Source organism: Rhipicephalus sanguineus, chromosome 1 (assembly GCF_013339695.2).
Source record: "Rhipicephalus sanguineus isolate Rsan-2018 chromosome 1, BIME_Rsan_1.4, whole genome shotgun sequence".
Classification (NCBI taxonomy): Eukaryota; Metazoa; Arthropoda; class Arachnida; order Ixodida; family Ixodidae; genus Rhipicephalus; species Rhipicephalus sanguineus.
Window position 1 is genome coordinate 189,757,943 of NC_051176.1, and position 144,179 is coordinate 189,902,121.

At 44.6% G+C, this 144,179-nt stretch overlaps 3 protein-coding genes across 4 annotated transcripts in view; 1 reads left to right on the forward strand and 2 right to left on the reverse strand.

Moving 5' to 3' along the window:
* Positions 1–8,642: 8,642 nt before the first annotated feature.
* On the reverse strand, positions 8,643–15,755 carry LOC119404129 (40S ribosomal protein S14). 2 transcript variants are annotated; one of them, XM_037670740.2, is made up of 5 exons: positions 15,677–15,755; positions 15,220–15,372; positions 12,417–12,578; positions 9,884–9,960; positions 8,643–8,747 (listed from the first exon to the last, which is right to left on the reverse strand). In XM_037670740.2, the coding sequence occupies exons 2-5, from the start codon at positions 15,366–15,368 to the stop codon at positions 8,680–8,682; spliced, it is 456 nt and encodes a 151-aa protein (XP_037526668.1). In that variant the 5' UTR covers positions 15,369–15,372; positions 15,677–15,755; the 3' UTR covers positions 8,643–8,679. The 2 variants fall into 2 exon arrangements, with proteins under 2 accessions (XP_037526668.1, XP_037526670.1); XM_037670742.2 differs by lacking the exon at positions 15,677–15,755 and adding an exon at positions 15,624–15,647.
* Positions 15,756–15,952: 197 nt separating this feature from the next.
* On the forward strand, positions 15,953–87,114 carry LOC119404154 (pre-mRNA-splicing factor syf1 homolog). Its single transcript, XM_037670748.2, has 23 exons — positions 15,953–16,176; positions 16,255–16,403; positions 16,680–16,803; positions 20,484–20,681; positions 22,705–22,839; positions 24,028–24,192; positions 29,429–29,488; positions 29,864–29,948; positions 32,945–33,017; positions 33,115–33,193; positions 33,316–33,435; positions 39,914–40,014; positions 46,652–46,727; positions 47,166–47,252; positions 50,462–50,575; positions 50,646–50,732; positions 55,092–55,167; positions 58,082–58,191; positions 58,550–58,753; positions 61,977–62,163; positions 66,425–66,533; positions 75,949–76,061; positions 87,027–87,114. The coding sequence occupies exons 1-23, from the start codon at positions 16,150–16,152 to the stop codon at positions 87,083–87,085; spliced, it is 2,538 nt and encodes an 845-aa protein (XP_037526676.1). The 5' UTR covers positions 15,953–16,149; the 3' UTR covers positions 87,086–87,114.
* Positions 87,115–114,645: 27,531 nt separating this feature from the next.
* Positions 114,646–144,179, reverse strand: part of LOC119404166 (cubilin) — a 128,272-nt gene continuing 98,738 nt past the window's right edge. The window contains exons 15-19 of the mRNA XM_037670754.2: positions 138,842–139,010; positions 132,810–132,990; positions 131,051–131,211; positions 128,398–128,577; positions 114,646–117,051 (exon numbers count right to left, since the gene is read on the reverse strand). Coding sequence (XP_037526682.2) covers positions 116,912–117,051; positions 128,398–128,577; positions 131,051–131,211; positions 132,810–132,990; positions 138,842–139,010 — 831 coding nt within the window. The 3' untranslated portion in view covers positions 114,646–116,911. The remainder of the gene's footprint in view (positions 117,052–128,397; positions 128,578–131,050; positions 131,212–132,809; positions 132,991–138,841; positions 139,011–144,179) is intronic.

Consider the following 144,179-nt stretch of genomic DNA (forward strand, 5'->3'; position numbering starts at 1 on the left):
GGCGGACACGATTCACATCGTCGGCCGCCCAAAAAGCCCCGTAGAACTCACCAAGCTCCAGCCTTGGCACTTGTACACCGCCTTGCTGCAAGCAGCGTGCCTGCAAGACCTCCCGCCCGCATCTCGCGACACGTGCGGATCCACCCCGTCAACAACACTTTTACGCTCAGCGTCGCGGACTCGGCTCGTGCTCAAGCATACCTCCGCATCACCTCCCTCACGGTTTCCGGCAACACTTTCACCGTCCACCTTTACGCCCCACCGCCAGACGATGCCCTCAGGGGCATACTGTACCACGCCTTCGACGACTTCACGGACCAAGCCATCCTTGAAGACCTTCAGGCAAGCAATCCTACGCTCTCTGTTGTGGGCGGCCGCCGCATGGGCAAGGCCCCTCACATCTTGGTCACCCTCATGGAGCCGAAACTACCGCGGTGGATCTTCTACCACGGTGTCCAGCTTCGCCTCCTTCCGTTCCGCAACAAGGTGGGAAGCCTGCTACAATTGCCGCTCGACCGGCCACCGGACCGACGTGTGCCCCAAGCCGCGGCAGGAGCGGTGCCATCGGTGCGGCGCTGCTCATCCCATACCGCCCGAAGGATCGCCACCCACTTGCAACCCCCGCTGCATCGTCTGCAATGGGAATCATTCCACGTACAGTTCCAACTGTAAACACCGCTACGTGCAGCGCCCTCAACGCCAGAAGGCCCCGGTACCTGACACACACCCCTCGCCACAACAGCCTGTTTCCGCCCGCAGCGGCAGTGCGCTCTTCCCAGCAAGCAGCAAGTGGTCCCTCACCAGCTCCACCGCCCAAGTCGGTTACTGCCTCTCCGCCCCCCGTACCAACGGTGCCTAAACCCGCATCACAGCCCATGAATTCGACATGGCCCCGCGGCGCCCCCGGCTTGCCCTCGGAGCCGCAGGTTGTTGCACTGCAGCAAGAAAACGCCTCCCTCCGACAGCAGGTCCTGCACAAAGCGCTCAAATTGCAGCTCAGAAGACCCAAATTGATTCCCTCCAAGCGAAACTGCAAGCTCTTGAAGAGAAGCTGGAATCAGCCATCACAGTGAAATCCTCTCTGCCCTCTACCATTTGCTCCTCCTCCGACATGGACGTTCAGACTCCCGAAGGATGCACTGGCAAGCGCCGTCGACCCAACACTCCCCTTGAATCTCTTCACCTTTCTGAAGAGTTCAGGTATCCATCAAGACGGCCCTTGGTGGATCTTGAAAAGCGGTTGGATAGCCGCTTCAACTCCGTCCACCAGCTTCTCACTGCACAGCACGAGAGCTCTAAATTCCCTGCGCACAGACTTCGCCGCCTACCCCCCCCCGCCACGTCCTTCCAATCTCTACAGTCAACAGTGATAGCCTACAAACTGCCATGCTTGGAGCATCCGAGCAAAGCCACCCCTCCATGCCCGCACCACCACCTCCTCCGGCGCCGCCCGAACCTCGCAAACACCGCCGAGGCAACATCTTCCGCTGTTAAAAATGGCTGACCGATCCATCGTCACCATTTGGCAGTGGAACTGCCGTGGTTTTCGTCCCAAGCGTAAACCACCTCCTTCTCCACCTACAACAACTAGACCCCTCGGACGCGCCTGATATCATCGTACTACAGGAAACTCACGCCGACGTCTCCCCTCTCGGGTTACGTCGCCTACAACCAAGTAACTCACCATCCTCTGCCCCATCCCGTGACGGCCGTCCTCACCCGGCGGACGCTCGCTGTCAATCGACACGATCTACCCTTCCCTGCAGTCCTATCACGTCTTTCTCGAGATACTACCTCAGCAACGTGAACAGCCCTCTCTGTTTTATCTCAAACGGTACAACCCCCCTCGCTCCAATGAAGATGCGTCTCTCCTAGCCTTGCTCCGTGCCGCTGCAGCGAAAGCAGCCAAATCACCACCTTCTTATTCTCGGCGACTTCAACGTCAAGCATCCGGACTGGGGTTACTCGAAGGCAGATGGCCCCGGAAGGAGGCTGTGGCAGCTCGCTCACGACCTCAACCTTTCCCTGCTCACCGACCCCACGCAACCAACGCGCATCGGCAACAGTGTGTGCCGCGATACCACCCCGGACCTCAGCTTCTGCCGCAGCGTGCGCGACGCGCGCTGGTCTAACACGCATCAGTCCCTCGGCAGTGACCACTATGTCCTCACCATTCAAGTTCTCACCTCCCCCAGCAAGCCGCGCCCACACACGGCCCGCTATACAGACTGGGACGCTTTCCGAGAACGCCGGTTGCACTCCGCCACTTCCAACATCGAGGACCTCTCGACGTGGACCGACCAGCTGCTAGCGGACCTCGACGCAGTCACCGCCTCGATCCCCACCACGGAGGACCATCCGGCAACTGACGCCCGTCTTGCCCACCTGTGGGCCGCCCGCACCGGCCTTTGCAACCGTTGGCAGAAGCAACGTCACAACCGTCGCTTACGCCGCCGCATCGCGCACCTCGATCGTACGATCGAGCAACACACCACCGCGCTCGCCCGCCAACAGTGGGAGCAGCTCTGCTCGGGTCTCTCTGGTCAGTTGAGCTGCAAACAGTCCTGGCATCTCCTCCTCCACTCCGCCACCTCCTCGACCCTGCTTCCTCCGCCAAGTCGGTCGCTCGGCAGCAGTTACAACGAGTGGTCCGGGCTTCCCCCGGCGACACTCCGTCGCTGATGGCAGACCTGTCCGCCAAATACCTTCAGCTTCTGCCTCCTGGCAAACCTCCTCCCCCTCTCGCGTCCTACTCTGGGGCCCCCAACCCAGTACTGGACGCCGATATCACGGAAGCGGAGGTCTAGCGCGGCATTAGCAGAAGCTCCGCACCACTTCCGCCCCCGGCCCAGATCGCATCCCCAACAAGCTCCTCCGAAACCTCGACGCCCCTTCGGTTGCTACCCTTACTTCGTTCCCTCAACGAGTGCTGGCGCTCCGGCAACCTCCCCCAATCATGGAAACACGCTTCGCGTGGCTTTCATCCCCAAGCCGGGCAAGAAACTCACAATCGAGAATCTCAGGCCCATTTCACTCACCCTCGTGCGTGGGCAAGCTTCTAGAACATGTCGTTCTCGCTCGCTTGCAAACGTACGCGGACGCCACCAATCTCCTTCCCCACACCATGCTTGGTTTTCCGCCCGAGCGATCCTACTATCCCACGCCAAGATGGCCTCTTGAGCACACGTCCACCAATGATCTCCTCGTACCCACCAGCATTTTCAGACACAAAGGCTCGCCCTTAGCCGTGACCTTCGATCAAGGCGTGTTCGACAACGTCTCCCATTCGGCTATCCTTGCCGAAGACTCCGCAGCCCTCAATCCCGCACCCGCACATACAACTACATCGTCGCGCGTTCCTCACCGCCGCACGGCCGGAAATTCATCATAGGGGACCTCCCGTCTCCCACGTAACGAGCCTTAGCCCTCGTGGCACCACTCAGGGCGCCGTCTTGTCGCCCGTTTCTATTCAATCTTGTCCTCCGCTCGCTTCCTGGCAAGCTGGACCGTATCCCCGGTCTTAAAACACACCACTGTACGCGGACCGATATTGCTCTCTGGGTCACGGCGGGCTCTGACGGCCATATCGAGCAGACGTTGCAACGCGCAAACCGACGTCGTCACGTCCACGTGCACGCGGCCGGTCTTACTTGCTCAGGGCGGCCAAATCGGCCCTTCTTCTCATGCGGCCCTCCCGACCGGCGTCGCTACAAAACTCCCCACCCCCACCATCACGGTTCATGCCAACTCTACTCCTGTCCCCGTCGTTTCGCATCTCCGCGTGCTCGGGCTGATCCTACAGTCCAACCGCCATAATACACACACCATAGACAAGCTCTCGCTCTCGGTGCAGGCAGACCGCACGTATGCTCGCCCGTGTCCGTGCGCGGCGTGAGGGCATGCGAGAACACGATCTACTTCGCCTTGTCGACGCTTTCGTCGTTTCCCGCCTCACGTACGGCCTTCCTTATACACGTCTCCTAAAATCGGAACGCGATAAAATTGACGTCCTCATCCGCCGGGCATACAAGACTGCCCTCGGCCTTCCCCCCAACACGTCCACCGATCGTCTTCTCCGTTTGGGTGTACACAACACGCTCGACGAGTTGATTGAGGCTCACCGCTCCGCTCAAGTGCAACGCCTTTACCGTTCGCCGACCGGTCGCCACATCCTTTCCTCCATCGGCCACGACACCTCCTCCCACCCTCCGGATCTGGTCTCATTACCCCATGCTATTCGAGCGGCGTTCTACATCAAGCCGCTACCTAATATGCTGGCGGGCCACCACGACGCTCGCCGCCAAGCCCGTGCCGCCATGCTTCAAGCAAAGTACGCCGACCACCCGGCCGTCGCCTACGTAGATGCGGCCCGATACAATGCACGCAGGGACGCCTTCGTAGTCGTTTCCGTGTCGCCCTCCTCAGCTCCTTTGGGGCCGACCATCACGGCTGGCACCGTCAGAACGCCTTACGCCGTCGAGGCGGAGGAAGTGGCCATTGCTTTGGCCGCGACCTCGGCTGACGCAAGCGTCATAATCAGCGACTCCAAACAAGCCATCTCCAATTTCGCGCGAGGTCTCGTCTCGCCTACCACCTTACGGCTACTTCGGCCCCTACTGCAGCAAGATGAGCAGTGCCGCATAGAACTGATCTGGGTCCCCGCCCACTCGGGTCACCCCGGCAACGAGACAGCTCACCAACGCGCTCGAGGATTCGTCGACCCGAGCGGTGGGCCACTCAGAGTCGGACGCCTGGTGAAGGAGCCCCTGGTCACCTACCACGACATCACTCAGCACTATCGCCTCGAGCGATATTTCTATTCACATCCTCACAGCAGCCTTCCCAAGCGGTCCGAGATCGCCTGGCGTCGCCTACAGACCCGCACCTTCCCGTGCCCCCTCGTATTTTCATACATGCACCCAGGTGCCATCGATCCACGCTGCTGCCTGTGCGGCAACGTTGCCTCGTTGAACCACATCCTCTGGGGCTGCCCGGAGGATCCCCCGCCCGCCGACCTCCTTTGCTCACCCCCCACCGAGGAACAATGGGAGGCCCTTCTCTCCAGCAACGACAGAGACATCCAGACACGGGTCCTGAAACGAGCGGAAGAAGTCATCGAGAAGCACAGCCTGGCAGCCTTCGTGGCTTAGCCTCCCTTACCCCTCACCCCTTCGACTAATAAAGTTGTTATTCACTCAGTCCCAAGCGGAGGATCCTGGAAACTTCGTCAGAGACTTGAGCACCTTCAAGAGTTATAAGACGGCTTTCGTGAATCTTCTTCTGTGAATCTTCTTCTGGGTTGCGTCCTATTTGAAAGCGAACTCACTGTGCGTGTTAAACTCTGACAAAGAGGGTGGCTTTGCCGTTCTGCCGGTTAACATGTATAAAGAAAAAGCCAGGGAAGCTCTGAAGTCCGTTTTTGACAGCTATGATGGTGTTTCATTGAGGGAATTAAAAAGGAAGGCGAAAAAGCTATGTGAAAGCTGTCACCTCTAGAAACTTGTCAAGAGCATTAGCCTTTGTAAAAATGATGCATTAGAGGTATTCTATAGCGCAAAAACCCACAAGCCAGAGTGCCCCCTCAGGGTTATTGTATCTGAGAAAACACTTGGCAGAAGGAAATAGCGATGTTCCTGCAAGACAAACTGAACCTTCTTGTGGGCGAAGATCCCTTCAGGGTAAAAAATTCTATGGAAGTAGTTGAATTCTTTGCCACCCATGAAGGCATGGACCTTGATGCTCTGTCAGTAGACGTAAAAGACCTGTACTATTCGATACCTCAAGATACCCTGCTCAGGTGCATTGAGGCAAGCATTGACAGGCATGGTGCAATTGGCTTCCAGAATAGAGTAGGAATTCCTGTCGCAAGCTTTCTGGAACTGGTAACTTTTTACCTGTGCTCTACGTACGTTCGCTGGGAGGGAAGCCTTTACCTGCAGCGAAGTGGCATTTGCATAGGGTCTAGTTTGGCACCCGTTTTAAGTGAACTATTCTTAGGTGAGATCGACGAGCATCTGAACAATTCCAATGTATGTAAAATCTTTAGGTTTGTAGATGATTTTTTTAGTAATTTTTGACAAGAGTTCTACTGGGGCTCACTTTGATGTAGAAGGAACCCTGACCGCCTTCAGGCAGACGTTAGCGCCTTTACAAGTGACGAATGAACTTCCGCTAAACGGGTCCATTAAGTTTTTAGACCTGCACATCACCTTTCGCAGTAACCATGCATGCTGGGGTTATCAGCCAAGAAGTAACAAACCAATTTTACCCTACGGATCGGCTCATTCTAAACTCGTGAAACGAAGCATCGCCAACATGTGTCTAAATAATGCACTTAAGAAATCATGCCCTCATCGTGTGCAGCAATCTTTGTTAGAACAAGTAAATCGTCTAAAGGCGTCAAGCTACCCTGATCACGTGTTAGTGTCGGTATCCGAGGTGCTAGTGAAAAGATTAGTTAAGCAATCTGGTTGTGAACAGAACAGTGGTAAGTCTAACAGGAACAAAAAAGTAGCGGTCATCCCATACATTCATCGCATATCACACAATCTCAAGAAAGCTGCTCAGAAGGCGGGTGTTGAGGTAGCATTTTCCGCTCCGCAGAAATTATCAAGACTGTGCAGATTGACGGAGCCCTGTTCCAGTGCGCCTCTCATCTGCGACGTTAAACACAGGGTTAAATTCGTTCAGTGCCAGAAGGGTGTTGTGTACAACATTCCACTTTCATGTGGAAAGGTATATATAGGACAAACTGGGCGCTGCCTAAACGAGCGTCTAAGAGAACACAGCAATAATGTCAGGAACGGTAACAACGGTCATCTCGCAACTCACTGCCAAAAGTGCTCCTGCACCCCGAAATTTGAGCAGTGCACAGTCATATCTCGCAACCGTAATCAATCGGCGAGGCTCGTAGTTGAAGCAAAATATATTTTAGAACGCGCAGAATCGTGTCAGCATAGCTTCATTAGAAAGAGATAGCATTTTTGAGTGCTCAGTAACGTGTAACGCGCAGGCCCTGTGTCACGTGCTTAACTGTATATAAATGACGCTACCCCCTTTTTTCCAATAAACAAGTTGTAAGTTACGCACTGTGTGTCCCGTCTCTTCTTCGTCCTCGTCTTTCAAGCGCATCCACCTCATCGACATGCAGAACCAACTGGCCCAACTAAGTGCACTGTCAAAAATATCACGGCTATTATTTCTCGCACGCTCACACTGCGTCAGTTAGCACCCCTCAGTAACGCGCGCGGAATGGCTCAATCGAAGACGTTTTCGCGTACTTACGGGCAGATTGTGAGGCCACAACCTTTCTTCAGCCTGTTTGCACATCCATAAGCGACACAAGAGGCAACCATCGTCAAACCGTTGGTGTTTACATGCCCACAGCGAAATAACGCACGCAAGCACCAGCGCGCGACGGCGTGGAGCGCGCTTTTCTGCCTCAGGCAAGATGACGACAGCCGGCTTCACTCGACGAGCGCCCCTTCCACTCCAGCAAATTCCATTTCTCCTCAGAATAGGGGGGGGGTGCTCGGAACGAGCTCCGAAAAGTGAAGCCCAAACAGGGTCAATGCGCTTGTGGCGCTGTGATCGGTAGTCTGCAATGTGTCGTCCATAGAGTTTCATAGTATAATGGTGTCGTCGTTGAAGAGTTGCGCACGGCTACGCCGAAGTGTTGCGGGGTAGAATGACCGCTTCCTACTCAAAAGGGCCAGGTTTGAACATGGGTTTGAATTGCAGCTGTACATGGCGGGCTTTTAAATGCGAAACATTTCTTAGCGAACCTTTGGCACTTACAGCGTGTCTATGTAGCCGCCTACCGGAATCGAACCCAAGCATTCTGCAAGGCACTCAGGTCTACCACAGAGCCACGCCAGGTCTATGAACTGGTTTGGAAAAACAGCCTATGCAAGGGTAATGTCAGCACAAAGTCACTTGTGGTTGTGGTGCTGGCTCTCATTTTACTAGAAAGCAATAAACTACATACGTACGCCTACAATACAGGCATCATATCAAATTAACGTCTGTGGTTCCAGTGTTGGCTCTACTTTTATAGCAGTCTATTGAACATTACATTTATATTCCTATGATTCAGCAAGCTATATTAATGAGTTACGTATGATATTCACATGATTGCATCATAAAGTGCACTTAGTTTTGATAATAGTGACGTACGTACTCCAACGTGAGGGCCCACGTTATGTCGCATCATAACTTGCCCTTTAAACGCCAGTGTTGTCGACGTGCCTTGTAAGGCCACGATGTGCACACAGCTACTACACTTACAAAAACACGTCTATCCACCTCATAACGCTTGGCTCAAAGCCATTAAATACAGCACAGTACTTGTTGACTGCTTCGTATGAAACAGATTCCCACAATGCACGGGATCTGCCGAATTTTTAATGTTCCTGTGGTGCCCTCTGCCGGTGTGGTAGGGGGGGCAGAGTTTTGCCTGGTGGTCTGTGACAACTATGATCGCCAGAATGAAAGCCTCAAAGATTGAGCTAAGTGCAGAGACCATAACACGCTTTAACTTATCTGCCAGGGGAAGGGCGCATGCACCATGAAAAAGTCCGATTGGCACTGCAGTAGTATATCCCTGGTTCAATGCTAAAACAGAATACAAACACAATATACAGGAGCTGAAAAAAAATCTTTACTGTGCCCCTGTTTACATTACAGACGCCTTCCTCTGCGGCCACCTTTCCTGCGAGTGCCATCAGATGGAATGGGTGTCACATCCTCTGCAAGAGGGCAAAAAAGAATGTCAACACAGGCTCCATCATGTAGCCAAATAGAGCACAGACTACGTGACATATTTTTTTTATCAGGACTTTTCCACTTTAAGAACTCCAGCATATTCTCATTGAATGGAACCCAAAGGGACCTGGAAAATATGTTCCATTTAACAGGAGTTCTGTTTAGCGAGAGATGAACAGGTGTACAAAATTCAGACATGAAACTGATCATACCAGGGGCCGTTGTTCTATTCAAGAGATTTCTGTTTATGGAGGCTACTGTACTAGGTGCAGCAAGCTCACCAGCAATTAATGGGCACATTTCTGCATGTACTGGCATTGCAGGTGTTTCTGACAGTCATATGAAGCTATTATGAGTTATTTGAAGCAAATCTTAAAACTTCATGACAGCACAAATTTGTGACCACGTGCAGTTTAACAAGATTGCCCGGGGCATCCCAATTTCTGCTATACACAGACAGTTAAAACTACCCAGGTTCGATGATGGGGCTGCTTCACACAAAAACTGCAGGGTCCGATTTGCCTGTACCAGCTGAGCCAGTTCACGAGGTGCTGCACCCTGCCATTCATTACAGCGGTGCAGCAATGGCATGCTCTGAACCTTGCCGTTCGTTTCAAAAGGTGCAGTACTGATTCGCGATTTTCCCATGCCCTCTCTACGTATGGTGCTAGCTCAGTGCAGATCTGTACGTGCATCTCCCATTTCCATGCAACGTAGGGTGTGTATGCACTTCAACCATCCACATGTGCTGTTTGCCACCTCTTGAAGTTATGTGGACGGCATACATTAAGCAAGCAAAAGTAAGCAATGCACCTTGTCAATCATTTCCAGTGTCACACTGTGCCTGCACAACTGAACTTAAGCTACACATTTAGCCTCGTTTTACTCGACAAAGCAGATAACATTTTGTCATGCATAATTGCCTATACACTTGGGCAGGTACACTCAATCTCTGGCCCTTTTGGACCTATAAGAACCAGATGTGCTACCACCACAAATCACAGCTGCCCGTTTCTTGATCTGTGAATTCTGAAGTGAAATGTCCCATAGTAATTTTGCTGTCGCCATTAGTACACACTTTTGTTGCTCCCAATAGCAATATTATCAAGTCTCTACTCACCAATACGCCCAATCTTCATGTCTGAACGTGCCAGGGCTCTCAGTGCAGACTGTGCTCCAGGCCCAGGCGTTTTGGTCCTAAACATAGAATGAAGACACTTTGAATGTAAATACTCTAAGGAGGACATCAATTTATTCAAACCATAAATGAGCAACCATTGCTACTTCAAGAGGCCCTGCAACACTTTTCGAAGTAGTCACCGAATGGCTTCACTCAAGGAGTTTATTGCCTTACGATTCTACTACTGCAAAATTTTTTAGAATCCATTAAGTATGAGCAGAGTTACCAAGGATTTGTTGCATGCTTTAAGCACTTTCTCCTTTAGTACCAGCGAGCGCACTGAAAGCTATGCAGGAGGGGTTGAGAAGGGAGCAGGTCTGTTAGTCAGTGTGCGTCATGACCTTGAACACTTTCTTTTCTTCGAACGCGTGGCTTACTTTCAGTGTGATCACAAGCACGTGCATGTCGCACCACCCCGTGGCGGCTGCGGTAACTATGCAGCACATGATGCTCAAATCAGTCAATGTCCGTGGACTTTGGGTCCAGCCGTGGATCAACAGCCGTGGCAGATTTGTCGCTACATCTATTGATTTTGAAGAAGTTCTGCATAGAGGGAGTCTGAATCTGACTTTTCTGTCATTTTACAGAAACAAAAACAAAAAAAAAAAAAAAAAAACCTGCAACTTCTCCAGTCCAAAGACTATGTTAATGTGGTGCCACCTGCCAGGAGAAAAAAGAAAGCTTATTGGTTTATAAATGAAAAACTTAGTTTCCAGATTCCCCAAAATAGCATTGATTTATGTGCCACACTGTTTCGAACAATTATGGTAGTAATCAATGTTAGGAGCAAATATGGGAGAAAAGCGAGACAGTTGCTACCATAGTGGAACCCAGATTATAAGACCGAGCATATGTAAAACCATTGTATAATTTGGGTGCTGTATAGTTGGAAACTAACAATCTAGGCAGTGACGTTCCGTCCTGCCAAGAAAAAAAAAAAAAAAAAACTGGTACAGACAGCCTGAATGGGCTTGCAGCACCAACCTGTTCTGCTCCAAAGAAGGCAGATTACAAAAAAACCAATGCACACTTTCATTCCAATAAAATGAGTCGAAAAATTTACGGCACCTCAGGATCAAGCACGAAATCACATTGGCAATAGCTTGGTGTCAAGGGGTTAAATATAGTGTCATTGCCATCACACAATGATGACCGAGCACACCATTTGGTTCACGTAGATTCATTCGTGAGTCACGCAAATGAGCACTTCGTGACAGCATGTGTCAAAACAACTCCACGTAAATAGAACTTGCTAAAGGTCTTGGCCCTTGAATAGGCACGCAATCGAAGCACATCCCAAAGAGTCTTGAAGCCAGAAAAACTGGATCACAAGAAAAGTAATTGCCGGGGCAAATTTCCCATTGTACGAAAGCAAATTGTAGTTTTCTGTCATTTTCTGATCTTCAACATATAAGAGCATATCAGTTTTATATTAAAAACTTGGTATACATTATATTACCAACTTGAAATTTGCCCGTACTGAACAGATTCGGTGTAAAATGTGGGTCACATACTGCACTCCATAACTACAAAACCGCAACCAATGACTTGGTGGCACTTCTGACCTCCTTCCCTGGGCTAAATGGGAGCATGAATACCATGAGAACCACTACTTACTTACACAAGCGCTGAAGCTTTTTTTTGCAGGCAAAGCTGCTGCACAAGCTTAGCACAAGCACTATTTATGGACTTTGGCCAACAGAGCACCTGACTTTCCGTAGCATGTTAAAGAACCAGCATTTATGATGAATGCACTTAATGTGGCGTTGCTGGCACAGCCGCTGCTGGAATTTAAAAACACGCGAAACCAAGTTATTTGCACAAGCTATGGAGGGCTCATATTTTATGCCTGGTACGTAGGTCATGCCTGAAATAGTAAAGCTTTTAATTACTAAATACCATCTGATGAGTCTCAATTGGTCATTAGAATCTCAAAGCGTGCTATAGTGTACTAATACACTACGCCATAATTTTTAGTACACCCTGCATTATTTACAGTATCAGCAATAATCTCGAGGTCCTCTATGCACTCATAGAAGGTTCAATGATACAGAAGAGTGCTAATATAAGTGGTGAACCCGCAGTTTCAAAAACTGAGTGCAAATATTTTAAAGGTGTCATAGCAACACTGGTTCCAACATATCTCGCCTTGTATGGCTGTACAGGAAAATGGAAAGCAATAGAAAGAAAAGAAGCCCGCATATATGTGACTATGGCAGTAATTAAGTAAACTAAATGTAGGCTTCCAGGCAACGAGAGTCAATAAGTAAACAGTCGTTATTGCCCAAAAGACAACGTTGATGTTGCACTAGTCTGACACCTGCTACCTTAAGGTGAAGGAAGCAAGCTCTAATACAGTGCAGCATATCTGCCCCCCCCCCCCCCCCCCCCAAAATACTGGCACATACGTCTTCACATTACAATGCTATTCGTCCCTCACTAAATGACAAAAGCCATTCAGCAAACAACATACCTGGTTCCACCTGTAGCACGCAGTTTGATATGCAGAGCAGTGATGCCCACTTGCTTGCACTTTTCAGCGACATCCTGAGCGGCCAACATGGCAGCATAGGGGGATGCCTCATCACGATCCGCTTTCACTTTCATGCCACCAGTCACTCGTGCAATAGTTTCTCTGCAGCCAAAAAGAGGACACTCATCAGTCTTCCCATGCAAGTAGTAAATTAAGGAAAGACAGTGCCCTTTGAAAGTTTGTAATTATTTTGATGAAATGAGTAATTGAAAATGTAACATTTCATGTGTCCTGTTAGGAGAAACATTTTTTTCCTATACTGAGAGTTACGAAGCAAATCATATCACAATAACCTGGAATGAGAACTGTATGCACTCCCGCCAGAAATGGCTGGGTGCACTAGAGTTACTGTATACATGGCTTGCACGTGACGTCACTGACCGGTTCTCTGCGCTGGTTCACCAACATGACCTTTTTATCTCATTAGTGTGTCATTTCAGCAGCGCGTTCTTTTGTGCTCCCCCCCCCCCCCGCTTTCTGTTCGCCAGCTGCGCCAAGGGGGAACACAAAGGATTGGAGGTGGCACAGGAACTAATCTGAAGGCTTCTTGCTCGGCACCGCGTTCCCCTGCGCCTCAACGAGTTGGTTCACCAAGATGGCGGCCACTGTGACGTCGGTGCAAGCTATGTGTATACTACCTTTAGGTAGCAGGGTTGAGCATCTGTCTTCCAATGCCACTAGCAACCATGCATTGCGGAGAAGCTGCCGCTTGGGCCAATTTTTTTATTTCTCGACGCCGCCGCTGCAGCGAACTGAATTAACACTAGCCATCAACAGCCAATGTTTATCGCCGGTCTTCGACAGGCCAGACAAATTAAACAGCGACACGGTAGGCATGTCACCTGCAACAACGAAGTGCGACTTCACTGCATAGCTGTGGTTGCTAGCCGGACCTATGCGCAACTGTGCTACCTAAAGGCAGCATATACAGTGACTCTAGGGTGCACGATGATGCGACACCATCTGTGAGAAGAGAGTCTTGCTGTCGGCTTGAAGCACTGTGCGTTATTTTAGTGGTTGTATATGTGCAGTGCATGTGTGATCGACATAACGGATTTTATTCAAATTATGTAGTCAGGAGAACATCATCATCGGCTTGATGTGAGACCAAAAAGTGCGTTGAAACTTTCCTACACGGTCGTTACTTTCAAATTCAATCCAAACAAAGGCATGCAATTATACGGCGTGTTAAATGTGCTGTATCGAATAATATTAGTAAGGGAATGTAGAATTGGGTTTATTTTGGATTTTCTGCATGCCAATGTCGCTACGCCAAAGGCGTTAAGTCTTCTGCAACAGTCTCAGTTCGCTCATGACGGCCGGCGCAAACAAGACAAGAGAGTACGTGACACAGGTTCAACTGATAGACAGTGCATGTGTCATACTTTCTTGTCTCGTTTGCACTGGCCGTCATGAGTATGTTCCAGTAGCCCAATTTGCTACGATGTTTCACAGTGTAACAGTTCATTACCGCCTTAATAAACTCCATACGCGTTACTGCGCTTACAACAGCTGAGCCAGCACCAATCCTTAGATCTAGGGATCTAAGTGAGCCAGCATCGTTCCCTAGAAAGAACATCGTCGTGCACCCGGCCATTTCTGGCAGGAGTGCACTCCGTCATCAAACAAAGATGGACGTTTTAAACTAACTTGAACGCAAGTTATTGCTATGTTGAACTTTTGTGAGCAAAACTGAGCGTGACATGAACTCACTCACAAATGTTCAACATACAATTGCAAATTTTCCACATGTGGACTCGTGCATTGCCCCACACGAATCTACTTACCAGCCTTGATCTACCCTCTTCTAGTGCATTACCGCAGTATTCATCGATGTGACATGCTAGGAATGCAATGTACCGCATGTCACATTCATGTGAAGACCCTACAAAAGTAATTCTGCTGGCATGTCCCACCTGACAAAGCAATATATTCCTATGTACAATATATGCCCCATGGAAAAGCTTACTTGAAATATGTGGAACATCTATTTGCCAAAAAAGTTGAAGTGACAGATGAAACAATTTACATGACTAAGCAGTCACAATTTAGTGAATTTGCAGTGCGAAATTACACAAGTCACACGTAAGGCCCTACTAGTGCTTGGGTAATTTTGCACTGAGAACATCACAATGTTTAATGCAAGAAACGCCATGCCCTCTGTCTGCTGCAAAATGTTAAAGTCAAAACCTGAATGAATGCCTCTACGCAGAAATATGAACGTGCACACCAGGTAAAGCATTATACAGGGACGAGTATATCTGGACAAGGGTTAGATACTGCCAAAGAGGCCCATATAAGCAGTGATGTCAACCAGCAAAGACAGTGAACGGCAAACCGAGCATGCAAAGCGTGCACACAAAATGTAGTGCCTGCTAGCATCACGAGGCGCCGTATGGGCGATGATTGCAATCAAGGCAAAACAGCCCGATAACGTTTGCACGCCAGATATAAAAGTACAAAACGCCTGTTGTTACATTACTAGCTACACTAAGGCGCACGTGGTTAGCGAACCTAGCTAGGACAGCGTGTCGGAAAGCAGCGAGGACCCCAGAGGCTTCATCTTGAGCACAACGGAGCAGACGAGCTTTCCTGTTGCTGCTGTAGCACCGTCATGACACCCGGCGACCATGTGAAGGTCGGGTAGAGAACCTACCCATGCGGCGCCGGGCTCTTGGCAGTGCAGATACATGCACCCCCCATTTCATAGACTCAATCTCTTCGGACATGATCGGTCACTCACCTGCCAGAGAGATCGGTGACATGCACGAAGGTGTCGTTAAAACTGGCGTATATATGTGCCACGCCAAAAACATTTTCATTTCCGATGGCTTGCGGCCCCAGAGAGACGATTGGCTGTTCTTCCTTCTGCTTCCCTTTGCGTGGAGCCATGGTCCTGGGACAAAAAAAGAAGTATGCATATATATCGTACTGCTTAGTAGAAAGCTGTTCACAAAGAGTCTAATGATTGTGCAAATAAGGCGATCCGTAGACAACTTCAAATGTGACACAAAAGCAAGAGGCACACGAAGCGCCGATTTACTGATTCTCGTTACGTGAAAAATAGAGCGTCGGCCACAAAATCGCCATACAGTAGATACCTTAAAGTTCGTATTTAATAGAAGAGCAGATGCACACTCAACTTACAGACAGATATGCTACGATTAATGCGGATTGCCTGTGAACAGCAACACACATACCTGAAGCTGCGATGGCGAGGATCGAAAAAGGACTCAACGAACGAAGCTCCTTCTGGTAGTGGAAGCACCAATGAAAGAGGGCAGCACTAACCAGGCACTAACGACAAAAAAAAAATTCGCTGTGACAAAAAACAAAATAGTTTTCATCATGCATGTTAATGCCTATTTATTTATAATAAATTTTGTGATGTATTTTGGTAAAAATAACTTTAAACTTGGACATTTAGGTGCGGAAAGTTGAGGTGTTGTATGTTTTGGCTGAAACTAGCGGGAACCGGCATTGAATACAAACGCACATGAAGCGCATTAATGGCGCGTTCCGCGTAGCTGCAGCGTAAATTGAACTTACGTAAAACTGTGCTGTTTTTGGATTGTGATTTTCTGTTTTTCCGTGTCGTGCTGTTCAGTGTTGGTGTAGTCATCATATCCATGCTTGAAGCCAGCATGCAAGTGACAGAAACCACCAGCAAACAATGAAAAGCACCAAGGATATCGTATTTGTAAGTCAACTTCAGCAGACGTTATTTCATTTTCAGTTTGTAATACTTGGTGTTTCGTAACCTTGCTGTGTATTTCAGGAGGAAGACGATCTCCCGTACGAGGAAGAGATCATTCGGAACCCTTTCTCCGTGAAGCACTGGATACGCTACATTGACTACAAGAAAGACCAACCAAAGCATGTTATCAACTTGATCTGCGAAAGAGCTTTACGAGAACTTCCCGGCAGGTCTGGCATAGTTCTCGTTACCCGTTGCTTTCTTATTTACGCAAACTATGAAGCACGGAAGCTCGGGCGAGTTTGTAAGACATCATGGCACAACTTCAAAGCGCTAAAAAACAGGGACAGACGAAAAGGAGTGGACACGACGAGCGCTCGTCGTGTCAACTCTTTTTCGTCTGTCTCTGTTTTTTAGCGCTTTGAAGTTGTGCCATGCAAGCTATGACTTTCACCGGGAGCATGTTTTACGAAGTTTTATAATACTGCCTTCAAAACTCCCTACAGCTACAAGCTTTGGTACAACTATTTGAAATTAAGAAGACAGCAAGTCAGGGATCTCTGCATAACTGACCCAGAGTATGAGGATGTCAACAGTGCATTCGAGCGATCGTTGGTTTTCATGCATAAGGTGAGTGTTGCATACATGTGGCTTCGATTGTGTCACCATATTCATGAATCATGCTGGTTTCTATGGCGTCTTGATTTTAAATAATTTCTTTTTGCAATTGTGACGCTGTTCTACATTGTGGGTTTCACCTCGGAATTCCAGAACCTTACTATGATTCGGACAATTTGACTATTTTCTCACTCTCTCCATACAGTAGAATACTGCTACAGTTGGCGCATATGCATCTAAATGACATGTAAAACGAAACGTTTTGTATATCCCAGCTGAATGGGACTACCTTTTACACGTATTGTAAGTGCCTTTGCAGCTAAGACCAATGAAGCGACTTTGCCTGTACAGTGAAGTAATTCAGAGATTGTCCACAACTGATTTGTTGCTTTATAACAAAGTCGCATAGCATCGCCACCACTGAACATGCGTAAGGTGTGCTGGTCAATGATAGCACGTGGATGGTCTGCTCCGAAGTAATTACCGACAATATCGTTAAAACAGGCAAAAGCAGATGAGTGCAACAGAGTTTTAGAGCCTGCAGATGTACCAAGAATATTGGGAAGGGAGGCGATAGGGCATTTGGGATTTATTCTATAGCTTTACTTTGTGTCGCAGCTGGTTTTTTGCTGCAGAGCATACCGTGAGCCTCATTGTCGTAAGGTTGACTGCAGTGGCACATTCTGTTGCGACAAATATCCAGTAGAAATGTAACTTAGTTGAAGTAATGCTCTTTTCTGTACCATCTTCTTTATGTGGTCTTTGCATGTCTTGTTTATTCCACTGTGCAGAAGACACTTAGCTCTTTCAATTACATTTCACAAGGTAACTCTTGAATTCACCCATTAAATTATGTTTTTTGTTTGTGGTTGAACATGCTTAACATTCTGAGATGTGAGCAGAGTGGTTTATGAATTTTTACAGTTACATATATAGCGAAGGATTTTTGAGGTCTGCTATAAAGGCCTTTTGGCTCTGATGTGTTTGGTAATCTCTTATGTTAAACTGATATACATTTGTGCTTGCCGCATGAAAAACCGTATGGAAATCGCAACATGTGCCCTTAGGCTTTATACCCTTAGGCTTTATTGTAAGTGTTCTCTCACAGTGGTCTTCCATGAAAGTGTTAAACAACTTGTGTTGGTTGCTTGGCTGGAGTGATGGCTAAAATTGTTGCTGCAAATTGTGCAGTGAGTGGTGCATGAGTAATGTTGGAAGTGCTGTAGAAACTGTCCGCATTTCAATACTGAGGACACAATATTTTGTTGACAAGTTCACATATGCCTGCACCAGTGGTTTAGTGTTACACAGCTAAACATGAGGTCATAGTTCACTTCCTGGTCATGGGAGCAAAATGCAAGAACGCTTGTGTACTTACCTATAAATACATATCTGAAGAACCTTGGGTAGTGATCAAAATTCCATAGCCACTGCGGTAGCCTAGTGGTTATGGTGCTCATCTGCTGACCCGAAAGACATGGGTTTGAATGCGGCTGTGGTCTCATTTATATGGAGGCAAAGTGCTAAAGGCCCATGTACTGTGCGATTTCAGTGAATGTTAAAAAACCCCAGGTGGTCGAAATAAGTTATCTAGAGATCTCCACTACAGCACCTCTCATAGCCTGAGTCACTTTGGGATGTTAAACACCATAAACCAAACCAAAATCCCATTATTAAAGTTTAAGTAAAAGTTTGTAGATAGCCGTAGTAGAAACCGTTGTTGTTTTTGCTTATGTAGTCCGAGAAGGTGGAGCCCTCAGTCCAGGACCTAATTTGCTGCTGCACATGCATTATCCACGAACTTCCCAGTGGGAAATTTGTGGATCATGTGTTCTTGAAGTACGGTAGCATCTGCATGGTATCTTCTTGCACTGTTGTGACTAAGTACATGACGTCACAATTATTCTGTCATGTCCTGCAGGGTAGCCATGATTTGCCCAGTAGTTCTTTATAAACACTGATGCATGTGGCTTAGTACATGATGTTGCAATCGTTTCGTCATGTCCTGCATGGTCGCCGTGTGTTGCCCAGCAGTTCTTTATAAACGCTGATGCATCTGAACTACTAATGAAATGTGTGAATATTACTGTTATGATTACATTTGTAGCCATTTTGTAACCATAATGTTTGACACGCGTCTCCTATACAGTTACAGTTTTGGTGCAAATGTTACATGGTTACCTTGAGGCATAGCAACATGCATCACTGGTAATGTCCTCCTGCCCGCAGCTGCTAAAGTTGCCAGCTGCTAACAGCCTATGCTGTTTGGCCTTTTGCAAAAATTTTCTGCAAGTTTTTGTGAAGGTGTGAGGACACCTGCTGCTCTGTTTGTATCTTAGAGAATTCTTAGTCTAGGTTTTTATGATATCTGTGTGTTCACTATCGTGGTTTTAGTTTCAGTGTTGTTGTAGTGAGTTCAGTTCAAAATAATGTATAGATTAAAAGTGGGCTAATATTCAGTACTTTTAAATATGAATAAATAGTCTTTACTATTTGATTTAAGTATTTGCCATGTGGGGTGATAGTGTTAACTATATGTTTTTGTTATAATATATTAGATAACACTTATTGGAGTCTACAAATAGAGACTGATGCATGTAATGATGACTTTGCTAAGTAATTCTGCTGCTGTAGAGTTGCAGTTATTGTGCGGAGACACCAGTTCCCCTTAGTAGAGTGAACATGTGGATGATAACTTTTGTGAAGCTTGAGTAATTGAATAAGGGTGCAAAAAAGGGGTGCCTCACCTTTATACAGCCTGCAATCTTGTTTGTAATTGTAGTTGTCAAAGTGTACCAGCTATGGTCATTTTTTAGTTACTTTATGCTTACTAGCTCCTACTAAATGCTATTACACATATAAAATAATGTAAATAAATATTTTGTTTTACAGAATGCACAGCGTGCAACCTTAATTCTTTGTTATGAAATAAGAGAACATTGAACATTCAGTGGTTATTTTTTCATATTTATATTGATTAAAAAGTTTCACTGGGGGAGAAAGGGGGGGGGGGGGGCAGCAGTATTTATTCAGAAATTTGAGTGCCTTACAGCAAACAGTGTGTATTTTTTTCACTGCGGGAATGTTGACGTATTTGATTTACTCGCTCCATGTACATAGTTTGTTTTGCTTTCATGGAGTAGACTGTGTTAAAAAATATTAATGTCCATGGAAATGTTTAATATTTCTCTGTTCTCTCCTTTTCTAAATGTTGTATGCTAGTTCCTGTTTAGGTTACAATGCTAGTCATTTTATTCTTACAAGCACAACTATGGGCAGTCCAACAGGCCCGCGACGCAGCAGAGAGACTTGGTCTTTCTGTTCCGACGTGGGAGCGGCCCGCGACGTGCTAGGGCGCGTTCCGAGGGACTGAAATAAAGTTTATTCATCCATCCATTCATCAATGATTAGTGGCATTAATAAATTACAACAACAGTGCCCCAAATTTTAGTGGTATCTTTTGTACATTTTCTGGCGCTATGCTTATGGAAGTGTAATATATATATTTTAAAGTAAAGTACAAGTTTCGGCTGCTTCATTAGACATACTTTTATTCTCTCTTTTGCCTAAGTTCTTCCTTCACATGCTGTTGGCTTAAGCAAGTTTTGTTTCTTTACGCATATTAATGTAACAATTTTATGTTAAGTTTGTATGTTACTGAATATTAACACGTGGCCTTACTATTATGGCAGATGCCCCGAATATGGATGGATTACTGCAAATTTCTCACCATTCAGCAGAGGATTACACGCACTCGACGAGTATTTGACAGGGCCCTCCGGGCTTTGCCGATCACTCAGCATCATCGCATATGGCCACTTTATTTGGAGTTTGTCAACATGCACGACATTCCTGAAACAGCTCTTCGTGTTTATCGCCGCTACCTCAAGGTACTTACAGTTTTATGGGCTCTCACTATCTCTGTGAACATGTTGTCCAGTTGGATATTACCCTTTTGCCACTTCATTGCATTAAGAAATTTCTTAACCTAATGCAGCAGTGTGGGCTTCATATCTTTGAAGTGGCAAACTAGAGAGCCTTGATATGAGTTGCACTTATCAAAATTCTTTTGGGAAGGCTTAGCATGGATAAATTAGGCTTTTATAAAACCAATCAGGGGTTTAGCACCACATTCATACATTGTTGCCTTATACATATTCAGTGATAATAGGTAATGTTATGGTTGACATTCTTTATTTATTTTGTTTAGAATTTCAATTGTGAATATTATCATGTTTTAATTCAGTGTTTTATACATGTTGAGGTCACAGTACCTGACCTATCTCTGTGAATGAAAGTGTAGATGCCATATCATGTCGAAACTGATGTTATGTTATGTATTTTACAACCAGCTGCCTATTTGACATTTTTAAGTTTTTTTTCCTCAATGTGGGTTAACGTGGGCCAGATGGGCTAACATGTTTGTGTAAGGAGTTTTGTTTGTAGTGTGAGTGTGTGTGGTGACTAGTTTTTTGTACTCTGGCAAAGAAGTGTTACAACCTGTTTTGTTTCAGCCTTGGCTGATCCTGAAGGCATTGCAGTGGTGCACTGCATTTTTGTGGTGACAGTTGTTGCAAGGAAAATAACTGGGGAATGCGGACTTGTTGCTATGGTGGTGCAGTCAAAAAGAGGGCCTCATAATGCTAGCTGATGTGAGAAAACAATAAGAGAATCTGGCATGTTGTCACTTTCATAAGCAACTTGTTGCTATGTAGCGTGACACACATGAAAGACAGTGATGAGGTTGACTGTTGTTGATAAGTACACTGAAACCTCATTATAACAAAGTCACATCTGCCACAAAAATAACTTCGTTATATCCAAAAATTCTTTATAAACGTTTATTTGTAACACTGAATCTATGACAACAGTATTCTTCATTTACTTCGTCATATCCGTGTTCGTTATATCGAGGTTTGATGTAGTGGGATAAATGGCAGTAGGATAAAGAGGGATATTTTTTGATCTGTTGGCCATTCTGCTGTCCTCCAAATTTGTTGACATTGTTTAGTGATGACCTCAATTGATTCTGGTCCGAGTGCCCTGACGAGTTCTCTAGAGACATTGTCTGGCCCACTTGCTTTACCATTGGGTGGTTGCTAGATTACCTTAATGCATATTCCAAAACTGTTGGTCCTAGTTCAACTCGAAGTCTAGCATAGCCTTAATTTCATTTTTCTTCAACAGATTTTTAGTGTATTGTGTCCATATTTTCTTCATTGTCTTTCTCGATTGTGGGACCCTTGCCTTATGTGTTAGTGACTGCATTGAATTTGAGTTGGAAAACTCCTATGATTTTTTTCACTTTGTCGAAGAGGTTTCTTGCTCTTCTTTACAAATTGATTCATTTTCCTTGCATTGTGTCCCTTAGCACTCTTCCTTGTCTATCCATGTATTTTTTTAAGCTATTCCTGTAACTTTGGCTTAATGGAAACTAGTGCATGTACACATGATTACTGATGAGAGGCACATTACAATTGCCTCTAAGAGCTATGTAGTGTTGGCACAACAGAAGTGTGCATGCAACTAGGACCTAATGGAGCATCCGTCTGTTAAGCTGGTAGACTGATGCTTAATCTCGCCAGCGGACACACATTACTTTTTAATTAAATAGTTAAAAAGCAGTAGTTGGGAGCCCACCTACTTAGTTCAAAGTTCCTGTTATGGGGTGAAGAATGCTTTACATTAAAAACTGGTTTCTTAAATAAACGAGAAGAAACTAGCATTTTTTTCCTCAAGTTGTCATGTTTGAGGGCCCCAATAACCCTTGTATTTATTTTTCCACCTTCAGTCACCACTGCTGCTTTGATACCTTGGCAGTACTTATAGACATGGCAGCATACGCTTTGGTGTTTGTAGGGATGTTGTGATAGCAAAATAAATCTCTATAATTTATTTATTTCTTCACTTTAGCTCTGCCCTGAGAATGCTGAAGAATTCGTCGAATACTTGACTCGCATTGGCCGCTTGGATGATGCCGCTGTACTACTGGCAGACATTGTCAATAAGGAAGACTTTGTCTCTAAGGAGGGAAAGTCTAAGCATCAGGTAGGATAAGTGATGCAAAGTTGACTAGGGGTAGCAATACCTTATTTACACTTTATGTAATGCAGATCAGTTTTAGGAGTGTCTTGATTGTTAGGCTTATGAAGTAACTGTACACAGCAATAACATTTAATTACAACTTTAGTGTAATGAAATTTCACTTGACTTCTGTGGGCATACAGGCATTCATAGCTGAATTTGCCGGTAGGTCCATTAAAGCATGGTGATCTGAAGTTTTGGGAATGTAGCATGTACAGTGTTCATGAAATGAAGCACATTAATTTAGGGCCAAGTAATGCACATACTTTTTTTCCACCATTTTTAGTTTGTGTCACATCGATGTAACGTTGGCTGACACAGTTACATCAGAGCAAACATCACCTTTAGTAACCAGATTTGTAGTTACAGAACGTAGTTATCTTGAGCAGTTGCACATACTATTGATATAATTAAAAGGGTCATGAACCACTCCTTGGGCTTAGTGAAAAAAGGCATCCTGTTGAAAGCAGACACTGCTCTGAACAGCTCAGCCAAATCTTGCAGTCGTGCATAGCAAGGAGTGTTTTGAAGCAGAGCACGAAGTTGCCATTTTCTCGAGTGCCCTCTTTTCATACAGAGGTCTGTACTTGCTCTCTTTGGAGCTGCTAGCGCCTGCTGTTTGGCATCACACAAGGGATAGCATACTATTTGCCAATAGCCAACATAAATCATGGGCGGCGTTTGGATCAGATGCGCTTCTTGCCACAGGGTGACACCATGTGCCGGTGATGTGCTCCTCAGTCTACTAACATTACACAGTAGCCACATTAGCATGCACAGGAATCGTAACAGAAGAGAGCAACTGTATTTCATCGTGTGCACTCAAGGTCATGACGTGCGCCGACACAACTTTTTCCCCCATGCCATCCCTCCCCATGTAGCTTCCAGCGCACTTGTTGGGACAAAAGAGAGAAAGCGCTTAAAGCATGCAACAAATACCTGTAACTTCGCTCGGTCTTGACGGACTTGAGAAATTTTTGCGGCAATTGATTCGTGAGGCAATAAACCCCGGTACTGAGGTCATTCGATGATTACTTGGAAAACTGGATCATTACCCCTTTAATGTTTTGATAACTTGTTTTATTCTGTGAACATTTTGCATATAATTTCATGGTCTCTATTAGACTTTTAAAACATTCTTTTCTGTTTCAGCTCTGGAATGAGTTGTGCGAAATGATTTCCAAGAACCCTGATAAGGTGCACTCACTCAAAGTGGACGCCATTATTCGAGGTGGACTTCGCCGTTACACAGACCAGATTGGCCAGCTTTGGAATTCCTTGGCTGACTATTATATCCGTGCTGGATTGTTTGAGAGAGTATGTGTAATTAGTTTATTTTTATTGTTGGGTGCTCTGCAGCCAAAGAACATTGGCAAACTCGGATGACATTTTATACAGAAGCAGTGAGCTGGCTGATCATATTGCACATTTTCTACAGGAGCTTTTTAAGTTCCTTTGCTCTCGGGTAAAAATCTAAAAAGTTCCTCATTTTTGTACCCTGAATTTGTCCAGTCAAGTTAGACCTCCCTGAAGCTTACACTTTTGTCGAGGTATGATTTATGACTGTAATTTGCAACAGTTAAAAGGGTGATCCCAAATATGGATTGCAAACAGCAAGAACCCTGATTTCTCACTGGCCTTAGAGTACAGCTCCTTAAGTGCCCGTTTGTGCATTTAATGTCAGTGTAACTGAGCGAACGATTTGTTTGTTTATTCATTTATTGAAAATACAGGCCCAAAGAGGGCATTGGGTAAGGGGAGCTTCAGAAAATGTTACGTGGTTTAGATGGCTTACAATCACACAGGAGAGGGTGAAAGAGAGTGAATGTGAAGCGCAGGAGAGAATGAATTACGGTGAAAGCAAAGAGAGGGAAAGGAGAAAATGGAGGAAGGTACAGCGCTTAAAGCATGAGGAAAATTGTAGCAATTGAGGAAAAGCTCTGTTGCCATGGTGTATTGTCCTTTTGGGCAAAGGACAATACGCTGTGGCAACAGAGCTCACCGACACCCACTTTTCGATGCCGCGTCTGCAGCTGCATCCACTTTAACCCCTTTTTTCAATCAGCCGGTTTGAATTGCACACCGGCTGTTTTTCACTTGAGCCGGCTCTTCGTCCAGCCCTCCAAGACGGAATAGAGCGACGACGTTTAACAATCAGTAATAGCCGACGCATAAGTCGCGAAGCGCTCCGCTGTCGGCGGCAGCGTGTTACTCCTGGTCCTCCCTCCTGATAACACCTAAGCAAACTTTTCCCCCTCCCGCTCCTTCTCTCTCTTTCTTCTTCCCCTTTCATTTGGTGTGTATATAAGCACGGGAATAAAAATGAAAATTTTGTCTTGATAAAGATCAGGCTGTGACGGTAACGTCGACGTAATAAATGAAGTTATCTTGAAGTGCCACCTCTCATACTTATACGGCAACCACTCCTTCGACTAATACATATATATATAGGAAAGAAGATTACTTTTAAGGGCTCGTTTTTCGTTGTTAGACATAATATTAATGAGAACTAACAGACAATAATGGCACGGAAAGTATAGGGGATGTTATTTGTAGTAATTAGGATATAAATGTGAAGAAAGTAAAGTGGACGAAAAGATAACTTGCTGCCGGCAGGCACCGAACCTACAACCTTCGACAAACGCGTCCGATGCTCTACCACTGAGCTACGGCGGCAGTCATCCTCCCGTCCACTTTATGGGGTACATATGTGCATTTAAACATAGGAGTGTTAGTCAGTGCCCATCGCAGCCATAGCGGCAAGTGTGGAGCACTCTTTTTCTGCACGTAGGTGTCACGTAGCACGTGATCTTTTTACGAGCTGGCAGCTGATCAATAATCCCTCACTCACTCACATCAAGGCACCAAGTCTGCCAGAACGAGACCCTCGCTATGAATGAAGGAAAGAAGATTACTTTTAAGGGGTCGCTTTTTGTTGTTAGACATAATATTAATGAGAGCTAACAGACAATAATCCCACGGAAAGTATAGGGGACATTGTTTGTAGGTATATGTATATATGCCTGCCAACCTGGGGACCTCAAAATTTGGGAGATTTGTAAAGTATTGATGTGTGCAAGGGTGCTGGCAGAGCTGCACATGTACGAATGAAAGTTTAATATTGCAATGCAAATTGTGCAATTGACTTCTCATGTGCTCACCTCACCCCCCCCCACCCCCTAAAAAGGTTGGAAGTGCAAAGGCTTGGCCGAAGAGCCAAACAATCCATTTAGTTTGCCTTTTGTAAAAATTCTACCTCTCTATAGCTTAGCTGACTTGTCTAAGCTATTGACAGCTTGTGCAGTTGTCTGTGCTTGAACCATGATCACACACATGCATATCAAACAAGACCAAGGGACCCCTTTTGAACATGTGAGCATGCCATCATGTTTGTGCCCTCGTGCATGTCAACGTTGGTGCAAACACTGGTGCAACACTGGTTCATTTTCTGTAGATTATGTAAAAATATGCCATGTGTATTGGCCTCATTTATCTCTAGTGTTTTTTTGTGCATGCAGAGGTAATATAAGAAATATAGATAACTCCATCATCAGGGTGTTTAATAGAAAAAAAATATGTATATATTTGTTCAGTTCTGGTTTAGCTCTGCTGCTTACCTGGAAAACAGAGGTTAGATCCCAGCCATGGTGGTTGCATTTAGGTGGAAGTGAAATGCTAGAGGCCCATGTGCTGTGCGATGTCGGTGCATGTTAAAGAACCCCAAATGGCCGAAATTATCTGCAGCTCTCCACTACGGCATGCCTCATAATCATATTGTGGTTTTGGCATGTAAAATCCTAGACACTATCATTATTGGTTCCAACACATTCCATTCCACTTCAGAGGAAGAAACTGCAGTGGTTTAGAAATTGGTTTGCAACACTGATGGGGTTCAAAAACCAGTTCGGCAGAGTAAACTTTACTTTCGACATGTTGCACAGGACTTTTGATTTAAATGTGCTAAGCTGAAACACTGGAGACAGCACTGCCCGAGTGACTGCACTTGTATAAATTCATCAGGACTTGTATTTTGTAATTTTCCATTTGAAATTAGCACGTTGGCAGATTGGAAACAGTGAATTATATTTTTACATAAATGTAGCAAACTCTAGTGAAAACAGTTGCAGCTGGCGTACTCATAAACACGGTCATCTTTTGAGCACTTTGTTGCATGGCAAGCGTGTGTGGTTCTTCGACATGCCTCTTTCAAGCTGTTAATCATACTGAGAAAGGGCAAAACAGTAGAAATTTATACGGATGTCCGAAAAAAAAAGTGAAAATTTTTAGCTGGGTCGAATGAGAATGTTAGAGAAAAATTACCATTCAATATCAAACAACATGGCAGGATTACGTCTGGTTGAAAGTAATGATATAAAGGAGAGCAGCACATCATAGATTAAAATAGTGTGAAGTGCATTGCTTGTTGAGTTAAAGGCTACAGCATCATGCATCATTTTGAAAGAATACAAACATGTTGAGATTGGTGAAATAATAAATTGCTGTTGTCTAAATTGAGACAATGAATTAATAGACTGCATAAAGGCTAGACATGTTAACTCAGTGATAGATAACTGTTTCATATAGGTAACCTTCTTCATGTGCTTGTTCAAGAACCCAGCCATCTGTGCAACAGCAGCATTATACCAGAGTCATTTAGATGAGTCTCCATTTGAATTGGTCTCTCCATGTATACCCATCGCGGTGGTCTAGTCATTATGGAGCTTGACTGCTGACTCTGAGGTTGCAGGATCGAATGCTGGTTCCTGCAGGCACATTTTGATGGAAGCAAAATAGAGGCCCTTGTGGTTAGATTTAGGCCCGTAGCCGGGGGGGGGGGGGGGGGGGGGGGGGCCGAAATTTTTATGATACATGATGTTTTACCGAAAATAAATAATGAAAATAGGCGTTTTTCTCAAATAGTCAAGGCTTTCGGCAAGTGCCCCCCCCCCCCCCCCCCGAAAGAAATTCCTGGCTACGGGCCTGCCCTTCACTGTAGTGTCTCTCATAAGGACAATCTGGTTTTTTTGATGTAAAACTCCAACAATAATTATTATATTAGTCTCTCCATGTAGACTGCAAGAACTGTTATTGATTACGGAGTTGAGTTACGGAGCCGTACAGTAGATGGAGCTGTTTGTTCGGTAGATCATCACACTCATCTATGAACGCGCACGTATAGCATTCTAGAAAACCAGAACGACAATAAATTACGACCATGGCAATAGATGACGACCACAAAACGTTATAAACAACCAGTGTGCAGCCCGTCACGGCGGTCTAGTGGTTAAGGTGTCCGAATGCTGACCCGCAGGTCACGGGATCGAATCCTGGCCGTGGCGGCCGTATTTTCGATGGAGGTGAAAATGCTGGAGGCCTGTGTACTTAGATTTAGGTGTACATTAAAGAACTCCAGGTGGTCAAAATTTCCCGAGTCTTCCACTGCAGTGTCTCTCATAGTCATATCGTTTTTGGGACGTTAAACCCCAACAATTATTATATTACAACCAGTGTGCAGTAAAAGAGCATTACTCGGGCGGTGCGATCGGTATTTTTGTTTGGTTTGCCGCGCACAGCTCATGCACACGTCCATGCCTTGTTGATTTAGAAAAAACTACAACACACGCTACTGCGGAGGGTGTAGAGATTGTGGATAAACAAATGAGCTGAGGAAAGGAGCACAGTGTTGCACAGGTCGCGCAGAAACAACGTGGTGTCGATATCTGATGAATGTTTATGACGCTTGTATAAAATCACAGTGGGAAATACAATGGACATGTATGCAGTGCAAAGTAACCTAGAAGTTTGACAGTCACACCTCTGCAACGAACACTTTTCTTGAACGCCTTCCTCAGATCGGAAGCGCACGCCACTAGAGAACAGCAGTTCGGCTTTGCGAAGCGGTGCACCTCTTGTAGCTGCTGTCCGGATTAGTCTTTAAGTGCACAGAGCTCCGATATTGAGTTCTCGTCAATTTGTGGCAGCACAGTGAGGTCCTCTGACCGTTCGGTGCTGGATGATGAACGCAACAGTCGCATTTTCTTGGTTCGAAAGGTTCGCCAATGACTGCGGCTCAGCTTCTCCGTGGCCTATCCTTATGGAGACGCTAGCAGATGATTCCGTGATGGCGCCCCACAAGAAATGGACGCGCCCAGTGTTGCTGGAGCACCAAGCATTATGAATATCCCCTATTGCTATTGATAATAAGCTTCAGTTGCCTCTAGACTTCGGCCCTTTTCTAAGAAATTACTTAGCAGCAGAGTCTAGTAAGATGCTAACATTTTGGTCCTCCAGAATATGATATAAAGTTTTTTTTTTATGCATGAAATAGTAAAAGATCGTCGACCCTCATGATCGTGCACATTCATGTCTCAGAATTGGTAGCTGTAATTGGTTACATCTTGACTGAGGTAGGAATTGTAATCGTAATCCGTTACTCTCTTGCTGTCATATGTACAAGTCAGGTTTCAAGTGACAGCTAAGGTCACTTTGCTCAGTGCAAATAACAGAAATTTCTTGAGATGTTTAAGTTTACTATTTATTTTTTGTTTAACAGGCAAGAGACATTTATGAAGAAGCAATACAGACTGTACTGACTGTTCGGGACTTTACTCAGGTATGTGGACAGATCCCATCAGTGTCAGTTTTAAAAGCTTAGCCCACTGAGACAGTAACTGGAACTAAAAGCCTAAAGTTTCTTCCTGTTTTTGCTACCAAACTTAATAGGGTACCTATTATAAAATGCCCTACTGTTTAGCTCAAGTATTATGCTCCTTGGACTGTGTCCCAGGAAAAAATTTGTGCTTAAAGAAATTTTGTGCAAATAATGGTCATACTCATTACATAGTGACAGCAGTGAGTTAAGCTGTGTGTAGTATGAAACTATAACAACATATGCCAGAGAGCATATTGTGCAAGTACGTGCAACTTTTATGAAGTGGGCTATTCTGGTAAACACTGCATTATAAAAAATAATTTCAAAATTTTCTAGGTTTTTGATGCCTATGCCCAGTTTGAAGAAAGTGTTCTCTGTGCTAAAATGGAAGAAACTAGCAAAACAAAGCCCAGTGAAGAAAGTAAGTGCAATTTTTTAATATTTAGTCTTATAAGAGATGTTTTATCGCATTCAGCTCAGGCCCACTTTTGTTTTTCTTTTTCATGTTGTGAATGTTTGCTGCATTTTTTATCAAATTTTTTTCATAAAATAAGAATAAGGTTCAAATCAAGGTGTACGTAGAAAATAAACTATTGAAGTGGATACAAGTCATCGTCCCTGGTTTGGTGACGCCCATAGCTTGGCCCTGACATTTTATTCTTTGACAGATTTAAAGTGTTACTCGTTCTATGCCAGAGCACGATTGCTGTATCATGCTTCAAAACCTATTAACGTCAACAAAGGACAAGACACAAGAAACAACTGGACAAAAGTGCCTTGTCCTGTTGCTTCTTTTGTTGCTCTTGCTAAGTAATGAAGGTGAATGCATACCAACTACATCAGTGATTCATTTCACTGTATCATGCTCACAGTCTGCTTTGCGAAAGCTGTATTATATCAGTTTTAAAGTACTGTAAAAGCTCGTTAATTCGGATTTTACGGGACAGCAGAAAATGTCTGAATTAACTGAATGCCAAGTTATCGAAATTATCAACAAAACAATAAACAAATGTCTGTTACGTCAATTCACTTTGATTTTCTTGATGAATAGTTAATACTGTACTTATTTTCCATGAGAGCAGTGTAAAAGCCTCAATTTTCGTCATTCTGCAACTTCGTTCTGAGTGCAACCATGGCGCCAGACTTCCTAATTAGCCCAGAAACGTGCTGTGCACCTCTCCCTCGTTAAGTACCGCCGCCGCCACCACCACCACCACCACGCGCACATGACAATAGTTTTTCCGCAGGTAAAATGACCGACAACTGATAGATCGTCTATCGCGATGTAGCAAACGAGTTTTATGTCAGCGTGCCGACTGTGGCTGAAAGCTCATGTTCAACAGCTTCTGCCATGTTTGAGTTTTGTGACATTGCACGCGCATTGTATCAAGTTAAAACGAAGCTATTGTTTGCCGTACCTGCATTTGGACAAAGTTGTGGACACTAACTGATGAAGATAGCCATGCGGACAACGCTGCCTCGTTTTGGTTGTCTGTGAACGCCGTTTTCGCTCTTTTGCGCCGCTTCGCACCGGCCGAATTAACTGGGTTGTGGCGAAATGTGACCGAATTAAAGGGACCCTGAAACGGTTTCTTGAAGTTTTGTCAGTGTTTAGGCAAGAGCGTCCCCAAATCATTCGCACCAGAAATTAAGTGACGCACTGTGTAGCAAGGCCGCTACGGACAATTATATCTATACCCTCCTCCTCACCACTGCCTTGCACCCTCAACTCACAGACACGCTGGCATCGCCAGCGATACGCAGCGCACTCAACGGTTTGAGCTTCGCCCAGTCATGGCCTCCGATATTGCGCGCCGATAGGTTGCGCACAATCTCTGAGGCCCAGTGTGCTCGGCAGCACGCCGTCTGGCAACAAAGACGAAGCTCGTGGAGTGGTTGATATCTGCTCCGGCAGGTGCCACCACACTACCAGCCGATCCTATTTTATTCTCCTGTACGGCGACAACCTGCAAAAGCATGCGGACAAACGAAAAGAATTCGAGAACGATCACCGATAAGCGTAAACTCTGGCAATGTGGTTGTGTCTTCAGGGGTGAAGTTACAGCCGCAGACACGTGGATCGTGCCATTGAACGGATAGCGAGAGCGCGACGCTCCTTGCAGTGATGAGCTGAAGGGATCCTGCTCGGCAGATGCCTCACAAACATCGCACGATGTCGCAGCTTTACAAGTCACCAATTGCTAAATATGTGGTACACAACACGGCTAGGGCAATTCATTGTGTCCAAGAAAAGAAACCTCGAGATAAACACTGTCGCTCAGCTCACGTCAACACGGAGCACGTTGTAACACAGGCAGACGACGCTTGCTGCCCACAGGAGGTTCAGTGACGTGGACTTGACATATCCAATCAGATCAGCCGCCTACGTGACGTCGCGCTTCCTAGACGACGCGCTCTGAAAGTGGGCGGTTTGAAAATGCGTTTGGCTGAGTCGCTGTGGTCGGAGAAATAAAGCCTTGTAATAAATTACACAGTTTACGCACAGAGCTTAAATCAGTCTGTAAATAATCCTTAGGACTCGCTATACTGGCCCAATGTGTTCGTAGAAAATCGTCAAAACCGTTTCAGGGTCCCTTTAAGGACAGTTTGATGCCACTAAACAATGCATATGCTGGCCAAGACCAGGAAGCATGTCCGAATTATCTGATTTTCCGAATTAACGAGGGTCAAATTAACTAGCTTTTACTGTATGTATGAGCTGCTTATAACCAGCAGAAGCACTACAATTACTGCCATGTTAATTTTACTCTTTTTAATTTAACTTTTAGTTTCATTCACTTTTCTCAGAAGCTTGTTGTCAGTGGCTTTTAAAAGGATAGCGATGCGAATGGAAAAATGATCTGCTCAGGAAGGAAATAAAAGGAAAGAAAAAAAGTGACAGAGCTGTGAGGGCAATGGGTATTGACAGAGTGGTAAAGTTCACTAAGACACTGACACAAAAAGAAAGAGGACACGCACAGCACTCTGTGTGTTCTTTTTGCTTTCGTTGTCTTTGTCTTAGTGCGCTTTACCATTCCTAATATTTAAACTTACCAGCTGGCTCGGACCCATACCCTAGTTAGGTAACAACAGGCTTGTCTTGCTAGTTGCTCTAGGAGGTGTCAGCACTATTTCTCCAGGAGCTATTTGCCTCAGACAACTGGTTTTTGATCTGCCGTTTTCGCTGTGTTAGGTGTGACAGATTTCATTACAATGGCAGTGTATAGAAGGCTGGAACTTTTCCCACCCATTTTTATACAGTCGATGAACAACTTTTTGTGGCATAATTAACGTTGATATAAATTGATGATGACTGTGCAATTTGTACTGAATATTTGTATTGTTGATGCATAAAGTGCAGATTTTATGTACAGTGGCAAGTGTCAAACTGTTCTTTGTGCTGCATCACTTGGTTAGGTGACCTTGAACTTGAACTGCGTCTGGCACGCTTTGAGGATCTTATGGATCGAAGACCACTCCTGCTGAACAGGTCTGTTGAATTGTTAAAGCTTTTTCTTGAAGCAGGCTGGTTGATACACATTTATCTGCATGATTCACATTTATCTGCATTTCTGTCTATGTTGTAGTGTGTTGCTGCGACAAAATCCACACAATGTTCATGAGTGGCTGAAGAGAGTTAAGCTTTTTGAAGGAAAGCCTAGAGAGGTAAATAAAACTTTTGGTAAACTTTTTCTAGGCTGCATCTATCTGGTATGTGTCATCCAATAAGATTTACTGTTTATATTCCTTATAATGTCTTGAATTTCTTCTTTTCATTGGGACATCAGATAATCAACACTTTCACGGAGGCTGTCCAAACCATCGACCCCAAGCTGGCCACTGGGAAACTGAATGTCTTATGGGTGTCATTTGCCAAGTTTTATGAAGAAAATGATCAGATTGAAGATGTGAGTATTTAGCACTGCTCCTGTACACACAAAAGGAATGCTTAAGGAATGCGCTAGTCTCTAGAAAATAATTATTACCAAGGTATATGACTGCTGTTATCACACATACAGTTGAACTATGATTTAATGAAGTCGGCAAAATCAGCAGTTTACTTATGCTGAAATTCAACTTTTTCATTCATTTCTTTTACACAGAAGGTGGTACAGGAATGTTAAAGTAATATGGAAGTATGAAATTAACTATATTTCAATAAAGAGTTCAGTTTTGTTGAACCGGTCAGCAAACTCACTCATGAGTCAACTCACTCAGACTCAGATCGTGCCATGAGTCTGTGTTCTAGTGAGTCCAGCTGATACCCCGATCACACTGGCAAATTTAGTGTCATTTTGAGTGAGTGCACTTATGCCTCCAGAATGTCACTTTGGAAGCGCGCTGCTACAGAAGGGAAATGTACATTGGAAATGATGCTAATGGCAATGTGCAATTAAATAACACAACAGATATTTGTTATTTCAGGCAATGCTTATTAAGTAATAATGTGTTATAACTATAAGCAGCCCTTAAAATAAACTTTAGGTACAGACGCAGCGGATGCAGCCATTAGGACACGGCGTGTGCTGGGCATTGCCCCTGGTGGCTGTTGCTGTAAACTGCCAGAGAGCGAGGATAGAAAAGTAGTTTTTTTTATGATATGGTATGTTTTAATGCAATACAATATTCCTAATAATGAAAACAATAGTTTAAAAAATACTATGATCTCAGCTTCTGATAATAACTTACTTATTCTCGAGCTACTGCTACCGAGGCTAGACACCCTGTCGCAGCGAAGTGAGTTTGTCGAATGCACTCGACGGCAAGTGCACTTTGCAGCGAGTGTCACCAAGCGTTCCTGTGTGACAGCGTACAAAAGATGCTAGCGGTGAAGTGCACTCCCTTAAAGTGCACTGGCTTGTGTGACGGGGGTATGAGTTATATTTTGGTGAGTCCGAGTCCGAGTGAGTCTGCTTGAAAATTTCAGTGAGTCTGAGTCCGAGTGAACCTGATTGACGAAAAATTTCGCGAATCTGAGTTTGTGTGAGTCTATTTGAGGAAAGTTTTGGTAAGTCTGAGTCTGTGCTAGTTTGGTTGATGAAAATATTCGTGGGTCTGAGTCCGAGTGAGTCCGTTCGAGGAAAGTTTTTGTGAGTCTGAGTCCAAACGAGTCCGGTTGAGGAAAATTTATGTGAGTCTGAGCCCGAATGAGTCCCCCTGTGCAAAATTTTTTGTGATATTGAACTTTTAAACTTTTTTGAAAATTTATTCGGTAGCATGTGTAAATGAACACGTCTGTTTAATGCATTCGGAGAACTTCAGGTTAAGGTGTATACATATGGTACCGTTTGTACAAAATATAGAACAAAACTACTTTTTTTCAATTTTTTTTTTTGGCGTTTGACATGGAGGCACATGAGCTGCCTGTCGGTAGAGTTCGCTGGCATAGAGGATAAGGAAGAGCACCGGTCCTCACTGTGATTCCAGCCCTAATATTCACCTGTCATGGTCGTGGTCACGGCACAATACTGTCCTGCGTTTACCTGTGCACCGTACTCAAAGGATACAATGCCCTCTACCTGACAGTCAAGTAACTCATTCTGCCATTTGCCATAACTTATAAGCACTCACACTAGTCGCATCTGAACTCACGTTCACTTTCACAAAACTCAGGTTCATTCTCACGCAACAGACCTTCATAGCCGATGTCTGCAAATGGCGCAAGAAAAGCATGCACACAGACAGAAAGCAAACATTAGAAATCAAGCGCTTGTCTTCATCTGTCTGTACGTCCTTTTGCTGGGATAATTGTCCGCACAAGCTATACAAGACAAACTAGACCAACAGTTTGTCCTTCACACGTGCGTGCGCCTCGTCCTGTCTACTTATCTTTAGCGTTACTATCAACCTTATGTCCTCTCACGCTCACTACCAGTGACTCACGTCTGTGCACACCTCTTTACACGCACTGGCATACATACACCAGCTCATCGTTGAAATGAGTCAGTGATGCGGGAAGTGGGGAGGGGGGGGTGACGCCGGTACTATTTCACGGAAAGTTGTTGATGAATACCTCGCATGTCTTTTATTAAAAATGTGGTTACTGGTCAGCAACTATTGATAACTCGTAATTGAAGGTACAAAATCAAATGGAGCCACAAAATGCACCGGTTATGTGAGATATTAGAGCATTGAAAATATGACCAAAAGGCAATTCTATGCTTTCTACAAAAGGCAATTCAGCGTCCATGCGTCTAGTGTCTCTTCCTATGTGTCCTCGTCTACACCAGCGCTAAGAAACTGCCTTTCCGTTAACAAAGTGTGACAAAGTGCAAACAGCAATTTATCCTAATGCATGTCACAAAACGATGGCATAGCGGCGGGACGAAGATTAACGTGATCTTTCTTCAGAGGAGAGATCAACACAGAGCGAACCACAATACTAAAGACAGTGGCAAAGCAAAATAATTCTCGCCCATTCCGTTGTTCTGTCTTTGGTCTAATTCGCAATGTCTGAGGCCTATAGGTGGCGCAATAAGTAAACCATCATGGCAGTAGGAGGGCATGGAAGCGTGCTGTGCAGTATGTTTTGACAAATGTGTGACAGATGTGTGACAAGTGTCTGCCGGTGCTGCTTCAGTTTTCCCATGAATACTTGTGGCGAACGACACACAGCGTCGGTGACTGTTGCATCATTCACTACCATTTGAACAGCGGCTGTATCATTTCATGTGGCAAGATATAGTAGTAGCTTGCGCACGTAGTGTCTGGAAAGGTGTCACGGGTGGATTCCAAAAAGGAAGGGGAATAGAAACGCATTGTCCGCGCTATATGCGACGTTTTGTCACTCGCAAAAACAAATAGCTGCAAGCTGTAATGTGATCAAGGAATTCTGTTTCCTCTCGGCAATTCCATGAGCTTTTAAACTTGGATGACTTCTTCGAATACTTGAATCGCATTAGGGGATATCGTTGCCATGTTCCGAGCACGCCAGCAGTTCAGCCCACACTGATAAAACGTACAACGCAGCAACACTCATTTTTTGCTATTTTTTTTTTCTTTCCTCTTCACATACCTTTCTATTCAAATGGTGTTCACCGAAGCAATTTGGATGCCCCCCCCCCCCCCCCTCCCATCCTTCGTCATTGTGCTCGCCCAGTCCACACTGCAAAAAACTCGATGGCAGCTGCTTTGCTCAGGCTCAAAGTATATTAGCTTTAGTTCTGGGTATATCCGAGTGACTTGCATTTCCAAGCTCTTGCGTTCTTTGTACACCCCTTGCGGGCATCTGGCGAACAGAAGAATGCAGGGAGAGTGCAAAATAATGCAAGAGCTTGACACCCCTGGCGCTTGGAGCCCGCAACACAAAACTCTGTATTTGTATCCAAAAAAGGTGATTTAGAACATTTTTGCTCATGTGAATGGCAATGGGCATGTATACATGTGTTGTTTTGCGTATTTATTCGTTCTTGTTTGTAGTAAACTTTTCAGTTGTTAGATCGGCACCTTGTCCTGCGATATCCTTTGTCTTGTGTTGCGGTGTTCCGTGCAGCCCTAAAAATGAACATTCCTGTCCTTTCTGGAGACTCGTACGATCACACAGAAGCCAAATCCACGTTCTCACCTTTCAACATGGCATTTTTCAATTTAGCTTGAATTTGACCACTTGGGATCCTTTGAAAGCAACAAATTTCTACATGGTCTGCAGCAAGCTGCGACCATCCCCAGGGACACAACGGCTCTTATCGCTGCTCACCTATGCACACTGCTTCTTGCCTTGTGTGCAGGGTTCTCCATTAGGGTGAGGGGAAGGGCAAGTTTCACCACAGTACCCCCCTCTCCCAACACCCTCCCACTGAAGCCCTTGTGATCAGAACGCAGTGCAAAGATGGGGTACTAGGAGGTGCAGCCCCCCCCCCCCTTTCCCATCGTTGTGCGCAGCTATGTTCACCGTGGTACTCGTATTACCTTCCTCCATTGTTTGTGAGAGAAAGCCGATATTATATTGACCGCAGTGACTGGTTCTTAGCCAGTTTCGAAGAATATCTTTCCAGAGATATCTGAAATCACTTCACAAATGCGTGACATTTACTAAAAGCAAACATAGCATTTCTATTATTCGAAACATTACTGAGGCACAACCAGGCCACCTACTAGGGCATGGTTCCACCAAGTTCCAAGGGTAGTGGGCTCGATTATCGAAAAGCTAGTCGCCTCTTATATTATTTACTCAAGCCTTAGATGCCCCATCAAATGTGACAATTGACTGTTGGCGTCAACATGAGTGATACAATAAATTATCATCACGGGGTGACATCATGATACGTCATCATGTGACTGTCGTCACATGATGTCTTCACATGACATTGTTGCTTGGTCAAAGGTGAGCTGATCAAGGAGGCTGTGCAAAAGCAGGTGAGGCGCAGAAAGCTTGCAATGCCTTCGATCCTGAAGGCACCATGTGACATGCACCCCGTTAGAAGCAGAAAGCTATCGTTGGGGGACGGGAGAGCATCAATACATCGACTGAGAAGAAAAAGAATAAGACGGAATTTTGGCGAGTCTGAGTCCGAGCGAGTCCAGCTGAGTTATATTTTGGTGAGTCTGGTTCCGAGTTAGTCCGGTTGACAAAACTTTTCGTGTGTCTGAGTGAGTCCGGTTGAGGAAAACTTTGGTGAATCGGAGTCTGAGTGAACCTGGTTGAGGAAACTTTTCGTGAGCCTGAATCCGAGTGAGCCCGGTTGAGGAAAAGTTCCGTGTGTCTGAGTCCAAGTGAGTCCAAAGTGAAAAACATATTTATTGAGTGAGTCTGAGTGAGCTCCATTTATTTTGCCAACCTATTGTTGAAGCTGGGATCCGGTCACCACGACGTGGTACTGGTGAAGTCCTCTTCCCAGTGTCCGTACGGCATGCATAAAGCTAAAAGAAAGGCAGCTCCAATGCATTGTGCTATTAACTTACTAATAGGTGTTAAGCAAAGCTGTCACGCCCATTCTGCTGCTGTGGCTTGCCATGAAAACTTTGGGTGTTGCCCAGAGTGGTGTAGTACCACCTTATGCTCACTGAACTGATCACTTACTCTCCACTCAGTCCGATGAATACGCGACATTGAAAGCCATCACACACTGCAAAAAGAAAAGGACTTCTCTCAAAATCGCATAAAGGCAAGGCAACAACTTGAATTATAGCACGTCTGTTTTTGGTGGCCATGTTTTCTGTTTTAGGGCATTGCGCACGCTTACGTCCGAATTGAGCAAAATCGAATATGACATTGTGAATTTTGGTCGCTGCTGTAGATTGTTTGAGCAAGACTTTTGTAAGTTGGCTTTACCACAGAACACTGACTTAATTTTATACTGCTGGTCTCCATGCAGCAAGTAACAATGAACAGCTCCAGAAAAAAAAAAAATAACTCTGTTGGCTCCTTGTGTCAGCATTTCACTTATGAAAACAACTTCCACTAAAAGCACCTGACAGTTCCGATTGCTTTTACTAGGCTGGGGTTTTATGCTATTCTTCAGGAGTCCAGAACAGCTTCTTTTGAATCCAGGATCATGGAGAGTGAGCTCCATGATAACCTGAAACGAGCAGCGAGACACCCTTTTTCTCATTGATCGAGATCGCTTGGAAGATTCTAGCCTTGTTGGCAACCTCCATTTCCTGAATGACTGCAGTCTGTTGCAAGATAAGCGAAAGCTTGTTGCATTTACTAAAACTACTTCTATGGCTATTTGTGCTTGATGCTTGGCAATGGCAAAAATACCAAATCGGGTCTGATGCATGGCACGGCCGGCACGAAATGCACAACTGTGGCGGTGGTATAGTGCTCAATACATTGTGCTGGCGTGCTTGCATGCATGATCTTTTTCACCTTCATTCTAGGGGCAAAAAGGTGATCATTCAGGCACCCTTTGCCCCCAGTAAGTGACTGTAAAACAAATGCAGGACATATGACCAGATGCCACATTGTGCTCATGGGGTCCAGTTCCCTGTTCTGTGTGTTGCTTGTAATTGCACGACATTCGACAAATATCACCCAGCTTGTCCGAGAACAAGATATAGTAAAATGTTCTGTATTGGTGTTTAAAAGAGTATGAAAGCATCCTTGTACCCTTCTTTATACTGATGACAAATAATTTCCTGAGGTCCCACTTGTGTTGTTGGGCAGTCTTAAGTCGCAGAGCATGCAGTACAGAGTATCCTTTTTGTTGTAGTAGCCAGCATTCATAGCTGAAGCATTGGTTCACATGTGTGATATTTTAAGGAGGAGGTTTTGTGGATCATTGAAGACCACCGTGTTGTACTTTCACGGCTTTTAGAACTAAAATTAATGTCACATCTTGACTTTCCTTCATAGCAGCATTAACTTCCAACTGGAGGAGCATTCAGACATCAGTTGTGTAGTAGTCTGTGTCTAATTATGCCTGTTTCTATTTTTTTGGGAAGGCTCGAATCATTTTTGAAAAAGCAACCCAAGTGCCTTTTACAAAAGTGGAAGACCTTGCTCACGTGTGGTGTGAGTGGGCAGAGATGGAACTGCGACATGAGTAAGGAATTTTTTCTCAAACCTTTTCCCTGTGTGTAACAGCATGTTCTTTTTACTTAAACACTGGCAACCACTTTTCAGAGACCCTGCAGCACAGGTTGAGCCTGTCATTTTCATTTGCTCTTGGCAGTGTTTTAACTACCATGAAAGTACCCTAAGCATTAACTTGCTCTAGGAGTGAGTGTTTTCCTAACTGACCAGAGCATCGTGAGGTGTGATATCAGGCAGAAGATACTGAGACACACTGTTTGCTATGCTTAGTTAGGTGCACACTTTGCATGTCTTGTCATCATACTCTCTAAACCACGGTGTAAGAAAAATAATTTAGGTGTGGACACTCCGCCTGACGGCGCGTCCACATAATGTTCGCCTCTTTCCTCCTCTCGGCCCCCATGTCGCAGCGCCTCCCACGCAACCGCGGCCGGCGCATGTACTATAGAAGACGAGCTGCGTGCGTAGCGTCCGTAACGGCGTTGCGCACGTGAGAAGTCAGCGAGCAGTAAGACTGCTCACGAGCTCTAAGCAAGACGCCGCGCTTTTACGTACGCAACGCTGTTAGGGACGCTATGTGCGTCGGGTGCGCCGTTTACACCGTGGCCGTATGAAAAATCGCCGTGAAAAAATGCAATGAGGTGAAAAAAAAATGAAGAAAAACGCGCGTTCGCCTCGTCGCAATAGGTTTCTTAAGCCCCCATGTCGCAGCGCCCCCCACGAAACTGCGGCCGGCGCATGTATTAAAGGCGAACATTATCTGGACGCGCTCTCCTTGACGGCGGGCGGAGAGTGTCCACACCTAAATTATTTTTCTTACACCGTGCTCTAAACAAACAAACAAAAAAGTGTTTAAGCTTTACCATCTTTTCATTTAGAAAGCAAGCACAATAATAAATGTTAAATTGGGATGTGAGGCCAGCAAACCAGTGGCACTGCCTTCCAGTTTTGCTTGGAACATTTTGTATACTCCAGACAATTTTTCCATTTTTGAAATTGTGATGTACACTTGCTCTGTGTCTGCTGTAAGGCCTGTATTGTGTATGATTTGAAGTATTTTGTGTCATTTGTCATCTACAAAATCATCATAGTTGGCCGTGGCACTGTAGCAGCCTGCAGTCTGGGACTCTGGGGACACGTAGTCTTCTGCAGTGCAGTTATGAAACTGTGCACCATGTAGAGTCATGTAAAGAAATTACAATCTAGGGTTGATAGGGCATGGTCCAGGTCATCACAGGATAGACACTGGCGCTGTGACGAGGCACAGTAGCTGGCACAGCTGTACCTTTCTTATCGATGTGTTGCCACGGAAACACGCTCAGAACAGGTGGGCCAGTATGTGCCTTGCCACCTGTGAATGTCCAGAGCTAGGACAGGGGACATCATACAATTGAGAGTGACTGAATGACTGCATGCTTTGGCAGTGGTAAACGGAAGCATTATATAAGCATTCTTGCTGAGAAGCGGCGAGCTTAGTAAGGCTGGGTGTAAGTGAAAGCATGTCCAACGTGAGTAAGTACTGCCTTTGGTACCAGTACCGCAGAAGACTTGCGATCTTGGTGCACTGCTCATCAGGCGTTGATAGTGAAGATGATGTGGTTTGGAGGACAACTTCAGCAGTGTTGTGAGAATGTGCGGTGTCATTTTTTCGAGGGTGAAATTACTATATGGCAAAGAATTTCTGTGAGGGGCTCCTCGGGCCCCTTATTGTAGACAAGAGCTCTAGATGCCGTGGGTTGTATAGATTTGGGGGGAATTATTCTTCCAGCTGGTTCATGGCTGTAGTCTGCGCTCTGTGGCAGGCATTGCCAATGTAATCAGTTATGTGGCATTTGAGTAGTGATGAGCCATCATGATTATTGCAGGTATTGGCCTGGCCATGAACGCAGGTGTGATGATCAAATATTGAAAAGAAAAAAAAATTAGCGCAGCTTGCACTAAGTCGTGCAAGGCTGGGTCACAGCAGAGCTGGTGGACACGTTTAAGCTTCTTTTGTTAACCATATGTACAGAATTCTTGCGTGATGATGGAGTGTGTGCCGGTTCATGATGATGATAATTTTTTATCTATGACACACGGCAAACCTCAACCATAACAGCTCTGCTGTAAAACAGCTGAAATGGCGAGTATCCAAGCAGGTGTCGGGCACTTTCTTCACGCATCAATGCTGGAGCAGTGGTGCTACACTAAATTCCTCCTTATTCAGCCATCCTTACTTCTTTACAAAGGAAAGCTGAGATCAGGGAGCAGCTCTTGTCTTAATACTAGCCCATGGCAATGGTGGCCTCAGTTTATGCTCCTGAAAGCGACACTGTCGGCACACCCCAGCAGCAGCTGTGGTGACCAAGTCCACTTTAAAATGTAAGCTTCTGGTACACATTCATGAAAGCATTGCTTTCATTAAAGGAGTCGTGACACAAAAATTCGAACGCAATTTGACTGTTACATCGCACTGATGGGAACATAGAGGTGCCATCTGTACAATATTAGCCACAAATACAGCCTAAAAAGCATTTTAATTGAGTTTTGAAGTTCGTGAAAGTGCCAAATCAGAAATTGAAGCAAAAAGTGATTAGGTCATCATGCGGGAACCCCTTGTAAACAATGTATGTCGCAAGTGTTGGCTGGGTTACTGGAGACGTGTAGGAGATGGACAGTGCTGGTAGACACACCTGCTGATGCAGAGCCTAACCAGAGACCCACAAGCATAACATTGCAGTGACTTGCCCACTTACTGACTCTGTGTAAAGCATTGGCTGTGAGATAATTATCAACTCGCAGTATTCTCATTTTTTTTTTCAACAAAAACAGTGATGTGACTGAGAAAACAAAAACAAAATTATATGGTAGTTGAACAAAACGGCACAAGATGTCACTGCTGGCTCTGCTGCTGTAGAGTTACTGTATATACAGTAGCTCTATGCTGCTGCTGCTGCTGCTGCCGCCGCTGCTGCTGCCATCAACGGCTCCGGTATCCGGGTATCCGCAAACATTAGGATAGGAACTCTACAGACAAACTAAAGCTCTCCACTGCTGTGATCATACTGCGTAGTGGACAGATAACTGCTTCGGCGCTGCGACGTATGTACAGTACTCGCGGATTAAAACTCGACATCAATACGTTTAGTATAACTACTTGTATGTGCAATTGCTTGAGATAACCACGTCATGTCGCGATGAATCTGGTCTCTAAAGATAATGTTGGCTCTGATATATGCATTCGAGTCAAAATGACACCAATATGATCCAAACTGAAGACTGTAGAAACGAAAACATGTGCATTACTTAGCCCTAAATTGTCCTATTTCATTCCATGAGTACTGTACATGGGATTGGTATGTCTTTAGAACACAGCGCTGCCCGATCTAACTAAGTCAGTGAAGCGTACATCATGCCACTTACATGTTAGATATACACACTGTTACAGAGCGCCACTCTTGTGACTTCACTTCTTTTGTAACTTCTCAACCTACTACTTTACAAATGATGAAAGTGCTTCAGCATGCCTAATACTGTGGCTGCTCCAAGGCTCACACAAATCATTGCCTCAGCTGGACAGCGACGATAAAAACAAAATCACAGCCACCGGGGAGGTTCGTGAAGTAAATCGAGCTTTTCTGACTGATTTATGCACTCTTCCCGGCACCTTCATCAATCGGCGTACTAGATAAGTTTGACGATCAAGAAAACGAGCACTCCCAGTGCTCAACACAGCAGACGGAACAGCAGCACTGACAACATTGCAGAAGGTGGCCAGTGACGTCACTAGTATTCGCAGTCACCTGATAGTAGTCATACACGAGCAGGCCGAGTACATCACGGGGCCCCGAGTGCTCTTAAAAATCGAAACTGCCTTCGGTCGTAACATACGGGCATATAATTAAACATTCGTCTTGCGTTGGGGCAAATGAGTTTCGTCAGTAGCCACTGATTAAGAGCAAAAAACAGAGGTGCACAAATTTTGTGTCATCGCTCCTTTAATCGCAGTTTGCAGCATCACTGCACGAGTGAAATGTGAAAGATAATGAATTTCCTTTTGTGAACTTCTTAACTAAATTTCAATAATGAGTAAGTTTTGTTTCCATGCATTGATGTTTGTAATTCATTTTGTAGTAAACCAAGGATTATGTGAAGATCCTGTTGCAGTGAAATTATTTACACCCTCCCCCCCCCTTTTTTTTTGTGTAGTGTCATGGAATGAAGGAAATGAAGCCATACCAACTTGGCAGGCTTTTTTAAGACTTCTCTTTGAGGTGCCTTCACTACTGCTATCTGGTCCACCCACCAACTATAGTCCCGAAGTTACCATGAAAAGAATGTGACAAAATTAAAGCATATTTTTTTTGTCTTCAAAAACTTAAAATGTAAAACACCTGGGTGCTATAAATGTGATTGTTAGGGAGCGACAGTATGCCACAAGAGCCAAGAAGCTAGGAGTGGACAGCATGCAACATAAACTTCTGCCAAAAAAATGCGGGCATTTTTCCTTCTTTTTTGTGAATGGCACATTAATTGAAGTCCTGTTTTGTGGAAGGCAAAGGCCATTCTCTGGATTCTTACACCTTCAAGAGTGCTAGATGGATAAGGCATTGTGACTACAACAAGGGAAGACCTTGGCCCTTTTAGCGCGATAGCGTTAAAGAGCTTGTTTCGCAGAAATTCCAGTGTCCGTGTTGGTGGCGTTGGCAGCGGTGTCTTTGGTTGTGAGCGAAAAATCTGCATTGTCCGTGAGCAAACATTCGAGGTAGATGCAAATAATGAAATAATAAAAAATCTTTGGTTCGAGTGGGACCAGGGATTCTAACCTGTGCCCCTCGCTCCTTGGCATGATGCGTTTAGCTGCTTGGCCACCATGCATACATCCTCTAGCTTACTAATGGCGAGCTATTTATATACACCATTTAGCGTTGGTGGTATGCACATCTCGGAGGTTCTTCAGTGGCTTGACAGAAATCTTGCGAGATGGCGCAAAGGGCCCATGGGAGCGCTTTTCATGTTTGGTCGCCCCGCATGCATGGAGATAGGAGCCAACACTTCCACACTTTGGCTTTCCTTGTGGCACAGGCTTAGGTGTCGACCGAGAAGGGAAGCCAGGCTAGCAGTTGGGAAGGCAATACGAACACGGTCCAATTACGCTGTCGTGTTCTACTCTTGAAAGTGAAGCTCAAGCGTCCTCCAAGTTTTTCGTGAATACCATCCATACTTCCAATAGAATATTTCAAGGTGCAAAAGTTTTGGTGTTATTGCCGTAAAATCCCGAGCAAGTGCCCCCCCTACGGTGAAAGATAATCAGACAAGATTTGGAGTGGGGGCCCTTGCTCAGTCGCGGTTCAAAGTTCAAGATGGCGGCGGAAGACAACATATGAATAAAAAATGCACACCCGTGCTTCTAATGAAATGCTTTACTGAGTATGCATGCATTCACCATTTCCAAAACAGTGAATGAAACAGTGAAAATGGCGGAAGGGGAGGGTGCACGGCGCTTAATTGCTCTGTCATTGGCGCATATTTCAAATCTCTCAAAAAAAGACAGTTTCACCGCAAGGGCGAAACAATGAATGCGATAGCAACAAATTGTAGTGTTACACGAAGTGAGGCTGGCAGCTAACTGCTTTGCATCCGATCTCGCTTAACTACAAAATGCTGGTGTAAGAGAATACGGCCACTCCAGGGAGAGATGCTCCCCGCAAAGTCACTTCGCGTTGAGAGCGCAGCATGTAGAAGGGTATACGAGTCGCCCGCTGTGATGGCTTTCAAGATTTTAGGGCTTTGAATCCAAGGGCGAAAGCCCTTAGATTCAAAGTTCAAAGTTGCTTCTCGCGCAACGCGACACTCTCCCCCCCCCCCCCCTCTCGCGTCTTCGCGTCTTTTAAGGCTCATTAAAGATGGACGGGGCATTTCCTGTCTGCTTCGACGGCAGGCCTTCCGAGCAGGGTGATGTTATCGCATGCACCCTCCGAGAGATGGGCCATCTTGTTTGAACTCTGCTTTGGCCGCGTTCGTTGCCCCCGCTCACGCGCTTTTATGCGCGGTAGAACATACAATGCGCGGAGGATCTTACCAATTTGGACTTCATACCGGAAGGACATGACGGCGACGGCAAAAACCCGTCGAGACTGTCCATATAATTGCTATCGCAATAAAAAGGAGGGGGCGCTTGCTCGGGTAGGGACACTTGCTCGGGATTTTACGGTAATCAAATGGTTTTTGAGGGAAGTAAACTGTTAATTACAACTATGGCGTGCAGACCCATTACAAGAATGTGCTTAAGAAGGGCAACTGCTCCCCTCTGGTATTGGTTAGCTGATTGTTACATTTTGCAATAGGATGTTCCTTGACATCTGCTGACCAAGAACTGGCTAATAAATGATTGGTGGTAGTTGATCCTAGAGAAGAGTCCTGTGTGTTTGCAGCTATTTTTTCCTCATTTTATTATAAAATGTTTGGTTTGGTAGACAAAATGTGCTTGATTTTTTTTTTACCGTGAAGCATGATGTTTTTATCTGTACCATAATCTCATCACATTTTCTTTAGTTGTTGGTCTAAAAACTTTTAAGAATTGAATGAGTAAGGAGACCTTGTGGAGCACTTTACTGGTATTTCATAACATTTCTTGTATCTGAATTTGTTATCGTTGTGATTTGCAGAAACCATGAAGGGGCTCTCAATCTAATGCAGAGAGCCACTGCTATGCCTTCCAGGAAAGCTGCCTATCATGATCAAGTATGCTTCATTTTTCTTTAGATGCATGCAAGCCAGGGCATATGAGAAAAAAAAAAAAGAAATGGCTCAGCTTCTACATAGGTTTTTTTTTTTTTTTTTGATAGATCTTGTGCACTACCTGTATGCAGCATATGAAATTCAACGAAGTGTAGAGCAGAACTAGGTAATTACGGGAGTTGTGATGCTGGTCAGCATCACAAATGCATGGAACAAAATGGGTAGTGGAAGACTCGCTATATTAGCAAGCCTTTAGGCAGGCATATTGAATGGTGTCACTGTTTTGCCCAGCGAAAAGTTCTTCTGTAATTTTTTTCATAGTTGCCACTGCTTTCTATAACCTATCACTGTGGTATTTAACCACATTCTTAATGTGTGAATTTGTGAACACACTAATTTTTGTCTTGCTAACTGTGATTGTGGCCTGTTGTCTTTTTCCAGAGCGAGCCAGTTCAATTCCGTGTGTATAAATCACTTAAAGTGTGGTCCCTGTATGCAGACTTGGAGGAAAGTTTTGGGACATTTAAGGTAGGTTTCTATGTGTAAATTTATCTAAGAGTTGCAAGACATGCACTTACAATGAATGATACCTTGTAATGCAATATATTGCTCATAATTCTTCTAGCACTGTCTTCTTTAGCCTTTTTATATAAGTCTTAAAAAAACTCATTCTGAAGGTAAAAACAGAAAGCCAGAATTGCAGAAGGGTTGATAGGCTGACTAGTTGGTATAGATTCATTGTGAAATTTTGGCAGCGCGAACAAATGGGACACAGAAAGAGCTGCGCTTCTTTGTGTCCCGCTCTTTCTGTGTCCCGTTTATTTATGCTGTCAAATTTTCACAATGAGAAAGCCGGAAGGCTGGTCGTTTTGTAAACATAAGGAAGACTAAAGTTATGACAACAGGTGAAAAACAGAGCATTTGGATAAATAAGGATGTAATAGGTAATGTTGAACACTGCGTTTTCCTGGGATCCAAAATGGACAAAGATGGTAGGTCTGAAAAAGAAATTAATTGAATAGCATTAGGAAAGAGAGCAACGGGTGGACTGACCAAGATGCTGGCCTCAACGCTAAAATATGTCTGATTAATGGCCCAGCTTTCTCATGGTAATGTATGGGTTTGAGTCGTGGACCTTGTGGAAATATGAAAAAAAAAAAAAGAAAGCTGGATTCTTTTCAACTATAGTGCTGGCTTAGAGTTTAGAGAACCGATGGAATGCCAGACGAACAAATACTTTGGTCATACGAGAGATGAATCCTGAATGTTCTTACGAAGTGAAGGTGATGACACTAAAACTTTATTTTATTCATGTCATGTACGGTGACCGCCCGTCCCGCGACTCGCGGGACTGTTCTGCATTGTTAACTGCAAGCACTCCATGCTTCCGAAAAAGTCAGCTGGCCGTGCAGTTCACGGCAGTGTTGAATGCTTCTGGCACCAGCTGCACGCGCTGTCCTACTGTTCTCCCCGATGTGGGCGGCGGGTCCCCGCACTGGTTTAAAACGCGGGCGCCTTGTTCAGCCATTTCAGAGTCATTTCAGAGGTGGTTCAATCTGACAAGGAATATTACTGCAAGAAAGTAAAACAAGTGACGTCGAATATTTCACAGGCTCTTAATCAATAACGTGTGTAAACTATGACATAGCTGTTTTGTGAGAGACTATTTTTTAGTTGCCGAATCTTTATGTTGATATTAATAACTTTGTCTTGTGTGAAAGCATATTACAGTGGGGTATAAAATAGTTTTGTTTACGCAGATATATATTTCAACTTTATCAGTTACTCTGTTTCCTTGTTTCAGAGATGACAAAATATTGCAAGAGAAAAGTCTCGCCAAACGTTCAAAAATGAATTAGTTTTGCTAATTCGTCATTGTGCTGTCGACTGCACCCATATGAACATAACATTGGTACAGCAAATTTTAACCCCACGGACAAAAACATGAGAGCTTGCTACACTGCTCGAAAAGTCGTATTTGACCAGCTATACGATGATCATTTGCACTCTCGGAAAAGTTCAAAGCATCTGAAGAATCCGCTCATTTGTTCTGACACACAATTTGTGCTCTTGATGCTCAAATTATAAATACAAGAATGTATATTCTTCTATAGTAATTATATAAATGGCTGTTCAATATTTGAAAACTACTAGAAAAGTATTTGGTTTCGGAATCACCACTCGCACAACACTATGAAATCACAAAATTCCTTGGCTGAAATACATTGTGTACAACGCGCACGACACTGGCCATTCTGAATGCACTGCTGCAGACCGAGTGTGAGCAGCGGCCCCTGTAGTAACAGAGCTAGTGAGGTGGCCAGTTGCGAGTAGTCATCATTTTGATTCACCACGCAACCAGCTAGCGTGTGTCTTTTCTAGCCCTCCTGTGGTAGTCACGCTAGCTGCCTGTGCGGTTCAGTGAATATACGACCTGCAAGCCCCATCTTGGAGATACTTGTGGTGGGGGAAATGCTGGGTGAGCCGACATGGCTGGTTGCTTCATGTGTGCTGTTTTTCCACATGTCTAGTATTGGAGGTTGTGCTGGGTCAAAGTTTCGAATACGCATTGAAATAGAAGGTAACACTAAGCATTGCCTTAACTAGGTTCGCACCAGACATATGCTAGCTGATGAGCACAGGCATACTACAGGCATCTGTCTGTTTACACATGCATACTAGATCGCAGGATAAATTTTGCATGCATCAAAGTACGGTTAGAGCGTGGCTCCCTGTATCAATAGTACATGTATGGGCGGTAAGGCTGATTCATGTCATGTCACGCCTGGTGAAGGCAGGCACAGTCCGCAAACATGGAGAAATTCTTGCAGCAAAAAGTAAATAATTGTTTCCTTGACTTTGCTTGTGTTTTGATGATACGAATATTTGTTTCAACCCCCTGAAATCCATATTGCCACTATTTACTGTGTATTATAGTATAAAAATGCAAAATGAAAGCAACATTACTTTCTTGGTGGAATGAAAATAGTTTAATGGTTTGTTAGCATGAACCAAGTAGCTTGAGAACCAGCCATCGCACCTTTTTCAAGGTAGTGCCCATGAAATCTATTCGTCCACGTTTCTGCTCATAGTGCTGATTCACATGCACACTCACTTCTCTCGTCGCTGGCACTATCACATACAGTAGACTCTCAGTAAACGGAAATCTGTTAAACAGAACTGCTGCTTAAACGGAACAACTGCAACTAATATAATTGGTTTCATACTTGGATTCTGCACTGCTGTTCATCTCTCAGTAAACGGAACTCCTGTTAAATGGAACACATTTTCTGGGTCCCTTCAGGTTCCGTTTAACGAGAGTCTACTGTACTTATAATGAAAAATGAACTGCCGGCTGTAATAAGTACTGTTGATTTTGATAATTATTTATATTGAATGTTTAAAAACCTATTAGCACTGGAATTCAGGTTTTGAAACCCTGAATAGCATAATATTCAGTTGAATATAGAAAGATCTCAAATATTCACTGAAGATCAAATTTTGATTCCAACAGATTGTTGGCTGATCAACTACATTAAGGCTACTTACTTACCATAGCTTTTACTCCTGTATTATGGTTAGGGCTCTCCAATGTGTTGTGGCTTATTAGAATACAATTTGTTATGAATAACGGGGGTATTTTGCAAAGGTTAATGCTGGACAGCCTGAAAAGACGTAACCTTCAACCTCAGGAGTGTGGTGTAACCTTCCTATTTGATGTTTCTATGTATGCCAAGTCTGCAAAGGCGGTGTATGACCGGATCATTGATTTGAAGATTGCCACGCCTCAAATCATCATCAATTATGGCCTATTTCTGGAAGAAAACAACTATTTTGAGGAAGCATTTAAGGTAAGGTTGAGTAGTACTGCTAGTACAGCATGTGCTTTACTTGACAGGCCCTATTTTATGAATTTTGCAGGCTTATGAAAAGGGTATTGCATTGTTTAAGTGGCCCAACGTCTTTGACATCTGGAACACATACTTAACCAAGTTCCTGAAACGTTATGTAAGTATGAAACATTTTCCTCATGTAGTTGGGGGGGGGGGGGGCGTATCGTTGAGCTTGCAGTGTGTTTTGCTTACTCTTACCTTGCTGTCAAAAATAAGCTCATTTATGGTGCTGTTTCTTTATTCTATTTTGAGACATATTAGTAGATGCATCACGTACCATGATACGTATAAATGTAGCTTAATAGTTGATGTTTTGAATACAAGTAATATCTTTAACCACACAAGCAACCTGGTAAGCTTGTGCAAGCAACAAACATTTTCACATTTACTCACTTGTGAAGTGAGCTTGAGGACGTGGGCATTCAGGACAGACCCTCTTGAAACCAGACACTAGTTACTAATGGTGAATGAGTCAGTAGTGTTACATGGAAAATTATGTTTCTTGTACTGTACAATTCAAATTAAACTTGTTTCATATTGCTGCCAGGACCATAAGCAGCCTAAGTATGCGTTTATCATATTTTCGGCTTTGCTAAGAAAGTCGGCTATAAAGGATATGTTGGTGTCTGCATACATAATAGAACCCCATGGGTCCCAATACATTACTTGTAAACTGCTCAGAGTAGATACTATTTACTTCAACATATTGTTGTCTGTTTGCTAAACAGCTCTTTTTAGTAGGTGTGATACAATATTAGATACTCTGTCATTACCCTGCTTACTCAATGTAATATTGTTTGCCTAAGAACAAACCAAGGGTATATTTTTTATACTAAATATTATCAGTAATTTTGTCTAACAAGTAATAATAATAATAATAATTGTTGGGATTTGATGTCTCAAAACCACATGATTATTAGAGATGCTGTAGTGGAGGGCTCCGGAAATTTCGACCATCTGGTGTTCTGTAATGTGCACCTAAATCTGAGCACACGGGCCTCTAGCATTCTGCCTCCATCGAAATGTGGCCGCTGCACATCTAGAAAGTAGAATTTGCTTTTAATGTGTAGATATTCTAGAGCTACTACTCTAGGAAAGCTGTGTCCATCCGCCTATCTAAAGCAACATGTTTTGCTCCCTAGGAATTCAATGGGTCTTATCAAGGTATATTTTACGATGCAGTATGACTGCACGATGGTGGTTTCATCTAGGAGTAGTGCAGTGAAGTAGTGCATTGTGATGCTAATGAGCTTGGACATAAGCGCTGTGGGGAAGCAAGCGTGTTTTCAAGTAACCTGTAAGAAGCTTGTGGTGACACAGTTGTGCTGAAGACAACAAAGGCAGTCATTGGAACCCTTGAAAATCCTTGAAATTGAAAAGTACATTTTCAAGGCCCTTGAAAGTCCTAGAGTTGTTTTCTTTCCATGAAAGCCCTTGAATTTTTTGTCAAATGCGTCGTAATACAATTGAAAGTTGATTCAACGAAGCAATGACCATGCTCGAATTACTTCGTTAAATTGAGAAGTTCATAAATTTAAGAAAGGGATTTTTCGGTACTTCGAAATCTAACATTGTAACGTAGTAACACCCGGAAGCAACAGTGGCATTGTATTTGCCACCGGCTCACGCCTACACGTGTGAAAAGTCTGCGAAGCCAGCCTGGACATGGAGCCTCCCATGTCCTGGCTGGCTTCAGGTTGCCAATATGCAAAGATGTGGAGAGAGAATGGAGTGATTGTGTGAGCAGGCTGAGCAAGAAAGTCTCAAGGAGACTATCAAAGCCACCTGTTGCATAAACCATGAAGTAACGAAAGCAACCACCACCTCCCCTAGTGCCATCTGGTATGCAAGAGCACTACCGACTACTGAGTCTGTTATTCATTGCATCGGTGCTGCGTGCAGCCTCGTCAAAATAAAGCTAGCACCGTGTATATGGTACGTAGATGTTTTAACACGATGATGTTGGAGTGCACGCTTGAAGAAAAAACTCCTCTTTGTCAAGATTAGAAAGTAATCACCACTTTTTTTGTTCATCAGGAAAAGTTTCGTTATATTGGGTTCGGTGACCAAGTTAGCTTCATTAATTTGGGTTGATAACATCATTGAATCATTTGGGCATCTGCCAGGGAATGGAAATTTCTTCGTTGTATCAGGAACTTCGTAAAATCGGGTTCCGAGATTCGATCCTACGATCTTTGGATCAGCAGTCGAGCGCCTTAACTGCTAGACCACCGTGGCAGGTCATATGGCATATCGTGTAGTCATATTGTAGTTTTGGGGTACGAAACTCTAGAATTCAGGGATGCCATTATGATGAGGCATTTTTATTGAGTGCTTATTTTCCTCATAAGCTGCAGCTAAAAATAAAATCAAATTCAAGCACACTTTAAAAATAGAGTGTTCGTTTTGCTCACAGGTTGTAGTGATAACAGCCATGCAATGCAAAAATTACCCACAATGTGACATCTATGGTTACTACACCCCTGAAATCCCAAGTACCACATTATTCCAGTTTTCTCCTCTCGTCACTGTGAGGACAAGAATAGAATGTTGATGCGTCCTCACTATAAAGTTTTTTTAACATTGCATGACATGCCTGTAATTTTGTTTTCAGTTTCATTTAAAATCTTAGTCAGACAGAGTTCTCTATATCTTCTGTATGTAATGGCATCATTCAAAATGCATGCGAGTTTTTGAATCGCCATTAAAATTAGCTGCACGTCACGGCTGTGCAATGATAACAGTTAAATATTCATTGTCCATTGAATCTCTCTGGGTGGTTCAGGTACTAATGAAGTGCTCAAGACATAGTCTTCATTTACCTGGCTTCTTACTGCCCCTTTAAAAACAAAAACATGTTTAAATGAATTGTTGTTGGCTGTTGGGTTTTGTACCATCACTGCCAGTTATCTCCACATACCTGGCTAAATTGGCATGCATTGTGTTATGGGACTCTTAAAAGCTATTATTATTATTATTATTATTATTATTATTATTATTATTATTATTATAAAGAACTGCCAAATAACGTTTTTTTTTGTACCAGGTTTGTATTTCTGTATTATTGCCACCTATTTCTAATGCTGTCTCAAAATGTGTTTATACTAGAGCTGTGCGAATAGCAAAATTTTGGGTGCGAAGCGAATTCAAATAATAAAGATTGAGTGCGAATCGAATCGAGTAATTTCGAATAATTTTCGAATAATTCGAAGTGAAATTAAAGAAAAAGTTGCAGAGAATCCCTAAGTATGTTCTTGTGAGATAGCAGCATGAAAGTGTTTCTTTTTGCTAGGTTGATGAAGCACTGGTGGGGTCATATTTCATAGTTGTCTTTCTTATCAAGAATGAGGCAATGTAGGGGCCAAATTCTATTTATGTACATGATTTGGTGCAACCAAAGTGTTGCCGACAACACTTTACACATGATAGGCAAAGATGCCATTTCCTCAGCCTCTCCTCCTCTTTCAACTTCTCTTGAAGCCCAACTGATGTGGCAGATAAGGGTGTGCTCCCTTCAAGTCCGGAGTTCCAAACCTGCCTCGTAGATGTCGATATATAAGAACATCTGAAATTTTGGATGCTAAAAAGCTTCGGCGTCCGATTTTTCAGACTTCCTGCCCAAATTTCAGGTCCAAAACAGCATTAATTGAGCCCCCAACTCTGCCACATCTTTCATCTCCATATTGGAACCAGCGTTTTCTTGAGTTAATACATTTGCGACCGTAGCGGAGCTTGAAAGGCAGCTTTGCCGCAATACGGGAGTGTGATGAGGTGAAGCATATTGAAAATCTAGGGACCACTTCCAAACTGACGTTGACTGTCTCTTGGCTAAGTTCGACCGTAACGGACCTTGAAAGGCAGCTTTGCCGCATTATGGGGGTGTGAGAGGAGGTGAAGCATATTGAAAATCTAGGGACCACTTCCAATCAGACGTTGACTGTCTCTTGCCTAAGTTCGACCGTGACGGAGCTTGAAAGGCAGCTTTGCCGCAATACGGGGGTGTGATGAGGTGAAACATATTGAAAATTTAGGGACCACTTCCAACCGGACTTTGTCTCTTGGCTAAATTCGACCGTAACGGAGCTTGAAAGGCAGCTTTGCCGCAATACGAGAGTGTAATGAGGTGAAGCATATTGAAAATCTGAAGGGGTCACTTTCAACCGGACGTTGACTGTATTTGTCTTTGGGAAGTTCGAATAGTTCGAATAGTAAAATTTCAGTGCGAATCGAATCGAATAGCAAACACTATTTGAAAAATATTCGAAATTTCGAATATTCGCACACCCCTAGTTTATACTATGCATACTTACTGTCTATTTCATGTATGCTGTAATGTCACTGTTATGTTAATTAGTATGACCGTGCACTGTGAGGTAACCACAGTGCGAGCCTTCTGCTCCTGTTAAAATGCAGATCGCTGCATGCGCGTTCAAACTGCTGGTACTGAGTTTAATATTATGCTATTTTTATGCAGGGTGGCACTAAACTAGAGCGGGCTCGTGATCTTTTTGAGCAGTGCCTTGAAGGTTGCCCAGCAAAATTTGCAAAGGGTATGTATTTCTTGAGCAATCGACTTTATATTCCGTGCGGCTCTTTGGTTCAGTGACAGCAACAGTTTGTATTTATGCAAGTACTCTGATAATCCTCAAGTGAAACATGTTTTTTGGTGCAGGTACCCACTTCTTTTTCCGGTAGTATTGTGTTTACTGCTTTCTTGGATAAATTTCGAGGATGCACGTCTGTCATATAGTATAGATGCACAACTGATATGTATTTTCTTGACAATTTCATCAATCGTACACTGGAGACATTGTTAAGAGCTCGTGTCGGCTATTGGTTGATATGGCTTACACTTCAGAAAGGCCTAAATGACTTGTTGTGAATGTTTCTCATGTATCGCTAGAAAGTTGCTGATGTAACAAGCAATTTTTTTTCTTAAAGGGATGACTTGTTCATTGTTTGTTAATGTATACAGGGTGCACTGAGATTAAAGAAAGCGGCATTAAAATACCTGAAGAAAGCCTGTTACATACTATTTCCAGTACATTGGAGTAGCCACCACTAATTATTTTATTGATTGTTGTTTGTAACTTGTTAATGAAAAATGAAAACACGACAAACGCCGACCAAAAATGAAATGATTTTAAAACTTTAAAAGACGTGTAAAGGGGCATTGACACAAAATTTCGTTGCTCAGATAGCCTGCGAGATCGATTCTCGTGAACATGCATATATCATCTACCCAGTCTCAACAAGGAATACGGCTTGGAAGGTCAGTTATATGAATATTGAAGTTCACGTGCCCGATCCAGCGCTATACACCACACCTTGCGACATTGACATCATAAAAAGAGACCTGAAGGTGACCCCAAGCTTCCGCAGCGTGACCACTGCAGCCGAGCTCCGAGGTGCCCAGCTAAATCATGACGTTATTGTCGCCATGGCACTTTTGCCGCGTATACGCCAGTAGGCTATTATTCAGTTGCTGCTCACGAGTCCGTACCCGCGGCAAATGTGTGGAAGCCTCAAGAAAGTCGTTGCCACCAGATGACAATGACGGTAAGGACGTCACGTAGCACATGCTGCATGCGAAAGAACGCAAGCAGACGATGCAGGCAGCACGGAAGCAGCGGAAGTAGCAGTAGTGCATCACAGTTCTGTGTACCGTTTCACACACTAGACAGCATTAGTTGCACCTGGCAGCTTGTCGTTCTTAGAGCTCTCCAAAACTGAAACTGGTCAGTAATAAACAGGCTGTAATTAATCATCTGCCATGTGCTGCAGCAAGCTATGTGCCGCGTTATGACTAATAGGCCTCCAGCAACATGTTGCAGCAGAAAAACGCCACACCAAAATTTTTGTGTCAGTAACCATTTAAAACTTTAAAAAGTGTGAAGAAGGCTTCTGTATGGAAGCTGAAACGTCTTCTGAAGTTTTAGAACTACTATTTCATTTTTGGTTGGTGTTTCTTTTTTTCTGTTTTAAAATTTTTCATGATGCCTCCTACTGGCCACACGAATTAACGTTAAAACATCAGTTTCATCATAGCTTGTTAGTATACATATAGGGTGCACTGAGATTTATGAAAGAGGCATTAAATTGAATGAAGAAAGCCTAGTACATACTACTTCCAGTACATTGGAGTATCCACCAGTAATTATTTTATTGATTAGTTAGTTAGTATTCTAACTTGTCAACCTTGACATCTACTGTTCTAATTATAAAGTTTTCGATTGGGTAATTTTCAGCATCTTTAAAAAACCATTTAATGGTGGTATCTTTAGCAACATTCTAATTGTGTGCTAATTTTTCTGGCTGATAAAGAAAGCCCATGAAATATGAAACATGCCACAAGACTATGCTCCCACCTGCATCAGAAAGCAGCACCCTCAGTTTAACTGATTACAGAAAATCACATTGCCTGTCACATGCTGCTAGAGACAGCCCCTTTATAGTGATACGAAATGAGCATCAGCAGCATGTGTCATGATTTTGCAGCAATTCTTTCCTCTAAATTTTATGCCATACTCGTCATCTAGTAGTATATCTCGCTGCTGGCTGATCCCATTGATGAGGTGGCCAGAGCACCTCTTTCACCAAGAATTGACTTTGTCAATTCACTTTTGCGGCGATGGGTGTTGTGTCAAAAAAAGATAACCATACACACGATTCATTGGTGGTGCGACAACAGCTGTTGGAGCTCATTTGAGACCAACACCAAAGCGATGTGTTGTTTGGAGAGCTTGCTCAATTACCAGAATTTTCTTTTTTTATTTCCTTCTTTCTTTGATTCTGGCTACCTCACAGTGAGCCTATTTGGTGGCGCTACATTCTTGCGTGCATTGCAGTGTAGTCATTTTCTGTAGCTCGCAGGTTCTCTTCTTCAGCCAGGAAATATTAGCTTGCAGGTAGCATGTTGCTGAAAACACTGTAGTTAGATGTCCTTTAAAAATGCTTACAAATGCCTTATTGGCCCTTTGACAATTAGCAAAGTACTTATCAGGTTAGGTGATTTATTATAGTTAACTTATTATTTCTGATTAACTAAAAATTACTGGTTGCTACTCCACTGTGTTAGGACTTGGTTTTCTCTGCTTAACATAGAGCTTCTTTTTTAAATCTCAGTGCATGATGGCTGGGACACCTAATAGAAAATGAAGCTGCAACAGGGGCTAGTTGATGTGACTTCATCGCTGTCCATGCCGCAAGGTATTGACAAACACAGAAAGAGAGATACACTCACAGAGTGATGCACATGCTACCAACTGCTCCACTTGTATGTCTGCTAACACATGTTTGCAGACACAAAAATAAATCGGTTAGTATGTGCATCACCCTGTGAGTGTCTTTGTTTCCGTGTTCATCATACCTGGCAGCACAGATAGTGATGAACCCAATATAGCAGCATTGAAACTTTTCCATTGCTGAAAGGAGCGCTCCATGATTTTGATTTGTACCTTGCAGCTTTGTATCTTCTGTATGCCAAGCTGGAGGAAGAGCATGGTCTTGCACGCCATGCTATGGCCATCTATGATCGTGGCTGCAAAGCTGTGCTGCCTGAAGAACAGTTTGAAGTAAGTCATATTATTGGTAATGGCAGGCCAAAATCTAGATCAGCAGCTGTGCCACTGGCATTGTTTGGGTTTTGTGTTCAGAAGTAGGGTTCAGTGGTCAGCTTGGTATGCATGCAGTCAAACATACCTTCTCATAACTTTTCCTTATTGTAAAAGGTATTTTTATTATAAAGCTCATTTCATCGTTTTTTTTTTGTTGTTGTTGTTGTTGTTAATGTCATGTGGATTTTTAATCTAGCAAATATAAGTTTCACAAAACTGCATAAACCGTGGAGGGACCTTTCACACAAGTAGGATTACCGTTAAGTACTTTTCTCCCAACGCTTTTTTCTTTTCCCCCTATGTAATACTTTTTCAGATGTTCAATATATACATCTTGAAAGCAGCTGAAATATATGGACTGACTCACACCCGTGAAATCTACGAACGTGCCATTGAGCTTCTTCCAGACATCCAAGCTCGACTCATGTGTGTGCGCTTTGCAGACCTTGAGCGCAAGTTGGGCGAAATTGACCGTGCTCGAGCCATATATGCGCACTGCAGTCAAATGTGTGATCCACGAGTGAGTGACATCTGCTCATTTCTTAGTTGCTACCACGGTGGTGCGATGGAAAAACTGTATAACGAATTATTGGGTATAGTGAAGAAAATTTTTTAAATTTCTCACTGATATCAGCTTGTAATGAATACATGCTTATATCTCACTACCGCATAGTATTGCTGGATTTACTTTGATATGATGAAAGCTCACTCAGTGAAGTGAATTTCTTGGTACTCCAGAACATGTTTATATTGTGCAAAGCTCTTGTGACCCTCCCCCAAAATTAAATGTAACAAGCAAACTGTGTGTGTGCCTGCCTTTTTTTTTCTCTCAACTCTCACTCACGTTTTCTGTAACTTTCTTCATGCAGGAAATGATCACTAAATGCAGGTCATCCTGTGCTCTGAAATGTTATGGACCTTAAAAGCTCACTTAAGCTCACACTTGGCTTTAACCAACTTAGAGAGGCAGCTTGCTGTCTAGGTTGATTAATGTGGAGTGCGTCTCTTATTCTATTCGAAAGTACCTTCGTGAATATTTTGTACAGTACTGAAAGTAAGCTGATTGGTCTATAGTTCAAGGCTTTTATGTTTCCCTTCTTGTGTAAACATAATATTGGTATTTTTCCAACTTGTTGGTACATATGAAGTCTTAAGACATTGTGTGTAGAGTATCGCAAACTTCTTGATGTAAGATTCCCATCTTTGATCAAATTGGCTGCTATGCTGTCTTCTCCAGCTGCTTTTTCGCGGGATATGCCCTGTAGAGCCCTTCTAACCTTATCGATCGTTACACGTGGAACTTCAGTGTCTTGTTCGACTGTGATTTCACTCAAGGTTGGATGGCTTTCTGTAGGCTTGTGCGAATAGTAAATTTTAGGTTCAAAGCGAATTCAAAGCGAATAGTGATTTGGTCGTATAATTTCGAATCAAATTCGAGTAGTATATATCACATATAAGGAAATGAGCATATTTGAACATATTTGTCATGACCCAAGTAAACTGTACAATGTATTTTTTTTTTAATTGAAACAAGGCATGTGCAAATGTCATTCTTTTTGGTTCAAAGGAAGTTGAAGCAACTTTCAATAGTAGCACGATTTGACTTTCGGTAGAATGCAAGTGATAACCTGTAAAATGTGTTACGATTTAAAATTTACTGTACATAGAACATATAAGCCAGTACAACAAGCTTTTAAACTTAAAAAATGATGAATCGATGTGAGGGTAATATGTTCATTTAACCTTGAACTGGGGCTTCACGGCAGTGCGGATTTTCTCTGTAAAGATGTATTCACAGTATAGCACCCCTCCGCTGCAGCGAAACCACCTTTACAGGGGGGTTACATGCGGATTTAACACGCATCTATTCGTTCATTTCGAACACTTAGAAATTTCCAATAATTTAAATTCAAATCAAAGCGAATTCGAATACTCTAATCTTCGTTCGAATTTTCGAAGTGCTCGAATATTCGCACAAGCCTACTTTTGTGTGAAATGTACAGTTGCGTGTGGAAGTCTTCTGCCACCTTCACTATGCCATTGAAATTTGTCTTCCAGGAAGCCGTTCACACCCTCTGTCAAATGATAGTGCACTGCACTCCATTGCAACAATCAGCAAGAAAATTTTAAAATATGGTCTTTATGACCACAATTTCTACAATGTCAATATCCAATGTAGTATATATGATGCTCTTCTTTATGACTGCTATCTTAAGTGGGCTGCTCTGTAGTTATTGCTTGAAGACCGTTGTTATTTCATCATTGCCTAAGTACATACTGCTGAGCATGCCGTACTTTTCATGCCTGCTGAGCCATCTATGGTTATTATCTAAAATGAGGTCATGCCACTGAATAATGATCATTATGAGCTGGGTATCAATGGTGCAGTGGAGTCTACAAGGAAGTTCCTGTCTGCTATCTTTTATTTTTTATTTTTTTTAGTTGCTTACGTTGCTGGGCACACAGTAGCAGCTTATAGTATGCATACATTGTTGGTGTAGAAGACAGGTCAAATAGGTGAGGTGCAATAGAAGTAGGAAAAATGAAAACATGCAGCATGCAATTTGTATATCTTTTCACTTAGGCTGCACTTTTTGCACTTGTGCTAGACAGCACCGTGTGGCTGACATTGTGTAATTTTGTGATACTGTTTGCTCTTGCACAATACTCTGGACTGCATAAACAATACTGCACAAAATTCCTGAGCACATAGCAGTTTGTGTAGATCCACCGGAAAAATGGAGAAATGAACTAGTATAGTATTACATAGTGGAAAAGGTCTGATGGCAGTGCATGTTGTTTGTTTCTTGGTAAGTTTATGACACAAGAAATGTATCTGAATTCAAAAAAATTTAGCCCATGGTAATCTTTTACCAGTATATCCCAGTAACCATCCTAGCTCCTCACTTGTCTTCTTATAGAAGCTGGACTGACTCTTTTAATCACATAGGGAGAGATAGTTCCTTCTACACCACTGGTCAACAAGCATCATGGGATTCCACCTGCTACAAAAGGCTTGCATGGCAACTGTACAGCCTGCATTTTTCTGAAGTAGTAGGTGCCGTAGAGCAAAGAACTCGAAAGAACTCGTGCTTGTACCTGCATAATATAAAATCGACTATGGAAATGCTACACTCTTTAAGCTAGTGCAGACATTGTAGTGCATTGAAGACACCTAGTGAATATAGAGAGAGAGCTGCACAAGCCCCCTTTTGTTGCTCATTGTTTCGGTAATTATCAAGAAGAAATCGTATTTGAAAAGAAATGCCTTTAGTGACCTTTTGAAGATTTTGGCCCTGACCTGCCTGTTACAAAAGCAGCTTAACAACGGGTGGGTACAACTTTAGAAGGCTGTGGCATTTCCACCTCAAAGGCAGATGATGCATACAAGGCTGCATTAATGAGTGCGTGATCTGGACTGCTGTCATAAGTCACGCAGTCGGTGACCCTGCCGTCAGAGATCACCTAGTACATGAGTGGGACTATTTCTTTAGTGAGGAAGGCAATCAGCTGCTGAGTTTGGTCACCTGAGTGGGGCCTCCCCTGACTTCTTAAGTTGTGTCCGACTATGGTATTCATTTCATCAAGTGCAGTCCTGGAGTAAGGTGGGTTTACTTTGCATGAATTTCTCATGACTGAGACGTTTTTAAATTCGTTGAACACACTTATTGACTTAATTTTGACTGTACTTCTGGCATTTATATGGGCATGTAACACAGCTTTAGCGCATTTTTGATGCACAGACAACAGCTGACTTCTGGAACACATGGAAGGAGTTCGAGGTGCACCATGGAAATGAGGACACCATGAGAGAAATGCTACGAATAAAGCGCAGTGTACAGGCCATGTATAACACCCAGGTCAACTTCATGACAGCTCAGATGCTGAGTGCAACTGCCAGGGAGGCAGCAGCTGCAGCAGGCACTGAAGGTGAGTTTTTAATTGCATTTGATGTCTTTCGCCTTTCCTTGGCATTTTCAGCAGCAAAATGTATATTCCTGCTCCTTTTCTTGTTAAATTGTGATAAGCTGACCCAAATGTGGTGTTAATCACTCATTTGCATTTTACAAGGAATAATAATTATTGCACATGAAATGAAAATGGTACAAGATCTAGACATGCCAAAGCTGCATTGGGCCTGACTGGCAGTACCTGGCATGCAGCAGTGAACTAAATATTGGAAGTGATGATACAGCATACTCACCCAAAAGAAAGCAAAGGCAAGGAAAGCATGAATTGTAATGACTGTTTTTATGCATTCACATACTACTACAGGAACAAAAAGAAAACAGCAGGCTGTAAGGGACAGTCACTCTGTTACAGGTCTTATTTGAGCATTTAGCAGCATGTGAAAAAAAGGAGACAATTCAATAACAAAAAGAAAGAAAAGAAACCACAGAGTAAATCTGAAAGGTAGAATAAGAGGTACAAGCATTAGCAAAGCCAGCAGAAAACAGGAAACAGTTATAAAATTATGTTGACTTGCACAAGGCTTGATCATTGTTTTTAACTTTTTAGACCATGCCTAGTAAATGTGTGATAGATACTTGGTGGTGGAGGATTGGAGAGGACAGAATGTAATTCCCATGCATTCTTTTGCACTATTTTGTCAGTCAGCGACAAATACAGTAACATTATTTAGGTCTAAGGAGGCAAAAGAAATATACCAAATTTTGTAAGGGCTGTGCCAGAAATGTTTAAGTGTGGTTATTTCAAGTAATAATGTTGAACCAATTAAATTCTGGGGTTTTTATCTGCCAAAACCAAAATATTATTACGAGGCATACTGTAGTGGGAGACTGAATTAATTTTGACTACCTGCAGCTCTTTAACGTACACCTAGATCTGAGTGAACTGGTATTTTTACATTTTGCCCCTGGGGGGGGGGGGGGGGGGGTTGAACTGTGGCTGCCATGGCCAGGCATCAAAGCCATGCCCTCATGCGCAGTAGTGCAACATTAATAGCGCTGAGTGACCATGGTGGGCAAGTTTGTTTCCAAGAAAAGAACATTGCATGAGGTGAGCATGAACTCTAATTCCATACTGAAGCATACTATATACCAAAGCATGGACGGTAATTTTATGTACAGACTGTGATATGTAGTAGTGGATTCTATGTAGTGCACAAGACACAGATCCAAGTTTATGGTGACATATATACAATGCGAGTTTGGTCACTATTGTAGATTGTGCTAAGATATTTAACAGACTACAACTAAGGAATATGGTTGCAAGTGCAAGTAGAACAGTCGGACTTGTGTAAGAGTAATCAGTGACCTAATCGCACTTTCTTCAATACATTATGAAAACATATAATCTGGGTTTTTAATGTGGGCACTTGTGAGATTACCTGCAAACCAGTCACTAGTGCTGCAGGAGGTCTGAACTTGAGCTGAAGAAATAGTGTTTGAACAGTTGATCACTCAGGATACCAGAACGGTGACAGCATACTGAAAATGAATTATTAGCACTGCGGCAGAAAGGTAATTACCATATATGTCATAGAAAGGCGCTTAATACGGAACCCTCAGGAACTTCAAACTTGATTTCTGAAGAAAAAAAAAAACGCTTTGAAATTGTCCTAGTGAAATATGTTGGCTTTTGTTTCTTAAGAAGTCCTTGGGCTGATGGAAGGAGCTGCAGAACGCTAACACTGAAGGTTTCTATAGTAACAATGCATAATGCTTTGCAGACATCAACAAACTATGAACCTTCAATTATATTAGTATGTATTCCAGAGAAGAGTTTACAAAAACAGAAATGTTCTTGAGAAGTAACATTGTGCTTGTTTAAGAAGCTACTCATAGTAGTTAATGGGTACTTTTTCTAGAGTTTGAGCTATTCTAGGAAAAATGGAGGTAGCCCTACAATTTTCTACTTTTATTACACGCTCTACTTTTGTGCAAAGGGAGGACAATAGCAGTTTTGGCTTATTGGGAGTGATACCAGTAGAAATGTCGTTGTTTTTGATTGAGTAGATAGAAAGCAGAACTTGTGTGATTATATCTTTGTTACTCTCTTGTTAAGAATTAACTGAAGTTCCTTTAATATAATTAGAGGGAAGCAAGCCCTCATATCTTTCTTTTTTCAATCATAACTTTTGCATATGTTCTTATTTATTTATAAAATACTACTTGCCTAACTGCATGCCCTAGCAAGAGTGGGTATACCTGTGTCCTACAAGTGCAAAAAAATATACAATACAGATAGACCCATGTGCATACTAAAGACTTCAATATTAAAACATTAAAAAATGTGGTGTTTGTACATTATAGTATGAGTCATGATTTCAGTATGTGAAACGCCCGGTGATATGCATGTTGTGACAGAGAACAGACCCTTTATGTAATTGTAAAGCAGCTTTCATGCCATGCAGTTTTCCCAACTAACAGTGCTGTGGTCCTTTCTGCAAACAGTGTATACAAGCACATTTTGCTTGTGCATTGACATGAGAAATGTAGACTTGGCTCTCATGATATAAACATGCATAAAAGACAAGCCCCAGCATGTGGAGCTAGAGCTTTGTCTTCATTTGTACCATAAGTGCCTCCACTAGTTGGGTGGATGTGCAGTGCAAAACACTACACCTTCATCCCATTTGAATGTCCACTGGATTTACAGATTATGAAAAGAGTCTACAGAGTGCCTTTTTGCTGATGGCTGGGGGGTGGGCTGTAATGCAGTAGGCAGGCATGGCACAGGAAGCTTTGCAGAAGTGTGAAGTACTTGTTGGACCGTTACATTACTTGATGAAAGCTTTGGAGAGCTGTGCCAACCCTTTTTCTTATGTTGGTGTCACCTAGAGAAATTGTATTGTGCAGGCCTTCCTTGGCAACTGTGAACGGTAAACTGTCCAGTGAAAACTAATCTAGTACGGGGAAAATTTTGTGAAAATATGTTTTCTTATAGCGCATGCCGTGAAATAGCATGGTAGATGAATGCAAAGAAAACTATGATATCATGTCTTAACATGAACAAATTTTTTTTACTAGAGACAAAAAAGACAAAAGTCTTCTTTACCTCTGGTCCAAAAATATTTTTTACGCTAAGACATAATATTATAGCTTAACAACTAACCAAATCTTGGACCTCAAAGAAAGCCGCCATACATCTACTCTGATAAGACAAAATTTTTCATTCCTGAGAGCTGCCACTACAAGGCAGTGTTGTTGCTGCCACATATTTGTTGCCATGTAACAAAATTTTTGCCACACAGCTTTTGAAAGATTTAGCAGATCACTGTTAGGGAAGAAGTTTTACTGATATTATGTTTTCACAGTGTGAATTTGTCCAAGAGTGTGACACCAGTGTCACACCACTTACACCAGTGACACAGCTTGTCAGGAAAATCCATGCGTTGTGTAGGTAAATAAGAATTTTTAAGCAAATAGAAATCTTTATTTTCACCATAAGCATGGGGCACATTTATGTTGTACTTAAGTGCCTGCCTAAAGGCTTTATACTGCAAGCAGTTGCTTAAAGACTGTTGTCTTGGCTTACACACCTTTGACACAGCAGCCAGGCATAAGAAAATCCTGCACAAGGAGTCAAGGAGCATTTGAACAAGCAAGCACACGATCAAACATCAAGCAAACCACTTGTAGATTATGACCCCTGAGCTGGATAAGAAGTGGATAAGTTATTTTACTTGAGTGCTTTTCTTCAAGGCTCTGTTTTCATGTGGTTCATGTTTGCCAAATTTGCTCTGAGGAAGTGAAGGTGCTGAAATTGAAACATGTTTTCTTTGGCTGCCTCTGAACAGAACTGTCATTTTTTGTCCTGCTGCATCTAGAATTGCTATTTCCAAGCACTGGAAGGGGAGAGCCAATGTTGAAGTCTTTGACTTGACAGTGTGTCTTGTTCTGTTGACCTGCTGCAGTGTTTAGCTTTTTTTTTTTTTTTTTTGCTGCTGTGCATAAGGTTTCTTGTTTGATCTATCTGGTGGCAGTGGTTGCATTTTAATTGTGATTAGATTAAAGAGCGCTGTGTGCTAGCGTGTCGGCAGTAGGAGAAACTAGTCCGTATTCTTCACTCTATCATCTTGTGTTGCCCATCTTTGGTGCATTAAGACAGCAGGAATCACTCCACCAATTTGCTAGGCCAAGAAAACGCTCTGCGAGCTTCTAAACGTGCACAATATGGGAATGCGAGTTAGAATAAAAAAACATTATCTCATGACTAACTCTTGCAGAGGCTCCAAAAGACTCTATGCAGCAGTTGGAAGCAGCTGCTAAGTTGTTGGCTGATGAGGCAAGGAAAGACACTGCAAGAATGCCTGGAAAGGACATACTTTTTGTCAGGTAATCACCTTCAAGTTGTCACTTTTCTGGTACACAGTAGAGCCCCTCTGTTGCATGCCTCATTGGTGCGTTTTCCTGGCTGTTACGTCAGCTTTCGCCGGTCCTGGCATAGCTCCCATAGGATGTAATTTATTGGGAACCCCGCTGTTACATTGCAACTGCGGGACCATTCCCGTATGATACGTCGCGAAGTGCGCTCCGTGCTGGCCAAGCGACCACGGAAGAGAGCGGCCATGCTGACTTTTCACGCAGCTTGGTCTGGCTTAACCATAAGATTAGCCGCATGAGTGGCGCAAGCAACGGGCATAACATACTTTCGGTTGCAGCGAACAAAAGCATAGCCTTCGAGATTCGTATTGCAAACATGGCATCCATGACTTAATTAATTACTTGTTTTTAGCGCTTGCGAAAATAAACCTGTCGAGATAGGCGTTTGTTTCCGCCGTCGCGTTGGCATGGGCTCACCGTGATCGTTATTTGTCGGAGGAGTTCGCGGTAGAACTCATTGTGCTGTTCGTGTTGTGTGTGCTTAGTTTTTTCTCGCCTACAACTGTTGGTGCCAAAAGAATCGCATACGTTGATTACGTTTCTGTGAATGATGCTACAGAAATGTAATTAATTTCTGTGGATGACGCCGTTCTCAGCTCCGCGGTTCTATCCGTCGGCTAGATCGTGGCTGAGTGCGCCTATGCGTCCACCAGTGATGAAGTTAGGATTTGGTGGAACAGGGGCCATCTTCTTCGATAATCGCTTTCGGGAGCACTTTCACTTTTGCAAGGTGTTTGAATCTACTATGAGCCATGGTGGTCCGACACTTTGCCAACAGTGCTGCATTATCGCTCGGAGACGCCGACGCATCCGGTGACAATCTCGCAAAGGTATCACCAAAAGTGATCGCTTTACAGGCGTCTGCCGTGGTGGCACTAAATTTATTAAAAGGATATGATGCTGCAGGCGCGCAAAAGCTTTCCATGCTGCTTGGGCATGAGTAAACGCACCAGGCAACATTGCACCTTTTTTTTCAAGCGTAAGCATTGAAATGAAATTCTGTACCACGAAATATTTTTTTCGTTTTTCCTGCTTTTCTGCTCTTGCGTTTCCTGGCTCTTACGTTTATTTCCTACGGTCCCTTCAAAAACGTATCAGCGGGGTTCTACGTAGTTACTTAAAGGGGCCCTGCAACACTTTCCCAGCATGGTCAGAAAATGCTGCCAGTCAGTAGTCGAGGATCATGAGAACATGCGAGCCAAGCATTATAGCACAGCACATGGCCTGGAATTTACAGTTAATTTTCAAAGTCGGCTAGAAATCGTTTCCTCTTCTTTCTACAATTATACCCAAATGACCACACCATATACCCAAATTCACGGCCATTGGCTGATTTGTGCATCGTGAGCTGCATAGTCATCGAGGCCGCTGCGGGAGGCCACCACGTGCCTGTGCACACACATGTGATCACACTGAAAGTAAGCCGCATGTTCGAAGAAAAAAAAAAAAAGAAAATGTGCTCTAGGTCATGACGCACATGTGATGTAATTTCTTTCCCCCGTGCCATCCCCCCCCTCCCCTGCTTAGCTTCAAGCGCGCTCGTTGGGACGAGAGAAGAGAGAAAGCAATTACAGCATGCGAAAAACCTCTGTAACTCCGCTCGTACTTGACGGATTTTAAAATTTTTGCGGCGGTCGATTCGAGAGGCAATAAACTCTTTTAATGAAGCCATTTGATGGTTACTTGGAAAAGTGTTGCAGGGCCCCTTTAAGATAGTGTCTTGCTGTTATTTTATATTAGGTAACGCACAAAAGACCTTCAAGTACTATAACACTAAGTGCACTAGGTACAGGGTTCTCCCCAGGGTGGACGGCAGTGGTTTTGCTGCTCACCTCTATGACTACCTGCCCAGCATCGCCCACCCTTCGGCCTTCAAGTTTGTAGTACTCGAGGATAACTTACTGTTGCTCCCGAGTACAGTCGACATTTGTTATTGAATTCCGTAAGGACTGCGAAATTGTCCCTAAAGCCGCTTAATCCAGAAAAACTAATACATGCCCTTTTACTTCCTTGTTTTGGGAATAAAAGTGCTTGCGGAGCGTTCTAACCACTAGGGAAAGTGTACAGCAAACCACTGAGGCGCAGTCAGTAAATACATTAGGCGTTATGTAGACTGCATCGAGGATTTGTTGCAACTATGTTTTAACTGTCAGGTCGTTTAAAACGGGTGTGTATTAGTGATGTTTTACTGACAGAACACAGCAGAAACTGTTGTGCATAATTGTGTCCCGTGACAGTGGTCTCTACCAAGTGTTGGTATGCTTCAGTGTGCAGCAGTATTGCGATGCGGGGAAACCAACTTTCAGGAACCGTTACGGCTGCAAACGGGTTGAAAGATAATTACCATATCACCGGTTGTGGCTTCAAATCATGCCATTTTGGACCTGCAATCAGAGCAGAAAGTCCAAAAAACCATATGCCAAAGAGTTTCAGCGTCGTCCTGAATTTCAGATGCGCTTTATATACGCTATATCTCTATGGGGCACGTGGAGGTGCCCCCCCAATTTTCAAATGCCCACTTTAAAATTTTTTGGGGTAAACCCTGAAGTCCTGGGAAGACAGGGCTTGAAATCACTCTAGACCATAAGGTTCTTAGTGTAGCATATTTCTAGAAACTTGGGTTCATCTTCAACTTTTTTGTCACATATTATATAGTAATACATTTATAGTATTCAGGGATATTGGCTTTCATTCTGCCCTACACTGTCCAAGTTGCCTCACACGTTGATGACCGAGACTTCGACATTGCCACCTTCTTAAATACAGCCGAACCTACTTATAATGACACTGGTTTTAACAGTACATCATATACAGTTAAAACTAAATCTAATGAAAGCAAGTTTTACAAATTTTCCAATTTAACAAAGAAATTTCTATTCCCTGGCAAGTACCCATACGTTTTAATGTTGTCATCAATTCGAATTAACAAAGCTATCATGTTGCTAAACCCGATTTAATGAAGTTTTTCCGGAACTAAATAAGCAAAAAATGGCACTAATTTCTTTCTGATTCTAACATGGACGAGTTTTCTGATTCTAACATGGACGAGAATTGGCTGTGCACTGTAACGTTATCGCATTAAAACATCTAGCCACACACCACGCCCATGCAAGGAACAACGGACTTAACAGTCGGTAGCGCTTTGATGTACCAAATGGCATTGGGGCGGTGGTGGTTTCTTGTCCCTGTAAATGATCCGTCAGGAACACGGTGGTAGCTTTCGTTATTTAATGGTTTATGTGACAGACGGCACTGATCGTCACCTCCCAACTTTCTTGCTCTACCAGCTCACACAGCCAGTGCATTCGTTCTCCCCCCTCTATGCACATCGGCAACTTGTTGTAGCTTCACGTGACCGTCTACCTCACCTGTATTACCCAGACATGAGAGGCTCCATGTTCGGGCTGCCCTCGTGGCCTTTTCAGGCGCGCAGGAGTGTGTGGCAAATAAGATGCCATGGTAGCTTTTGGATGCTGCTACGTCACGATTTCAGATTTTGAAAAACCGAAAAATTCCTTTCTCGATTCTACTAACTTCCCGATTTAACGAAACAATTTGAGTGCGGCCATCGCTTCGTTAAACCGAGTTTCAACTGTATAAGAATGAGCGTCTGGTGAGCATGCTGTAGGAGTGTAGACAGGTCAGCTGTGCCTTATCGTGCAGGTTATCAGCAGCGGTTTCAAAGGTTGCAGGGGGTGAGCGAGGTAGCAGTGGATTTTGAAAAGACCACCAACATGACAGGAGTGTGTGGGTTGGCCACAAGAGGATAGTTGGCAAAATTGCATCTGGTGTCGTACTTCATGTCGTATATGAAGTGAGGTCCATTTGTTTTAAATGAGCAGTATGCAGTCAGAACGAGGAGGGGAGGGTCAATGGACGCATTGCCATTATGTTAAGAACAGCTCAGCCAGCCCCCCACTTTGTGTGTGTGTGTGTGTGTGTGTGTGTGTGTGTGTGTGTGTGTGTGTGTGTGTGTGTGTGTGTGTGTGTGTGTGTGTGTGTGTGTGTGTGTGCGTGCGTGCGTGCGTGTGTGTGTGTGTGCGCGTGTGCGTGCATGCGCGTGCACAAACCAATTATAGAAGTGCAATTTTCATGGCGCCTGAACATTGTAAGTGGGTTTGATTGTATTGCCAAATCCTTTTTTTTTTTTTGAGTAAAACGAGTCTACAGCCAATTTTTTTTTGTGACAAAGATAATCAAATGCTATGGTCAGACAGTGGTCAGATGTCGTTTAGGCCAGCAAGTGGAGGCATAGGGCCCTGAGAAGCCAACTGTGGGCATTATGGAAGAGCTTCAGGTGACAATCAAGAGCAAAGCTTTCCATGCACAATGCCATTGGATGCCATTCTTAAAGGGACACTAATCAGAAAAACTATCTTTCTCATATTAATAAGTTAGCCTTTTGCAACAGTGAAAATTCTTTAAAATGCAGGTGGGTTGAAGTTCTTGCACCCGATTGCTATGATGTCATAGGTTTTGATGGCATCTACTAAGGCCTACGTAGTTCTTAATCAGTAAAAGTGCAGAGTCCCCTAAGGGGGCCAGAGGCTTAACATACCAAGTTTCAGGAAATATTGTTGAGCCAATGTGGCTACAGTATGAAAAACTTTCAAATTCGTGATGTCATGCTGACATTTATATACAGAGATTGTGGTGCAAAATATTGAAATGAAACTTTGACCTTCATCTTCTCTTTTAATAATGAACCTATAATTGCAGAATTACAATAGTGTACTCAAAGGACAATTTATAGTCTAAACTGATTCATCGTTTCACTCCCATAGGGCCTACACAATCATGTTTGGCTGTGAAATTCTATGCAGGGCTCGTACAGGTCCTTGAAAACCTTGGAAACCCTTGAATTTGAAAAGTACATTTTCAAGGCCCTTGAAGCTCCTAGAATTGTATTCTGTCCTTGAAAACCCTTGAATTTCGAATTTCGGGACCAGTGCAGTCTAAAGTCCACAGTGCAACCTGCTTTCTGTTCTAGATTAGCATCAATGCAGCAAACTTTCCATTTCAGAAACAATAAACCGTGCAAGTTTGCATGTATTTTGTTTGTTCATGCCTTGTCCTATCGTTCATTTCACTCCTCATGCGTCACTTCATCTTGTCTCGCTTTTTCTACTTATTTCCTTACAACTTCACTCTTGCCTCCTGCATTTATGCTGCTTTTTTCCCTGTCAAGCGAGTGGTACATGTGGTTAGTACATTGTAACGATGTCAAACCTTGCCAACACTAGAGAAGCCTCAGCACCTGTCCTGAACATTTGTTGTGTATTGGGAACTCCTTTAGATGGCATCAAGGCTAGACTTTTCAACAGTATAGTAATACAGTTAAAGCTCAATCTAACAAAACCCGATTTTACGTTGTTCCCAATCTAAGGAAGAAATTTGCATTCCCCGGCAGGTAGTCATAAGGTTAAATGTTGTTGTCAACCTGAACTAACGAAACTAACTTGGAACCGATACCAATTTAACGAAGTTCTTTCTGAAATAAATTAGTAATAAGAAGCACAATTTTTTTTTTCTATTTTTTACACAGATGGCTTCTTTCTTCAAACATGGGTACTGACGCTATTGCGTTAAAACATCTGTTACCCATAGTCAAGAGTCTCGTTTTATTTTGACAAGGCTATACACCACTGACACACACTTTTACGTAACAGATGGTACTACGAATGGCAGTGGTTTATTGTTCCTGTCAATGCTGTCACAGGAACACTACTGTATGCTTTCGTTATTTTGTGATTTATGCATCAGATGACACTAATCGTCTCCTCGCAACTTTCTTGCTCGACCTGCTCGCATAATCACTGCATTTGTTCTCCTTGTCCTTGCATTTCGGCTGCATGTCATATTTCACATGACTGTCTACCTGGCCTGCATCATCTGGACCACATATGTGAGGCTCAATGTTTGGTACACCTGAGCATACTTTTCACAAGAGCACGCGTGGGTTAGTGGCAAAAACAATGTCTTGGTAGATTTTGGTGTGTCTACGTTACAATTTTACCTTTCGATGGACTGAAAAGCCCCTTTTTCTCGATTTTACAAATGTTCGTTAAATTGAGTTTCAACTGTATATGTATAAGTGCAATAAAATTTAGTCCGAATTTAAAACATTGTTATAGTAAAAAAAAATCCCCATTTGGATGCCATTTTCTATTCCTTGAAAAAAACGTGTGACAGGCCCTTGAAATTCCTTGAATATCCTTGAATTTTCTCCTTTGAAACCTGTACGAATCCTGGAGCCACATCACCATTAATATGGCATCCCAGTTCACATTTTTTTTTTTGTTCTGTGCTGCTGTATATTGGTAGAATCACTGGTAGGGGGTTTAATAAACTTCCACATGATACTTAGAACTCGCTAAAGGTGGCTATTGCAGAAGCACTGCTGAGCATCAACATGCACTATATGATCCAAGTATGCAACTACTATTAGTGAAATTCAGTCAGTAGTTGAGGATAAAAGTGGTTATATGCAAGTCTTCAAAAATTCACTAAAGAAAAAAGTTGAAAATTTTGAAATAAATATTCTAGGGGTGTGCGAATATTCGAAATTTTGAATATTTTTCGAATAGTGTTTGCTATTCGATTCGATTCGCACTGGAATTTTACTATTCGAACTTCCCAAAAACAAGTACAGTCAACGTCCGATTGAAAGTGACCCCTTCAGATTTTTTAATATGCTTCACCTCATGACACTCTCGTATTGCGGCAAAGCTGCCTTTCAAGCTCTGTTACGGTCGAACTTAGCCAAGAGACAGTCAACGTCCGATTGAAAGTGGTCCCTAAATTTTTAATATGCTTCACCTCATCACACCCCCGTATTGCGGCAAAGCTACCTTTCAAGCTCCGTTACGGTCGAACATGGCCAAAAGACAGTCAACGTTTGATTGGAAGAGATCCCCAATTTTCAATATGCTTTACCTCATCACACCCCGGTATTGCGGCAAAGCTGCCTTTCAAGCTCTGCTACGGTCTCAAATGTATTAACTCAAGAAAACGCTGGTTCCAACATGAAGATGAAAGATGTGGCAGAGGTGGGGGCTCAATTAATGCTGTTTTGGACCTGAAATTTGGGCAGGAAGTCCAAAAAATCGGAAGCCGAAGCTTTTTAGCATCCAAAATTTTAGATGTTCTTATATATTGACGTCTACGAGGCAGATTTGGAACCCCGGCCTTGAAGGAAGCACACCCTTGTCCACCACATCAGTTGGGCTTCCACAGAAGTTGAAAGAGGAGGAGAGGCTGAGAAAATGGCATCTTTGCCCATCATGTGTAAAGTGTTGTCGGCAACACTTTGGTTGCACCAAATCATGTACATAAATACAATTCGGCCTCTACATTGCCTCATTCTTGATAAGACAACTATGAAACACCACCCCGCCACAGTGCTTCATCACCCTAGCAAAAAGAAACACTTTCATGTTGCTATCTCATGAGAACATACTTCGGCATTCTCTGCAACTTTTTTCTGTAATTTCACTTCGAAGTATTCGAAAAATGTTTGAGAAATATTAGAAAATTATTCGAAAATTATTCGATTCGATTCGCACTCAATCTTTATTATTCGAATTCGCTTCGCACCCAAAATTTTGCTATTCGCACAGCTCTAAAATATTCCGATTCTTATCTGAAATCTTGTTTGTAAAGTTGTCCTTGTGTCCTCAATGCACTTGCTAAAAAAACTCATTTTCACAAGCATTACGTAGCACATTTGCACAAAATGACAATAAAGACATGAGCAAGCAAGGGAAAAAAGGTATACAGTTAAAACTAAATCTAACGAAACTCGATTTTACAATGTTCCCAATCTAACTAAGAAATTTCCATTCCCTGGCAAATACCCATAGGGTTCAGTGTTGCCATCAACCCAAATTAACTCATTTGGCCACCAAACCCGATCTAACGAAGTTTTTCCTGAAATAACTGAGTGGAAAAAGTGGTAATTTCCTTCTAATTTTGACTGAGATGGGTTTTTCTTCAAGCATGCGCTCTAACGCTATTTTAAGAGGCTGCACGCCACGCAAATGCACGGTACAGCGGACTCTGCAGCCGGTAGAGTTTTTACGTAACGGATGGTGCTAGAGGCAATGGTGCTTGCTTTGGTTATTTCATGGCTTATGCTACGGATAGCACTGATCATCGCCTCCCATCTTTCTCTCTCGGCCTGCTCACGCAGTCACTGCATTCATTCCCCGCGTCATTGCATATCGGTAGGTGGTTATAACTCCAAGTGACCATCTACCCGGCCTGCATCGACTGGACATGATGTCCCTATGTCTGGACCGCCCTCGGGCTGCTCTCGCGGATTTTTCAGACACGCAGGCACGGGTTACCGATAGAAACGATGCTGTGGCAGCTTTTGGGTGCCGCTACATTACAATTTTAGATTTCGAAGGACCAAAAAAATCCCTTTTTTTGATTTTACGAAATTCCCGATTTAACGAAATAATTCGAGTGCCCACATCACTTCGTTAAATCAAGTTTCAACTGTATGAGGAAAGCTAAATTTATTTTGAAAGCCAGGTAAAGAAAGTATCGATTAACAAGACTATGAGTCCATCTATGCTGAGCTGTTAGGATAACAGCACTCAATTTTCGAGTGGTTAACAGATTGCCTCCTAATGCACGAGTCGACCATTACTTCCATTATACTTTTTCTCTCACACTGCACTGTAGATATTAGGGCTCAAACTCACAGTTCCTGCAGTGGAAGCTAAGATGGCCCGCACTGCCATTTGGCACATTGTTTGCATGCTCCCACATCCTGTCATTCCTGCCAATATACTTTTCTCTGCAGGACAACAGTAATGCATGAAGAATATTTGCTTTACTCCCAATTAACTGTGCCTTCTTGATGCTATGGTGTTGTGCACTGTGTTGGCTGGCATTGCACAAATTTGAAAGCACGTTTGGCTGTAAGAACACAGATTTTACATTCCATTTGTTCCCAACCTTCTTCATCCTATCTATGTGTAGAATTGTCTACGCGTTGTGTCACTACATATTTTTTTATTTCCATGACCCTTCTGCAGTGCTTCAAAATTGTGCATTCTGGCAGGTGCACTTGAGAGCTTTAAGTAAGCATGGGCCACTGCAGGGACCACCAGTTGTGTGATGCCCTGTTTTACCGACTGGAAGTGACCCAACAGCACTGGGAATAATGGCTTATTGGCCGTGGGCTCATGCAACTAGCACACATACTTGTTTACACACAGTCTCACAAACACCAGGATGTGGATGGATGAACAGTGTACTTGCATTTGGTTGATACATTAATAACACTCTGATAGCCCTTAAGGTTGGGTAAAAAGGATTGTACTTATCAAAGTGAATTTTTTTGTTGTTTTTTAAGGGGTGGGACTACAGAAGATGAGCAGAACCTAGCAGAACAGAGCCGTACTACAAACCCAGATGAAATCAGCATAGATGATGAAGATGGCTCCGATGATGACCAACAAGTTGAAGGTGAGTTTAGCCTTGGCTTTTAGACTGCAGTTATAGTGTGGTGTGTGGAGCTAAAATTTAGGTATGCTAGTTAGATGATAGCAGCTGTTATGCCATTCTACATAGTCAGTCAGAACTGCTTAGTCAGGCATATTTGTAAGCTATGTTGTCACGCGTGCTTTTTTTTTTTTTCAAGGAAAAAGAAAGCACTATTTATTTGCAATATATGACCATTACAATGCATAAACATCATTCATAGTTGTTTTGATGGAAGAGAGAATGGAAGCTCCACAGTAACTTGCAGGGGTTATACATAATTATGGTTCTTATGCAAGAAGTATGAAAAGCATGCAAATGTAAGGCATCTCTCACATGTCAGTGCCATTGACACCATTGACTGGCTTTAAAAATCCCGTTTTTCTTGAAAATGAGATGTGGGAATAGGGACGTGAAATTCTCTTTGAAATGTGATTGTCAACATGGAGAGGCTCTGAGTATTCTCTACAAGTTCAAGTTGGCATGTATTTTCGTGCAGTCCAGGAGATTCGTCAGCATAATTAACTGGATGCCATTGCAAAGCATAATTTTGAAAGTGAAGCTGACTCAGACACAAGAAATTTTGGAACAGCCCTTCCTAACGTACTTGTGCCTTTTATTTTATTTCTCATTATTAGTTAAAATTGATGTCGTATTCTTCAGTTTTTAATCTTTACTATTGGCATCTCTGTTATATTAAATGTATTTATTTAAATACAGAATGTACTATTTTTAAAAGGCTTGATAGAAGAGCTAAAATTGTGTTGTTGCATTCATTATTTTGTAACTATTGTCCACCCCCACAACAAGCTTTACCCTTGGTAAAGGGAAAGGGGTTGCCATGAGTTGCCACTACGTTAGCCGAGGTCAGTGCTAAGCCCCACAGTGCATTTTTGAGAGACCACAAAAGATTTTCTGCTGTGCCATTGTCAGCATCATTACAGTTTTCACTAACGCAGCTGTAATGGAATGCAGATACTGATCTATCATCACTGTCATCGTAGCATGCCAGTGAAGTGCTGCATGCTAAATTCATGCAGTGTGCGACACTGTATGTGAACGAATGCTTTTACGCAACAGGAAAACACATTTCTCCGCTAATGCCCAGTGAAAAGTGTTGCACCGTATCAAAGGCTTGCAACCTAGTACGTACATACATGACAGCAGAGGTTATATATTTAAATAATCCATTTAATTTTGCATTCTTACCAATTGTCACAATGCATGGCTTGACCCAGGAGTAATGGTGACATTGTGAGCCAGTAATTAAAATAAGAAAAAAGGAGCTTAGCCATGGCTAGAGGACACAGCAGGGTACGGCAGGCATGCTTCCTTCGTGTAGCATATTATAGAGCAGGGGAGTGTGTGAGCGGGCAGCATTTTTATGGTGCATGTGAATGGTTGCTTTTGAGAGCTCTGAAAAGAGGCGGAGTGTTTGGGTCGTTGAACTTGAGCGCTCCAACTATATTTGTGCTAAAAATAAGCAAACAGTGCACATAAAACGAGGACAAATTAAGACTATTACCATAGTCCCTCAGTACTTTTCTACTGGTCACGAAACTTCGGGCCAAGTTTGGTATAGGGACAGAGCCTTCCGCCAGGGGGCGCTACTGCAGACAAGGGGGCTTTCATCGCGGCCGCTTAAACGGCGATTTGGGTGCGTCAAGAGGTTTCCGTGGCGGAAACTCGCTCTGGTGGCTTCACGGACAGGTTTGCATGTTTTGTTTTTTTTTATATATATACTGATCACCCATCGCGTATAGGCAGCATACTCGTACCTGCACGTAGCGGCCATAAATGTCTGTTCAGTTGCGGCAGTGTTTTATTCCTTTCGATCGCGGCGAAATCGGCGTGCAGCCATGCCCTGCACGCTGATTTAGCAAAGACTGCTTGGTCATGCCTTTTTGACGCTTCTTATTTTTCTCGAGGCTGTAGCCGACGTCAGCGGAAGAACCGCAACCAACATTGCCAGTACACAGCCTTACGCACGGTGCCATTCCAAAGCGCTGCACACAGCCTCCTCTGTTTGGCAAGCTTCTTCCTCAGCCTTGTTTACCGTCGGCATACTTTCTGCACAACAAGGGGAAAAACACAAAGGTTTACAAAATCCATCAAGTTTGCTCAGCTTGCGTTATAATCAGCATGCCGAAGAACACAGAAGAGCAAGCCGCGTAAAACTGCAATATTTACCGTGATTTACTGCATCCAATTCGTCGGAGACATCCACGCGGATCCTCTGCGCAGCATTTTCCCCACTGGAATCCTCCCAAGACTCCCGACGACGCTTGACCGGCTGCCTGTGTGGCAACTGCCGAGGTGCCGGCTTCTTTTTGGACAATTAGTAAGCCGGGAGACCTTCAGCTTCGCTCTTTCGCACGGCAACCTAACAACGGTGCCTTCTATAATGCATTCGTCTTCGCGAATAATGTCCTCGTTATAGAAATGTTTTTCACATACTCGAATGTTTGGTGAACTGAACGAGAATGTGCCTGTTTCTTTGCGTGGTATCGCCCGCTCCCACTGCTCACGGCTTTCGGTGTCGCTGGGGAACACAAACAACGATACTTTTTCAGCGGTTCCTCTACAGCCGGAGCGACAGTGCAGCACACAGCATGTCGTTGTCATCGTTCGTGAAGCTGCCGTCAACTGTTCGTCGCCTAGAAAATGGCCACACGCACACACAGCACCGCACACACGCGATAAAATGACGCAAAGGGAACACAGCACGCCGTCGCCACGCTAGCCTCGACGAGCGCCTTGTTCGCCGGAGCGGCTGTGCGGCACGCAGGACGTCTTCTGCATCGTTCGTCACGCTGCCGCTAACTATTCGTCACATTTGAATACGATAAGACGCACAGAAAGCACTGCATGCACGCGATACAGCACAACGCACAAAAACAAACACACAACGCCGTCGCCTCGCTGACTGCTTCGACGAGTGCCGCGGGTGCCCCCTAACACTGGTGGCGCCGCCCCGCGGTCAAAGTTGGCGACACACAAAGCTCTCCCATAGAGTGACGGGGAAAAAGTATTGAGAGACTATGCTATTACACAACACAGTGCTCGTATCGTTTCCAAGTCTTCCTTTGTCCTCATTTCAAGTGCACTGTTTGTTTATTTTTACCATAAATCAATACGAATGTGCCAAATATCCTCAAATGCTCCAACTTCGAAGTAAGAGTGTTGGCGCGATGTGGTAGAGGGGAGGGGTCATATGCGGCAGCTTCCACTGGTTACAACTTGTGCCGCAACATGGCAGAAACTAGGTCCCCTGCCTTGATCACTGCTACTTGTTTTCCACAGTCGCAGCAGGAAATAAATGCTAACATAAGTCTTAGCGTCATAGGACAAAGTATTTGTGATGCTTTATTATTAGTTAGGTCACTTGAGGCGTTTATTTTTTCGAAATGAGTCAAATCCATCCAAAGAGAATTTGAGAAAACGGCAAAAATTTGCTATGCAAACTAAACACAACGCTATCAAAGCTATTTTATGATATGTTTTACATGTCGGCTAGGGGAAGTTTCTGGCCACAATCAATCAAAAATATGCAGCGGATTTCACCATTATTAGCATGATAACTTTGGATTTGGCTCATATTGAATTGAGACATTGAATTCAATGCGGTATTCTTTAAAAAACCTTTATTGAAATTCCGGCAGCGGCACATTTTTGCTTTGCCGGCGTCGACATTGCTTCTGTTCACGATGTCGTCGACGTCTGGGGACAGATCTCTCGCCGACCTCTTCACTTCCATCAGAATCCATGATAATCCAGCTCTGAAAGGGCAAAAAGTAAAAAAAAGCTTGCAGAAACACCCAGAAAACAGGCAGAGCAGTCAGGCTAGGCGGGAAATCACACGGAGGCTTCCACGTTTGCTGAATCACATGATCGCTGAAGCGCTTTGCTATTGGCATACTGGATTTGACTCATTTCGATCCACACAGCGCATGTATCTGGCTCAAGTTCGTTTTGAAACGAGATCTGTGAGAACACGTAGCTGTTGGTATATGATGCATTTCGTTCTGATAACTCTTTTAGAGGAAAGTTGAGAGAATGTACTTGCCAACGGATCAATATTTCAGCTAGTTTCGGTTTCTGGATTTAGCTCATTTCGAAAAAAAATGCCACACTTGTTTCTTCTGATGCTGCTAGGCCTAAAGTGCCACCAAGAGCTGCTAGATAGGTTTAATTTCTGTCTATGAGATGCTGCCACAGCCCTAGGGTTTTCTACAGTCACCTAGAGAGAAGGCTGTCCCTACAGTAATGTTCTATGCATGGGAATGCCGAGGTGTATCGGATTCGGATTGGCATCGTTTACGAAGAGCCTGGACACCTTGAAGATGCTTCTGGCTAGAGGCGGTCTGTTCATCACAATAGACACCTTTCATAAATATGCCACCCGGTGGTGGGCTTTTTGTCAGTTTCGATTTTGCAAAGGTTTCTGGGATAGAAATCGCCATGTTTAGGGCAAGGGGGTGTGTCCACATGCATGTGCCCGTGTAGAGTGTCCGTGCCTGGTGCCAGCTGGCTGAATCTCACTGTCTCGAATATCTCTGCGAATGAATGCCACCGCGCCTTGCTTTGCAAAGGTTGTACAACTGACTTCGGTGTCGAAAGAGCAGCCCGTAGAGAGTGGCTTGGCGTCATTACTGCCCTATCGTTTCATCACCATGCCATGACCCCGCCGACTAAATCGACGGACTCCGGGTTTCATTCTGGACACTTTGTGCCCCTGAACCACGCTGTCAGCAAACGTACTACATTCCATATGCCCGCAGGTCTGGTGATGTCGGAAGCCACTGCAACGTGCTTACGATGGTCCATACCACATCATCCATCATGCGGACAAGCATTTTACGTGCAAATCCACAACATGCCTACATACGTGGCCTAGTGCATTCCACGACCATGACAGTGACACATATATTGTGCCGAGGTGCAGCACGTGCGTTTATTTACATTGATAATTTTCAATTGTCTGTGGCTTATTTTTCTGTTCTCGTCGCGGTAGCCTTGTTGGTGACACAACAGAACACAACACCTTTTGAACCATCTTTAGCAACACGTTTCCTGCACTATTCACAACACGCGAGCTGGCTGCCGCGCTAGCGAAACGTCACATACCAGCAGTCGCAGACAGTGTCATCTGCTGCGGCAACCTAAAGATGGCAGCTTGTAGTAGTCCACACGAAGGGCGCTTGGGGCGCCTTGTTATGAAAAGGGTCTGTGGTTTGTTTTCTACTGAGGCAGCCTATAAGGAGCAATGAGTAATCAGGAAAAAGTGCAAGAAAACTCCGGTGTCCAGCAGTACAAACACAAACGGTGCCAAAGGTCAAGTGGGCCAATCCTCGAAATAGTGCAACGCTGTGCAATTTGCAGAAAGCTTTGAGGGGGGGGGGGGGCTTAATGTAGTAAGGGTATGCCAAGCGATTAGCAGTAATAATTAGTGCACATGGTGAATCAAATGTGAATTAAACTGGCTAGAGTATGCGAGTGAATCAAATGTGAATTAACGCCATGGCAACCAAGTCTCAACATGTAGTAGAACCAGTGGTGATGTCTAAGTGACCAAAAGACAACAGGTAATTAGAAGGAACAGAGCAGTCAACTGAGAACATCAAAGTAATTTAATAGGTGTTTCATGACAGCATGGGCTTTTGCCTATGTTATTTTTTGCATTATAAAGGGACTTTCATTTTTTCTGAAGCTGGGCACAACTTTAGAAGTCAGCAGCATTTTCTCCTCAAAAGCAAATGCACACAAGCCTGTACCAATGGCTCGCACTCCAGAGTGACATCATGAGCTAAACGGCCGATGACCCTCCTTCGCAGAACATTGCTGAGTGCATGAGCGGGACTATTTCTTTAGTTGCTGAGGAGATTGGCTGCCGTACTTCAGTCAGGGAGTGGAAACTCCCTATACCTCCCATGGTGGGTATAGGGAGTTGCGTGCTGATACGCTGCAGCAGCACCGCTTCCACCACTGGTGGCTGCCGGGTATCCAACTAGAAATATAATTCACAAACAAAACATTCTTTTCATGATATCACTGATGAAGTGAGCAAATAGAGGGAAAGGGCGCAAAGCTGGGAGGAGGAGGGTTGCCGTGGAAGCCCTCCTTTCTCACTTCGCATGCAAGTGCGATGTGTTCATGGTCTCTTGCCGGTCCGCTGGCCGCTTGGGCGACGCGATCATTCAATAAATTTCGTTAACAATTCTTTAATTTTCCTCATGTACTGTGAAATGGACAAACTAAAGCTGACCGATTTCTTGTAAGACAAAACTCGATCAACACAAGTAAAATTTGAACATTTTTCATTTTTATTCCCATGTTTCTTACTAAAAAACACAGACATACACATAGTGTGAAAGTATCAATCTGCTAAATCAGCTTTAATTCACAACTGAAATATGTACATAATGAGCAAAAATTGATTCCAGAATATCCGAACCAATGCATAAATTCTTAACAATCACGAGCTGGCTATGCCGTACTTGACTCAGTCACGTTTGTTATGATGGCACACATATTTTGTCTTGCAGAACGTTGAGTACCACACAAGACAGAAGTTCAGAGGAAGAGGGAGGCTTGAAGTGATGGGAATCGTTGAACAGGGAATGTCGCTGGAGGCAATGTTCTCTTCGCCCGCTAAGTGACATAATGTTGCCTATGGGCAATGTTATGTAGCACTGACCTGGCCCTGTAGTGATGCGCTTTTGGCATTGCAGTTCCTCACACGTCGCATAATTGTTGACCTTATCAGTGCCTCGCACCGCGCTTTCTCACTAGGCTGCCTTTGGGTAATTGACGTGAGCGACACGTGGAGGAAGCCTTGCTCGGTCATTGGCTGCACACTGACGATGTAATCACAGCGTTGTGCTACATTGCCAACGTGGGCATAGTCATGATGACAGGCTATGCCTACCTCTCAGTGCGGCGGAGAAGGGTGGGGAGGCCAAGCGAGAAACCGAAACTGGCAGAAATTGTTGTTTTGTCTCCTATAACCTCATTATTACATTACCTATTCACAAAATTCTTGCGGCAGCATGTTCACATCGTAAAAGTGCGCGTTTATATCTTCATCACAAATTCTGGACCGCAGGGTTCTTTACTGGCCCTTTAAGAAACTCACTTAGTTGGTGGCGTCAGATTTCCGTCCAGGCATTACTGTGAGAAATTATATGGCCACACCATTTTCACGTTGTCAGCATAGAGTGAATTTTTTCTGGTGATGTGAGCATGTAAAATTAGACATTTGGCAGAAACATCACCCTTACAGCACGTTTCAAGATTTTTTTTATGGGCACGTGGTTGTCGCTACACTTTCTTTTGCAATCTTGCTTGCATGTGGCTGTGCTACAAACGTGACAGCACATGGTTCATGACACAAGAGCTTTATGAGAGCATCTGCTCATCGCACTGCTTGTTGCTCGATTGTCGTGTGCATGTGGTTCAAGGGGCTATGGCTACTTTCGCCCACATCCAAGCTGGATGCTGCCATTTCTTAATGTTACACAGAAATGTTTATATTGCGGCTTTTAGTGCTAGCTGCACGATAATGCCACAGGTACACTGCTCCAGTCGGTGCCTGAAGCATTGAGTCAGGACACTGCATCTTTTTGCTGCGATTGCGAACTTACCATGCACCTGCCTCCTCTTAGCCAGAGGATCAGAGCGACGAACTGAACACACTGTATGAGTGTAGTGGCGAGACAGTAGTGGGTTTGAGTGCGGCTTTGACCACATATACTTCAGCACACTATAACACCCTTTACTGCCCATTAGCTATGCTGCATGTCACACTCTTTTCTCATACATATTTTATAGGGGTGTGCGAAAATTCGAAATTTCGAATATTTTTCGAATAGTGTTTGCTATTCGATTCGCACTGGAATTTTACTATTCGAACTTCCCAAAAACAAATAGTCAACGTCCGATTGAAAGTGTCCCCTTCAGATTTTTAATATGCTTCACCTCATTACACTCTCGTATTGCGGCAAAGCAGCCTTTCAAGCTCCGTTACGAACTTTGCCAAGAGAGATTCAACGTCCGATTGGAAGTGGTCCCTATATTTTCAATATGCTTCACCTTATCACACCCCGGTACTGCGGCAAAGCTGCCTTTCAAGCTCCGTTACGGTCGAACTTTGCCAAGAGACAGTCAACGTCCGATTGAAAGTGGTCCCTAGATTTTCAATATGCTTCACCTCATCACACCCCGGTATTGCGACAAAGCTGCCTTTCAAGCTCTGCTACAGTCGCAAATGTATTAACTCAAGAAAACGCTGGTTCCGACATGGAGATGAAAGATGTGGCAGAGGTGGGGGCTTAATTAATGCTGTTTTGGACCTGAAATTTGGGCAGGAAGTCTGAAAAATCGGAAGCCGAAGCTTTTTAGCATCTAAAATTTCAGATGTTCTTATATATCGACGTCTACGAGGCAGATTTAGAACTCCGGACTTTAAGGGAGCACACCCTTGTCCGCCACATCAGTTGGGCTTCCACAGAAGTTGAGAGAGGAGGAGAGGCTGAGGAAATGGCATCTTTGCCTATCACGTGTAAGGTGTTGTTAGCAACTCTTTGATTGCACCAAATCACGTATATAAATAAAATTCGGCCTCTACATTGCCTCATTCTTGATAAGAAAACTATGAAACACCACCCCACAGGGGCGTAGCCAAGGGGGGGGTTGGGGGGGTTCAAACCCCCCCCGAAATTTTTCAGTTTTGCTTCCGCATATAGGCATGCACACATACAAACGCATGCACGAACATACATAAAGTATGGTTGAACCCCCCCCCCCCCCCGAAAAATATTTCTGGCTACGCCCCTGCCACCCCACCAGTGCTTCATCAACCTAGCAAAAAGAAACACTTTCATGTTGCTATCTCATAAGAATATGCTTAGTAATCCTAACTGCAATTTCGCTTCGAAGTATTAGAAAAATATTCTAAAAATATTTTATTCGATTCGCACTCACACTTCGATATTCAAATTCGCTTCACACCCAAAATTTTCCTATTCGCACAGCTCTGTTATTTTATTTTGTGCTTCCCTAACTTCTAAAGATGCCCATACCATGTTTCTATGTACTGTTTCAATTATATATTTTCCATGAAGTCCTAACGGCCTGCTAATCTACCTACCATGCTTTGATTTACTTCAAACTCAGACTGTATTTGTGACCCCTCTTCTTGCAGTTTGGAGTGGCACCTCCTTAGAAAGCGGCAGTTTTGTGATGTGGCCAGCACAAGAGGCTATATATCAATACAGATGATTTCAAAGACGAAATGAATGAAACTTCATTTCTTCAGCTTGCTTTATTTTATACAACCTACATTCTGTTCATATAAAATTTCTTGGCCCCTTGTCCAAGAACTGCATTGTAATCATTGCTGGAATATTAATTCAGTGTACCCTTCAATATGGGTAGAGCATGCTGCACAGCTTAAGGCTGGGGTCTCAAACACGCGACCTGCAGGCCACTTTCACTAGTGGCCCAGCCTGCTCATGACTGTCTTTGTCCCATATCTTTTTTTTCTTCTGAAGTATGTTCATGAGCTGCATAGACGTGAATGGTCTGATGCGTGATGCACCTGATGGAACATAACCATGGATCAAGCACTCTATATTTCAGAATCTGCATCATTCTGTAGTTCAGTATCGATATGTTTCTCAAAACCTGACGTCAAATCCCATTGAGAAATGACCCATATATAAGATATGGGAAGGCCTTCTCTCAAATGGCAACGTTAGCTGACATTTTGTTCAACCCCACCCCCCCTTTCCACTCTAACCTTCTTCACTGTCCTGGCCCTTGTGGGAGACTAAATTTCGCGACTGCCGCCCGCTAGCTGTGGTGCGTTTGAGACCCCTGGCTTAATCTCCCCATTCAAAGTACCAATGTTACGGATAATTGGCAACATTCTGGTTGTGCGATCGAATGTGACTCTTGAGCATGTTCAGCAGCTAGTTTACTTGCACAAATTTGCAAGCACTATACTGCATTAAGTTTTCTATATTAAACTTGTAATGTGTGCCATTTGGTATTTGCACCTCTGGTTATAAAAATTCTGAATTACTCTGCTTATCATGTAGAAACAGAGCAGTATGTCATTACTGTAGCACATCATATAGACCTGCATCCACCTCATCCTTATCTCTCATTTTCGTTATTGTTCTTCTGCCCTTAATGCGCATTAAGTGAATAAAAACAGTAAGCAGGGCAAAACATGACTGAGGTTATGAATTGCCCCTGTGGGCTCCTTCTCCCCACCAAACAAAGGAAATCTTTAAGTATTGCCTGCTTCACGCAGATAACGCTACAACCGTGTCTCTGGAATAGAGATGATGTATGATCATAATTCATAGTCCATACACAATTCTGAAAGAAAGAAGATGACTTTTAAGGGCTCATTTTTCTTTGTTAGACACAGTATTAATGAGAACTAACAGACAGTAATGCCAAGGAAAGTAAGGGGATGTTATTTGTAATAATTGGGATATAAATGTGAAGCAAGTAATGTGGACTGTTAGACACAGTATTAATGAGAACTGACAGACAGTAATGCCAAGGAAAGTATAGGGGATGTTATTTCTAATAATTGGGATATAAATGTGAAGAAAGTAAAGTGGACGAAAAGATAACTTGCCGCTGGCAGGGACTGATTTCAAAACTGTGCTGCGACTTGCAGCTTGAATTTCCCACTGTGGGCTCTAGCAATGCTGTAGAATGCAATTACCCATTTTTTGTCATTGGCATCAAGACATGTCACATGGCCACATAATTAAAAAAAGAATTTTGATGTGATAACTGGAAAAAAAAAATGGTGGGGGGCATTAATTTTAGGAAGGTGACCTAAGGTGACCAAATGACAGCTGCTGTGGTGCGTTTGAAAATGGGACAAGTTGCTGTTTACTCACTCCATTTTATTTTCATGTTTTCCAGAGGTAGCTGTGGAACAAAGATCTGTTCCAGAAGAAGTCTTTGGTGACCTCAAGAAATAGGCAATCAAATTACAGCCTTTCAGATAATTGTGCTTGTTCATAGCTGTAGGCAGAAATAAAAGAATTTTACTCTGACTGCACTATTTTCTATTCAGCCTAATAGCTGTGCATGCTGTGTACATGTCAGTGCAAGGGTGAATGGGTTGGTAGGCTAGTTGGTATTGCATTTTTTAAAACGAATTTGAAGCACTGGAAAGACTAGAGACAGAGTATTGCACAACAGAATAGTGTCCACTGGTTTCTAGCTCACTACATCTAAATAGTATAATTTTGGCTTGGTCAGAGACAGTAATTTTTAGTTTTACACCGAAGCTGTCTTGGTCTACCCTGTGCCGCCATTGTCGTAGTAGTAGTAGTAGTAGTAGTAGTAGTAGTAGTAGTAGTAGTAGTAGTAGTAGTAGTAGTAGTAGCAGCAGGGGTGAGATGGCTGAAATTGATTTGGGAGCAGTTTTTAGAGCAGCAAAATTTCGATTTTGGAGCAGAAGAACCCTGATTCGGAGCAGTTAGCGGAATTTTTATGTCATCTCAGGAGCTTGAAAAACAGATTTGTATCAACTTGAACTTGGGGGGACAAGTACATATTTAAATTGAGATAGGATAAACATAACACTGAAGCAGCCTTTGGAGAAAAAATCGCCTGGTATGAACTCCACTACCTCTTTAAATACTATGCGACCTATCTAGCCCTAGTAAGAAACGCATAAAATAATTGAAAAAAAAAGAAAGGTTCTGCAAACTAGGTTCACTTCTTAAAAATTTGAGAAAAAAACTATAACAAAAAGAATGTGATTGCACAAGAGTTGCAGTTACATAGCAGTAGGCCTTTTTAGGATCGGTGATATAATTTAGCAGATTGCTGCTTTGGCTATATAATTGCTGTCGCAATTATATGGACATTCTGAACAGGTTTTCGCCGTCGGCATCGCAGTCATGTTCCGTATAAAGTCCAAATCGATAGCAGATAGCATCCCCCGCGCATCATGGTTTACCCTAGGGTAAAAGCGCGCGAGCGAGGGCGACGAACGCGGCTGAGGCAGAGATGAAAAGAGCCGACCGATCCCCGTTGCACGGAGGGCGCATGCAATAACATAACACCGCATGCCAGGCCTGTCGTTGTTGATTGCTACTCATGCAAAGAGGAAACGCGCCGCCCGTCTTGAAGGAACGCGAGGGAGGAGGGGGGGTCGCTCGAGCAGCAACTGTGGACATTGACTTTAAGGTCGCGATCGCTGGCGCGCGCGCTATCTCCGCTGGCATCACAGACGGCATGCCGCGAGGAGTTACGGAGTCGCCCTCTGGCCCTCTATCGGACGCACCGCAATTGCGTGCTAGGTAGGATACCGCCGGCGCGCTCTCCATAGGTTTTGCTGTCGGCGCTCTACAAAAACACCTCGCGGAAGCCCTCCTGGGCATTTCTGTAAGTACTTTCGAAAGTAACTGTGTTCTTTACTGTCAAAATAATCATTTTCGACGAACTGAAAGCACAAGTCTACTGCAGGATCGCGAGTTGGGCTAGTTGGTGGATGTTCATCGTAATATAATCGACAGCGCAACGGGTTAAACACGGACAGACACGGTCAGCGCTGTGTCCTTCTCTTCTTTCTGTCCGTGTTTAACCCGTTGCGCTGTCGATTATATTACGATGAAGATAGTCAACAGTCGCAGTCTCTTTGCAGAAAACCGAGCAGTCGCTTCAGGCGGTCGCCGCGTTGGAGACCCCTGAACCGGCCTCTTGCGTGAAAGGCAGGGCTTAAAGTCAAGGGGGGCTCGGGCCCCCCCCCCCCCCCTCCTGTCCCCCCCCCCGGAGGGGCTGTATGTATGTGTGTATGTATGTATATAGGTCGCCACCCTCTGAGGGCCCCCCCTCCAATCAAGAGAGACTAAGCCCTGGTGAAAGGTAGTCACTCGCTGAGTGCAAACTATGTGAAATATCTCGTTAGAATAGACTGCCTGTATAACCAAACGGAGCATAACAGAAAGAAGCCTCAAGCCAGCGATCGCACGGGTTCGCGACGACTGACGGTGCCTCTGCATGTATGAGCGTCTGCATGTATGTTCGTACTGATGGTTTCGCTTTTCCTACGAGCGCGTTTTGGCACCGCGCTGTGAACTTTAGGCCGCAAAATATGAGAATTTGTGAGTACACAAACTACTATTGCGCGGACGCTATCAGAGCCGTTCAAAAACAATTTCGTTACCACTACGGCTTCGGTGCGCATGGCAACTTTGTGATATGTGCCGTCCGGACGATTTAGTGTTTTTCTTTTTGTCTAAATTCGTGTGCGTTTCAATGTCATTTGACAAGTTGTCTCGCACTGCGTATTGATCGGTCTTCTCAGCGGGCAAATGCCGCTGCTTCTGTTTCTTTATTCAGTCAAGACGAGTGACGCAAAAAATAATCGTCACGTGATGACGTCACAGATCTCCTAAATTTGTAACTTCATTATGACATCACCATGACGTGACATAACGTGATGTCACATGATGACGTATTCACACGACATGTCCATTTGCATTGCCTCCGGATCACGGAGGCAATGCAAAACTATGTAGCTTATGAAGCAATGCAAAACTTATGTAGCTTATGAAGGCGAAAGCCCTAGATGCCTCATCAAATGGGAAGATTGCCCGTCGGCGGCGTCAACACGAGTGATGCAAAAAATAATTGTCACGTGATAGTGTCACCATATGACGTCATCATGACGTCACAGATCGCCAAAATATGTAGCGTCATTATGACGTCAAATAACGTGACGTCACATGATGACGTATTCACACGTCATGGTCGCTTTGCATTGCCTCCGTGATGCGAATGCAGAAGGGACCCTGTGCGTTTTTTAATTCAACGTATCTAAACAATTGCTTGCGCATCTGCAGCCGATTTTGTGGACGCTGACACGGGGCCGACGATCAAGAGGTCGCACGGGAGGGTTCTGAGATGGTAACGCACGTGGTAAAAGGTAGCGCCTTTTCCATCCTGTGGCAGATAAGCATCATTTGCCGGCGGGAAGCGCGCGCGAGCCATCGTCTCAGTGCGCGCTGTCTGCTACTCACCGAACATCGCAGGCCCGACGCAGTAACGAAAGTCTTCGTTGCGGAAGTGCTTGTTGCACACAAGACTCGTAGCCGATGGCTAATTGCCGGTTCTTAGCTTTACAACCCATGCTTCACGTAGTTTCTTGTCCCGCGGTTACCGCTGCAGGCTGACACTGGGCTCCGTTGCGTAAGCGCGCCACTGCGGCACCGAGCGGTTGAGCCCCATGTTCGTCGCCTTCGGAGGCATCCACTCTATTACAATGGTTTCAACTGAGTAGAAAACGAGAGAAAACTTCCGAATTTGAACAGACCGCAGCGCATGTGGGACTTGAAACTCGTTTTCAAAGCACGCGGCAGTGCTCCACAAGCAGCCGACGTGGCCGCTGACACCACGTGATCCTGCCAAGCACGTCACGCCGACGGTGGCGCCGGCGTTTCCAGTGGTGGGCCTCGAGGCCAATACCTTCTAAGTGCTGTGATCTCAACGCCTCTCCTTTGAGCAGCCGTATTCTCTTACACCACAGCGTTTTGTAGTTACGCGAGATCGGATCCATAAGTGCTAGTTAGCTGCCATCCTTACTTCGTATAATATTACAATTTGATGCTATCGCATCCATTGCTTCACTTTCGGTGAAACAGATTTTTTTGTAGATGTGCTTATTTAGCTTTTCAAGCTTCGCCAGAGCTTCCTATAGGTCAGTGTTTGTAAAAAGGATCACAATAAGCGCCTTCAGCTCGGCCGCGCGGCTTGCGTAGCGTCAAACCTACTGCACGCTTTGAACAGGCGAGAACAAAGGCGCGCTACCGCCATTCGCTGCCCCTTCGTGCGGGACCGCCTTCAAGAGCGCGGCGCGGGCGTCAAGATACCTTGCCGCATTGACTATCTCGTAAAGCTATCTCGTACGGTACTGCGGGTGTAGCGCCGTTGTAAGCGTACTGCACGCTTTTATTGGGGAACGACACAAAGGCGCTTCGCATCAGTCTGCTGCCGGCTTCGGCGTGAAAAACCGCCAGAGCATCGCGGAGACGCGCCGCATGCAGGAAGCTAGTTGTCGCCGCGTTGATCCAACAAGGGTGATGCCTCTCTCGTGCACGGTGTGGGATCGTAACGGTACAAACACTCCCACTGCGAACGCGCGCGTAGGTGACCACACGCAGCAGCGTCGGCGCGAAAACCATTGCGACCGGAGGAACACGCTACGCACAACGAAGAACCTGAGAGCCATTCCCGCTACGCATGCCACTTGATAGCACCAAAAGACACAGCCTAGCGAGAAGCAGCAGCACGCTCGGGGCACGGCAGAACATTTTTGGGGCACCACGCATATTTACAACTCAGAGGAGCCCTCATTAGAAAGGGGCGTAGAAACACGGTTGGGCGCGTCTGCGCGTTTTGCGAACGTCTCATTTTCTTTATGGAAAATCATGTTGTCAACTCAGCCTTTTTTCCCAACGAAGGTGACGTGGGCATCGAAATTCTGGCTTTCGACTTGTTTCATGGCTGCGCTAAAAACACGGACACAGAAGAGACGTGCACACGACGGGCGCTCTTCTGTTGGCGTACACACGACGGGGTCTCTTCTGTTGTCCGTGTTTTTAGCGCAGCCATGAAACAAGTTACAAGTTTGGCCCAACTGGCAGAAATGAAAGCATTACTGCTGGCTTTCGAGGCTGTTTTGGAGCAGTTCGGCCACGGTGCAAGAGTTCGGCGCAATTTTTGCGATTTCATGCTTTTGGAGCAGCTTGGCTCAGGAAAACGGAATTGTATCAAAAATGCGCAATATGCGCAGCTGTCTCACCCCTGTCTAAGTAGCAGTAGTAGGCGTCATGTAGGTCACGTGACCAGAGGGGGGAGTGAATAAAGAAAAATAAAATGACTGCATTATGAATATATGGGTATTGTAACACAATAGATCTCTACCGGCCTACGTCACTCACGCCCCGTGACGTCAGGTCACGTGACCTCTCGGCGCACGTGCAACGGCGGTGGCAAAACCACAAAACACTCCCGCTGCCGGCTCAGCGTGGTACAGTCGCACGGTGTTTGGCGCAGGTTTTTAGATGCGAAGCATCTTATGGCGGACGGAGTTCAAACCGGTGGTGGTGGTGGTGGTGTGCTGCGTGACCACCCTTACTGCGCATGCGCGAACTCTTTCCCCCCTCCCCTCCCCCTCTGAAACGCGGGCTCGACATGCCGAAACGCTGCTTCGCATGGCCTTATGGTCCCCTTTAGTGGAGATGGTGTGATTTTTTTTAGGGGCGTAGCTCCTCTTAGTCTAACCTTGTCCCGTGTCAGGCGTAACCGGCAGTATCTCCCGAACAGTATAATATATGGCGCTGTCTCATAGAAGTACATACAAACTGCAGTTGAGCGGTGATAATCTAGATGGCGCTGTACACAATCTGTGTCGTCATCACCATTTCTCGTCTCATTTCCTAGATGGCGTTAGTCCAATAGAAGTGTGTGCAATAGTGCGCTTGTGTGAATCGCCACTAGATGGCGGTGGAAGTGCCGCTACTCTCCGATTTGCTGCTGCGCGGGCTGTGCCTGGGTGCGCGGGGAACGAGTGCCTCTCTCAGTCTCCTGGATCGTCGCCGTACGTGTCGGATCGTTGGTGGGCGAAGCGAGCGCGGCGCCTGGCAGATCCCGAGACGGTGTGCGCCAATGACGCCGCGGCGCAACGTGCACTCCGAGCAGCAGACCCCGAAAGGCGAGGCCGAGAAGCGGCGGCGAAGCGAGCGCGGCGCCTGGCAGACCTTCATGGTGCTCGTGCGCGGGAAGCGGCGCCAGCGGTCTCACATTCAAGGAGCCGACGCGCGGTTCGAGCGGGAATTTCTCGCTCATTCGTTTGGCCACAGTTGCGACGTGTGTGATCGACTTTGGTTCGATAATAACCTCACCGCGGTTTCATGCACCAGGAACGAGATCTTCACCGTACCTCACGTGTTTGCATGATGATTTTACCGGGCGAACTTCTCGGGGGATTACCGGCATCACCCATAACCTCCGGAGCTTCGCCCACCTCACCTTCATTCACCTCGTGGATAATGCTGTGATTTTTTTTTCTTTTGAACCTTTTGCTTCATCTTTCGGCTGCAAGATTATTTGTGGTATGTGTCAAAGAACGTATAAATGTGTCGTGGACTGGCTCACGAAAAATTTGCCACGCTGCTGGCTGTTTAACTTGGAGAAGTGAACCCACGTGGTGGTCTGTGCGGGGAACAGCGGCATCGTCTTCGAAAATGTGCCGCGTTTACTGTGGCGTGTAGTGTGCGTTGAAAGGCAGCGACGATGTCGGTTCACCTTTGCGGACGTTGAAACTGACAATATTGTGTGTGCTGCGTGAATAACGATGCATCTTGTTTGCGAAAACATCAGCGCGTTGTGTCTAACAGGGCCACTTGTAGTGACCGGTTGTCGACGGAACATCAGGATTGGACATTTTATTTGATGCGATGATCTGCGAGTGCGTACATCTCAGTGTTTGTGCTGCGTGCACACACACACACACACAAAAAAAAAAAACGTGCATGATGTCCGGGCTGAAAGGTGAACGCATGAGCTACCAGCGTGCATTGCGGAACATGCATGTACGGTTTACCACGGCGAATACCCATACGCGTATCGCCTTTTATTGGAGATGTACGTCTTAATAGAAGCAGTGGAGATTCTTGTTTGCCATATTCTAGTTAGCTTATCTTTATGGCTCGATATTTATGAAGTGACATTCCGAATTTGTGTACCAAGTCTAAAGGAGAGGAGTAAGTATGGAAACACGTTGTAGGCATCAGATACAGCGAAGTAACCGCGCAAGGGATTATTTATAATTAAATTATTACGTTTAACATCTCGGAACTGTTCAGTGGATTATGAGGAACGCCGTAGGGGAAAACTTCGCTTTAATTTTTACGGGGATTTGTTAACCTCAACTGAACGCACGCCAATGGTGTTTCCTTCGTTTTTTTCATTCGTCTCCTATCAGAATTTTTCGCGCCGTGAGTTAGAACCTCGCTCACAGCAGCCGCCAATGCTGTACATCGTTAAAAACTGTAGTGCAGATTTCGCGACGGAAATCGAGTACGTTCACATCCATGCCATGCTAATATTTCTCCAAACACCAGTCGTCGTGAAAATGTAACAACGTTCGCTTTCGAAGAGCATAGGATTTTGTTATGGCTGTCATCCACGGCGAGCAAATCATTATGTGTTGACCCACGGCCGGACTAGAGGGGCGGCACGCGCGCGCGCGTGCCGCCCCTCAAGTCCGGCCGTGGTTGGCCTAACAGAATCGTTCATTATAGGCAGTGACTCTTCCTTTTAACAGCTGTGAGTTCAGAAAATAGCAATTTGCAAAAACCTCTGTCGAAGTAACGCAGACACGCAGCGCTACTATGCAGAGAGATCCCGCCGGCGGAACTGTCTTGCCAACCAGCGCCTGCTCCGAAGGCCAGTGACGTCACACTGCGAACAGGGAGAGGTCTCTTGAAAAGCAGAACACTTGCTATGGGTACTTCATTTAGCTATTTTCTCAAAGTTGAGATAAAGGCATAAACCTAGAGGTACTTTCATTACACCATACCAGGATAGCAATTCGCACTTTTCTTAGAGACTTGCATGAATTGTAACAAGCAAAGGCAAGGCACCTGGGCCTGTAGATGGTCATGTAGATAATGGGGAGTGTCATTTTCTGTAAGGTGTACTGGCGCAAAATAAATAATAATAAAAAGTGAAGCTTCTGGGCCGCTCAGCTGGTTAAACAGTGGGGCAGATGGAAATCGTACAGAGGCCGTCGCAGCTAAACACTGAAGTTCACGATTGAATTACGCAATAATATGCTGCACCTTGCCAAATTAACTTTATCTGAGAAATGCTGGCCCGGCGCAAACGGAAAGCTAAAGCGTGAGGCCCGCGCGCACGTCGCGGCGACTGCTGCGGCGCATAGGCGGTGATGTGATCAGGGTTCTGCCCAGAGGACCGGAGCCAGCCGAGTCCCGGGGAGATGTCGAGGAGAGGAGCCCGGAGCTGTTAACCAGTAACGTTTATTACATTATTTACAGGTAGCGTGTTGCTACATGATGGGGTTAGCATCATGGAAGCTCTCGAGCTTCTGGGAGCTTCTCGGAGCTTGTGAGAGCTTGAGAGAACTTGTGAGAGCTTGTCGGGAGCGCATCGGCGCTCGCATTTTATGTCCTGGCCTTCCCAGGGCTCCCTGTAGAAAAAAACAATGGAGGCCAGGACAGTCCAATGAAAATTTCCATCTTCACCTCCGCCCCCAAAAGGGCAAGGAGAAACGCCGCCTCCTTCCCAACCCACGAAAGGAGAAAGAGGCACGTCCAGTTCGTCCCATGGCGAGGGAAAAACACTGCCCACCGCGCACTACACGGCACAGCACGAAGTCGTTGAGTCTTACGTGGAAGTCAATTTCGTAGTCTGTTGCAATGATGGGTATGCGGCGCCAGACAGACCACGAATTGTGGAAACAGCGGCACCAAGGCGCCACGGAGAACGTGGGAAATGCATCCGCAGACGGTTCCCAGACGCTGGGCCCTTTGCCCGGAGCACCTTGACGACAAAGCAAACCGCCTCGACGGCCAACAACTCTTCCTAATCTGTCAGTCGGTCAGGCGTGCCCAAAGGGATTTACGAGAGGCTCAGACAACCTGAGATAATTAGACGAACAACTTTTGTGTTGTCGCCGCTCTTGGTGCATCTCTGGAACCGCTGACCCGGAAGAAATCAGGGTAGTCTTAGCCGCAACGTCTCATGCGTCAAAGCGGCGCCAAGCCAGGCAGGCCGATCATAACAGCGGAGAGTTTTCATTTTACCGGAGGGGGCGGGGGCCCGCCGACTTGCTCTTCCACATTTCTCTCTCACTCTCCCGATTATATATATATATATATATATATATATATATATATATATATATATATATATATAGAGAGAGAGAGAGAGAGAGAGAGAGAGAGAGAGAGAGGGAGAGAGGAATCCAACTTCCAAATTAAATAATTTAATGTAACTTTAGTCTCTTAGGTGCCCGCGATATCATAATGAAGATATGTAAGTGGAAGACCCTAGATTTATTTTTAAGTTTACACAAAGACATCGATCCACCTCGTAACTCTTGGCTCGAAGCGAAGGAGGTCGCGTAGGCGGCCTCTTTCGTTGACTCGTTGACTGCGTCGCGTAAAATCGATTCACGAAATGCGTGGGGTTAGGCTTTACTTTGTTAAAACATGCGCCACACAGGAGAGAGTAGGCTAACACTATCACGGGAAGCTTTAATTATATGCCACATGAGGGGGTGCTGGGGGAACTGCAAAACGGGTTCCGGAAACAAAGGAGGTTGGAGGACAATCTGTTTTCATTGACGCAGTGCATTGAAATTGCAGAAAAAGAACACGGACCCCTGTGGCTGGCATTTCTGGATATCAAGGGAGCCTACGATAGTGTGATTCAAGATGAATTGTGGGAAATACTGGACACACTAGATGTGGAAGATGGAATAACTAATCTCTTAAAGGATATTTATAATGGTAACACGGTAGTTATAAAATGGGAAAAGCAGGTATCCAAGCCTATAGAGATACAACGATCACCCTTGTTATTTATGCTGTACCTAAGAGGATTAGAAGCCAAATTAGAAGGGAGTGGACTTGGCTTCAGCCTCTCTTTTGTCAAGGAAGGAAAACGCATTGAACAGTCATTACCAGCATTGATGTATGCAGATGATATAGTATTAATGGCCGACAATAAGGAAGATTTGCAGGGATTGATAGCCATCTGCGGTAATGAGGGAGATAGGTTAAATTTGAAGTTCAGTAAGGAAAAATCGGCAGTCATGATTTTTAATGATAACCAAGGCAGTGAGCATAGGATACAGGAGGTCACGCTGGAAATAGTGGATAAATACAAATATCTTGGCGTATGGATAAGCAACGGGGCTGAGTATCTAAGGGAGCACGAAAGATACGTGGCGACTAAAGGTAACAGGAATGCAGCTGTAATGAAAAATAGGGCACTGTGTAATTACAAAAAAGCCGGCAGATCCCACGCATTGTGGGAATCGATGTAATGCGAAGCAGCCAGCAAAGAGCTGCATACATCGTCTTGTATGTCATTGAGGAAAATGCGTGTCATGGTTTTCATGTTAACTCCTATTATTTATGTTCGTCACACAGTAACGTCGCGCAATACCAACTTGGGGTCGATCAACCTAGAGAAACGGCCGCCAGGGCACCATGAGCGTGGCACGTAAGTCATGCTGTACATGACATGCGTGTCATGATTTTCATGATAACTCGTGTTATTTATGTTCGTCACACGGTCACGTCGCAAGATACCAATTCCGGTGCATATCAATCTAGCGAAACGGCCGCCAGCGCCCCATGAGCGTGGCACGTAAGTCATGCTGTACATGACATGCGTGTCATTATTTTCATGATAACTCGTGTTATTTATGTTCGTCACACAGTCACGTCGGAAGAGACCAATATTGGTGTATATCAAGCCAGCGAAACGGCTGCCAGCGCACCATGAGCGTGGCACGTAAGTCATGCTGTACATGACATGCGTGTCATGATTTTCACGATAACTCGTGTTATTTATGTTCGTCACACGGTCACGTCGCAAGATACCGATTTCGGTGCATATCAATCTAGCGAAACGGCCGCCAGCGCCCCATGAGCGTGGCACGTAAGTCATGCTGTACATGACATGCGTGTCATGATTTTCATGATAACTCGTGTTATTTATGTTCGTCACACGGGCACGGCACAAGATACCAATTTTGGTGTATATCAAGCTAGCGAAACGGCCGCCAGCGCCCCATGAGCGTGGCACGTAAGTCATGCTGTACATGACATGCGTGTCATGATTTTCATGATAACTCGTGTTATTTATGTTCGTCACATGGTCACGTCGCAAGATACCAATTTAGGTGCATATCAATCTAGCGAGACGGCCGCCAGCGCCCCATGAGCGTGGCACGTAAGTCATGCTGTACATGACATGCGTGTCATGATTTTCATGATAACTCGTGTTATTTATGTTCGTCACACGGTCACGTCCCAAGATACCGATTTCGGTGCATATCAAACTAGCGAAACGGCCGCCAGCGCCCCATGAGCGTGGCACGTAAGTCATGCTGTACATGACATGCGTGTCATGATTTTCATGATAACTCGTGTTATTTATGTTCGTCACACGGGCACGTCACAAGATACCTATGTTGGTGTATATCAAGCTAGCGAAACGGCCGCCAGCGCCCCATGAGCGTGGCACGTAAGTCATGCTGTACATGACATGCGTGTCATGATTTTCATGATAACTCGTGTTATTTATGTTCGTCACACGGTCACGTCGCAAGATACCAATTTCGGTGCATATCAATCTAGCGAGACGGCCGCCAGCGCCCCATGAGCGTGGCACGTAAGTCATGCTGTACATGACATGCGTGTCATTATTTTCATGATAACTCGTGTTATTTATGTTCGTCACACGGTCACGTCGCAAGATACCAATTTCGGTGCATATCAATCTAGCGAAACGGCCGCCAGCGCCCCATGAGCGTGGCACGTAAGTCATGCTGTACATGACATGCGCGTCATGATTTTCATGATAACTCGTGTTATTTATGTCCGTCACACGGTCACGTCGCAAGATACCAATTTCGGTGCATATCAATCTAGCGAAACGGCCGCCAGCGCCCCATGAGCGTGGCACGTAAGTCATGCTGTACATGACATGCATGTCACGATTTTCATGTTAACTCGTGTTATTTATGTTCGTCACACAGTCACGTCACAAGATACCAATTTTGGCGTATATCAAGCTAGCGAAACGGCCGCCAGCGCACCATGAGCGTAGCATGTAAATCATGCTGTACATGACATTCGTGTCATGATTTTCATGCTATGACTTGTCATTTATGTTCGTCATACAGTCATTTGGCGTATATCAAGCTAGCGAAACGGCCGCCAGCGCACCATGAGCGTAGCATGTAAATCATGCTGTACATGACATTCGTGTCATGATTTTCATGCTATGACTTGTCATTTATGTTCGTCATACAGTCATGTTACGCCATACCAATTTTGGTGCACATTCGATTAACCAAGCGACCAGGAGAGCACGAAGTCGTAGGCGGCTAGATAGATAGATAGATAGATAGATAGATAGATACGGTCAAAGTCGCAGAAGTTCGCTAAGAAATGCTTCGCATTTAATAGGTATGATGCGGTGAGAGGGATCTGGAAAGGGGTCATGGTTTCCGGTCTGACGTTCGGCAATGCGGTCTTGTGTATGAGATCAGAGGTTCAAGCAAGATTAGAAGTTATGCAACGTGGCATAGGTAGGCTGGCTTTGGGAGCACACGGGAATACACCAAATCAGGGGGTACAAGGTGATATGGGATGGACATCATTTGAGGGCAGGGAGGCTAGCAGCAAGACAAAATTTGTGGAGCGATTGAGAGAAATGGGGGAGGAGCGTTGGGCTGGGAAAGTTTTCAGCTACTTGTACATGAGGAATGTCGATACAAAATGGAGGAAGCGGACCAGAAAATTGACAAGTAAATACTTAGAAAACGGCAGGAGACCGAACCAAAGGGAACTATCGGTTAAGATTTTAAGAAGGTGAAAGAAACTGAGAGGGACATGTGGAAAATGATGATGAGTATGAAATCAGCACTAGAGACCTACCGAACTTTCAAGCGAAGGAAAAGATCTACGATAATTCTCGGGGTAGTTCTCTGCTGTTTGAGGCCAGGACGGGAGTATTGCGGACCAAGACGTACCGAGCCAAATACGAAGGAATAGACACGTTATGTAGTGCGTGTGGAGAGGAGGAGGAAACGGCTGAACACTTGATGGCGAAGAATTGTTCAAAGCATTGGGGTTTAGGGACAGTGAAGGTAAAATAGTCTTTAAGCGGGTCGAAATAACCAGGAGGAGGTTATCTGATTGGTGGCTACAATCAAGGCGCGAGTGAAAATTCCTTCACCTACATAGTGCTAGTATTTAACTGTATTACGGCTAGGTGACGTGAGCCGCCGCCCGATCTAAAGGGTACAGCCTTATCCATCCATCCAGCGCTAATCTATCGTCTTTCGGCGACATTTGCAGCAAAGCACGCAGATACGCGGCCAATTTTTTTTTTAATTTCTGCATTTATTCCTTGATATTGGCTACCTCACACTGAATCTGTTTGAGGGTGCTGTTTCCTGATGCCCGCAGCAGTCTAGTCACGTGAGACGTCCGCCAAAGAGGGGAGGCCACTAAATCCCTATACTCGACCAACGCTAATGTCGGCGCTATCTACTCTCGCTCACTCCCTCTTGGCTACGCATCTCAACAACTTTTACTCGAACGGATTCGTGCTGGGGCCGGGTAGGTAAAGAGGCAACGAGTTTTCCTTATTTACAAACAAATTATTTAATAGTACTCTTAACTTGCCTACGCACATACTCTCAACACACAACACCCGCTACACAAAATCATAATACATGAATAAAACACTTGTGATACGTGATACAGGATACATACTCAAAATAACTGCTACAATGCAATGGCGCGAACAATCAAGGTTATAAAGTTAAAAAAAAAACATAGCGCAGAAACAGGACTCAGTAAAGGTAACACACAAGGACACACACAATGAAGTTATTAATAAAACCGCGCAATGTCTCAATCCGCCGCCTCCCTTCCCGCAAAGTTCGTTAAAATAAAGGAGAGGAAGCTCGTCTTACGAAAGGTCCGCTGATGGAGGGCTTGGGGCTGGGCCGGCTGGCTGTGCGAATCGGGGCTCGGGGTTAGTTGCTTAGGTCGCTGTCCAATTCGTCCGGGGCTCTTCTAATCTCTTTTCTTCTCATCGTCTCCTGTCTCGATCTCCTTTTTTCGCATTCCGTCTCGTTCCGTTTTCGATCGTGTTCGCGCGGCCACTTTTCTTAGGCCCCAACTCCGCCTCTCCGTGACGCCCAACCAATTGTCACTATTTACACAACATTCTTCATTGTCAGTCGGCTTGTATCGGCCCGACGACCGCCCCTCCCTGGCATTTAACCAATGCCGTGCACTGTTGATGCGACATATTTTCCTGTCGGTCAGTGCGTGTCAATCTCGACGACTGCCCCCGCAGCCTACACCAGTGGAAAACACCCTCTCCAGCAACGTAGAGCAAGCAAAAACGTAGAAGCTCCAAATTGAGAGAGTGGAACGGGCGAGCTGTCCGCTGATGCGTGAATTATTGGCGACCAGGAATTCCAACGCTCGGACCAAGCGCGACGCGCAGTGTTCTTCGAGCGCCGCGTTGAAAAGCCTCTGGCCGCCCCCCGTCGCTCCAGTTTCCGGTGTTCCACGACCCGATGTCCAGGTCGGGTTTCGACGTCCCCACCCCAGTGTCTTCCGCGCAATTCTCCGCAGTCGCCGCTTCTTCTTCTTGGAACGCCGCAGGCGGTCATCCACGGAGGACGCGATAATGAGCCCGGGAGCCGCGGAGGTTAACGGAAGAAGAAGAACAACTTTATTAATGCGCACAGGTAGTCCCGGAATCGCGTGAAGGGTGCCGCCGAAAGGCGCTCCGCTGACACCCCCATGCCATAAAACTGTTAACTGAGGGGGCGCCCGGCACTTCGACGCTGTAGTGGCCGCGCGCGAGAGAAGCCGTCACGCGATCCGGGTGTTTGCGCGGTGGGCCCGCGAGGACCGTCAACAGAATTCTTCCCCAAACTCTGCTCCGAAATGCGCCGAAAAGAAGCCCCGGGGGGGGGGGGGGGGGGGGGGGGGCTTCTTTTCGCCGAAGCTTGGGTTGAGGAAATGGATGTAAACATCTTCAGAGGCCTGGGGTCCAGTCTGCGTTTTCGGGAACGTCAGAACGTGTCATTTTTCAGATTTCGCGGGCTTTCTTTATCAACAGGAAATAATGCGACGTTGTTCAAAGTAGCGGAGTTAGATGTCATTTCAACATGCCCACATATGCCTCATTGACATTTTTATAATTATGGAGTTACAAATATAATTATGACTCCTTAATTAATTATCATTAACGAAAAAATTAGTAGTGGCTGCTCCAGTGTACTAGATTTTTCTTAGCCTCGTAGCGCGAGTGTCAGCCGCGCCGCTACTCTCGACACCAGGCGCCGCCTGGTGGTGCAGACGACGGCGGGGGCTGCTGATGGCGGGAGGTGATAGCCGCGCTTGCGTTGCGTGTTCGCTTGTGTCAGTGCTTTCAGAGCTGTTAGAAAGTTGCGGTCTCAGTTGCTTGCTTGCCGCATACTAGGAATGGCAGTGCAATGTATAAAAATTCATCCGGGTGGCACTGCGCCGTCGTTGGGTGCCCGAACAACGAGAGAAAAAGGAAGCGGCTGATGCAACAGACCTGCGACGTTCACGGGAACACGAGCGGCTTGTGCTTGTGCAGCGTGTATTCCAGACGTTTTCAAGGCCCTTGATTTCTATAAGTAATAAGTGAGCTGGTGCTTTTGCTCAGGAGGCCATATTTTCTACCTATTCAAACGGCTGCACTGCAAGTGTACGGGTTAAAACAGGACCATTTGCTGGATGAAAAAAATAATAATAAACTGAATTACTAGAACGACAACGACGAATCTTGAGAGAAAGACAGTATTCATGCACCTCACCGGATATTTTCTCAAACTGCGAAGCCAATTAACAAATGTTTCTTAATTTTGCCTGAAGACTTACAGGCGCCACCGCAGCTGCCGAGTGGAAGCAAGCTTCAGTTATTAACATGCACAGAAATTTGAACACGCGGTTGTTTAATCTTGCTTCTGAAATCCAAAATGCGGCCGCCTTGGTTGTAAATTTGTTCAAAAAGGCGCAGGTAAACCTCGATGTAACGAACTGTTTCACTTTTTACAACTTCACGCCTATAGAACATATGTATTTTGAACTTCACAGCCGCGAGGCATGTCGACCTGTGGTTTCATAACAACGAAGTTTTACTGTGACAGCAAAGGAAGGTCGAGGCGATAAATCCTGATCCGGCTCAACTGTGATCGAAAGTGCCCGTGTGACAGGGATCTTGTCATTGCAGGGGCAATCCTTCCATTGCAGTTCAGTATATCCTGAACGAGGCACGTCGCGACAGAAAGTGCACGCGTGTGCGCCGCTTGGTCAGGATCGAACTCAATCAGTATCGGACTCAAACGTAATCTTCGTCTTTTTTTTATAGTGATTCAAAGCACCTGTGCTACGGGGTGTTCTTGCATACTGCTCTTTAATACAGACGTTGGGGGCCGGCATGCGCGCTGCGTCTAGCTTTGCTACAAGAGCCTTCGGACACTACGCCAGGCCATCCTTTCGCAGTAATTAAAGAAGCCGCAAGTAATCGCCGCTACAGCGTTCTGCGTTGAAAACTTAAATAATCTCCTAATTAAATTCATCCCGTTGCATTTAAAACAGCCATCGTGCAGCACAAAGTCGGACGGTAGCGCGGCACGAAAATATCTGTCGCTGGTGCCTTTCAGAAAAAAAAAAAGATACAGCTTACTAGGCTTCATCTGGCCGTTATCATACGCAAATTCGTAAGTTTAAAACGTTTCTTGATATGATACAGTTATAAAAAAAAAAAGAGAGTAGACAACTGCACGGCGTTGCAACTATTCAAACTTTCGTGACGATGTTGCTGAACGTTCTCGCGATGTTTGGCAAGCTCCCTGGCACAATTCCACTGTTTGAAAATGTAGTCGCATGAAAGAAGATGCACGTTCCGACATTCAGAGAAGACTGAGCGGCTGCAGCGCTCGCGAATCTGCCATCTCCCGCTACTGAGAGCCACAAACGTGGTGCACCGCGCTGTATACGCCAGCGCGTTTCAGCAGCCCCCAAGCAAATGCTCGCACCGCGGCGCCTCGGTCGGCCAAACATGGCGGCCCCCTACGAGCGCTGGAAATTCTGGTCTATAACGTAACGCCGTTCCTTTTTGGAAGTCGTGCTGCGTGATAGCTGGAACACCCTTTATAATTTTTCCGAGAATAAAGCGCCTCTATGCACTCATCAGCTGGTGCTAGCGTAGTGGCAATACTCCGTGCGGAAAACAATAACGTACGTAAAAATACTCCCAGTTGGGCAGGAGTTCTGTTGCGAAGACGTCCCTCGTCGTGGTGACAAGCTCTGGACGATGTGAGCAGCGGTTTGGACTCGGGGTTTGCAGGACTGGAGTCTTGTGTAGCGATTGGTTCTGGCCTGACGCTAGGATATCATGTTCAATCCGGAGACGCAATACTCAATGCCTGTGGAGCTAAGAAATACCTCAATGCACTTAGCTAAACATTTAACATACGAATATGTCTCCTCGACCGCTCTCATTCGGTCGACTGACCCTCGTTTCTAGCTTCTCTAGATCGACCCCCAAGTTGGCAAGAACACCAAACACTTTAGTTTGATTACACAAAGACCACGCCTCCAAGAGCATGTGCCAATAGAAGTAGGAGGGCTTATATACTAACACACACAGGGCTCCTGATTGGCCACGTCAACAACAACCAAAAGTTCGTACACAAACAATTACTTGATGCACACCCTCGCTCACAAACTCCCAGGTATTCCTAAAAAAACAAGCAGGCCTCCCGCCCCAGACTCGGTCCTCAAGCGGTGTCGTCACGAATCTGATTGCTCTCAGCGAATTATAAAGCGCCACCACACACCACGCGTGCAAATGGCCGCGGCTTTCGCGATAGCCGCGATGGATGTGTTTGTAGACTTTGAACCTCGCAGCGAATATCTCACCGTAAAAGCAGGATGACATTTCAATGAGTGTGCAATGACCCCCGTGCTCTTGCGGCGGTGGCAGTTCTTCCTGCGTACGAAGCCTGGCTCCAAACGACGGAAAGCGAAGCCTCGCTTTCATTGACGGCATGCGAGGCGTCCAGTTGCCAAACGCTGTTTATGTACACACGCATTTCATTGTGCGTTTTTATTAATGGCGATTTCCTTTTGGAGAACTCGAGCAGAGGCGCCACGAAGTGAAGAGAGTCGCGGCGGACCAGTGAGAGCAGGGCCATGCAGGGCCACTCAATCCGCTCGTGGAATGCGGTATGCATCTGAAGAGCAGGTGGGAGGGCGCCAGTGAGGAGAAATGTGCCATGTGATCAAAACCATAGAAGCCCCATAGTTCTCTGCGGCACAGCGGCAGAACACGCGTGAAATCCGACGCAGAATCGCTGCGAAGCGCGCTCGTATAAACGACGTCAACATCACTGGGGCAAGACTACACCTGGTCCTTGAATTATTACCACCCCACTCACAGGCAGAAGCAAAATAAAAACGAATGAGGGGGACATCACGATGAATAGCTCTCGACCGGACTGCGTCTGTTATCCCTACGAAAAGCTTGAAGGGACGTTAGCAAATATCCTTCCGTTTTTCGTTATTTTCTCGCTTGTTTAAAGCTCAGTTCACAGTAAGAATGGCATGAATGTGATCGTAATACGACAATTTGCCATTACAGTTATACTTCCTGTATCTCTTTAGTGTTATTGTGCACGAGGCCCATCACTGGAGGCACGTGCACTGCAGTCGTGAAGTGCTAAGTAGGAAAACTTGATACCACCTTTCTTCACGGAACCTTGCTCTGACGACGGGAAGCCGGCAGCCGAAATGCGTTTTTTTTAAATGCGAAGCATTTCTTAGCGAACTTCTGCGACTTTGACCGTATCTATCTATCTATCTATCTATCTATCTAGCCGCCTACGACTTTGTGCTCTCCTGGTCGCTTGGTTAATCGAATGTGCACCAAAATTGGTATGGCGTAACATGACTGTATGACGAACATAAATGACAAGTCATAACATGAAAATCATGACACGAATGTCATGTACAGCATGATTTACATGCTACGCTCATGGTGCGCTGGCGGCCGTTTCGCTAGCTTGATATACACCAAAATTGGTATCTTGTGACGTGACTGTGTGACGAACATAAATAACACGAGTTAACATGAAAATCATGACACGCATGTCATGTACAGCATGACTTACGTGCCACGCTCATGGTGCGCTGGCGGCCGTTTCGCTAGCTTTATATACACCAAAATTGGTATCTTGCGACGTGACCGTGTGTCGAACATAAATAACACAAGTTATCATGAAAATCATGACACGCATGTCATGTACAGCATGACTTACGTGCCATGCTCATGGGGCGCTGGCGGCCGTTTCGCTAGATTGATATGCACCGAAATTGGTATCTTGCGACGTGACCGTGTGACGAACATAAATAACACGAGTTATCATGAAAATCATGACACGCATGTCATGTACAGCATGACTTGCGTGCCACGCTCATGGGGCGCTGGCGGCCGTTTCGCTAGATTGATATACACCAATATTGGTCTCTTCCGACGTGATCGTGTGACGAACATAAATAACACGAGTTATCATGAAAATCATGACACGCATGTCATATACAGCATGACTTACGTGCCACGCTCATGGGGCGCTGGCGGCCGTTTCGCTAGCTTGATATACACCAATATTAGTCTCTTGCGACGTGACCGGGTGACGAACATAAATAACACGAGTTATCATGAAAATCATGACATGCATGTCATGTACAGCATGACTTACGTGCCACGCTCATGGCGCGCTGGTGGCCGTTTCGCTCGCTAGATCTACCCCGGAATTGGTCTTGCGCGACGTGACTGTGTGACGAACATAAATAACACGAGTTAACATGAAAGTCATGACACACATGTCATGTAGAGCATGACTTACGTGCCACGCTCATGGTGCGCTGGCGGCCGTTTCGCTAGCTTTACATACACCAAAATTGGTATCTTGCGACGTGACCGTGTTACGAACATAAATAACACGAGTTATCATGAAAATCATGACACGCATGTCATGTACAGCATGACTTACGTGCCATGCTCATGGGGCGCTGGCGGCCGTTTCGCTAGATTGATATGCACCGAAATTGGTATCTTGCGACGTGACCGTGTGACGAACATAAATAACACGAGTTATCATGAAAATCATGACACGCATGTCATGTACAGCATGACTTACGTGCCACGCTCATGGGGCGCTGGCGGCCGTTTCGATAGATTGATATACACCAATATTGGTCTCTTCCGACGTGATCGTGTGACGAACATAAATAACACGAGTTATCATGAAAATCATGACACGCATGTCATGTACAGCATGACTTACGTGCCACGCTCATGGCGCGCTGGTGGCCGTTTCGCTAGCTCCGGAATTGGTCTTGCGCGACGTGACTGTGTGACGAACATAAATAACACGAGTTAACATGAAAGTCATGACACACATGTCATGTACAGCATGACTTACGTTACGTGCCACGCTCATGGTGCGCTGGCGGCCGTTTCTCTAGGTTGATCGACCCCCAAGTTGGTATTGCGCGACGTTACTGTGTGACGAACATAAATAATAGGAGTTAACATGAAAACCATGACACGCATTTTCCTCAATGACATACAAGACGATGTATGCAGCTCTTTGCTGGCTGCTTCGCATTACATCGATTCCCACAATGCGTGGGATCTGCCGGCTTTTTTTTTTCTTTGGGGTTCCCGCTTTAATTAGGCTCATTTCACAGCTAGTTCATGTGCACTGGAATCTAGAAACAACAAGAGCTTGGAAAGCGTGACCAATATTTTTGGCGGCATGCTGCTCTGGTGCTGTGCGCCACAATTAATGCATAAAGCGTGCGAGGGAGCAGGGTGTATTATCACATTTACGGTGCAAGTGTTTCCAGGAGAGACTACGCCAACGCAAGAACGACGTCAGGAAGATGGAAGCGCAGCGCAGCGCTCTTGCAGAGCACCGTGAGAAGCACGACCATAAAATCGACTTTGACGGCGATTCTGTTCTAGAAACAGAAATGAATCCGGGAAGGAGGCTCGTGTTCGAGTCTTGGCATATTCAGCACACACCTGGAAACGTGAACCGCTCGCTTAAACGTGAGAGAAAGGGAAAGCCGGAGCCGTGGTGAGAGAACAAGAAGTGACGATGCTTCCATGACCAACGCAGTCACCCTTTGAGGAAGGGACCGAATCGGTCCCGAAACGTCGGGCTTTCTTCAAACTGTGGCTGGAGCCATTTCAACTTCCACAATCTTAACAGAATCGGAACAATTCCAACTACTTCGCAAATCGCCTCGGACGTCCCCGGCGCACAATTTGCAAAAACCTGTAAGTTGACCTTCCAGCAGGAATATTTTCCCACAAAACCTCGTTCCCATACTTTTTCTCGCTCTAAGCGTGTTCACTCTCCACATTCCATACGAAGGTGGGAAATCAGCCTCAAGGCTTTTAAAACATACTGCAGGAAAGCCAAGCCTCATTGTAACTTCCCTCTTGCACAGAGAGAGAGAGAGGGGGGGGGGGTAAACGAAAGGAAGGAAAGAAGACATGTGTTAGTGGTGAATGGGAAAGTAGTTTTAGGAGGTTCAAACGGCTCCAGCCAAGTTTATAGAGAGCCCGACGTTTGTCAGCTTTGCTGAGACGATTCTGCACCTCACGATTATACTTCTGAACTACATATCAGGATCCATCTCTCTGTGCTCCGGTGGGGGCTACGCCCCCCCCCCCCCTGGGAAAGTTGGGGGGGGGGGGGGCTCGAGCCCCCCCGTAGTCTCCGCCTATGCTGCGGCGTACACACTTTTCCCATGAGCGCTTGCGCGCCCTTTGGCGGCGCTCGTGTGCTTGAAAAAGGTCTATTATATGCACACTCTGGACGGGTTTTTGACGTCGCTGTTGCCGTCATTTTCCGTATGAAGTCCATATTGATAAAATCACCCCGCGCATTGTCCCGCCAGGCTCGTAGCCAGGAATTTTCTTCGGGGGGGGGGGGGGGGGGGGGGCACTTGCTGAAAGCCTTGACTATTTGAGAAAAACGCCCATTTTCATTATTTATTTTCGGTAAAACACCATGTATCACCAAAACACCATGTATCACCCCGGCTACGGGCCTGGTACCCGCTGATAAAAGCTCGCGAGCGCTGGCGACGAACGCGGCTGAAGCGGAGATGAAACGAGCCGGCCGTCTCCGTCACACGCATGAGATATCACTCCGCTTGCGAGGCCTGCCGTCGATTGCTGATCAAACCGAGAGGAAACGCCCCGCCCGTGTTTCGTAAGGAGCATGAAGGGACGCCAGGGGTGTGGTGGCTGCGTCGCTCGAAGGTCGCTGGCGCGCGCGCGCTATTCGAGGCATCACGGCTCGTAAACATGCTGCGCTCTCAACGCTTACTTCGCGTTTAGAGAACTTACAGCACGAAAACCGCTTCGGTTGTTGGAGCGGCCTTATTCCCTTAAACCAGTGTTTTGTTGAGTTACGCGAGATGGGATCCGAGTTAGTGGTAGCCTTACTTCGTGGTATCGCATTCACCGCTTCGCCCTTAAGCGGAACTTTTTTTTTTATCCGTCAGCTATTGACCCTGGAAAGCGAGGGGCGGACGTGTAACATGGCGTAGCCACTTCACAGTGGGCCGTCAGCGACGGTCCCGCTACTGACTGCGCATATTTTTTTTTCTTTCTTTAATGAGATGGCTTTTTTTAAAGCAAGCAAAAAATTTCGGATGTGGACCCTAGCACTCACGAGCTCGAAAGGGCAGGGCCTTTTAGGGGGTACTTACCGCAAGAGCGATTACAAACCCAGGTGTGCTGGTGGAAGGAATTACGAAAAAGGCCTTTTGAATGAAGATCCACGGACAAAGCACATTTGAGGACGCGAAGCACGGAAAATTCGATATTGTTCCATATATCTATTGCTTGCGATCCGAGATTTCATTCCGCGATGTCCAGAAACAGAAGTGACAGACATTTTAGGGGCACGCGTGTCGTTATTACTGAACATTGCTTTCATTACGTGCCGTGCGACGCTTGAAACGAGCTACCATGAGCGTTTCTGGAACAGACGACGTCTGCCGATGAATCGCCGCCATACTTTCACGCAGCCGATTGGCCTAGGCGTCACGAGCCTCTGCGGAGAGCGCGTTTTGCCATCGAGCCGACTTGCACAACACAAGCTGCGTCGGCACCGTGCATGGCGTCGTGGCTTACTAGGGAAGCACGCGCGAGCACTGTTTATTCAACGGAATAATTCTTGGCTCGTGGTTGACTTCGGCCGCCCCAAGATCAAGCTGCGCATGTTTTGTCGTGCAGGCGGTGCTATTGCCAGTGACAGACTCCTTCAAACACGAGACTGGCGCAGTTTGGCGCAATTTCCATCGATATTATCAGGGTGGCGCAGCAGGGCTTAAAGTCTCCCTTCATTGGAGGTGGGGAGGTCAGAGGGCGGCGACCTGTATACATACAGGTCGCCGCCTGTATGTATACAGGTTTAAGCCCTGTGGCGCAGTAAATCCAATTTGGCGCACCTTGACGCAGGAGTGGAATCACTGCTTAACAAACTTTTGAAGCAACGAATCTAGCTGGGCAAAAAATTTAAATGAGTAAGTTGATCAGTTTGCAAAATGCCCGATTAGACAGTTTCTAACTTTTTATCTATGAAGTATTAGTGTGAAGTTGGGGTGGGGTTCAAATTTACCCGCCAAAAGTTGTTTTCTGAAGGAGTATTCGAGTAGCTCTTCGGCGAGAGAACCTGTAAAAAAATCCTTCACTGAGTTTTTGAAAGTGTACACTATCTTTTTTTTATCGGCACCCTTCGATGTAGACATCCCAAGGTGCCCTTTTCTGGGGCAATTTCTTGGATGTAGACATCCAAGAAATTACACCTTTTTGCTTGGTGAAAAAGTCTGTACAAAAGCATTCAATGACTCACTGTATCGGGGATGTTTTCTATTCTCGGAAGCATTTTTGTTGTCTAAAACTCAACAGATGTTGCTATGCGATTCAAGGCAGCTATCTTTAACCTGGCATAGGACTCGTAGCTGAAGCGGGCACTTCAGTTGTTTATCCAGACAACATATCTCACACAGCTAAATTCGTTTGTTGGGCATTTTTCACTCAATGTTTTGACCTGTCAGTGGATAAAATACAAAATTTAGAAGCCTGAAAGGAAGAAGAAGCGAGAACAGGCAGGCCCCTATATACTGGGACCCCAATGGCTGTCCTTATCCAAACACGGCCTAGTGACTTTGCAAGTTTTCTTCCAAAACTTGAAGAAATTGTTTGGATATATTTTGCTCTCGTTATAGATAGTATGTGCAAAATATCTATCTAGTTGTATGGTATTGCCTGAGACAGGCTGTTGGAGTAAGGACAAAGCTGGAGATTCATTCTTTTATTCAGTGTCTCTTCATTGCACACTAGGCATAACAGTGTACAAACAAGCTACAATCTTGAATACGTCTTTATTCACATATATAACAAAATCACACTGCATATATGTTACACTCGTGCATAAAGTGTGTAGTATTAAAAGCTGGCACCGATAAGAAAGCAAGTTATCACTAGAGACCGGATTTTAGGCAAATGCCTATTTTGTTTCTTGCGTTCCTATCAACCCATTTTGATATACGAGCATAAATTGGAGGTTAAGAAAGCCCTTTATAGTGCGTTTGCAGTGTCTATAAATGCCTATTTTCGGAGTTTGTGCCTAAATGCTTATAAGTGCCTATAAATGCCTATTTTTGGAGTTTGTGCCTAAATGCTTATAAGTGCCTATACATGCCTATTTTCAAAATCAGCACCTATATGAACACTATTTAAAGGGACACTAAAGGCAAATATCAGGTCGACGTTGATTGTTGAAATAGCGGTACAGAAACCTCGTAGTGCTACTTTTATGCCAAGGAAGTGCTTATTTTGAAATAAAATCACGTTTTAGTGGTCCGCATCGCTTTAGCGCACTTCAAATCACCCGCCTGAAAGCGATATTTCGCACGTCACTGTTGCCGTGCCCTACGTTGCCCGCCTTTAACGCGCGGCGGCGTGCACCATTCGGGCATCCGGCAACATCACATGCATGCGGCATTTTGTCGAACTTTCTGTCAGAGCAACTTTCACGAGCGTGCAATACACGCGGCAGTACGTGATACCAAAACTACCACTGAGACGCGACCGCGTGAGCGAAGCAGGGCGCCGGGCGAAGCGCAGTTCGGCGAAAACGGAACTTTTGAACCACGCGCGCCGTTCCCCATGGCAACGCCAAAGAGGTTCTTTTTCCATGAATCAAACAGAAACGAACAAGCAGCATTTTATTACGTCTCTTGATGCACGGAAGGTTCTTTTTTTATTGCAGCTAGTTTGATTACTACTGATTAATTGTATTCAGACTCTCCCACGTCATCGGGATCACTTCCAAAATGTCCCACTAGTGGCGCTCATTGTGTGATACATTTAGCTTAATTTCTCGGTAAGTAGGGCACTGCTGTTGATAATACTGCCGATTTAGACGTTGTCATACATTGAGCTTTCACTCTGACATAAATTGTTATTTGCCTTTAGTGTCCCTTTAAGGGGGGACGTGGCTGTCGGTACCAACTTTATTCGTGGATTTTGATGAAAATTGGCACACTTATGGGAAATGTATTTTTAATGTTACTGTAGAAATTTTGTGACAATATCGTCACAACTTTTTGATTTACAATATATTTCTCCTTCTGCTCTTGTTCAGAGTCTGACTTAAAAAATACGATAGGAAACTCGTTCAAAGCGCTATCCATTCTGAGATGTCTGATTGCGGGCATGACATCCATAGATTTTTTTATTTGCAACACAGTTTTTTTTTTAGTTCTCGTAACTGCACAACAGGCATCGAGCCTGCGTGCAACTCGTCAAATAGCTAATTATCAAAAGGCAATACTGAAAAAGCAAGAATGTCATGCCCTGGACTGTACTTCAAGGAATATAGAACAAAAGACGGAACTGAAATAGACCCAGCGGTTGCTGAGAAATCAGCGGGACAAGCGAGGCAGAAAAGCAAGAAAAGTCATTTTTGAGAAAACAGCTTTTTAAAGTTGTACCAACGATATTACTTCATCAAAAGGCACCAAGGCCATAATCTTTTTAAGCCCTTCGTAATGTGCAGTTTCTTGAGTATCCTGCCTTTAGTTTTGAGGTGCCTCGCTTCCCTAAAACACAAGAAGATTGTGGTCGTTTTTATGACGCTGGACCTCTTGCACATGTGGCCTTTCATCTGTTGTGCCTTTGTTCCTTTTTTTTTTCTTAAAAATCCTTTTCTTATCTACAAAGAACATGTAGCGTGAATTTTTAAAGCAAGTTATGAAGTGGTGTAATAAACATGACAGAAAACAAGATATTGTAATGTGATTAGGCCATATACTGTGGTGCTTTGCCAGCTTTTCTTGTATTCAGGCTACCAAAACATAATGAAGTCTTCATTGCAATTGATCATTGAATAATTTTTTATAGGATACTGAGAGTGGCTCTCATCATGACAGCCTATCCCTTCCTCCTAAATAACGGGCAGTTATGGTCAAGACATTGGTGGAATAGAAATCCCTTAGAGTTTTATTCAAGATGCGAATTGGGCAGATGTAAACTCATCTCCCTGCTTCATCACTCAAGCTTATTTGTGAACCTCGGTAACGCGTTTCATCATTCACCCGGTTGCGGACACGGTTATCTGCGAGGCTTTTATTTTTTTTTTTTCAGATTCACAACGCACGGCTCCAAGCGCGCAACAGTGCTTTATTTCACCTCGAAGTGCTCGGCCGCGGAGTCCGAGAAGTCGGCACGCGATGTGCTGGGTGGCGGCATTCGGTGACGATGCGCAATATCCCTAGGTGCGGCGACGAAAAAATCGGCGCGCAACGTGTTTGGTCTCGCATTTCGGGACGCCGATGCGCGACGAGCTTGGCTGTGGGGTCCGCTGCCGATGCGTAAAATGACCATCCGCGGTTCCGAGGAGCTGGCGGGCGATGCGCTTCGTTGCTTGCGAAGAAGCACACTGCCACTAACGCACACTAACGCGTTGTTCTTGCCCGCAAAGTTCGAAGTTCGTAACGCACGCTGGCGCCGTGAGCGGAGTTAGGCCTAGTGTCGACTCCGAGCTGTAGACGCGCCGGCCGCGGTGCCCGACGTTTGTTTCAAAATACGTAATGCGTGGTCGCGAGTACAAGGAGTCGTCCCGACCTCCGACCGCTGATCCGACGAGTCAACGCAAAGGGTCAGTCCGAGCCCACGACGTGCGCTTACGATGTTCGCTACGAGCGCGGCGCGTCATCGTAATCTGATCGAGCTTCCGCTTGCAGCTCCAAACTAAAACGTAGTGTCGAGCCGTGAACACAGAACGAGTACGAATGCGTCACGAAGTAGCGCGACTTTCGACAGCCGTGACCTCGTGACGCGCGAGCAGCAGCCGACGATCGCCCGAAGCGAGCATCGGACCAATGGCGAGGCGCGCTGGCGCAACATGGCGGACGCGACCAATCGGAGGCCTCGAAACGACCTTAGAACATTTGCTTTTTGTGCGCTTGTTTTCGAAGGGAGGAGCCAGCTGAGGCGGGGAATTTGAAGACAGAGAAATGCTCTTTCCGGCGAGACCAAAATATCGGCGCCCGGTGGTGCCGATGCGGAGGTATGATTTTTTTGAAAATGTGTTTTTTTGCTATTTCCGCAATAATTCTCGCCACCTTGGCAGGCGTAACAAATTTTTTAAAGCACTTCTACGGCGTTTTTGGTGAAGGTATTTTGGAATCTGATAGAAAAAGGTCTACAGAAACTGAAAATGTGATTTTCAAAAAATCTATTTTTTTTTTGCCATTTTTCGCGATACGAAAGCCGCGCCCCCCCTTAACCTGAAATAACGCTTTCGAATGCCGCATGAGACTTATTCATGTTACCGGGCAGCACTGACTCTTCAGAACTCTAGTCCAACCAACGTCCGGAAAAGAACCGCTAGCAGCAGTGAAATGGGACGCGCCGGCCACCATACACCGCCATGCTGACATGACGCGTGCGTTTGGCGAATGCAAAACCATGGAGAGCCGTCAGGGGTAAGGAGAGTGAAGAGCAAAAAAAGCGATGTGCACACGGCTTTTGTTTTGATTGTAATTTACTTGAGGGGTTCACCGACAGAGGAGAAATTGACCCTACGTGATTAGAATCCCTCCCTTCTTAGCAGTCAGGCTATCTGCTCCTGTGCTGCCCTTCTCAGCAGAAAGAGACCTAGGAGTGTATTGATTTGACAGTGCACACTCGACTCACCGTGCTACAGAATAAAAGGAGAGACCGTATTCTGCGGACCATGCGGGAAAAAGGACAATTGAACGGCTATGTTCAACTGCTGGCGTTTTTGTGCCATCATAAACATTAACATTTTTTGCTTTCCTGTCATTGATACAGGTCGCGCACGTCTTTGTTTTGAAATGATTTGCATTTAATTAAATTTATTGTGCCCACATTTACGACGTTGGAGGCCTAAAACGTGTTTTGCCTGCCTATTTTCGGTGCCTAAAACGTTGTTTTGCATGCCTATTTTTGGCGCCTAAAACACGCTTTTTTAATGCCTAAATATCCGGCCTCTAGTTATCACGAATGGCGCCTGTTGTGCCGGTAAAACAATAACTCTATCTACTGCAGACAGTGCAAACAAGGGGCTAAGAAGTTTAACTACCAACAACCATAAAACTAGAAACAAAGAAAAGATTACTCTAAACCAAGAAAATCACATAAGAGAGATTACACTTTAGCCCAGGGGTTCTCAAACTGGGCTCTACGAAGGGCGTTTTAGGATTTTGCAAGTGGTCAGAACAAATGCGACCAGACTCCATTTTATCCCAGTAAACACGCAATTTATTGATTTAGAGAAGGACACTGGTATAGTATTTTGGATATAACCAAGACACCATACACTGCATCTACCCGTTGGGAGTTTGTGAGCAGCTAGAAACCCACGTGGCAGCACACGCTGAGTGTTTTTGATTCATGCTCGTTAACGGAGTCTCCAACGCATGCACAGGAATCGATTGGTAAATTCTGTAAGCCAAGAGCTACTTGTCTGCCTGGTTGAGCACTCTTGTTGCCGACAGACGGTGCTGGTTGTTTAAACAGCAACTTGATCATACGTGTCGGGCACATTCACATGTTATTTTTGGTTTATAGTGCATCGGTGTTTTCATAAGGCAGTTTCTGTAGATGCTGGTTTCCCACCACACTGCATCGGTTTCGTAATCAAAATGCATGACGAGCATGCCGACAGGCACACGAGGCATCACTTCCAGTCACAAGCTACACAAGCACTTAGGCTTAACCTTGCAACCAGTATACTGAAGGCCATTCTGCCGTGTGATTGACTTGTACTTTTTCTTTTGCGAAAAATAAAAACTTCTGCACGTCTGACACTTTTTGTTTGTGCTGAACGTGCACAGCACATGGTCTAAAGCAGTAGCTGAATGGTCGGCATGTGTTTCACAATGTGGAACGGCATGGGGAAAAAAATAAAGATGCCTACCTATGTTATGCATAATAGACAGTTCCCCATCAAGAGCGAGGGTTTCAAGATGAAAGATAACACACCAATGCAGTGGAGGTGGTACTTAGTCAGGTAATCTTAAAAGCATCAGCACTGTCGCTGCCCTACCCCTCATTCTTTGTATGCCAAAAGTATATCGGTGGGAAGGGGGTTAGGGTTCCTTAAGGCCATTAAGTTTGAGAACCCCTGTTTTAAACACACAGAAGCAGGAATAGCACAAAAATAAATGCATATCTTAGTGAAAAATTGGGGCTCAAGTTTGTCCCATTTCCACCAATTTTAACAAAAGGATATCACATTACACACACAGTGCTGGCAATAGGGGCACATGGCAACTTACTAAAGATTAGTTATTACTTAAAGAAAACTGCCAGCCCTATGTGAACCCCAGAAGACATGTGCAGAGTTATTCAGAAACAGCAACATTCGAAAAACGGGAGTACCGATATGCTCGGTACCGTCGCACCAATACTGGCACGAAGAGGGCTCCAACTGCTCCAATAACCAGAGCCAGCAAGACTGTGATGACAAATGCTGCAACCGAAACTGGAAAGAAAGAAGACGTGCAAGTACCCTTTATAATATGCTGAACTAGGACACTTCAAATATTTTACACTAAGAAGGTGATGCATATGACTAGAAACATGACAGACGCTGTTATAGAATGCGAATGGCTTTGCAGGCAGTGCAGCAAATGTTTTTTTTATTATGCTTGATTGTCAAACTTAAAGAATCTGTTCTCCAGTGCCAAGCTGCCAGTGTAAAATGCACTCCAATCTTAAACTGTCGGCTCAGAAAAACATACAGTTGAAATAATGAAAGTTCTGGTAAAATGACAAAGGCAGTGTTCAACAGTGGTCCCAGCAGTGAAAGGTTAAAGTTACTAGCATCAATAACTTAATATTGCACTTTACAAGCTTTATGCAAGCGTGACTGGGCACACTTGCAGCCTTCTGGTGGCATATATTTATTACAGTAATCCCTCATTATAACGAAATCGCTTTACGCTAAATTTCTTCCGGTCTCGATCCAAACACATGCATATTAAGCCGCATTACTTGAAGCGCACAACGAGTTTGGCCCACTTCGAATGAAGTGGCGAACGGCAGCAACCCTTTTGTGCATGCAGTGTCGAATTAATGCCGCCGATGAACTAATCTCATGCAGGCACAGAACAGGCCACAAAAGTACCAAACCCACGACCAATGACTGCCTAGTAACGGGCACCAAGTGAGTGCCAAGTGCTCCCAGCTATTTACTGTGAAGAGAACGGGAGCTGCCGAATTCCATGGTGTAGAGCGCCCAAACCGATAATCTCAGTTGTAATCGCATAGCTGGTATCCCCCGTGATAGAATCTACCCGAAAATAAAGTTTCCCTGGCGCTTTGTAATGCTAGAAAACCACGTCTCGGATGCCGAAAAGTGGCCAAAAGACCATGGGCTGACTTGCACCGTAGCATCCCATGGGGTGCCCTCAAGCAAAGCTTTAGTGCTCTGAAGAGTACTTCTGGCACTGAAATGCACCATCAGACTTTAGACTATTGGTCCAAATGCATGCTAGAGTCATTTAATTTTGTTCCTAGACATTTGTCAATGGCGTGGACACGACAGTGCGCGAACACCGACACTCGAACCATAGAATTAGCAGTTTTGTCAACAATGGGGCGCTGAAAAACTCTTCAATTTGCAATCTTCACGGCTGCACGCCTTGGGGAAAAATTGCTCAGTGATCATGCAAAGCCTCTACTGCAAGACTGGCCAGTTTTCATGATTGCACTGTGTACCCACAATGAGCGGTTAATCGTTTTCGGAGCACAACAAACACAACCTCAGACTCATGCCACCGCATTTGCGGTGCTTTCCAGTGCAAAACTCTCGTAGCATTCCACAAAGTCTACACCCTCCCTATAAAAGCAGCCACTGCATTCCCCTGCTCATCTGCTCTCCAGTCTATGAGCCGTTCCGACGCCAGTCACTGCTCTTGCTCGCCTTCATGTCAACTCCTCGCCTCCTTGCTGCCAGTTTTGACGTTGCTGCTTTTCCAAAGCTGCCCTCCTGAGCACAACCTTCCACCAATGGGTGCCATTCCGCAGTTCCTGCTTCTTGCACGACATCGATCGCCTTTCTTCTGCAACATGAGAAGCTGAAGCCAAGCCTGCCATTGCAACCATCACCATCACCAGCGCGCATGAGGAAAGGGAGATGCCTTGACGACAATTTGAAGCTTCTGCATCGCCCGCCACGTTTAGTCACTTTGGCACCGATAACGTGTGCCTTTGGATCTGTGCTGCAGGCCATGTGATTGTGTTATTCAGAGTGCTTCATTAGGCATGCTTCGCATGTGTTCTCGTGGTCTACAAAGATAAATGGTTCCGCCAGGTTTAGGGCGAAAGTGTCCGACATTGGAGCAGAAGGTTCTACTGATCAGAGAAGTGGAAAAAGGCGGCTGGCAGAAGACTCATATCGTGGAAGAATTCGCCATACCGCCGCCTATTTTGTCAAATGTATTGAAAAACAAGGAAGCTGTGCTGGATGGCTTTAAAAAGAACTTCTCAGCGAAGAGGAATTGCGATCCAAAATACCTCGAAGTGGAAGGTGCACTTCTACAATGGCTGAAGAATGCCAGGAGTGCAAATCTCCTCTTGTATGGACCTGCACTTACTGCAAAAGCCCCAAAGCTCTTGCCCTCCAAATAGGCCATAAATATTTCAAGTGCAGCAATGGCTGGCTTGAGCAGCTCAAGAAATGACACGGCGTGACCTCGAAGTCTATCGTCTCTGCTGCTCCCGTGATCGCCCCAGCAACAGATGCAGAGATAACTGACACTGCTGGTGGCCCCGACGAGTACGAAGAGCCGGCGGACGAAGAGCCATGTCAAGTGCCAATTATGGTGCAGACACGGGAGTACCTATGCCTGCTGCAAAATAAAGTTGAATGCATGGGCGGCAACTACGGCCCCATGCAATGCTTGGTCAAATTGGAGCAGATGTTGCTTGCACCCCGCAAGAACTTGAAACAGCGGAAGCTCACTGCCTTTTTTGCACCTGAATAAAGTTTTGCTTCACTGAATACATTGTGTTTTGACTTCCTAACAGTTGTGGCGCAACTAAAGCTCGACTGCTTTAGCTTCTCTCAAGTGGTCGCTTATGCAGAAATACTGCTTTATAATGAATTTTTTCGCCGTCCCACTGACCTCGTTATAGCGAGGGATTACTGTACTTAGACAATGTATTTTAGAAACTTTTATAGCCAATAGCTTTATAGTAATTTTTCGTGGCTTTCTGAAATGTGTGAATATTGGGCCTCTTCATGTTGCTTGTGTTTCGCTTCCTAGGCAGTGTTACACTAAGCACCATTAGCATGTACCATACATAGTGAACAAAATGAACATACACAATGAACGGTGATTACACAATATTAGCTGCGAAAGTACAGCAGATTCTCGGTAAACAGAACTGTGGCTTAAGCAGAACAGTTGCCTCTAATTTGGTTGGTTTAGTGTTTGACTGCTGCACCCTGATATGTCTTTCTCAATCGACGAAACTCCAGTTGAATGACTAGATATGACAAAAACTGGGGCAAGGGACTAAGTAACACACAAAGCAAGGCATGTTGTAGGGCTAGTCGGTTCATAGATACAGCATAGTAATAGTAATCATGGCAAAATATGAGGCCCACATGTGTTACTTTGTCCCTCATCCCCAGTTTGCTCTATAGCTCTTGTCATGACCTGCCAACTAGCCCAAGCCACCACTCTTCCAGTTAAATGGAACATATCTTCACAGTCGCTTTAGGTTCCATTTCTACTCCTGAGATTCTACTGTATACAGCTTTACGTTGGGGTGCAGTAGACTTTTGTTAAGTTGATTTCAGTTACAGTCGAACCTACTTACAATGATCCCAGATATAATGATCATATTTCAGTGCACTCATGATTTTCCTATGCTACCCATTGAAACTGTGTTCAGATATAACAAACATTTTTTTAAAGCGTCCTCCTTTTACAGTGAACACTTCAGACAAGGTCATGGTAAAAATATAGTGCAAAGTGAAAAAAACTGGCCCCCTAGAGCATGAGAGCAGTGCGCACTTGCGCATGCCCTGCTAATGTTTGACCCTTTCCCTACCAAAGACGAGCTGGATTCGTCCACACTGAAACAAGCATTTCGTGATGCCGAAATCAGGCTACCCTGATTCCATAGTGAAAAAACAGCGCGACGTAGAGACGGACTAGGAAATTCACAAGACCAGCGCTGACTGCCAACTGAATTGTTTATTGTGCACACGCTCAAATATACAAGGAACAGATAAATCAGGGAAGGGGGTACATATCAGTGCTTCTAGCCGCGCCTGCATCCAACGGTACTAAAATGTTTTGTCATGATGATTAGTTTCGGAGATAGTAACACTCCTTGTCTGTAATGTTTATCGATGGAGCGCTCACACAAGCATCGTCTTTACATTTAATCACATAAGCCTCATACAGTTCACATGCTGTCAAATTGTTGCATGAGCGCACCACCCGGGTTTCGTCGAAACGCGGCTGTCAGCCACACTTCGCACAGTGGATGGCCATATTACTGCCATTTCTTGCCTTGAGATTGTTAGTGTGTTCACGCAGACGGTCCTTGAGGCAACGTCCCATCTGCCCGATATAGGCTCTCCCACAGGTTGTCAGAATCTCATAAACCACTTCACACTTGCAGGGAACATAGTTCGTCGAGTGCTTCTTAACACATCCCTTTCTGTTCAAGGCCGTCTCGTTGACTTTCTGGCATAGGGAGCTCAGCTTATTGGGGGCAGAAAAAACCACTTGTACCTCCGCTCGCCTGGCCGCCTTCTTGATACGGTGGGACACACTGTGCACATATGGTATCACCACCATCTTGGACTTTTGAAGGCTTGGGCGAACGCGTTCCTTTGTGGACTTCACCTCACGCAAAAGGGCGACGGACAACGAGGAAAGCAGGCTCTCCGGATAGCCGCTTTCCCTAAGCCTCTGAAGTTGCGACCCGTAGCTGACAGCGACCGAGTGGTGGCAGGAGCGAACAAGGGCATTTCTGAGAGCCCCACAGGCGATGGCCCGTTTTACAATTTTGGAGTGGTTGGACGAAAACGGTAGTAGGAGCTTCTTTGAGCGCGGTGCAAATGCCCAACATGTATGGTCTCGGTCAAAGTGAATTTCCATATCCAGGAAGCGTATCTTCTTCGATTGGTAGCTCCTGGGTGAAGGCAAGGCCCGGGAAACAGGACCGGAACATGTTGAAAATTCTTTCCACTTGACACGAGGCTCCTTCTGGTGTGGCTCTGAATATCACCAGGAAATCATCCACATAACGGAAGATCCTGACCCAGCCCAAAGGTTGAAGCTTCTCCTCGAGGATGCTATCATAATGTGCCAGAAGAAGGTCACTCAACACTGGTGCGATGCGCGAGCCTATGCAGACCCCATTCCTCTGTACATACTTCCTTCCGTTCATTTCGACCACTGGAGACCCTAGGTACAGCAGCAGCATTTCTTCGAAACTGGAGGCACTGGTACCTATGGCGTTCTGAAAACGCACGACTCCGTGCTCTTCAATGCCTTTTTTTACGACTCTTAACAAGGTCCTCCTGCGGTAAGGAATAAAATAAATCTTTGAAATCTACAGAGAACGGCTGAGTTCCTGCGGGGCAAGACCTGGCCAAAAAGTCAGAAACCTCGGACGCCTTGTGAACGAAGTATGGGTCTTTTACTGCCAGAATTTTCAGGCACTTGAGTAGAAAGCTTCCCAGGCACCTTTGCCACGACCCAGCCTCAGAGACGATCACCTGAAAAGGGGTGCCTTCTTTGTGTGTTTTGGCCGAGAAGAATGCCTTCAGACAAAGAACTTTTGAGTTCCTGAGTGAAGCTGTCAGACCCTGTAAGCACGCTGACTCGCTTACCTCGATAGCCTTCTTCCTAGCTTTTGATGGCTGAAAGTCTTCTGCCGGCCTGAAGTTTTCGCTGAGGGCTCTGTCCGCCAGAAGTCGATACTGTTCCGGATGGACCACCACAAAGGCTCCCTCCTTGTCAGACTGGAGAAGCTTGTAGTTTTTCTCCCTTAATGTGGAAACGATGCTACGCAGGTTGATACTTCTTGAGCCAGCGAGTTCCGACGGTAGTGCTTCCTGCTCAAGTATCACACGATCCGCTTCGGGGCCAGTGGCCTTGCCGGCAGCTGCCCTAACAAGAGACAGTGCCTCTACTTTGTCGAACTTGGGGGCAATGCAGAATTTAGGCCCCAGCCTGAGGGCTTCTTCGACCTTGTCAGGAATGGCCACGTCACCCACCTTCTTCACTTCTTGGCCAGTAATCTGGCAGTAATTTGGCCATCCACTGTGCGAAGTGTGGCAGCCAGCCACGTTTCGACGAGACCCGGGTGCTGCGCTCATACAACAATTTGACAGCATGTGAACTGTATGAGGCTTACGTGATTAAATGTAAAGATGATGCTTGTGTGAGCGCGCCATCGATAAACATTACAGACAAGGAGTGTTACTATCACCGAAACTAATCATCATGACAAAACATTTTAGTACCGTTAGATGAGGGGGCGCGGCTAGAAGCACTGATATGTAACCCCTGCCCCGATTTATCTGTTCCTTGTATATTTGAGCGTGTGCACAATAAACAATTCAGTTGGCAGTCAGCGCTGGTCCTGTGTACTTCCTAGTCTGTGTCTACGTCGCGCTGTTTTTTCACTATGGATTTGTACCAACTAGCTCGCATCAAACCGCTCATAAGTTACCCTGATTCATTTCACTGAGTTGTCTTTTGCTTCGACAGACGGCTCCGTAAAAAATTAAAATACCCGCTCAATGCATGCATCTCGGTCAAGAAACGACGTAATTCTGGCAACTGGAATTAAACATGGTGTCCTTCTGTGTCCGTGTGCACGCATGAACCGGCAACAGCTGTGCTCCGAAAAAAAAAAGAAAAAAAAAAGGATGCTTGATCGTTGAAGTTTTGTTGGACTTGGAGAGTGAAGAATAATTTCTGTTCTTTACAGAGTGCGGCCGTGACGACATAGAGCAGTATATCTTCTCTGAACCATCAGATTCGGATGATGACCATGTCTCGACGTATCGGCAGTGGGCGCCGATAGAGGTAAACAAAACGCCACCGTGTTCTGCTATCGTCCAAGATTTCTTTTCACAGCCTCGCTTGTCACTTTGCTTTATTTTTTAAATTTTGAAGAGGCATTTTCTGCCCCAGGGCTGGAGAGGCCCCGACACTCTCCGTGGTGCAGTTCAGAGAAGCCAATCCTTTGCATATTTTCCAAAATATTTTTTCCGCGTATCTTGCAAATAAACAAAAATAGAATCAATTAGGGAAAGAAAACGGTATTTTTGTATCATTCCTAGCCAAAAACCTCAGTAGGGAAAGGGTTAATCGCAATGAAAATATCCTAAATATCCATAGATGTCCTCTGCGATAACCTCTTTTGTCCCATCAAAGTTAACTGTGTCCCTCAATTAGTCGACACCACGATGTAGCACAAAAGGTCTTCTGTATTTTCGGTAAGTGCACAGACCGTTCAATCAACGATTCCGATTTCCACTAGATTGTGGCAATGCCTTCACAAATAAGTATTAGGAAAGCATGAAGGCGATATGGCAGCCACCGAAGAACATGCCAGTATGACTCATCGCCCGCCATCTTCAGTTATATTTGTGATTTTTTTCCCCTCAAAGTTCCTTCGACAGCAAAGGGAAATAAATACTCATAAGATTGCATTTCACTTGTTCTTTTATGGGAATAGATATTGTGACCAAGAAGTGCACTGTTTTCTTGCTAGGTGCACTCAAAGTTCAGAAACTGCGAAATTGGCAGAAAAGTGTTTTTTGCGGCCAAAATTGTGAACAAAGTTCTGCAAACAAAAATTTTTTTCGTTTGCAGAACTAACTTTGAAATCTTTGTTCTAGGTCTAAAATCTGCACCTGGAGTACATTTTACCAAAATTGGGAATGGTGACCACGACATCATGTTTATTTTTATCTGGACACACCCAGCTGTGTGAGTTTGCATTCAGGAGAGATTTCTGTACAAATGTGCACGCACGCGCCTGGCACCAGGGAAAGATGGACAAGTCTATTCTGCCACCATGTCAAACTATTATCGCGATCCCCGTCGTGCCTTGATACATCCGGGTTCGATTGTAACTACTGTTTGAGTTTTGTGCATGCTGTAGCCTTGAATTTTTGTGCTCAGCCTACATTTGTGGTATATATATATATACCACAAATGTAGGCTGAGCACAAAAATTCAAGGCTACAGCAGTATATATATATATATATATATATATATATATACACTTTTTCTTGCTTCGGACTTGTGGGGATTGGCCTAGAATTGGGGCTGGCTTAGATTCAAGCAAATATAGAAGACACAAACAGCCAGCTTCTACAAAGAATATTACCGTATTTTCCGGTGTATAAGACGCACCTCCTATATTTTCGCTGGTGCGTCTTATACAACGGTGCGTCTTATATACACAAAAAGTCACGTGATTCTGCGAGACCAGTTTGTTTATATTTAATTTATGAGTATGATAAACTGAGCTCGAGAGCATTCGTAAAAATATATATAATTTTGTTATAACAATGAAGCGGCTGCGATCTTAGATGTCAGCTACTTGCTGTTCAAGCAGTGCGGCGACCATGGAGATTACAGCCGCAATAAAAGCCAACGTTTATAGAACCAGGTAAGTTGCAAAACTCCCCGCGTCAGCCAACCCGTCGCGCGGCGCCGGGACAGCTTCCGGTTTGGCGGTGCTGGCGGCGCAACAAGCTTCCGCTAGCAGACGAAAACACGTAGTCTGCGTGGCAAGACGCCGCGGCAGCCGTTCAGAAAGGGCTCCGTTGTTTACTCACCCACTGTAATTATAGAGATTTTCCGTTGCGCTGCCGCTGCAACGTAAAACTGAGTAATATTTAGCAGCGGAAAGGTAAAGTCAGTTAAGCTATGGCTTTCTAGACTGCCCACAATAAGTGATGCTTGATAGCGTAACATATGAATCGGTCTATTACCCTATAAGGAATTAGCTATATGCCGCATTCCTGTAGCGTAAATTTTTTTAGCTATAGTGGATGCTTCGGCGTGTTGGTACTTCTGTCTTTTCGTTTCGGACTGTGCAAGTATTGCGCGGTGTTAACGAATAAATCTTTATTGCAAGTAAGCGCGCCTTTTTTCTGGTGCTCCGTCTTTTTTTTTTTGCGCTGTTTTCTTTCCGATAATTCTTCACTTTAACTTTTTTGAAGTGAGGAGTTTTCACTATGTATCGCGGCTGTCGTTACTTGCAGTTATTGAGTGGTAAAATCGCCGTGTGTGTACTGCACGCCACAATTTCAGTCCTGCTACATAAAGAAAAATTGTATTTATTTTACGCACGCAATGCAGAGAAACAATTTTTCAGATATTGCATGTATGGTGTGATGCACACAAACGGCACAACTTATTTATGGTCTCAGGCATTAAACCTTATCAAAATAGCTCTAATTAATTGTAAAAAATTATTTACCGCACAATTTTTAGGATCACTCAAATCAAGGCAAGTTCGAGAATATCTTTGGGGCGCATCCTTCTACGAGGCTCTTTTCCGCTGGTGATTGCAGCCTTAATCCTTACCATTGACCATGTGAGCGAAAGTCTTCAGGATATCTTCCTCATGAAAGTGCATATCACATACACGTGATATGTCGGACACTTTCTTGTCCTCACGATCGAGAAATGGCGCGATTCCACGCCGCTCGCTGGTCAGGGTCATGCGTGGCACAAACAGGTTACGAACTTTCTCGAATTTCGTGGGACTGTCGCGACATTTCATACAGCGTCCCGAGCCGTCCCTGTCGGGACAGCTATATGTCCAGGATTTATTCCGGACCGTCCAGTTAGAGATTTTTGTGATCCAACGCACACCCGACACCGCGCGTCACGCTCCAGAACACGAAGATCTCACGAATACCACGCACGAAGCAATGTTGCAGTGGTACAGCGGTGGCTGCGAAGGGCTTAAATTTCGTTACTTTGACTGTACTTCTGTGCGCAGAGCAGGGGTGTAGCCAAGGGGGGGGGGGGTTCAAACCCCCCCCCGAAATTTTTCAATTTTGCTTGCGTATATATACACGCACACATACAAACGCACGCACGAACATACATAAAGTATGGTTGAACCCCCCCCCCCCCCCCGAAAAAAAATTTCTGGCTACGCCCCTGGCGCAGAGCGACAACTTTTACGGGTACATTCTCCAGCAGGAGGAAGTGTTGCGAGCAGCACGTAGCCAGCTGAAGAGGCCGAAACAATGAAGAAACAATCCCCCCCCCCCCCTCCTCCCCCCCCCCAACCTTCCTTCCCGGCTCCCTTCATTGAAGAACCCTACGCCCAAAAGGGATGTCGTGGTGTCTCGGATTTCCTGTAACCTAGCAATGCGTTTTCTTGGGCTAGTTGGTTCATGACTTCTGTGGGAAAATTGTAGCGCAGTACAACACAAGGACCGACAAAGAATACGTCCCGTGTTCTTTGTCGGTCCTTGTGTTGTTTTGCGCTACAATTTTCCCACAGAATTCCTGTAACCGCTCGTACAGCCAGGAACACATATCGGCATGGTAAAGACACACAGCACATCCGAAGCACAATAGAAAGCGCAAAACTGCTCACGCAGAATTAAGCAGCCTCCACGGATACTGACGCGCCGCAACGCCGGCTGAAGAGAGTGGAGCGAGTGAATCCTGATGCGACAGCAGCGCCACATCTGTCGCTGATGGCGGCGGCGCCGCGCAACATCGCTTAGTTTTGCAAGTGACCTGGTTCTATAAACGTTGATAAAAGCCACCACTGTCGCGTGCCCCATTCTACTGTTTGAATTGTTTGTTCTTAAACGAAGAATTAAACCCACAGAACTGAGACAATAAATAAAAAAGAGCACCAGAACGATCCATTGTAACGTTGTAGCGCCAACAATATCAGTTACAAAAGTGAAAGTACTACTTCATTATCATCATCATCAGTTTCCGTGTAAGATGTCGCTGCAGTCCAGCAGTAGTCGTAGCTTCTGGCTTCCGGTCGCCATTTACGTTTTGTATGCGTGTGCGTAGGAGGTATCCGACGACCGTGTGGTAACCGTGCGGCGCGTTCGTTGTTTATGTGTTCCCGCCAAGTCTCGTAATGCCCTAAAGGTATAGTAGCCACCATAGTCGAGGCAGTGCCAACGATGTGCTTCAAGGTGCTTACAATGCTGCGTAAGTTACTCGGAGGCTGACGACAGCAACCCAGCGATGCTGCCAACCGAGGCGGAAGAACTTTTGACAGTGCGCCGGATGTGGCTTCAAGTCCAGTAGAATAAATAGTGGTTTTCTGCGCCTTAGTAAAAGTGCTGCTTACAAGTAGTCAGTGCCGTGCGTGACTACACATTTCGCAATCAATGTACTCTGCGTGGGTCATTGTGCTTTATCATGTCGACTGAGTTAAAAATAGATGCGTCTTATACAAAGGTGCATCTTATATATCATTTTTTCCCTCGAAAGTCGTAAAAAGTAGGGGGTGCGTCTTATACAAAGGTGCGACTTATACACCGGAAAATACGGTAGTAAACAATTTTATAAAGATGCTTGCGACTCAAACAGTTTTTCATGCAGTTATACTATTGAGATGTGCTTGTTTACTTCAAGCTTATTTCTGGGTTAACTTTAAATCTATTCTTGCTCAATTATATTATTAATCTAGTGTTGCCGTAAACAAAGGATCAACTGCTCATGTGGTTGCCAAAGCAGTTGGTACTGCAGTTAGGTGACAAACTATTGCAGCCTTTGTTGGTATCATAATACTTATTACCTTGAAAACAATAGAAAAAAAAAAAGAAAGCCGTACTTACCACCTTTGGATGGGGATAGAGGTCCTGGTGGGCTTGGAGTGGTGGGTGCTGGTGAAGGTGTCGGATGATAGCCACAGCCCACTTCATCAGTGTTGTCCCCACAGTCATTAATACCATTGCAACGCCAATCCTCATGGATACAAATTTTGCTGTTGTTACATGTATCAGACACATTGCACCCTGCAGACAACAAATGTGCCATTACTAGAAGTTGTCAATCAGTGGTTATTGTCACCAACTATAAGTACACGAGACAACAAGCACGCAAATTCAAAATTTCTTTTTTTTACTAGGTGGTGTTGTTGAGCAGGCTCCAGAGAGAACACCTGTGTAGCATTTTTAATTTAGTTGTGGATGTAGTCAATGTAAGTAAGGGCACCTCTCCCAGTAATAACTCAAGGGCATGATGATCTTGCTTTAATAATTACACACCCACACTATTAAGACAACATGGCCCTCAAGCTAACCCTACAAGCCAAAATCATGCTGGCATTATACATACTGGACAAAGCAGAATGTGCTCTAGTTAGTCTCAATATGTATTCATGTTTCAATGGTCAATAACTGTAACTCATATACAACACTACGTAGCTGCTGAATCTTTATAACGAGACAGAGAAACACAGCACATGGTAAGAAGAAGATATTAAAAACCAACACTAGCAAAAACTTCTTTGCGTAGTGCTCATCTCTGATGACTGTATAGCGCAGTGGTGGTCCAGCCACTTAAGAATCTGCAGCATTTTTTTAGAGCAGGAAAAAAAACCTGTTCTAAGCAAAACTGTTCTGGAGCAGAATAGGACAAGAGAAAATTTTGTTGGAGAGCAGTTTCGCAGCAGTGCAATAGTAAGGGTGTAACCATTTGGTGCAGATTCTTATTACTGTCTGAAGAGGAACTGCTACTCGAAATTAAACAAGGAGGCAATGAGAGAGCAGCCATTAGCCAGGCTCTTCAGGAAGAGTAACGCCATATGTTGGCTTCAACGCAGCTATACAATAAGTGCTAACATACGACAAATGGTTTCAACAGGTGTCAAAACACCACTGCAAAGAAAAGAAATCAACCTCACGAGAAAATTTCAAGCCTAACCACTAAAACAGAAAGATTTGTTGTAAATGATTTGTGTGCGACTTGTAGACACATGGTGGCCATGCTGAGCCCTTTTCATTTGTGCTCACAAGTGTAGTTTTAAGATGTGAGAAGTATAGGCGCAGACATGTTAAAAAACTGGGCGTGCAAACCCGGACACAAGAGAGGAGTCAAGACTACACGAATGCCAAAACATGGTGGCGTTTATGGTGCCTCGACTCATCTCATGTCTATGTTCGTGCCAACTAGCTCTGCTCTCTGTTATTATAAGCATCGAGTTTTCATTTTCCTGAAGAGGGGGGGGGGGGACTTTTACACCTTTCTCTCTGTCTCCCTAATTTCAGCAAACATAACTTTAGTCTCTTATGTGCTGGCACCGCAATCTCATTATGAAGTACTATAGTGGGAGACTTCAGATTTATTTTTATCCACTGAAGGACACCTGTTTTATGAACGAAGCATAGCTCACAAGAGTAGCGCATCATGCAGAGGTCCAACTGCTTTCTTCCCCACAGGCTTTTGTTTCAAAGCAATGGCAATGTCCACGTTTTTGTTGGTTTTGTGATGCTGCTATTTGGCTTCTTGGGCGTTTTTTTATTTTCATGCATTGCTTTCATTTTTAAAACATGCACCAGCTAAGGGAAAATGGGGTAATGCTGGCACAGAAGCTTTAATTATATGAGTGAATTGAATTTAAGATGGCCAACAATAATTCTCAGATGGTAGCAAATACCATTTGGTAACACTACACCTTGTGCGAAGTTGGGGCTGCGAGTTTATCTGCCAAAAGCTGTCTCCTGGAGGACTATTTGAGTCGCTCGTCGGTGACAGGACTTCTAGTAAAACCCATTACTGACCAATCGAAAATGCATACAATCTTCTTTTCTTAGCACTACTACTACTTTAGGCAGGTCGAAAGGGCACCCATTTGTAGACATCCAAGAAATTACTTTTTTTGCTTGGTGAGAAAGTCTGCGTGAATGCATTCACCGATGCTTTCATTCACTGATACTGTATACTTGGGATACTTTCTATTCTCAGAAGCATTTTTGTTGTCTAAAACCCAAAAGATGATGCTACGTGATTCAAGACTATTTTTAGCCTCTGACAGCTGAAGCGGTTACTTCAGCTGTTTATCCAGACAACACATTCTGCACATACAAATCTATTTGAGGGGCATTTTCCACTCAACGTTTGATCTATCACAGGACCAAGATCTAAATTTTAGAAGCCTGAAAGGAAAGAAGAAGGGAGAATATACAGGCCAATGTGAAAAAGCTGCCAGACAGAATGGCCAAAAGTTCAACGTCGATGGGTGCAGACAAAAGCCAAGCTCTTAAAAAAAATCCCTGGCCAGGGCCGGGGGTGGGGGGGGGTGCCTCCTTGTGAATCCTTCCGTGGGGCAGGGGTAGCCGCAAAGTTTGATTTGATAGCCAAAGGTTTTTTTTGTTGTTGTTGTCTAGAATATTCATATTTTATCTGATGAATTAGAAAATTTCACTGTCTGAACACCTTTGAAAATTAACATGGTTAAGGGGGGAAAAAGAAGAAGACCCAACTTACTGTAAGTGGTGAAGTTGAGCTGCAGAGCTGAACCTGATTCATTGCCACCTACAGTGACGAACTTCACCAGGATTGTATCAGTGCGGCTCAGGAGATTTTCTCCAGTCACATTACCCAGAACAGGGCTTCGAACACTGTTGCCATCATACACAGTCAGAGTCCTTTATTGGTGAGAGAGAGAATGTGGGAGGAAGAAAGTAAGTGCTCTTCACAGCACTCTTCTGAACAATGCAGTTACAAACTGCTACCTTACAACATGATTATGCTAGGATATAACAGTATAAAATTCTGTACACAGAGGTAACAAAAGAAAGGGAACTTTAAGGGCTCGTTTTTCTTTGCTAGACACAACATTATTAGAACTAACAGACAAAAAAGCCAAGGAAAGCATAGGGGATGTTATTTGTAGTAATTAGGATATAAATTTGAAGAAAGTAAAGTGGACGAAAAGATAACTTACCGCCGACAGGGACCGAACCTGCAACCTTCAAATAATGTGCCCAATGCTCTACCTCTGAGCTACGGCGGCGGTCATCCTCCCGTCCACTGTATGGGGCATATATGTGCATTAAACCTAGGAGTGTTCGAAGGTCGCAGGTTCGGTCCCTGTTGGCGGCAAGTTATCTTTTTGTCCACTTTACTTTCTTTACATTTACATCATAATTACTACAAATAACATACCCTATACCTTCCTTGGCTTTCTTGTCTGCTAGTTCTAATTAATGTACACAGAGATGCAGCGCAAAAGCAAGGCTGTGATAATTTGAAAGCAGAGTACAACACTAGTTAAACAATAAATCTATGACACAATAATATGCAACCACATTTACACAAGAAATATGTCGGTTTGACCAACAGGTGCCACGGTGACAGAGTAAGCATAAGAGAACATGATCAACTGAGATCACTGTTCTGTTGTTCAATTCTTGGATAGCTTTTAATATGACGAGCTGTAAGCAGCGCTGGGCCATGCTATGCACCTGCAAATGTACTTCTTTTAATGGCCTAATTATCTAAGGAACTATTCATGCTGACAAAACACACTGTTCTGGCAGGTGCTATTTATTCAATGCCTTATTGAATATGAAGGGAATTGCATGTAATGGAGGAAAAATGAGCCAGGTGCGTTCTTCATAGTGCTCGTGCAGCAAAGCATTTATTAGCACTCCACAATAATAAACTGCTTTAGTAAGCTTCACTGATATACATGTAGTGGGGTGAAGCATACTAATAGCAGAACAAACTATGCAGCTACCATGAAGTGAAGCATACTACGTAGGGCCGACATTTCATGTCAAATTGCCGATATAATAACAAATCTGAGTTCAAATATATTCTTTATTTGCTTCAGAATGAATTTCATTTAAAAAATTTTCAACGTATTCAGGATGAACTAACCTAGTGTTGATTGCAGTACAATTAAGAGGTAGCCCAAATTCGTATAAAATGAACTTCAACAACAGGTAAATTAAGCATGTCAATTTTAGATGACAATGGGTAAGGGGCTTCAACATTATCACTGTAGCTTCACGGTAGAGTGCTGTAGCGTGTTGATAGCCCTTGAAACAAGTTAAGGTCCAATTCAATTTTATCGATATAAAGAACATTCTTTTCATTTCTACTATAATCCAAAAAACTATACTGAATGGTTGTGCTTATATATCATTCAAATGACCCACTATTTATACAGTGGTAACCAGGCTTTATGAACTGATGATACTTTGTGCCATTCAGTCTAAACTAGAGCCTCTTATCTTACCCTGGAGCTTTTGTGGATTTGTGTAGATGGGATACGTTGAACAAAATAGCCACAGACATCTTCTTTGGCTCAACGTTCGGGACATAGACAGACCACAATATAGTTTTGCTGTCATTGATGAGGGCTGGGAACGATGGTGTTGCCACTTGGCCGCTTTCTTTTACAACAACCTGCACAATATCTGTTAACGCAAACAAAACAAGCAAATTAAACAGGTAAATTGACAGCTCCCAAATTGCAATAGAAAAAATAAGCACCTTGAGCAAGGAGGCTATATAAAATTGACAACTTTACATGCTATCATCTGAGAGAGATGGGATATGATAGCTTAGCAGAGAAATTGTTTGGGGCGACTTGGTGATACATTTAAAAGTTAGCAACAGTGCAGAACAACACAGATGAAAATAAAACAACAGATGAAGTGCTGCTTGAAGACAACAGGTACTTACTGTCTTTTTTTTTTTTCATTGCTGTTGTTCTTTGGTATCAACTTTTAACATGAGATAGCATTCAGGCAGAGCATTCATTATTTACTTACATAATCTCCCCCATGTTTCATAACAGTTTTCAAGTGCTTGAGAAGCAAGTGCATGAACACCAGTGGAAAAAAAAAAAAGGTGTCTTGGTTCACCGCAGAACCCATGCACCACTCAGCATAATTGGTCTACTACCCTACTGTGGTTCCCTTCCTACAGAACTGGAACATATCACGAGCAATATGATGCAATAAACCATGACTGACATCTAAAACTGACTATTTTACTGAATGTCACTTTGTGATTCTGCATCACACTGTGGCATCGCAAGTTGATGTGGTTTACCTGGTCAAGGAGAGCCTTTCGCAGATGTCACATTGTTTCTGTATTCTCTAATCTACTCATATAGCTGCTGCTGAGACAAATATAAATTTACATACTTAGCTTTCATTCTCTGATGAACTTCAATACCTTTATTCGTTCATGTGACAAACATCTGATAACAGAATATTATCTCATGCATGCCTCAAGTGAGATGGCCATCTATGCATTGAAACTTGACAGCATTTGTAGAACTGCTTTCTTTTTCAATTTGTTGAATATCTTTTTCAATAGAAGAAACTATGTAGTCAGTGCATCGCCAGTGGCACATTTCAAAATTTTAAACAAATTTACAGTTTTTGTTGCACTGATCCTAAAAATATTTGATGACCTCCCATCAGACACCAGCAACGAATGAACTTCCTTGTGCTGCTCCGAGAATTCGTGTTGATCCCACATCCTCCCAGCACGACTCTCTTAGCTGTGACTAAGAACAAGGGGTGTGCGAATATTCGAAGTTTCGTGTAATTTGACAGCACGAATATCTAAAACGCGACAAGGGCAATGATGCAACTTGGTTAGGGTGGCGTGGCTAAAGCTAAATTCGTTACAGTAGGCCTTTCGTTAAAACTTTCATCGATATTCTAGTTCAAAAGCAGGTGCATGTATATTTTAAAATAGATTATGTCATTTCCACACACACACACACACACACACACACACACACACACAAACACAAACAAAAACACGAGACAACTGTCAAGCCCATCACAACTGCGCTTCCGAAACGAAGGCACAGACTTCTTGCATATTTCAATCGCGTACACCTCAAGTGTCGCAAAATTTCGAGACTTTGGCCTGCGAAACCCTCGGTGATTGGCTTCACATGTTGTTCACGCTGTGCGGTCACCACTGCCGCACCGCACCACTCATTCAGAAACTCCCATCGTTCCATTGCGCGCAGTTTTATGACGCTGCTGTGAACGGGCGCCCGAAGATTTTTGGGCCCTGGAGCACTCATGACAATGAAGCACAACATTACCGTTGTCAGATGAGCTGTTGTCAGATTGAGCAACCAAAGGAGGGGAAAAAAAAAAGAGGCTACTATACCCCACTCTGTTAGCCGTTGCAGTCCCACTGCCGCTGCTGACTGAAATGGTGGCTCTTCTATCAACATGCCAGCGCGCTTATAAAATCTAAAAAAAAAAAAAAAAGAAGACCCCCTCCCTAAAGAGCGTGTAATAAAGCTCTTACCATCTATCTGATTTAAATGTTTCGAGTAAATAATATAGTTCAGGGTCTTGCTACCGTCTTCAACTGCAGGAAACATCGTAACATCACGGTGAGAGAGCCTGAAGCCAGGTCATGTGGAACAGCTTGTGCTTCTGCATGAATATTCGCAGTCTTTTGGCAGCAGTCACTCACCGCGTTATGTGCTCGAGGACACGAGCAGATTCATTTCTTTGTTGTTTCCTTCAATTTTCAATAAAATCTTTTGTATTCAATATTCGATTCGATATTCTATATATTTGGCCATTATTCGGCACTATTCGATTCGAGATAAGATTTTACCATTCGCACACCCCTACTAAGAACTTTACATTGTTCTGCTGTTGCTACTGCACACTGCTTTTACCCCATGGTAACTTGAGGCATACTGTTTTTGAAATTATTTAAGCCAACAGCTACTTGCCTTAAGTTTAATTAAACATTGGCACAGAGAAAACTTGCGTTAATTCAACCCTGACGAGACTCACACAAGTCATAAATTTAAAGAAGAGGCACAAAAAATGCTTGAACACATTGCTCCTTCATTTAACAGCATTTATCCTATTCTAATGCACCTATGAATTTAAATAGTGCAAATATTTTGTGGGTTAATAATACACAACAATGAACATTCAATATTATAATGCAAAGAAAATGAATGTCTACACTTCTGGGAATCACAAATAAAATAAATAGTGATGTTTACCTTTAAGAATTTATTTAGAATAACTGTCCATAGTTCTCAACTGCAAGGTGCTTTTTATCCCTACACTTCGACTATAATGTGATCCTCTGTACTGTCCAGTGCATTTGATACTATTTACAGATAAACTTTTTTTCGTAACAAAGGCCTGCATTAAATTCTGTTAAATGCAGTTATCCTTGATCACCTGCTGTTTTCACTTCAAAGTATGCCAAACCTCAGTGGAAAATTGGCATTTTCTTAGTGAGATATCGATGCATTCACTGTTTTCCCTTAGTGCCGACAAGACCAACACTACACGCTTTGGTTCATGATTAAAATATCCACTGAGGTCAGCCACATGCATGCTGATGAGTCAAGTTCAAATTAACTTGGCAAAGGTCAATAATGCCATATAGAAAAAAAAAAGAGCCTATATTTCAGGTGCCAGCAAGGACCATATTAACCAAAAATACTGAATCAACTATGGATGGACTACCATGGATTGATTGTGTAAACTACCGAAATACCCATGTGCCCACCCTTCAGAACGTAAGAGTATACAGTTGAACCCCTTTATAAGAGGCACTGATATAAGAGACACGTGGGGTATAAGAGACACCAGTGTGCTACATGAAAGTAAGGGTTGATAGGAAAATGCATAACTTAGTACCCTGCTTATAAGAGACACCTCATATAACAGGCAAGAATTTCTCCCCCATGCGTGCCTCTTATAAAGGGGTTCAACTGTATTAGGTACAGTGGCGCTCAATATGAGTTGCAACACGGTGGCTATGGTTGAAGGGTCCCCAAGACTATAGTGTAACACCGGCAAACATGAAATTGGTTTTGGAAATACCAGTAGTCGATACAGCACTTGAACACTGAAAGAATAAGCGCTAGAATTGACGAGCACAAAAAAGGAGAACAGACAAAGGCGCTACTAACAACTGTTTATTTTCGTCACACCCACCAAGTTTAAATACATATAATCATGGTGTTGCTCGTGCGCAACTTCACACTGGAACATAGAGCACAAGAAAATCAAGTGTAATACAAAAAAAAAAAAAAAAACAATATGCGATAACGCCTGCCATAAAACAAGAAGCGAGTTACAGCTGCGCATGTCAAAGGGAGCCTTGCAGAAATTCAAATTCGGAAGCATGCAAGGATATCGAAGCCTCACTTATAGAAGTGCCATCATTATTTTTGATAAAGAACGCTTCTAAAGCGAGCCGAGAAGACATGCGCTTGCTTTTGCCCAATATTCTAGTGTCTCGGAAAATCGGCTCACACCCACATGCAGAAATGTGCGCGACCAGATGCGCATACTTGTCCTCTTTCTTTTTTTGCACTTAGTGCATGCTCCCTAAGTCGGTCATTGACGCATCTTTCGGATTGGCCGATGTACATTTTCCCACAGGACATGGGAATAGAGTAAACAACTCCAACAGAGCATTCGACGAAAGGGTTTGCATGCCTGGTGCTGCAACCTCGTTTGCTTTGAGCACAAATTCGAGGGCAAAGTTTCTGCAGTTTATTAGGGGCAGAAAACACCAGAGGCACTTCATGCCGGTTTGCCACCTTCTTGAGACCGTGCGACAGGGTGTGCACGTATGGCATGACCAGTGGTCTCCCATTCAACCCCAGAGCCCCTACCCTTTCTGCTCCGTGTTTGACTCTTTGCAAGAGCGACTCGGCGACTGCTACAATGACCTGCGAAGGGTAGCCTGCCGCCGAAAGGTGGGACACTTGCCAATCAAAGCTTTCCTGCATGCGATGTGGGCACGACTTTCCGAGAGCAGATTTCATGCACTGTACAACTATTCCCCTTTTGATGAGCTTTGAGTGAGCCGATTCAAAAGGCAATAATTCTTTCTTGGCTCGGGGAAGGTACGACCAGCAAACATGATGTGCACTGAATCGCAGGCTTAGATCTAAAAATTGCAACTCATAATAGCCGCCATTCTTTCAGTGTTCATGGATAACCAACTAGCCAAACAGTCTGTTCTGCTGAGATACAGCGCTTACATGACACAGCTGTCATAAAACTGAGTTTATGGCGGCTATTATAACTTGAGTTTTAGCGTGCCATTAGCGTGACAGAAAAGGCAGAAGACATCATTCACTTTGAAGAAAATGAGTTTTTGGCGAACAAAATAACTGGAACATATGGAGACTGGTTGGCAGGAGCATTAGCCTACAAGCGGCGGTCAGGAAAGGACACGATGCTCTTCCACTACACAATGCACAAAGGACGCTAGGGCAGGGTTCACCAACTCTCTGACATGGCACAGAGAAGGCACCATAGTGTGACAGTCATGGCCAGCAAATAATGGAAGGCGCACAGCAAGACTCATTGTCAATGGGTGCCTGCCTCACTACTGGCTAACCAAAGGAAGGGTTCACCATGCACAAAGAATGAGATGTCACAGAGCAAAGGTTCATTCGTGTAACCTTTGCTCTGTTGCATGCCATTGAGCATACTCAGCCCGATCTGCCACCTATCGCCCATTCTTGCCGCTAATACAGAGCAGCAAGGCCACTGTATCTACCTTCACACCCCTATCTCGCCTTCCTCCAGGAGGAAAGGTAGGGGTGTTATAGGAGAGTGCTGTCTACAGAGGAGGTCAAAGAGAGGAAGCAACGGCATGCTGCAGCAGAATGCCATCACTTTTCTGCCAAAACAGCGGTGGCCAGGGAACACAGACACTTGTATGAACTTTCACTTATCATGAGATGGGTTTTACAATTTTTCAATATTTGTTGCCTTTTGTGACGGTGGGGTGAGAAAAATGATATCTATGCCAGCTTTCCTGACAATAAGTTCTATAGGTGCTGGAAGGTTGCCTTCAACAATCATTAAACCTTGTTTTGTCTCTCCAGAGCAAAAAGAACACTAACAGCTGGGAGAAGTACTTCATGAGTTTGTCATGTGCCATGCACTGGCACTGCACACACCAATTTCAAGGATCTGAGCATATTTGCACATCCCTCCTGGATTCGCGCATATGCTCAGTAATTACGGTGACTTTGAACACAAGAAGTGGCCACATGGTTCAAAATTGTGTACTCTGTTTATGTTGTCATTTTCATATATTAATACAGCACATGCAATCCTTCAATTCACTCACGGAGAGGCTCTGCATAGGCACATCATTAGAAGACAGCTTGCACTGTGTGAAAGGTAGTATGCCTTGCTGAGACTATAAATTCCAAAAAACCCTGCCACATTACAATCAAAGCTACCAAACATGAAACTAAATATCTCGCATGACACTCACCCACTGGCGTCAGAAGTGCATCAAATCCATATCCAGTTGCATAGCCTTGATGAACAGGAGCTGCAAATTCTGCATACAATTTTGAATTTTCCAGGACGATATCAGCAGGAAGGGTAGACCCCGCCAATGGTACTGACTGGTTTCCACTTCTAAGGTTTAGGGTATGGCCCTGAACGATTAAGAGAAACAGAGACAGAGAGAGAAAAGGTATAACTTATGCACAAATGTCACCTTTACAGAAGAAATACACACAGAAACAGTATGGTTGATTCTTTCATATGGAGAAAAATAATAAATTGTCTACTTTTCACTACCAACTGCTCTTCAATATAGTTTGTTTCAAAATGACTTATACTTAATTTTGAGAATTAGAATATGACAGACAGCACAATTCTAATTCGTAAAACTGGACCTGTTCTAAAAAGAGGACATTACTTTCCAAAGAAACTGAAATGCATAACTCACTCCTAATTAAATCATCCCAATTAATGGTTTAACCAATTTACTTTAACACATAAATGACAATTATGTAAATGTGGCTGGTGTGCTTACAATGCTAAACAATTCAGAAAAAATGAAACCAGTTTTGAGTAGGGATGTGTGAATATTCGAAATTTCGAATATTTTTCGAATAGCGTTTACTATTCAATTTGATTCGCACTGGAATTTTACTATTCGATCTTTCCAAAGACAAATACAGTCAACATCCGAATGAAAGTGACCCCTACAAATTTTCAATATGCTTCACCTCACTACACTCTCGTATTGCGGCAAAGCTGCCTTTCAAGCTCCGTTACAGTCTAACTTAGCCAAGACACGGTCAACGTCCGATTGGAAGTGGTCCCTCGATTTTCAATATGCTTCACCTCATTACACCCCTGTATTGCGCCAAAGCTGCCTTTCAAGCTTAACTCAAGAAAACGCTGGTTCCAACATGGAGATGAAAGACGTGGCAGAGGTAGAGGCTCAATTAATGCTGTTTTGGACCTGAAATTTGGGCAGGAAGTCCGAAAAATCGGACGCCGAAGCTTTATAGAATTCAACATTTCAGATGTTCTTATATATCGACGTCAGAGTCCTTCAATACTTTTACTGGTCATGAAGCTTCGCGGTAACTCTATGGGGGAGCTTTGTGCGCTGCAAGCGGTGGCCGCGGCACGGCGCTGCATCCAGTCTGTTGGCATCGGGCAGACGGCAGCGAAGGCGGCTGCCAGTGTCAGCGCAAAATATCTTGGTGAGTCAGCGCGCAGTTTTCACCTTATGTCCTGTATTGTGCCTGAGGGTAGGAAAGGATGCCGCGTACCTGCTGCGTAACCTGGATTCGATCTGGATACAAGGGAAATGACGAAAAGATGTCAGTGCTCTGGCTGCCTAGAGACAGTGAACGGCGGGAAATGTGCAAGCGCGCCATACCATGACGAGAAACCGGTGGTTTCACATCTGACTCCCTGCATGTGCGTGTCTGTAAAAAGCACTTCGATGAGAGCGACATTTTTCACGTGCACGAATGGCTAGTCGGAGGTGGTGTTGTGACGTCGCAGTGCGATGTTCCGAAACTTTTGCGGACGCTGTGCCGAGGATTTTCGACGGCCTCCCAGCATATTTGTCTAAAGCAAATATGTCCAGAGCTCGCCCACCGACACAACAAAAACGTAAAAGATACACGCAAGGTATGGGCTGTGCATGTATATCATAGCAAACATCTGAACTAAAAAATATTTGGTTCCGAGTGCCGGTATCATAAGGCTTGAATTTGGTGATGCAAAAAAAAATTCCTAACCGTCGTACAAAAGAAGCCTCGTTCTGAACAGTAGATGTTATCAACACCTGATGAAGACCGCGACACTTACGAATGCCGGTAACAAAGAAAAATAATTTAGTGGAAGTCGCAACTGAACAGCGGAAAAAACTCACAGTGTCTCTTAAGCATTAGCCTTGGACTAATCGAATGGTTAAGGCCATCTTCTTTTTCTTCAGTCGATGTATTGATCCTCCCCTGCCCCCCTCCGAAAGCTGTCTGCACCTATAAGGTCATTTTCCACTGCCTCCGGGATAGGAGGCATTGCAAGGTTTCTGCACCTCGCCTGTTTTTGCACTGCCTCTGTGATCGTTGGGCCGATCACGGAGGCAATGCAAAGGAACGATACCATGTGATGACTTCATCGTGTGACGCCACGTTTTGTGACGTCATGATGACATCACAAATTTTGGTGATCTGTGACGTCATATGGTGACGCCATCGCGTGATGATTTTTTTTGCATTACTCGTGTTGATGTCGCTGACGCGGGGCGTCGCCGGCTCCAACGGTCAATTTTTGCGTTTGATGAGGCATCTTAGGCTTCTGCCTTAACAACAGCAAAGAAGCACTGCGAACGCTACACAGTATTGCATGAGCGACCGAAGTTTAAACGCGGCACGGTGCCGTAATAATAAACCAATGCAAAAGAAAACACAAAACTAGGGAAAAGCCGTATAACGTATTCCTTGGTGCTCCTCAATTGCTAAATTCAAAGCACTGATTCATTCAAACTGACTGTTGGTTCTATAAATACGAGGCTACTTAGGATATCTTCGTATACAAACACCAGGTATATAGACTGAAAGATTTGATATGCGCGTTCAAAAGTTGCAGCCACTGTACTTCTGCGACGCATTAAAATTCGCCAGAGCCCTTGAAGGACTCTGGATCATCCGGAGATTTCCACTAGATGCTTTAGGAAAACGGAAGAAACGTGCTTTTATAGCGGTAGTATATCGCACAGCGGAGGCAGCATGCGTTTGTCGCTGCCGAATTTCGTGCTGCAAGGCCTCATTCGACGCTAAGTTGCACTGTATTAGAGCTTCCCTGAATGCACCTGAAGGTAATATTGCTCTGAAGATATAATTAACGTTCACGGGTACATTCAATCACGTTTCCGGTTCCGATGCGTGCCGTAGAACTGCAGCGCCGGCTCTGCACCGATGCCCCCACACGGGCGAGGGCGCCCCTAGCGGCTGCTCCTGTCCCTATATCAAACTTTCGCGGAAGCTTCATGACCAGTAAATGTATTGAAGGACTCTGTCAACGTCTACGAGGCAGATTGGGAACTCCGGACTTGAAGGGAGCAGACCCTTGTTTGCCATATCAGTTAGGCTTCCACAGAAGTTGAAAGAGGAGGAGAGGCTGAGGAAATGGCATCTTTGCCTATCACGTATAAAGTGTTGTTGGCAACACTTTGGTTGCACCAAATCATGTACATAATACAATTCGGCCTCTACATTGCCTCATTCTTGATAAGACAACTATGAAACACCACCCTGCCAGCGCTTCATCACCTAGCAAAATGAAACACTTTCATGTTGCTATCTCATAAGAACATACTTAGGGATTCTCTGCAACTTTCTTCTGTAATTTCACTTAGAAGTACAGTCGATCCCGGATATATCGAACTCGAAGGGGATCGCGAAATAGTTCGATATATCAATAATTCGAAATACGAAATATTCGTATTTAAAGCTTTAATTAAAGCACTGCAGGCCTCGACACAGTTTTCTGTAATCGTAAAAAGCGCGAACATGACGATTCGCTCACATATGCTAAACAACAAGGCGAGAACTTCTTTTGCAAGTTAGCGCACTTTATTTCGCATGAAAAAAGTCCATCAACTTGTCTTGCTTCTTGCGCGCCGTGAATTCATCAAGGCATCATCAATATTATATAAGCTTTCCAAATAAGTAAATTCAGCGCCTTTCGCCACAACAGCAGTGATCGACGCTGAATGCTGATGCAAGCTCTGTAGCGCGGTAAAGGGTTTAGCCGCGGCAGCGGTGGCTGGCATCTTCAAACCGCACGGGTCCATTTCCGCAGCACCGGCAACGTCAGCTATGATCTCGGCATCGGTGCAGTCAGAAACAGCTACGTCGTTATCTGCACCGATGAAGTCACTCGCTGTGCTCCCGTCCGATACGGCGCCCGGAAACGCTAAGTGCAAAATTCACTGACGCACCGTACGCCGTAGTCGGCAGTCATGACGCGCCCGAAGTCGTCACCTGGCACCAAGGCCCGTAAGGAAACAGTGCACGACAGTGCTTTACTTGACGTCGTTTCAAGCACCGGTCATCATTTTTATCGCTACGAGCGGGACAATGTTTAGTTTGACTCCCGAATGACGATTTATCAAGAACAAAGCGCGAAGTACACACAGTACACATTCTGCAAGAGACAACGCTGCACGAAGAAACATTTCTCCACCGTCGACATGTTGGCGATACCGATGGCACTTGTGGCTTTGCAGAAGGCAGCCGCTACTTTGGCGAGAAATGCGAAAAAAGCGTAGCCTCTGAGATCAGCGTTTTAAAATCGAAAACACTAAAAATACGTCACGAGGTTACGGATCTCGAAGGCCATGCTTTGCGGGCACGCATGCCATCGTGCGTGAAGAGACAAGGAAGGGAATGCAAACATTACAACAAGACTGCGAAGTCACTTCGAATTCTCATTCTGGTGCCCTCGGCAATCAGCCTCTTTGAAAAACACTAACCCATGCATTAAAACCTGCGGACCGCGCGTCAAATATACCGGTGAACTGACAAGCGCTGCGCAACGAACTAGAGCAACGCAATTTCGTCACCTGTGCACGACGAGGGATTGGAACTTATAAGAACGCGGCCGAAAAATGATCAATAGTTGTTAGGAAAAATGCACTTTCTGGGCTTCGGCGAGGGGCAGCGTTCGATATAGCGGATGGTTCGCTGTGCAGGAGTTCGATACACGTGCACACCAACCCCATACTTTTGCATGGGAAATTCAAGGGGATTTCTCAACTGTTCGATATAGCCAATAATTCGATATATCCGAGTTCGATATATCTGGGATCGACTGTAATTGAAAAATGTTTGAGAAATATTCGAAAATTATTCGATTCGATTCGCACTCAATCTTTATTATTCGAATTCGCTTCGCATCCAAAATTTTGCGATTCGCACAGCTCTAGTTTTGAGATACATAATACAGTATCACAGCACTGAACATGCACATCCAGTAGTTATGCCATATATTTGAAGGCTTAAATGGCCCCTAAAGGCAAATTTTAGGCTAAAGTGATAAATGAATGCTTTAAAATGCCAGAAGTATCACTCTTGTTCAGAAAAAGATTTCATCGATGACGAAATGATACGCAAGGGATAGTGTATGGCACAATTCTGCTTGTGATCCTGGGTAGAATAATCTTATTAACAGCCACACCAAACAAGTTCCCAAGAGGTTATATACAATGTGGTGTTGGCAGGATACCAAGAATCAGGTTCATCCAATTTACCCTACACTTTGTCAACTGATCATGCCGATTCAGTGCCACT

Bases quoted from the DNA above. Each gene is read 5' to 3' on its own strand.
- LOC119404129 (XM_037670740.2), bottom strand. From the start codon at position 15,368: ATGGCTCCACGCAAAGGGAAGCAGAAGGAAGAACAGCCAATCGTCTCT. The intron at 9,961-12,416 runs GTATGTTGTTTG...TTCTATGTTTAG, and splicing joins CGTGCTACAGGTGGAACCAG to GACCAAAACGCCTGGGCCTG. The intron at 8,748-9,883 runs GTGAGTAGAGAC...GCCCTCTTGCAG, and splicing joins CATGAAGATTGGGCGTATTG to AGGATGTGACACCCATTCCA.
- LOC119404154 (XM_037670748.2), top strand. From the start codon at position 16,150: ATGAAAAGCACCAAGGATATCGTATTT. The intron at 33,018-33,114 runs GTCTGTTGAATT...TCTATGTTGTAG, and splicing joins AGACCACTCCTGCTGAACAG to TGTGTTGCTGCGACAAAATC. The intron at 55,168-58,081 runs GTATGTATTTCT...TGTACCTTGCAG, and splicing joins CCCAGCAAAATTTGCAAAGG to CTTTGTATCTTCTGTATGCC.